The sequence below is a fragment of the Siniperca chuatsi genome, linkage group LG9 (genome assembly GCF_020085105.1).
Source record: "Siniperca chuatsi isolate FFG_IHB_CAS linkage group LG9, ASM2008510v1, whole genome shotgun sequence".
In the NCBI taxonomy this organism is placed as follows: domain Eukaryota; kingdom Metazoa; phylum Chordata; class Actinopteri; order Centrarchiformes; family Sinipercidae; genus Siniperca; species Siniperca chuatsi.
This window is the reverse complement of record NC_058050.1, coordinates 8,939,025-9,083,203: the sequence shown is the minus strand read 5'-3', so window position 1 is coordinate 9,083,203 and position 144,179 is coordinate 8,939,025. Positions and strand designations below refer to the sequence as shown.

Genomic DNA, 144,179 nt, shown 5'->3' with positions numbered 1-144,179 from the left:
CCTGGCAAATTAGTTATAGTTCCAAAATGTGTACAGTTGTTTGTGTTTTCCTGCGCCTTAAAGTCTCTGCATAAAGACACAGTCAGTGTTTATGTTGTTAATTATGAGTGGCATGTTGTATAACAAGAATACTTTCACTTAAGCTGTAGAAACACCAGTAAATTTCATTAATTGAGGAGTGTACGTTGCTTGCACACATTACGTTTCTTCTCTAAAGAAGTGGCACAAATGTGAGTACCACCTATGTCAATGATAGCAAAGGTTTCAGTTTGATTAAATGTATATCCTCCCAAAGAAAGGGGCAAGCGCGCACACAAGTGAAAACAAAACTAAATGTGTTGTAGTGCTACTTCAGTTTGTGCAAGCATACTTAGACGTGGGCACACCTTTTCATTGTGTGTTTACTTTTGTGCTGTTAGTATTTGTTAAAGAGGATCAACCAGGATCCTGCAGCTCAACAGGAAATTGCATGATAATGTTTTCAAACTTTTACGCATCAGTGTACCCTAGAAAGAGATTTACATTGCACCACAAACCCCATTTAGATAAGCATTTACAGGAAACTAGTGTCTATGAGACAATTCTTGTAGCCTATATATGACTTGTTAGGCTTGGTTCAAGATTGTAGCTGTTTACTGTAGGTGGAGGGACAACTTGGTGAAACCTGCAATCACAACAGTCATTCTGTCATTGGGCTAACCACTAAAAACATAATTATAATATATATGCATATAACTGTTGTATTGAAGTCCCCCCTGAACCCTCCGGTGGTCGGAGGAAACACTTTGGAAATCACTGAATCATTAAACAACGTTCAAAATATAAATGTTGCCTAACAGCATAATGATATTAAGGCTATGACTGCTGAGCTTCCAGCAAATGATTCAACCCTTACTTCGCAGATATTTTCACTACACTTCTTCAGATGACATAACCTTACTCCAAATGAAAGCATATCAAAGCCAATGGATCACGTTCTGGATGGGTTGGACAGTGCATCCTGGAGTTTCCTCATGTGTACCATTCAATAAAGAAAATAACAAATCTATCCGGAGGACACACTTAACATCACATCAGGAGATCATTTAGAGCAATGGCTCCCTCTGAAGATAAAACACTATATGGTCTAACAACCTACTGACCAAATGTTGATACTTTTCCAGTCGCTATTTGTGCCCAGAAGTGTAATTTCGAAGCTTGGCGGCAAATCATATTTCATATAGTGACTTTTTGGCATGGATGATCCCTGTGCCTCGTAAGACTCGTTTTCCATGTTGCTACCATTGAAAATACATAATTTTCTATACATTTATTTCATCTTTACACCAGATTATTCCCCGAAAATTAGAGAGAAAAATAAAAATAATAAACTCCTTACCGGTCGGCGTTGTCGTTCAATGTTGTCGCGTCACATTCAGGCAAAACGGTGTAATATTGCAGAAATTGGTTAAATGGCTATTTCTCCCTGGTCTTCTGTGTGTCAGCGCTGTTATGCCCACTTTATGTCAGTGTGTGCATGTGTGTGTGCGTGTGCGTGTGTGTGTGTGTGTGTGTGCTGGCTGAAGTCTGCGGTGTTAAGAGAAAGGGGGTGTGACCGGCTCAGAGGGTCATATTTCCTTCCGCCTTCACCGCCTCTGTCAAACCAAAACACCTTAGTAACATCGCAGTGAACGGGAGTGGAGTTCAGTCAGAAAACCGTGTATTAGAAGCACAATAGTCCGCCGCCTGTAATTACATCATGGAAGCCTAATAATCCCTGACGAAAACTCGTGGTCCTAAAGGGAGCAGCTACTTGGTATAGTTACTGTGTCTGTCGTACACAATGGTGTCAAATGACATTTATTATAGTCGTATTGTGAAATTATTGTATTTCCATTAGTTTATTTCTTAATAGGATGTAATTTCCTTATTCCTTTTGCCTCATTAGTGGACAGCACATTTACTGTACTAAAATCCAGTTTTTATTTGGGCTGTTTGCATTTTACACAGTTGCTATTTGCCACTTACAATCAGCAGCCACTTTATTAGGTACTCCTGTAGGTACAATTCAATGCAATCCAATACAACAACCCTGCCATGACATCAATCTTTACAAAGCTCATAATGTTCAGTTTTTGGTTACATTGTAGGAAATGTGTAAATTCATTGTTCTTAGTTAAATGTGTGTGTTGTACTGGACTACATTATATTGAGATGTGTTTCTCCTTCACATTTGCATACATGTGAAGGGCACAGTATTAAAAACACCTCTCTACGTGATGCAGTCCAGTACAACACCATCACTAATTATGGCCTTGATGCTAAAACATATAATTTAATTAATGCCTCTACAAGTGTCAACAAAAACTGGACAGATTTATTTGATTGAGTTCAGGAATCAAACAGTAGACTTTTTATGGCAGAACATTTGTTTCAGATTGCATTAGAGTGTACAGGTGTACCTAATCAAGTGGCCACTGAGTGCATATTTCAGCAGGAAATGTACTCTTCCCTCCACTACATGCATCTGATAGTCATAGTCGTCATTCCTGCAAATGTTACCCTAAAGGGGAACCACTGAGGCCAAAAAACTTTTAACTCTTAATCCATTCAACCAAGTGTCATGACACCTGTTTTAAGGGACGAGGTAGAATCAAAATATGAATGGGAAATATTGCTCGCATTGTGCTGAGCAAATATTGTTTATGAAATCAATTGAGCTGTGGGAAATCCTGTTTTGTGCCTACCACAGTTTCATCAAAACAGATGAAAGTGACTGGCAATGACAAACAAAACGTTTAATAGGTTGCAGTTGTACTTATGACTAAGCCAGCGGAAAGGCTAGATCCATTGAACTCTCTAAGTACTTATGAGTTACAGATCATCTGTGCCATATTTAAAAGGAGTGTTTATGATTCATTGTTTTTTTTTAAGTTTTTTTATTCCTCTACTTGGACATGAATACCATGAGTGGTTTAAATGTGAAATTGCAGTTTGCAGCTATATCTACATTTCTTTCTTAAATCTTGTGTTGTATCATTCTATAGGCTGTAGGGTTGGGCTGATGAACGATGCCATCGTCCATGAGCCCTCTACCATTGTAACATCATGATCTAACGGCCTGCTCTGATTGCAGTCACTGTCACTCTGTCTCTCGCTCACCCACACACTCATTAGGCACTGCCCTCTTCCTTAAAGGAGCCATGCTAATCTTATAACAAATAGGGAGGAAACGTAAAGAAAGACCAGACTGGGTGAGTATAGGCCTAGGTGAGGATGGGCTGTGAATGGGCCCTATCTGTTCGGGCCCTTTAACCCCAAGCATCTGAAAGCTGACTTTATCTTCCTAGACAGTCAGAACTTTCTTTCAGTTCTTAATTAATTCCTTATTATAGTTAATTATAGTTAGGGATAATACAGTTAAAATGACAAATTAATATTCCTCTCAAATTTGATATAAATACTCCATCATATTCAGGTAAAACGATGAACTTGGATAAACGATGAGTTATGGCTGAATTTGAGCTATGTCTGTCCGTAGTAACTCGAGCAAGATTTCTCAACAACCGCTGGCCAGATTTCCATTCATTTGCTGTGGATATTCATGATCCCCAGAAGATGATTCTTAAGTATTTTAATGAATCGTTGCTCATTCCTGTGGCGTGACCATGAAGTCAAAATTGCCACTTGTATACAAGAAATGCCAAAATATAATGGGCAGATTGCAACAAATCCTATGACGAGACCAAAACCAACAATGTTTTTGCTACTATGTCTATTCTGTGTTCATTATATTGTGTATCCTTCTCTTAGCAGCACATCTAACAAATTTGTGTAATTTCCCACTAGGTTTTTTTGTTGTTGTTGTTGTTGTTAATGTTATGTTCAGGATAAAATTTAATGTTTTCTTCAAAGTTACATGTTAGCCTACTACTGATATGTACCATGTTACATAAAATGTTATGTAGTATTTTAATGGTTCACAACTTTAAAGGGTCATTTTAAGTCTAATCCCTTTGAACAATATTTTATTGTCTTACAGTCTTAAGTTCATCACTAACATACTGCTTTTGGTATGATTTTTCGGTATGAATTCTCAAATCTTTATGATTTCAATCCCCCAAAAGCCTTGTAACATGTATGGGCAGTTTGTGAATATGTGGTGTTGATACAGTAAATATCAGATATAGCATCAACTGTCATCTACTGCTGATATGATGTTTGCGGTTTGACCTTATCTGTGTAAAGTAACATGCAATATACTGTAGTTTCATTACCTTTTGCGTGTATTAATTTAATTGTTCAACAATGTTGTGTGAGTTTATTGAACTATTTCATACTGGTGGCATCAGTTCTTAAAAAGCTGCTACCCCACTAACATAATTTTACTAGTATAAGTTTCAGTTGAGGGTTTTAGTTGCTCATGATCTGTATCAGAGGCTTTTCCATCCTGCCAAGAATAGATTTGTGGGAAAAATGCTAATCTTTGTAATAGTTTGGCATGAGTGTTTACAGATAATACTGTTATCATTACTCACTTTATAACTAATCATCTGTGGATTTCTATAATGTCTCTTTAATAATATTCCATGAATTGTACTTACATGTTACCAGTGTTTTGAGGAGAAGCTTAATGAGACTGTAAAAGTCAGGAAGGGTATGTGTCAGTTGGGATCTCTTATCATCTGGTTTTCTTGGGTTGTTTTCAATATCAATATGTTCTAAATTCGTGTGTTTATTTTCCTTCCCCTGGAATGTACCACATAAAAGAACTATTATGGTTATTATGTCTGCAATACACAATAGCCAACAAAAGTGTCTACTTCAGAGACACTTGTCTTTCACAGTCCTCCTGGGAACAAAATAGCTGCTAATCATCCTGATAACATAAATTAAATATGTGTTTATATGCATGTATCAAACCTAACATGGATAATATCATTTTAATAATATTGAAATATCAACGCGCGCATCAAACCTAACATAATATAATTTTTTTTAAATTGCTGCTATCATTTCTACCTAGACATTGCCTACTCACTGTCTACAAAAACAACATACTTTGGGATTTCTGGATTCAAGTGAAGACATCCTTTGGGATTTGGACCTTTTGATCTCCTAATAATCGCTATAAATCTTAATGTAGACCAGACAACATTTACAGGGTGATAATATTCTTAAAAGCTGCAATTAACTTCGACTTCTAACATAGATTTCCAGAAGCTTGATTTGAGACTTATGTGGCATTACAATTATCTGTACAACTGCTGGCCTGTTGGGGGTGGGTGCCCTTTTCAAATAAGAAATATAATCTTTTGTCGCAATGTCCACTGTGCTCCTTTTTTTTTGGTACTGTTTTTCTAGCATTTCTATCTTTTTTTATATGATTTTATATATTTATCAAATAGAATTTTTGTCAGTTACTATAAATTTGCCAACTGATCCAGTAGCACAAACTGTCTTTATGAATACTGCACTTTTACTGTCAAGCATATAGATTTAGAGGAAATATATCTCTTCATCATACATCTCCCGGTCTGTCCAGGCATAATGTGTCATAACAAACTACTGGAATGTATATTTGCATTGTAAATACATTCATTCAGTGTTCACATGACACTGATACATCCTGGAAGTGCCTCTGAATTTGATTAATTCATAATATGACTACCAGGAAATTGACACAGAAGAATACACGTCAGCTGATGTAGGTAAAGTGGAGATCAGAAGTGGTTGCGAGGCAGATCAGGCAGGAAGTGGTGTGTTTGTATTTTTTCACGAGTTCATAACGCCAGAGTTAAGAGTTTCTCACAGAACTCAATACTTTACTCTGCGGAAAACAAGTGCCAGCAAAAGACTAACTATGCTTAGTTTGAAAAGGCCATGAAGCTAAAACCCAATAACCAAACAATACACTACAGCAAAAGAGATTACATTTATCATCATATCAATAGAGAGAGACTGACATAAATTATGATGTCTCCTTAGTTAGTTCTAAACCTGAGAGTGTCAGCCTTTTTTCTTATTAGTCTCCAGGAAAAACTACACAATTTACTCATTATTATTACTACACAAAGATGAAAATGAATACATCCTTTCACATTTTCTTACAACCAATTAAAGCTTTTCTATAACTGGTTAGTTTTTGTTATTTGAAGTTTTTTATAATTCCATGCAGTGTGCAGTATGGAATGGTACTGTATATATTTCTCCAACAATGCACATGCATTTATGGTTAATTATCAAGCAATACTACCGGGAATCCAGTAGCTCAAGAAAAGATAGGATTTAGAGAATAGCAAAATTTTGTAACTTTTCAGCCAAGCTAGCGTCGTGGCTTTGGGGATGGCAATGCCCGGCAGTCAGTCTCTTGATCTGTCCACACTTACCTCAACAACTATTGGGTGGATTGCAATGAAATTTGGTGCAGATTTTCCCCAGAGAATGAATCCTAATGACTTCATTGACTCCCTGACTTTTTCTCTAGCACCATCATAAGGTTGACGTTAGTGATTTTGAGTCAAATGTCTCGACAACTTTTGGAAGGATTTCCATGATAATTGGCAAAGACAATCATGTACCCCTCAGGATGAAATGTAATATCTTTTGTGATCCCTTAATTTGAAATGGTCCAATATTTATTTACACACAAATACCTGCAAAATTAATTACATTCCCATCAGCCTCAGCTGTACTTGGTGTTAAATGCTAATTAGAAAATGTCAGCATGCTAACACGCTAAACTAAGATGGTGAACATGGTAAACATTATACCTGCTAAACATCGGTATCTTAGTGTCATCATTGTTAGTATGGTGACATTAGCATTTAACTCAAATCCCCTGTGTCTAAGTACAGCCTCTAGCAGAGCCGCTAGCATGGCTGTAGTTTGCTTTTATGTAAAACACTTAAAGATTCTTTTTTTTTCTATGGGGGAGGGGGCATTTCTTTGTGGGAGTAATAGGCCTAATTGTTTCTCTGTCATGATTTGGCATTTGCCTCCCAAAATTACTCCCTCGACATACTGTATTGTGTGCTACAATTGCCTAATTTTAGTGATTAGAATAATAATATCAACCATTTCCAAATTGGATTTAGGGTAATTCCACTAATGTTAAAAAGTCACAACCTTTTCCCAGTTCATTTATTCTTTCTAATTACATTACAATTACATTGCCTTAAGCAGAATATAAGATTTTGAAAAACTATTGCCTGCCAGTTTATAACCTTGACACCGTCTTTGCTAAAAGTCAGTCCTGGGATGGCCCTGCTTTTCCCTGTGGCCCCTTCCCATCCATCTCTCTTGCCTGTTAGCGCTGCATCATATCGCCACTGTCCAGACACCAGGCAGGTTATTTTGGGCAATCCCTCTGACACCACTTTCTCCCTCTGTGCCGGGATAAAAGAGTTCATACTCCCCCTACTTTATATCCTTCCCACCTGTTGGAGCTGTCCGTCTCCTTGCTGATATGCCTGAACACACAGCTTCAACATTACTTCTAATTACTGCACCTAAAAACCCCCCAGGGGTGATGGACTGTGGAAGATCATGAGCCACATGTTATTGCTGCCTGTATAGAGACTGCTGCACATAAGAAATGACTTGATTTCACTGAAATAACCCATCCGATATTCATATCCTATTGTATGATCATTGGATATAAATCACTTGACTTCACAGGATGTTTATTGAAGTTTTTTTTAAATATATTAACCAAAGTAACTCTTCAGATATTCATATTATATTGTATAGAGATGTATTTTTGTAAATCTTTTGAATCTCAAAAGTAGTTTTAGGTCAAAGACATATTGCCAGAAACAAACATCTGGTTGTTAAGCCATTCCTTGCCAGCCCTTTTGCATAACATTACTTTGATATAGTCCATCTGGTTGTGGTTACCTCTTGTTACGAGCCTAACTCTTCTTAATAATGCTGTTGCTGGCTGAATCATTGTGTAATTCATCTTTAGTGGCACTGTGGTAGCAATTTCAGGAATTAATTATTTCAAAATAAAGCTTTGCTTGTTCCAAAGACGAAAGCCCTTTTAGTCTTTCACAATAGCCATATTCAAGTAACCAAATCCTTTCCAGTCCACGTTGATAAAACATGACTGCTTGTTAAAGCACATGGCTGGATTAAGTATGACTCAACAGAATGAGACTGTGTCAGATCCCATATTGGTTCCAAGTTCAGTGTCAACTCACTTTGTACGATCTACAACCCTGGCACATCCTCCTTGTTCCGCCTACAAAGTACTGATATTTAATCTCTGGTCGTTTTTACAGCTTTTCCATGGGTCCACTGAGATCTAAACGTCAACTTTAAAAGAAAAAGAGAAATTCGTGCTTTGAAGAAAAAATACTTACCAGCGTTTCTGGCAATCAAAAGTCAATTACTTGTTGGATTTTTGTTCAGATTTTAGACAGTGACGGGAGAAGTATTCACAACAATGTAAAAATACTCTGTTACAAGTAAAAGTCCTGCATTCAAAATCCTACTTAAGTAAAAGTACAAAAGTTTTATCAACAAAAAGTACTCATTTTTCAGATGAACTGCCCCTGTGAGTGATATATTGTTATATATTACATCATTAGATTGTTACTACTGATGACTCATACACATATGCATACGTCCCATTTTAAGGTTGTAGCTGGTCGAGGTGGAACTAATGATAACTACGTTATATACTGTTACTGTTAGGTCAAAGGAGCATAAAATGGAAATACTTGAGTAAAGTACAAGTACCTCAAAATTGTACTTAAGCACAATACTTTATTTATTACTCATACATTGCACCACTGTTTTCCGATCAGATCTTCCATTGGCAACCTGTTGAATATAATAATGTGATACACATTCGTGGAATATAAGGTTGTAAATCCTTCAACACTTGTATCAACACTTGTATCGCTGTCAAATACAGCTAGTGTTTACGATCATTATATTTTGGGGTTTAATATCCAGTTCGTTTTGGTACATCCATTCAGAGCCAGCTTTCCCACCTTATAAATGATCATATTTGGCCAGAAAGTGAAAAGACACTCGCTATGCCACCACCGTGTGCACTGTCCTTTACCGTCACCACAAACGTCAGGTTATCTGACACCTGTCCAACAGAAGGTGGGATGTCTCTCTTGCCCTCTTTGTTGTCAACACAGCTGACCCAACCGAGTCTAAGAAGATCACGTAAGCAAGACAGCTGCCCGGGCCTCCAGAGGGTTCCTTGACCCCTTTCCAGAGCCTATTATCACTTTCTAGATGTTTCTGTGAGCCTTGAATCCCACCCTTACCCATCAGACCCTGTGTCAGCAATAGGAGAGAAAGGGGGGAACCCGAAATGGATCTGCTTGCTCAGGGGGTTTAATAGAAGCTCTGATTATACAACAGCCTGATGTGATTAATAGACAAGTAAAGGGTGTCATAAAAATGGTGCACAGCTTTACAAGTGTGCAGTTGTTTGAAACCAAATAGCAAGGACAGTTTGTTACGACACCCTGTGACCAACATATCTTTTTTAAAAAAATTCCAGATTGGCATTACATTTGCTGTGCTTATGGACTCATTCATGCTACTAAAAGGAAGACTGATCTGATGAACCTATTTGCTTCAATAAGTGTTTTGCAAAAGGGTGTGGACACAAAAAAGTAAATAAAAATAACATCTTTTAGTCTCCTGTTGTAGTTTAGGGGCAAAATATTAGGCACACCTTACAATAGAATCTAAAAATGACCATAGATATAAATCATCACCTTTCTTGCTCACAACAATCCAACATTATGACCATATGATCACAAGGTTCCGTTTATTTCAGGACTGTTGCATTGCACTGCATTGGATGGGTTACATTGTACACATGTTTTTATTGTATTTACCCCATTCAAATATTCTGTCATCTAGCTACAGAACAATGTTCAATGTAACATCCCTCCTGTTCTGATATACTATAGTTTAAACTTTAAAAGCTGCCACTGGGAGAGCAATGAGCCCAATTAAAACTTGTTTCTGTTTCTGCTTATATTGTTTACGTTATTACTGAACTTTTATTGGATGCTCTAAAGTGGAGAACCATAGAAAAAAATTTGGAGTGTGGCATGGCTCTGATACTGCAAGTCATTAGCCAAACATGCACAACAAGCTCAGCCATCTCATATATATTACCTTGTTTTTCCCCTCACAAAAGTCGTATCATTTGGATTCATGAGATATGTTCTCTGGGCAAGCCTCTAAATTCTTGTTTAACATTGTCAAATTAGAATGCAGATAAATGAAATAAAGTAAATTCTAAAATACAAAAGGTCTCCAATGTAGGTCTTACCCATGTCATCGCTCATTGACAGATTGATTCACCACAGTGTGAAATGATGTCACTAGATGGTACTTAAAAACTGGTATAAAAACTACACTTATTCTTATACAGTACAATTTAAGCTGTAGAAGGACAATAAAACATTCTGTGGGCATTCTGAGTCAAGTTAGCAATTAGGCTTCTGTTTTATATTATGAGATCAAAATCAAGCTACTAGATCTCAAATAAACACCAGAACATGAAAAAATAATTTTTGGAACAAAGAGGCCTGTGTGTTAGATGCAAGATACTGCCTGCATTGAAAGCACATGTCAGGTACAGAATCCAAAGGAAAAAAACTCCAGCTACTTTCACTGGGATTTATTTTGCACATTGTATTTTTTTTTCTCCAGACTAAAGTACATTCTGTATGTAACTTAAGCATCATGACTGGCATCATTGTGAATTATTAGACATATGCAATTACCATATCAACCAGAGATGAGGTGAAAATAGATGGGATTTGTTCAACTTTCCTATTGTGAGTCACTCATAGGTTTTTTCCCAGCAACCCATCACAGTATATTGAAAACCACATTGTAAGACAACTTCTGAACATGTTGTGCAAAATGTCAGTTCCATTTTATAGTTTTTCAAATACAGCATAGAGCTCAGTAACTTTTTTTTCTCTGGGTTTCAAGAGATAGTTGCCTTTTGCAGTTTCTGGAACCGAATCCCTTCTGGCCTTGGATCAGATCCTACCAGAACATTCTCTCCTGTGTCTTCACTGTCTCCTCCCTAGATTCCCACTCTCTCAACACAGAATAAAAAACACCAAAAGGCGAATGGACTCCCCACACTCCTTTCTCTAGTGATCAGTTTCCCCAGCAGGGCTTCTTCTTTTCAAGTTTGGTTCTTAAGCCCCTACTTAGAGTCAATGCCAGCAGGCTAGACCTAAATAGACTACCCATATGATGCACCACAGCAGTCTCATAAAAGAGGAACTTTCCCTGTGCATGTTGCTCACACGTAGCCCAGCAGCTGGGTCAGTTGGAGTTACAGCTAAGAGCAGTCTGCGTCAGGTGGGGGATTGTTGGTGGGGGGCTCAAGGTTTCCATGTATGAGGTTTTGATGAATCAGTACCTGGGGGACGTGGAAAATGTTGTACCTAAAGTGTAAGCCAAATACATGACCGGTATGAACTGCCAAGCAGTGTTAGAAACTCTGGTGGCGCAATTTTTTCTATCTAATGCAATTAGATTTGTGATTGCTTCACTTGTAACTCATCTCAGCAGGAGGGGACAGCAGGTGGTAAGGCCGTACAAACAGCCAATGATGACTACTAAATGACCAGAAAGTGAATTAAGTTGGTGTCTAAGGCCACACGACACCTCTTGTGACATCTCCCCAAATACTTCACAAACTAAGGAACTGGATCCTGTTTGTCGATTGCCCTCTTCTCAGGTTTGATATTCTATCAGCCTACTGAGGGATAGCACAGTGAGCATGGCTGTCTCGAATCGAGGTGCTTATTATGCTCTAGGTGTAGGTGACTATGGCAACACGTTGGCAAGTCTGAGAACATTTTGCCACAGAGATACTATAAAGCAGATGTTGTGGTGTGATTCAGCCCTTGTAGCAGCTGACACATAAAATTTCTATCCACGCTTTGCTGAGAAAAGACATTCAGCAGTGCATCACACTTTGACTGTTAGTTCCAGATGATCTTAATTGAGATTAAAAAAGTTAAGTGTCTCTATCAGTGGTAATCGGTTTCTGCATCGGCCTTATCATTCAGTTACTTCCTTTACCTCATGCAAGATACAAGGCAAATATCTGTGAAATAAAACAACTTGAACCGTAACTGCAGAGTTCTTCAGCAGGAAAGGTAACAGTTGGTTAAGTGTACAGTGTGCATGCAGCCCTCTCCACCACATGTATTTGTTTGTCTATATGAAATGCACATGGGAGTTCATGGTGCAAAAGAAAAAACACTTAAGCTTCCATCACAGCTGCACTTTCTTAAACCCAAAGGAAGCGTCCCCAAGGGCAGCTAGAGGCCCAGAGCATGGTCTTTATGATAGAGAGCAGCTGAGGCTGCCACTCTCGACTGAGCCATCAGGGGCTTGGCTCAGTCCCATGAGGCCAGTTTGTGATCTGCTACATCAATAAAAAACATTACAAGCTCACCTTTCCCCAGCTGCAGTCAACAGGGCTGTTTGTGCGTGAAGTGAGAGGACGAAGAGTTGGCCTGCCTTCACACTCATGCACACACATTTTTTTCCCACAAAGATGCTAACACAGGTGCACTCTTGTGCTGCGTACCTTCTGTCTCTTCCATGGATAAAATTAGTGCCTGTGAAAATCCACCCAACCTTTGGTGCCCCATCTTCCTGTGCTGTCACTCAGTATTACAGGCTGTCATCAGTTTCACTTACACTTAGCAGTCCAATGGATCACTGGTAACCTGAGAACATAATCAGGAGACAGCCAGCATAGAAAGAGGCTACAGATTCCATCATAAAACGTGCATATGGCATCCTGACACCTGAGAGGCTGCTCAGCTTTTTCCCTTTACCTTATTTTCCCCCTGTGGTGGCCCAAGAGATATATAGCATGTTTAATTTACTTAAAAACACATGCATATAATAAAACCATGGGTGGCAATGAAAGCTTAAGCAGGGGCTTATGCAACCATAGCATTCAGATAAGCATATCCTAAGCTTATTATATCAATTCAGCATAATAGTTAATTTTCCCCTAAGGGCATTTCTAGCACTAGGTATATTGTTTTTACAACCGGGAAATATATATGGGGTAGTTGACATATAAATTATATTTATTTGTTGATCTTTTCCTGCTGGCATTTATGGGGCTGCATTTTTTAAAGGTCATCTCCTTAGCTGTAACTTAATCATAGTAATGAATGGATGGCATATTTTATGTCTTAGAGGTAGAGGCTGCAGGGCATTTTGCCAGACCCTTGAGGTCATTTTTGCAACTGAGTAACATAGTGAGTTTGATACCACAGTTCAGATTCATAGAGCTGAATCACAGCGTACTTAGACTACTGCCCTCCATATGTCCAGAGATAAACATACCGAACAGCCCATGTGGACCTATTCTATGAAAAATACATTTTCACTTAAAGAGATGCAAATATAGTACACAATGTGAAAATTGTTATAATCACTGATATCAATTGGATTATCAAGGACTGTTTTCATTTGATCAGATCGTTAATGGCATTGAGTAAAAGCTTTAGGGAAGCACAAGTTATTACAGTCCCCAGTACCTTGAGTTTTTGCTAAATTTATGAAGTAATACATCTACTATGCTTGTTAGTTCATATAATTCAAAGCTGAAGTACCTTAGACGCTGCATTTTGAATATTACACAATACACTGTTTGAGAATAACAGCCCTCTTGGAGTGAATTAAATGTAATCTTTGGTTCATTAAGTGGAGGCAGATGCCTACTTCGGGGTTTCATATCAACTTACACTACAACCAGCAGAAGGAAAACAGAAACAAAAAACGCAATGAAAGTAAAAACTCTTACAAGCGAACAAAAATGGAAGGGCAACAGAGGAATGCTTTTGGAAGACCACGATGAGTCACTTTTGGTAAAAAGAAAAAAACCCCGCCAGTACCACTTGTGTAGAGACAGAAAATGTCAGTATGGCATACATCTCTTCTGCTGGCACATGCTAAAAAAGTTGAAACTTTTTAAAAACACTTTTACACGTGCACATAAATGCACTGGATATTTGGCATGTCAGCACCAGAGAGACTCTCACACACTGGCTGTTGTCCTGAGCTGCTATTGTTGAACCGTGTGGATCCATTTAGCTTGTGGCAGAAATGGTCATAATACTTGTGGCCAGAAAAGGATGACTTTTTGAAAGCCCTGCCTGACAAGGCAAGCTGTGTTTCTCCTCCACTGTCTGGACACAAGATGCCTCTCATTGGCCCCGCAGCTATGGGAGTGGTGAACTGTAGGCCTTTACAGCTTACAGTTGCTGACAGGGGCTACACTTTTCCCATCAACATGAAATGGATAGATGAAAGAGGGTCAGACTGAAAGGCTCAGCATTCACTCATTTATGACTGTGTCAGCTTCAGTTAAGTCAGGTCTCACTTCAAGAAGTCTTTAAATTACTCAGCTAGCAGGTACTTTGTTATAGACAAAATTGAACAGCTAATCCGTCAACAGCTACGTAGGAGAATGTGTGCTTAAAGGGAAGGTTCAACCAAATTATAACAAACATATTTTCTCACTTACCTCTAGCATCATTTTACGTGCTTAGGCTTGGAGGTATCTTTTCTGAGATTTCTGCTGCCACATCAATACCATGGAAGTGAATGGAATTTTGTTTGTGGTCCTCATAGCATTGAAATGTGGCATATAAAAATTCTAATCATTCAAATTTCAGTGCTTCTGTTAAGGCCCTTTTATACAGAGCGCAATTTTTAGGGCAATTAATTCACGTCATTTAAAAACACATCACTATGAAACAATACACACACACACACACACACACACACACACGGGGTGAAATTTAATAAGTGACGTCACATATGTCTAAATGGCAATGTACTGTAACAACAATGTGGGACTCACGTCAAGATGTACATATTCAAACTGTCTCGCTGTCATCTTGCCTTTTAATGGTGCAAAACCATTCCAGAGAAAACTGGTGACACTGTGTTCTTTGTCAGTGGTCCTGTGAGTGATCAGGAATTTGCGTTGCTATTGAATTTTGTATTTTGTTATTTTTTGATGCTGTAAGCACCACAAACAAAATTCCATTCACCTCCACTATTATTATTATTATTATAATAGTTACAGTATTGGCGTGGCAGCAGATATCTCTAAACTATCTGCATGGCTAAATACCACTAGTGGTAACTGAGAAAATATGTGTTTTGTTTTTTGTTTTTTTTGTGAACCAACCTTTTTAATCCTGTTTTTCTTCAGACATTCAACTTTAACATTACACTTTCAGCAAATTGCAAATCAGAGGCTCGCTAGAAAGTTGCTCTTTCTGCAGTGTGTTCATTAGAATGCATTTTAGCTCAAACCAATTTAGACATTTTCCACACTCATTAATAGTCTTTGGTGTTGCTGTTCCATTTACTTTGGCTATGTGATTGTTGCATATGGCCGCTCAGTAAGGACACTGTGTGACCTGAAGATATAACTGAGTTTTGTTTCAGCAGTGTAGACCTCAGCAGCTATTTCACAACCAAAATAAAGTGGAATGAATAAGACAGCATGTGCCAACTTAGCCTATAACTCTATTATATAACGTTATAACATATTGTAAATGATGTCTGTGCCACAAAGTCAACTTAGATTTGTCCCCTTCTACTCCTTTGAAGATAAGCTTCACATATTTTACATTAATCTGTTACATCTGTTCATGTGACATGTCCTCCCTTTAAATATATAGTAACATAGTCATATTCAACAACCACAGACTTTGACTGTTTCCTTCTGACCAGCTCTACCGGTGCAGTAAAGCTCCTTTCTTAAAGGCATGTCAACAGTAGCTGGTGAACAAGCGGAAAATTTTACTTATTCACATTTCTGCTTAGAGTTTTGCAGCCAGTTTAAAGATTAAAACCAGTGACCAGCTGGTCTTAAGCCCACTTCTCAAACTCTGAGGCCCTAATGAGATGCTGAGTGATTTGCAAGGATATGCCAGAGCACAACTTGCAACTGTAACCACAGAGACGTTAGTTTCAGCTGACTGAATTTGTTGACTGGGTTACCCTCAGGCTACATTTAAGCACCAGGTTAGAACTGACAGTCCCCTATCCCTATAAAGCTACAAAATGTTGTACAATTTGCCCTCAATGATTTGTTTGTGATTTTCTGGTGTCACTGGAAGAATTATGTGATTTTTAGTAAGTCATCTCAAATAATAACCACAGTTTGAGTGAATTGTAATACTGGGTATTGTAGTATAAAAATGCCTTTTATACAAGGCAAGTCTCTCCATGACTGACAGCATAGCAACTAACTGTAGATGGAGACTGACACAAGTAAACAAAAACCAATGATCTACGAAGAATCCATTTAGTCAGCAAGGAAAACAAAATCTGGTCTGAATAATCTTCTTGGAAGAAGTACTCCAGTAAAGCTCCTACTTTGTAAAGAATGTGTGTGTTGATTTGAAGTGAAAGCAAAATTCAGAGATGCAAAAAGAATTGTGGTAACAGTTACAAGAAGGAGATGAAACCATTTCCTTGTTTTAAAAATGCGATGTTAACATCGCTGTTCACAAACATCAGCTGAGGGGAGTTTCTAAGTATCAGACATGTTACCAAAATAAGATGACCAGACTACTTGTTTTTCAGTGTGTTTAACCCCAGAGGAGCTCAGGACAAACATTTAACTAGTAAAGTCTGTGGGGAAATCATCATCATATCTGCAAACATGTCATACACACACACACACGAAACACACCAACTACAGCCCAGCCAAATGCAGCAGGACTAAGATGTCCTTTAGGATGTTTTTGCATCATAGAGACGTAAATGTTTCAATGTGTTTATTGTTCCCCAAAATGTTTAAGAAATCTCTATTTGTTTGCTTGTTTTAAACCTCTTATGGCCACTTTAACCCTCACTACACTCACGGTGTAGTCCCTCATTCGTCCAGGAGTGTTCTAACGTAGAAAAGGTTTCAGTCGTAGTCATCTGGACACTGTTTTCAGAATCAAGACGTTTCGGCTCCCATCCGGAAGTCATTCTCAATTGAGAATGACTTCCGGATGGGAGCCGAAACGTCTGAAACCTTTTCTACACCTTTTCTACATTAAGTAATTTGAGTGTAAATTTATTTTGGATGGTGTCTTCTGGTCAGTCTTCTTGTCATTGTCATTAATAAGCTTTTGGTCCTTTTATATGACCTTCATCAAGAAACGCATCAAATCATATAGGTTGTATTGTTCACTGGACAAGCTCCTGAAATAATTTAATATCCAGACATATATCAGTATATTAATAGAGCCCAGTGGATCAATACTTTAAAGTTGTCTTTCTGGCCAAAATTCTTTTATATCATGAAATGGAAACATTATACAAAACGTCAACAACTGTTCTTCAAATATCTATGACTGGTTGAAATTTGTAAGAAAAAAAGCATTAAAAAGCAGAGTAGATGAACATATTAGTAGAGTAACAGGAGCTCTGTTTGTTTCCAGCCATTACTTGTTCACACCCAAAATGGTTATGACAAAGAAACAAGTCCTTTAACCTAGTAAACTGCATTGGTGGAAGCTCTTTTTTTTTATTGCGAGCAGGTAGGGCATCTTAAAGATGTACAGAAGAACCCAAGTATTCAGTTTGCTGATCAGTTCTTTTCCTGGATTTGCTCCCATCCACGGGGTTGTGCCAGAATCCCATGTGGGTTTGATTTCTTCTCACACTGTGTTACTTAACTGAAAATAATTGTTTCCCAGAGAGCTACAGCCTTCACTGAAAGTAAATATAAATGACAAAGAAAAGTATTAATTTGCAGATGATTATCAGATGTGGGTAATTACAAAACCTTTTTACATTTCTTATTCCTGGGCTGTAATAAATTGCTCTGAGACTAATTTACACCTAATTTGGCAGCTAATGGTGGAATACTAGATGATCAGCATGCAGTCAGGTTGTTTAGTATGTTTCCCTCTGAATCTCAGTCAAATTTTAGCCAAATTTGGATGATTAAATGTAATTTACATCATGGTTTGCCTGGTTTTTCCAGGACATGGAAAAGCTACCTTGGAAACAACATCTATCAGAAATTTTGATGTAGTTGTTGTTTGCTAACTGAAAGAGTAGGAAGAAGAGATTTAGCAGTTTTCTTATTGTTTTTATATTTCAGTTTGGACAGAGACCATGTGAGAAATTACCTCAAATTATTTGTGTGGATGCAAAAGGTTAAGTTTTGAAAAGTAGCTTTTGACCTTGTTGGAAAATGACTGAAGGAAAGATGCAAATGAGAAGTTAGGAAGAGAGGGACACGCTGCTAAAAGAATCTGATAAACTAGCCAACAAAATCATGCCTCTCTGGATGTAAACACTTTAAGAAATACAGTGGGTACGGAAAGTATCCAGACCTCTTTAAGATTTTCACTCTTTGTTTCATTGCAGCGATTTGCTAAAATCCAAAAAGTTCATTTTATTTCTCATTAATGTACACTCAGCAACCCATCTTGACAGAAAAAAAACAAATGTAGAAATTTATGCAAATGTATTTAAAAAAAAAAACTGAAATATCACATGGTCATAAGTATTCAGACCCTTTGCTCAGTATTGAGTAGAAGCATCCTTTTGAGCTAGTACAGCCCTGAGTCTTCTTGGGAATGATGCAACAAGTTTTTCACACCTGGATTTGGGGATCCTCTGCCATTCTTCCTTGCAGATCCTTTCCAGTTCCGTCAGGTTGGATGGTGAACATTGGTGGACAGCTATTTTCAGGTCTCTCCAGAGATGCTCAATTGGGTTTAGGTCAGGGCTCTGGCTGGGCCAGTCAAGAATGGTCACAGAGTTGTTCCGAAGCCACTCCTTTGTTATTTTAGCTGTGTGCTTAGGGTCATTGTCTTGTTGGAAGGTGAACTTTCGGCCCAATCTGAGGTCCTGAGCACTCTGGAAGAGGTTTTCTTCCAGGATATCTCTGTACTTGGCCGCATTCATCTTTCCTTCAATTGCAACCAGTCATCCTGTCCCTGTAGCTGAAAAACACCCCATAGCATGATGCTGCCACCACCATGTTTCACTGTTGGGATTGTATTGGGCAGGTGATGAGCAGTGCCTGGTTTTCTCCACACATACCACTTAGAATTAACGCCAAAAAGTTCAATCTTGGTCTCATTAGAGCTCCTTGGGCAGTTCCTTCGACCTCATGATTCTCATTTGCTCTGACATGCACTGTGAGCTGTAATGTCTTATATAGACAGGTGTGTGCCTTTCCTAATCAAGTCCAATCAGTTTAATTAAACACAACTGGACTCCAATAAAGGAGTAGAACCATCTCAAGGAGGATCAGAAGAAATGGACAGCATGTGAGTTAAATATGAGTGTCACAGCAAAGGGTCTGAATACTTATGACCATGTGATATTTCAGTTTTTCTTTTTTAATAAATTTGCAAAAATTTCTACATTTGTTTTTTTCTGTCAAAATGGGGTGCTGAGTGTATAAAATGAACTTTTTTGATTTTAGCAAATAGCTGCAATGAAACAAAGAGTGAAAAATTTAAAGGGGTCTGAATATTTTCTGTACCCACTGTATATACATTTTCATTAATCAAATTCAAGTAAATACTAAAAGCCTGTATCAGGGAATCGTAAAAGATCACACTATCAGATTATCTGTGTTAAACGAAACAGCAAAACATCTACAAATATTAAACTATAATTTAATAAAAGACATTTTAAAAATGTAAATATATAAGTTGTACTGCAATGACATAGAATAAAATCCCAGCAAACCATTTCTAACCTTATTCTGTACCTTTACCATCAGTCACATAATAGCTAACCATAAACTAACTAATTTTATTTATGGAGCTTGTTGTGAGCATTATCTGGCCTGGGAGTAAACATTACCTCATGGACTTACGTCAAGACAAAATGTCTTTTAAGAACAGACAGCTGTCTACCAACTTTTTTTCAATGCTCTTATAATGACATTATAGAATGAAAGCAAATTTTGGGCATCGCATGTTTACTGTGAATGTCTTAACTTTTCCCTTACTTGGAAGTAGACAAATAGAGATGTTTTTTAAACAAAAGAGGATATACAGATGTTCTTCCATGAGCATGGTTGAACTTCTGATTTAATAGTACTGAAAGCACTCTGAGTTTCAATATTACACCAGTATTGCCCCCCCCCCAACCGGTTGAGGTAGATGGCCGCCAACCCTGAGTCTGGTTCTGCTCGAGGTTTCTGCCTGTTAAAAGGGAGTTTTTCCTTGCCACTCTTGCCAAATGCTTGCTCATGGTAGAAATTTTTGGGTCTCTGTAAATAATATAAAGAGTACGGTCTAGACCTGCGCTATATGAAAAGCGCACTGAGATAACTTCTGTTATGAATTGGCGAATTAGCGCTATATAAATAAAATTGCATTTAATTATTGTTTGCATGTTTTTTTCTGAGCCTTTGCTGCACATTGTTGTGGTTATCTAAATATCAGGAGTTTCCCACAGTCTTGCAAGTCTCAAAAAATACTACAACTATTAAAATACTATTTTGCCAAGCCTGTGGCCTGTTCATGCTGTTTTCATTAAGTGCTGTTAGGCAATAATATCTGCAGATTATGTGCGACAGATTCTCTGTGTTGTCTCGCTGACTGTAGCAAACGCTATTGTCCTTGTGGATTGTGACTATTTGTGAACACTTCCTACAGAGGGAACTATACAGTACATCTCTCATCATGCTGATGACATTTTGTTGTACTTATTTAATTGCGGTAAGCCCATTCCTCATCACTGAAGCCAAAGAAGATCCCAAAAACTTTGAAAAGGTAACTATAATAACTATAATGTGAACAACACCAGCATTAAAAGTATAAGTTTGCTATTTATTGCGAGCATTTGTGGGCCATATTTGATTTCTGCATGAGGAAAATAAAATAATTTACATTTCATTCTGGCTTTTCAAACACATCGTAATTAGCTTGAACACCTGGAAGGCAATCCAGCTTGTGACTAAGATATCTGAGTATGTGAAGTTTGTAATGAGCCAGCCCACCTGTTTTCTCTCATGGGGTCAGTTTAATCAGGAAAATGTGCCTGTTAGGCTTCCTCGGTGGTTGGTTTTTTGTCTTTGAACTGTATGTATGAGTTCAAGCTAATTTTCTCAGAGAGTCATAATTTGAATTGACAGTCCTCTAGTGGGAAAGAAATAAAAAAAAAAACAGGAGTGACAGAAAAAAGGCAGAGTAAAGAGGGTCAAAGTGGAATCATACTGTGAATTTATTCTTCCGCTCATACTCTGTTGAGGGAAACATTTCCAGTCCCCTCCACTTCCGAAAAGAAACAACTCTACCAGGAAAAAATGAGGCCCCATCAGCTTTAACCCAAACATATTTTTTTTCTTTTCTTATACCTTCATAGCTATACGATGAAACTTTGTTAAATTCGACTACAAGATACACAAGGCTCAGCTGCTGTTTTGAAAGGTGGAAAAATGCTTTCTTTTCTGTTTTCATTTAATTTTTTCTGACATTTCTGTGATGGCAAAAAAAAAACGTGATCTCATTTTTTACCCATTCAAACTGGTGCCACGGAAAATGGTTTGAATAGAACCACTGTTCTGCTCTGTTCTGTCCTGCTAGACGTCTCTACAGGGCTCAGAGATGCTGGATCCAGAGCTACTTTTGTGGCTTTTGGTTCCGCTCCAAGGTTCAGTTAAGCGGTATTTCCCCCTTTTCCCCTTCTCTGTCTGATCTGTGCTGCAGACACATGCACAGTCTGTATGTACACTCGCTTTTACGCATAATACGAAAAGCAGCCACGTTGTCACACATGTTCCATCACTGTCTTACTCATGTTGACACATACATCTTCATGCTCACAAACAAATTTCTTTTACACAACGGGCATTCACAATTTCCTTGCTGCTTCAGCTGAGAGGAGTGACTGTTAAAGGGCAGAGGGAGAGAGAGCAAGCTGTCTGTCAGCATTACATCCAAGGCTGTAGGGCTTAGAAAGCTTTTGGCTTTCAGGATAGCAATGGCAACATACTGCACCTTTGAAACTCGCAAGGCACTCTGAAATTGTTCCTCTCATAAACAACTTCATGCTTTAAATGATGAAATCATATCAGGTTCATTGGAAGGGCACAAACTTTACCTCCTCTTAAATTGTCTCACCCCTGCACCTATTAAATTCTTGTTTTCTTGGACCTTAAAGCAACACATAAGTACGGTCAATTGTTGCTCAACTGTTCATATGCACCATAAGTAAGGCATTCGTGCAATAGTTCTATAGCAAAAGTCATGGTATCTTTGCTTTTTATGCCTGTGTTTGTCCCATTCTCGTGAACGCAATATCTCAGAAATACCTTCAGGGAATTTCTTTAAATTTGGCACAAACGTCCACTTGGACATAAGGATGAACTGATGGGATTCCAGATTTCACACACTTGATGACTGGGACAACACAATGAGCAAACAATAACTAGCACAATGCGGGCTTTCCTCCATCTCATCCAGTCTGCCTTTCACTTCCTCCCTCCATTCTGAATTTTGAGCGTTATTAAAATCACATGACTGCAAACAATGTATTGGACCGCGCCTAGCTAATCGTGATCCTGTGAGTGAGTGAGTGAGTGAGTGAGTGAGTGAGTGAGTTTCTCCTAAAGCTTATAGAGAGGCTTTGCATCTAAAAATGCCAGGAGAAAACAAAGGCACCACATTTTGTGTAGCTATACTTTATAACAATGATCAATATAGTGATAACTTCCATTTAACCAAAAAATACTTTATACCTTTTTTATTCAATTCCTTCCAAGTGTTCTCTACATATATTATGAGTCTGGGCAGACATTGGCAGAGGCATACAACCTCAGGGAGGTAATTCTAGTTATTATATTATGTAACAGTGTGTGGGAAATCACATTTGGCCAAGAGCAGCCGAAACATGCAATGGCCTTCTGCCCTATGCAACATGACCATACCTTTAATCTATCACTGTGAAAGTATCCTGAGAGATCTGGTTTTGTAAAAGTTGCAGATCAACATGATTCTGGTCTTCATCCAGTTCTGAAACTTGTACGCAGTTCCCTTGGTCCCAATGAAACCCAAGATGTTGCACAAGTTGAACATCTTCTCAGCATCCGTACAAGCATTATGCATGACCAGTTTTTGGGAAAAGGGCTTTTTATGATCATTGTGTGCAAAGATGCTTGACTTTGCAGGGGGATGCTCTAATAAGGAAGTACCCTGGCACTGGCCCTCCAGATCTCAATTCCCATATAACTGTTCCCATCGAGTTTTTTCATACTCCCACAGCCTACTGAGGTTGTCTTTTTACAGAACGTTGATTTAGTGCCTTTTCGCACCAGATGAAGAACACATGTAGAGGACTTTTGGTTCTGGTGTTCCTCTTTCCATAGCTTTTTTTAATGGAAAAGGAAGAACAGAGGACAATTCTCTTTTGTGCAAAATGGTGCAATAACTTCATCCATTTTGAAGGTGGAATAAATAAACACCAATGTTTTTTGAATTCCTTCCTAAGAAACGCAACAGGGTGCCAAATAAAATGCATGCGTCATGTACTTGACAAAGTCTTTCTGACTTTGATGTATGATGCCAAGTGAGTGTGTCAGTAATGGTAGACTTTTTTATCTCTTCTCTGAACCCAAACTCTGCTACAAGCTCGCATAACCTATAATCAGCTGCTTCTTGTACCGTTAGTCATTTGGTGCTGTTTTTTTTTTTAGGAGAATCAGATACACATGGGAACACGCTGTGCTCCTCCTCGTGCTCCACTGCAATGTGCATCATCAACACAAAAAATGTTGACAAACATTTTTCACACCCTTTAGTTCTTCTTAATAAAGCAAAAACCACATTCCTTAACACAAAGCCTGATATTCTGACAAGCTTCTCTTGCAGCATGCACCCCTGTCTTGAGTGATACCCAGTGTTATAAACTACATGAGAACATATATATGTATATGTAGTGCGTTATGCGTCTGTGACAACGTCTACAAGCACCAGTTCTTTGGCTCACTGCAGCCTATCTTGGCTGTACGGATTGTTTTTGGATCTGAGTTATGCAAGTTCATGAATTAAATCAAGTCCAAAGCAATTTTAAAGTAACCAGGACCAGCTTACTCTCCTCCATGCCAACCCCACGGCTTTATTGATGCCAACCATCGGCAGCTATTTCCTTGTTTGGCAATATCAGCAGGAGGACACAAAAATGTCTGCAGGACTCTGCAAACCCAAGCATTCTGGAGCCACTTGAAATGATTAGGTAATATGCAACCTGACACCACTTTACTACGCAAAATGGAGTGTAATGGCTTAAATGTGGAGGAGAGGTAGACTTCTGTAGACTTTGGGTCAGCTGTCATATTGCTGAACAAACGCGTCCAAAATGAGAACCTGAGAACACAGTACAGAGGGGCATGGTGCTGACAAGAGGCAGTGAGCAAATGAATGCCTCCAGGTCAGAACCCCGCTGTGGGGCTACCTTTGATGTTTCTATAAAAATAAAGGCCTCTACTAGCTTACTTTCAAATATAAAGTGAGTATGCAGGCATTTTGTTTCCTTCATGATGGCAGAAACTGATCTTGTGGCCCCAAGAACCATGAGCCTGGTGGGTGTCCAGCAGACAGCTGCTGTTTATTTTTAATTAGTGCTGGTCTGAGAGGATGGAGAAGAAAAAACACCTCAGGTTTAACTGAAGAGGAGCTTTGTCTGAACAGAAGAGCCCTAACTCATCTAACTGACTATCTGAGGCATTCTTTTTAGCCATGCTAACGGCATTGCTCTGGGGATGGCAGTGTTGGTCTGTCAATCGTTCTGTCTGTTGGTCCACCACTTTACTCCATACTGAAATATCTCAACAACTATCAGATCGATTGCCATGAAATTTTGTACATTCATGGTTCCCAGATGATGAATCCTACTGACTTGGGTGATATTGTGACTTTTTCTCTAGCGCCATCATGAGGTTCACATTTGTGGTTTTATAGTCAAGTCAATTTATTTTATATAGCCCAATATCACAAATCACAACTATTATAGTGAAATGAAACAGCAATTGGATTGAATGCCTTGAAATTTGTCACAAACAGTCATGTCCCCCTAAGGATAAATTGTTATAATATATACATATATGTAATTTGTCTAATACTTTGGTTTATGACCAAATACGTGCAAAACTAATGACATTCCCATCAGCCTCAGCTGTAATTTGTGTTTATTACTAATTAGTAAATGTTATCATGCTGACATGTTAATCAAACATGGTGAGCATGGTAAACATTATACCTGCTAAACATCAGCATATTAGCATTGTCACCATGAGCAGGTTGGCATGCTGATGTTAACATTTAGCTCAAAGCACATGTTGAGAGGGGACTTGCAGAGTGAGGGGGCACAGGGCATGGGGAATGCAGATTGCATCCGTTTTTAAATTTAATTTCAACTGCAGGGAAATTATTATAAGGGTTTACATCTGAGATACATAAACATGATGCTGTTTTAATAAACCGTCTTCCAATTTTCCGGCCTTCTGAGAGAAGCCCTTAACTTTTAAAAGTGGGTCAGTGGCTGACACCTCCAGAAACCATCAGTCATCTTCAGCTATGTGCACAGAGACAAATTTGCAGAAAAAGGCCCAGCCACATCACGCCCAGCAGCACCAAACCAAAGACCCAGACAGTTGACACTGCTGGCAAGCCTGCATCCTCTCACATGTGAGATGGAAAGAGCAAGAAACTGAAAAATGGGATGCGCACAATGATGCATAAAAGGGGACTTTCCACTATACAGAGTGAGAACCAGCTGTGCCTGATGTCCCCTCTGGGAAAATTGAGAATAATGTCCAGTAAATCAGGACTATGATTGGTTTCTTCACACACAGATCGGTAGAATAAAAAGACTCAAATATTTTTTTTAATTATTGACAACATTGATGCTAAGTTAGTCTCAGTATCTTGCTAGCACCATAAAACACATAATTAGAAGATAATTTAGTGTTTGTTAGAAATATGTGCATATTAACTGGATTAAACTTGTCATGTTGCCATTCAATGGCTGCAGTGGGATTATACATGCAGGTACACATTTTTTTTATTATTACTCTCACAGCAACACAGCTGGTAACTGTTTCCTGTGTTTTGCAGAGAGCTTAGTTTGAAAAATATAAATAACCTCCTTCGTACCTCTAAGGTCCTTAATCTTCTTGCACAGAGTTCATAAAGCAAATCTCAGAAGTGACACTTAACTTTTAGAGCAAAAGAACTATGAATATTACTTAAAATTGATCTTAGAACTCTTATGCTAATTTTAATCTTTTTAGGACTGGACTGAATGTACTTTGATTTGTGTTTGTTTTGATTGATTATTTCATGTACTTGTTTGCCTTCTATTACCTGTACTTGAGATTTGTGGTTATAAGTGAGATTACAACTATTTTTAAATAATAATAATTTTACGGAATATTTACCAAAAACATAACATCCCCAAACCCCCGAAAACACACAATTTGGGAATTTTGGATTGAAATGCTTGTAACCTGATAATGTTTTGATGAAAATAGCATGTGTGTATTTCTGGAAAGCTACCTTTTTCTTTCCAATTACAAGAATAATTTTTGATAAAGTAGTAGTACCCATACCCATGCATCCAGTATCCGAATTACACTATGGCTTTTGGGGGAGCCACATTTTTTGGGGGTGGGAGGATACTGTGCTCATACATGCGCATACATGAATGTGCCCGCCTACGTGCAAAAACATACTGTCAAAACATTTCAATTCATACAGAGAATATTTAGCCTGGGACAACAAAGAAATAGAAAAAAAAACAGACCTAGGTTGCATCCCATGACAATTATGAACATGCCCACATGCTCAAATGTTGGTCTTACAGAAAACATAGTAAGATAACTTTTCCAACAACTACTCTAAACACAAAACCCAATGCCTTATGTTTATTAGACACAAATTATTGAAAATTGTTATGCGTGAATAAACACGCACGTTGACAAGTGCTTTACTATTATCATTTATTTCAGAAACCTAAATATACAGGAAAATGTAAATTTATACAGAAAAAAACAATGGCACCAAAAATTTGGATATTTTAGAGCTCTCCCTAAATTTCACAAATGAGGCTTTCTGTGGAGCTCATGTCTCTTTCAGTAGAGCTGAGCTCCCTGTAGCTCCCCTGTATTTCAAACCCTGCATACATCACACTTTTAATCACATTCAATACTTCTATAGATGGCCATCACTATTTTTGTTAACAGAACTTCAGAGGAAGAAAAATGCGTGGAAAGAATTTGGTTATGTTGCTAATTAAACAGTGCTTTCTTTGTTCAAGAGCATTCAAAAGTCAAACGCACATTTTAGGTTTTCTTCCCCTCAACATCAGTGACTGCTCACCTGGTATTTTTTGGCAGTTAATGTAAATGTCTTTTACTTTTCAGTCTCTCTTTCACACTCCCATCACTTTGTTTAAGAGGGGTTGATCTTTGGCCCAGTGTGGTGTGAAACAGAAATGTGTCACTGTTTTTTTTTAAACGTTCCTTCCACTACCTGAATGCTTTCACTCTGACAGCACTGACAACTCAGGACCACTGTCGCTGGGCGGACCGTACTTTCAGCCCCCCTTTTCTCTACTCACTCTCAGCTCTCCAGGGTCCCAGACGACTGCTCTCATGCATCATGCAAACACACTCGCTACACACGCACACACTCCTACACATTCCCACACTTAAAAAAAACAAACAAAAAAACACATTCAGTATGTGCACAAACGCATACATCCACATACAAGCAGAATTGTGGGAATGCAAAAACAAATTGACACACATTCTCTATGTATGCTTTTTTTCTCTTTTTTCTCTCTCTCTCTCTCTCTCTCTCTCTCTCTCTCTCTCTCTCTCTCTCTCTCTCTCTCTCTCTCTCTCTCTCTCTCTCTCTCTCTCTCTCTCTCTCTCTCTCTCTCTCTCTCTCTCTCTCTCTCTCTCTCTCTCTCTCTCTCTCTCTCTCGCACGCACGCACACAAACAACCACACAGATTGACATCCATACACCCACCTACAACACCTTCTTAACCCCTTGATAATAAATGTATGCCATCTTAAAATGGCTAATCCCTCCATGTAGCTTTATCCTAGCAAGATAAATAAAAAACAACCAGATTTAGTGCCTTAGCAAGTTTCGGTCAATTTAGTTAATGTTGCTAAGGGTCGAGTCATTATTTTCAAACAATATTTTATGTTCTTGTTATTGGGGTCATAACTTTTGTAGAGCAGAAAATGTGAGAAAACACTGTCTAATTCCAAAGCTACTTTTGAATTTGAGAAAATCTCCCAACATTAAATCAGACAGACAGAAATTCCCAATGGAAAAAAAGGAGTCAGTACGGCTTCATCTGATTACTCCTGTGGTTGTGATGTTCCACAGTGTCACAGCAACCAAGACACAACATATTAGTGGAGTGAAGATATACTTCACAGAGACACTAGACACTACTGATGGTGCCAGTCCAACAGTGAGAGAAATCATCTATAGGGTTTCTACTTTGCTGATCCAATACTAACTGGCTGACACCAGGGAGGATCCCGTTCTGCTTTACACATATGTTGCTTCTGTTACTCCTCATGAGCCCCTGTTTTAGAGTTTTCCTTCCAAATGGAACAAAAGGAAAACTGAGTGATCCAAAGCCTTCCTGTAGCTGGCAGCGAGTGTGCAACGGGGATTAATTCTCAGTTATCCCATGAACTGAAAATAACCAAGCCTGCAAGCTGGCAAAATTGAAGCCGCTTGTCCTCTGTGTGCTGATTGGCGGTGATGCTGTAAAACTGTCAGCTCCAAGATGAAGAGACAACAGATCTTTGACATTAAAACTGTGTCGCTGTCTAAATGTGAAACCTCTGGGGTGTAGTTTGTTATTCCGCTTTTTAGCCACTAGCCACAGTAGCGGCCTGTCAACAATTCCTCTAGCACCATCCTCATGTCAAAATTTAAATTTGTCCAGTACTTTGGTTTACGAGTAAATACCTGCAAAACTAATGACATTCCCATCAGCCTCAGCTGAGGCAACGAGTACTAGCCAATCAGAGGCAGACTTGTCGAAAGGCTGGTGGGGGGGAAAAAATAACCCAGCATGGTAGCATTATCATTGTGAGCTTATTAGCATATTGACTTTAGCATTTTGCTCAAAGCGCCGCTGTGCTTAAGTACAGCCTCGTCAAGCCACTAGCATGACTGTAGACTCTTCTTTGTGTTTTTTTTTTAAAAGAGTTTGATGTAATATGCTCTGCTAATTGCCTACCTCCTGTTATCAATCTTTTTAGTTTATGTGATCGTAAAGTGTTTGTCCTGGTGCAGATCCAATGTTTGTTAGCAACCCAGTTATTCAGGTGTAAATGTTGCTGTTGCTGTTAACAAAGGAATCTTAATACCAATCAACTGCCAAGCAGATGCACCCATAAAAGTAAATGCCTACTTGTCAAATAAATCTGTTCCCACTTCCTCTGAGCATGCTTTTATTCACATGTACCCAAAAGAAACATTGCGTGCCCTCCACTCACAATAATGTGAATGCAGAGTGTGCCACTGAGGTCAGACTCCTTAAATACTTGAGGTTTGGTGGAACATCATACACAGAGGAGAGACCTCATCAAAGAGCGTCCACATCCGACAGGTTATGACAATGATCCAGCAGCTGCCTATTTAGACTCAGCTGCTCCCTGTCCCCAGCGAACACCCCTGACGGGATGTGAGGCCTTGGGTTCTCTGTGCAATCTCAGAGGGCAGCTCCGGGGTATCGAGGCCCTGTAGGGGTCTGATGGGGGTTGCTCTTAAATCTGGCTGTCTCCTGTCAGAATAGCTGAAAGGTTGCCCTGCTCTGACAGCTCCGACAGGGATCAAGAAACAGGCTTGCTGTGAGTGCTGGCCGTTCTGTGGCCTTTCATTAATGCACTGCCATCTGAGAGCAGCTGTGTGAAGAGAGCCTGTTGCTGAGCAGATAAAGACAGTTCAGTGTGAGGGGGGGAGGGGGCGTGAGCATAAACACTGAACAGAGGTTGAGCCATGGGCTTTGATGGTTGTGATGTACGCATAACTGTAACAGTGGTGGTCTTATCTGGAGTGGGACACTGTGGTGTGACCCAGTGCTGACCCCCCCAATCTTAAAATGGAGACTGGGCGGGTACACTTGCCATTCTGAAACATTTGCAAGATTCCTCACAGTCCTCAAGTGCAGAGATTTACGTCTGAGACAACAGTGAGCTTGTGTCCAAAAGTAGGCTGGCTGAATACTCTGCACACAGCAGCTTTAACACAAAGGTTTGACGGCATGCCCATACTCACACACGACAGGTTCTTTTTTTTTTTTATATGACCCTTAACAGTTTAAGTTATTCATCCTCACCCAGTGAGGAGGAGAATAAGAACAGTCATGAATAGTGGCACCTCCAATGCACCCATGCGCACACTTGCAGGCAGAGGTGCCACAATCAAAGTGACATGAACTGCTTTATTATTAATAATAATAAAGCAGCAAATTCTACTGCTTTATTATTTTTCAAGCCTCCATTCTGTGATTTTATTCAGAGACTTGGCACTACTCAGCCTGTAACTGTGCACTGCCTCGCTCACACCTCCCTAAAAATAGTGCCCACTAATCCTCAAGTCCCCTCTGAGAAGTACCACACATTACCAGGGATTGACTAGCAGATCGACTGCGCCCAAAAGTAGAGAGGTTATGAATTTTAAATAAATAAATCAGTTTTATTATTTAGACATTTAGACGTGTGAGCAATTTCCATGTTGACACACTGTTGTATCAAACTTAAAAGTAGGCATGAATCGCTATCGCCTCCACGCTGCAGTGCTGCACCCTCTGGTGGGGTTGATGAATACAGCTTTTATCAGCTCTCATGTGGACAACTGCAGTAGCAAGATGTTGAACCAGTGAGATCATGATGTCAAAACTTACATTTAGATATAAACTCCTGCTGACACATTTCTCAAGAAAGCCTGGGAAGCGAACTAGCTGTTGCAGATTGAAACTGAGAGTTGTGGGAGGTGATGTCTTTGTAAATCTTTTGGTCATAATGGTGCCCCATTATTTTGCATGTCAAAGAAAAAAATGCATTCAAAGCAGCAGTCGTAACTGGAAAATAAGCTTGGTGCTTCAGCAAATGCTTAAGGTTGCCAGCATTTGGCTGACTGGGCGATAATTTGTAAAGGAGTAATAGCATTGTAAGAATAACACTGTTTCATCATGTTAATGGCTTTAAAAATACAGTTTTCACTTACTTCAAATCTTGGTCTCATGCATGTTGGGTCTCCTTAATGATGAATCCTAGCCTTTTCCTTCTTTGGGTTTCTGTTTCATTTTGATGAAAACATTTCCCTAGATAGATAGTTAGGGGTTAGGATTAAAAAAAGAGTTTGCATGCATTGCTCATAGCTTTCCACTGCATGGTGATCAAATCTTATGTAGCCCGCTGGGAGGTAAGAAGGCCATTTATGCATCACACATTCAAGTTAACAAACTGTGCAAACTCTTTCTATTGGGCTCCACTACACAAGCGGCTATAAGTCATTTAAATCACATAAGTGCTATGTGATGATCAGTGTGACATATCTTAGTGTTTGACAGAAGGGGTCATAAATCCTGTTTGTAATGTATTTCAGCTGCCTAGAAGGCTGGAAACACAGTGTGCCAGGCCTCCCTCTGGCCACCAGAATATAGTGAAAGGGGAGGCAGCAGATAGAGTGGCATGTACCCCCTGTAGGGATTTTGTAAAAGGAGACCCAAACTGAAATGGACAGCTGAGCCAACTTGCATGCCTTGTACATCAACTGTAAGGTCCTCTGGTACCATCTCTAAATCTGTTTTCCTGTGGTTAGCGTGCAGTCTGTCTTGCGACTTTCAATGGAATGAGTATTTCCTCTCGGAAGTCAAAATACTATTGAGCCTCAGGAGTAAACAAGTCAAACCAAAGTACAAAACATTCCCAAACTGTCAAATTAATAACAAACGATGATCAATTCCTATGCCTGTTTTAGATGAATGAACCTGAGAATGTTTAAGGAAGCTTTCAACACTGAATTCTGAACATCTGCATCATTTTCTCTCTTCTCATAAATAATCCCTGAATTCATCAAATACACTGTTACTCAAGAATAACTAAAATAGATGAAGAGACCACAGACTGGACAGTTTGTCTTTAATAAGACTTAAGATACTCCCACTGACCTTGTAACACACATCAAAATAATTATAGCATATACACGCACCAGCATTTCAAATACATGAGTCCATGGAATCTCAATGCAAATGAGAGAAAAATTAGTCATGCTTACACATGTGGGGGGAAAAACAGCTTTAACTGTTAAATAGTGGAGTAAATCCCTGTTTATAGGGATTTGACCTTAGATGACCTCTGGTTTCTTAATTGTCAAGGTTGTAAACTCATTATTACATCCAGTTCTGCATACAATCAGTCATAGCTGAGACAGACAGTATGTTTGCACACAGTAAGAAGCTGTTACATGTGAACTTACATTTCAAATCTCTTTCCAGATTTCTCAGTTTAACTTTACAAAAACTGTTACGGGTAGCTTTATACAGACCGGGATGTTTAATACCTGGGTTTTACTTAGGTCTACTCAGAGCAGAGCAGTATAAAATAAAACTCCCTTTCATACAGCTTTAATCCATAGACGCATCCCTCCTTTGTCCATCACACAAAGTTAATTTACATTATTCACAAAAATGTACCCAGTCTTTTATATTTCTTTCAGTTAAATAACTAAAGAACAAAGAAAACAAACACTTCAGCATATTGTAGTAATTACTCGGCTGTAATGTACAAAGGATGATACTGTTGAGTATTAAGGTGCATTGAATCGGCGCCACAAAGATGTTTACAAATGTTAACACTGATGCACCTGTGTTGCATGCAGCAACACCTTTCATCCTGTTTTGTCTTTTGCCTGTGTTCTGATGCTTGGTTGTCATCTTCTGTGGCCCACGTCATCTTCAGAAAGAAGTATGTTTGCTTTCCGGGGCTTAGAAAAGGGATGTTGATTGGCACAGCTCACAGGGCTCCCCATGTGAGCGTTGGCAGGGTTGGGAAAGGGTCAGAGGCCTAAGGTGACGAGCATTTCACCAATGGAACGTATCACAGGACCTCTGTGAGGGAGTCAAAGAGCAAAGGGTTAAGTGTTAGCAGCCATTGAGGCGTAATTAACACATGCCAACAGACAAAACAGAGTCCAGTTTGGAGCCAAAACAGGATCACCCTCTTTGATCTGAGTTATGACCTGGTGATACTAAATGCAAATGATGTTAAATATGTTGCAAACCGCATGAACCCATAAACCTTTACTGTCTTGTAGACATAGGGGTAATGGAAAGGCCTCAACTCAAGTAAAAGGCATTTTATAGTCAAATGCAGCCGACATGTGAAATAAGTTCATAATTGATGCAGCACTAAATTATTTGACTGCCAACACCACATGTGAGACCAAGAAGGACCATACTCAACAACATTCAAATTAGGGATGGGTGATATGGCCCTAAAATAATATCACAGGGTATTTCTGCGATAATGATATTCTTGACGATATGACAAAATACAGAAAAATATTTTTGGTTTAGAACTTAATAGCTGTTGAGCTCTCCTCGTACGCAACCTGCTTTTGCTTGAGGTGGTGAAATAAGTGTGTTGTGTTGTCCCCTTTTGATGTATATCTGATCTTTTGTAACCAAACCACTACTAAAGTCACTCCCATTTTTGAAACTAACTCCACCGTGGAGCCGGTAGCAATGTTACTTTTGCTTTCAGCCATGCCTGTTATTGCTGTGCGTAACGGTATGACGTCATTACGTCAACAAGTCGGAATATTGCCATTATCACAATCATTTTTTTTCCATCATATTAAAAATGATACTGATATTAACGTTAACAATACGATATGGCACACCCGTAATTCAAATAAACCCTGCAAGTATGTCTCGAAATAAAATGACCTCCTATGGAATTACACTGTAACATTATATTATATAATATTGCCAATCGTAGCCCTCATCATAAATGTCCTGCCAGGCCAAAGGCATCTCAAGTAACCAGATTGACAAGAGTGAAAACGAGGACAGAATGTTCACTTTTTATATTACTGAGTTAAGGAAGTAAAGTATCCATTAAAAATGTGATTTCAGGAAAGACGTTAGGGCTAGCAAAGGTAGTCGTCCTCTGTTTGCTTTACATTGTATTTGACCGCTGGCTTCTCTTCAGTCTAACAGGTGATGTTTAGGATGTAGCAGGAAGGGTGAATAGGAATAGGCTGCTGCTGACGTTGGGGTGATGTGGTGCTTAATTACTTTGGAGTCCTGTTTCTGACCCCTGGCATCGCCTAATCGCCTTGGCCATTCTAGGAATTCCTCATTGGGTGCAGGCCCAAGTCAGTCGGGCTGCTGAGTAAAAGCTGTCATCGGTATAAAGATACCCTGCTTCTCTTCACCCTTCCCTACACTATTTCTTCCATATCCCATCTCCACCCCTTTGTGAGTGTAACTGGAGTCTCTATGCCACAACATCATCTCCTCGGGGGGTACTCACTCTCACCGGGGTGACAACCTGCACGTTAGATGAAGTACAAGTTCAGGTTTGTGGTCGCTTTGTGCCAAGGACAACAGCACTAACTATGGTACCATGTACTGCAGTCTTTATTAGGTAATGTGAACTTGGCTAAGTGTAAAACCAGCTCAGTGCAAATAAGCACACAAGCTTGCTGCAAATGAACCATGGCTCTGTCTGCTGCTACTTTTTATTAGAAACAGACGAGAAAACAAACCAATTCGGTAGTTCATTGGTGCTCTTGGCTGAACCAGATCTTTTAAATCAAAATGTGGCTGTTTGGCTACTAATATTTGGGATACTGTCTGTAATCGAGTCATCTCTGATTTTAATCTTTCTTTTGTAGGCAACTAAACATGTTTTTGTGAATTTCCCCCTCTGTGGATGAATAAAGCCTTATCTTGTCTTATCTTATTACCTTGGACTATAGCCAAAATTAGACTTAACTAATGACAAGAGATAAGTGCATATTACACCTATTCTTGCCTCTCTGCACCGGTTGGCTGTGAGTTTTAGAATCAATTTTGAGATTATATAGTTAATAGATAGGTAGACTTTTTTTTTTAAATACTTTGTTATTTTGGGAAATGAGCCTTTTTGCTGAAAGGTGAGAAGATCGATACCACTCTCAAATATAAAGCTACAGTCAGCAGCCACTTAACTTAGCATAAAGACTGTCAACGGGGAAACAGCTTGCCTGGCTCTACCCAGAGGTAAAAAATCCACCGACCAGCAACTCTAAAAGTTTACTAATTAACATGTTATATCTTATTTGTTTGAACCGTACAAACAAAAAAAAAACAAATGTGAAAACAGAGTTGTGGTTTTACAGGGAGTTACGATTACAGCAGTGACTTCTGCTCCCTTTATATTTTCATTGTTAATTTTAGCTTACTTTAGCTTCTAAAGTCTTTAACATCATGTTTGTTTTCTTTTCGAGGTTTGTATTGTGGCCTCTCTTGTGTGTTGTACCTGCAACATGCTGAGGCTTTATGGGGCCTGCCTTTTTCATAAATGACTCCTCACTTTCAAACGTGAGGATCGGCTCGGTGGTCATGCTGGTCTCAGAATTATCCCGTGCTCCGTTGGTGGTGTTGCCATGATTTGCGAGATGGATGATATCTCCAAAGTGGACAGTGTCTCCTTTAGAGGATAGACCGTTTTCATGTCTCATAGGCTGGACTCCATTGACCACTGAGGGGCTGCTGGAGAGGGGAGACACAAAGCAGAATATGGTTATAGTTATGATGGCTCAGAGTGAGTCATAGTGACTAAACAAATGACTCATTCCACCACTGTCCAATTACAGGTTTCTTTTTAAAATCTACCCCAAGAAGCGTGCTCAAATACAAAGAGTAAACATTTCAAGAAACCAAACCATTCTCCAATTGTTTACCGTGGGCCTGAATCATGTGGCTCCCTGTGTTTTCCGTTGAGGTTTACAATGCAAACATCCTGCAGACTTGATTGGTAGTCAACTCCCGGCTTACTTAGTCTGGCATACAAGTTTTATACTGTTCATGGTGGTCTTGCATCACCATGAGCACAAAGAAACTTTCAAATCGATAAAAACATGAGCAATGGTTTTACCTTTCTTTGACGTTGGTCTGTCCATTTTCTGTCTTGTTATTGGGCAGGTTGACCTCTGGCTTTGGCTGATATTCAGCAGATGCTAGAAGAAACAAAGTAAAACAGCCATTTATCCAGTGTAAACCATGCACACCAACATTCAACATCCAACTCCATTAATGATCATCCTTAAACTGTGTCAGGCTAACTCTATTAGGCAGGAAAGGGATGCCACATTTTCCTGGAGCATCCTTCCCATTGTATTCCAGATCTCCCCTAACTCAGCTCTGCTGAGGACATGGCTGTGGTTGAGACAGATCTCCACACCCCTAACTAGAATGGAGGAAATGCCTGCCAGGCCTCTGACCACATCAGTGGCTGGCTAATGTCTTCCTGCATTGGGGAACTTTGCCACAAACAGCATATCTCCCAGACCACATTGATCCCCTTAATCATCTACAGTACGTGACGTGGAAGCTTAGACAAAGAGGGTGTGCAAGTTATATGCTTCTTAATAACAGTTGCGTTAATAAGAAAATTTTTCCACAATTAGAAGTTGTAGGAACAGTGGATATGAGTCAGGCTTTTTGCAGCATCACATATATATTACTTGTGTCAAAAGTAAATTCTAACTGCTGCAGGCTGTTGCCATGAGCCCACTCTTCCTCTCTAACTCCCTCAGTCCCACGGCTTGGACAACAAGCAAGCACACATGGGCCCTATTGTACAGAGTACAGAGTACTCAAACTGCAGCTGTACTTGATATAATCTAATAACCCTTTTATAGAAAATGCTGCGATGTGAAGCTGACTCACATGGGAAATGAAAACAAAAGTAGAACAAATACCTGTGACTTTATTCTAACATATGGAAGAGGTAAAAGAAGAGGATGAGACATGGTACAGTTATGTTTCATCAAATATCAGCCTAAAGCTAGGATATCAATCCTAATTGCTCATCTACAATAACATGAGTCAGACACTGTCTAAAATGTACTATGTATGTGGATGGATTCATGTGGATTTGCTAATTGAAGCAGTAAGAGTTAGAAATCCACTTTTAGGTGGATTCTGGTCACAAGGCATGCACTTTGTTTTAAATCCCTTCAGAGATAACATGTTAATGGGAGATCAATTACAACAATTACCCTAAATGTTTCCTGCAGATTAAAGGCTTGTGGTGGGTAATGATTTTCCTCCATCACTTAAGGATGTTTTGTAAAAGGCAGACTGGTTCAGAACAATGTTCTGCTTACCTTTGCTGCTCTCTGCCTCTTTGTCATTGACGTGTGTGAGAGGGGAGGACTTTGTCTCTTTCTGTGAAGATAGGAGATAATTTCAGTAATATTTATTGGAAAGTTAAATGTTTGCTTGTTGTTTTGGTTAAAACTGATGTATGTGTACCTTGTCACCTCCATCTGTCTTGCGTGTCCTCTTCATGATCTCGTCCAGACGCTGAGAAAAGAAAGAAAGGAATAAGACCAACGAAAATACCACATAGAACAAAATGCCAATAACAGAACCTATTTAGTGTTTTGTTTGTAGATTTTCTATGCATTTTCTGCTATGATGGGACAACAACACAGTAAGGGATCAGGGCAGATGTGTTTTATAAAGTTAAGAAATAAAGGTTTCAGTTCTCATAACAAAGGTTTCAGTTCTTATAACATAATCAAATGTGGAAGTTATCAATATAGCATCCACAACAAAATAGCATTATTTAACTTTGTTAAAAATTGGGTTAGGTTTAGTGTGCTAGATGGAACCCACACACCTTGTCAGACTGTTTTGCTAGAAACTGAGGTTTTACATTTTGCTGTTCATTGCTTCTCTTCACTGGTGAGAACGGTTATCATGTCTCTTGTATCTAAGACCATTATGCTTGAAGTGAATGCAACTGAGGCTCTTATGTCTCCAGGTGGAGGGCTGTGTCAATAATGATGAAACAGCACTGTGTATTCGGCTGGAACACCCGCGTAGGATGGTCAAATTGTGAACAGTAGAATAGAGGAAATAGGATAAAGCTGTGCTGTATTGTACTAAAATACAAACTGTGTGGCTAATTTGTATGCACAGAAAGCAGATGTTTGATACAAGATGCGACCTTCATCTGAGGACACAGCTAGCCTGAGAGAGCAAGACCATAACTGCAGCTGCCACTCAGCATTTTTAAGATCCAAGATTATTCATGGACAGCTCACACACTCATGGCTTCGGCATTTAGTTTGGCTGCAAAACTTCTGCCTCAGGACTTTGCCCCTTAGGATACTTTTAGCCACCTGTGCTTGCTGACCACAAACTCCTCTTTGTTGAGGTGATAACAACAGTGGGCCAGTCAGTAACAGTGTATTGTACTGTGTGACTAAGCAGCGAGCCTTTGGGGCAGAGGACATGCTGTTCTTGCGGGCTAATTCCAGCAAGCAACCAGGCTTGGGCTGGCTGAGCCAGGCCTGACATGCCTAGATAAGAGTCTTTCTCAGATGGAGAGAAGATGAGGAGAGGGAAAGAAAGGCTTAGCTAGGATACTGAGGCGGAGCTTACGTAGATGTGGGTGGCATACTTGAGTAGATGGCCATGGTACAGAACACACACGTGCAAAGATCTGCACAAATCCACACACAGATGATTGACACAGGGAGGTCTCCATTATTAATGTTTATATATAGCTTCATGCTCACACACAGTTTTAAGCCCTATTAAATCACGGCATGCAGACAACCAATCCAGGATAAGCCAAAAACATCATTCATCTTGGTTTCAGGGAATCGACTTTCAAGCCTGCCTTTGTCATGTCAAAAGGCAGACCACAGAGTGAACATACCCCAGAATATAATACCTCCACTGAGGGAGTCAAGTCAAGTCAATTCTATTTATATAGCCCAATATCCCAAATCACAAAGCCTCAGGGCGCTTCACAGTCTATATAAAATACGACACCCTCTATCCTTAGACCCTTGATTCGGATAAGGAAAAACTCCCCAAAAAATCCTTTTTAACTGGGAAAAAAATGGAAGAAACTTCAGGAAGAGCAACAGAGGAAGGATCCCTCTCCCAGGACAGACAAACATGCAGTAGATGCCGTGTGTACAGAATAGAGCAACATAATGAAATTACAGTATGGGGAATCATGATGACAAAATTATAAATAGAATAACATTTATGAAGAATGGATCTTATTGTAAATTAATACACACAGAATACATTTTGTGTTAGTCTGAGATGTATGCAGTTGAGAGCAGAGCCAGGACTACTTTCAATCAATCAGTTTTCTTCCCAAAAAAATCTAGGTCAGGATTTTCAGAAAACCTTCTTTATAGTCTTTATAAGGAAGGAATGAGAATGAAACTTCTACTTTTATTATAAAAAAAAAAAAAATGCATTTCCGTTTTGAAATGGGTGACTTAAAAACCTGGCTGAAAGAACAATGATGGGAGGACAGATGTATTGCCCTACCCTTTTCCTCTCCAGCCTCTCCTGCTCCTCCTTCTGGAAGTGTTTCTCCCTCTCCAGACGCTGCTTCTCCGCCTCCTCCCGGGCTCTAGCCTCAGCCTCTTCTTTCTGAAACACACACAGGCGAGAATCCAACCACAATTTTAATGCCGGCAGAAGGGGGAAAAAAACACAGCCAAAATAACATGCCTTGTACATAACAAGGGTGTGGTTGCTCCCTGCAATTATTGTTTACAACCACAAAAGGGATATTTTCCTGTACCTTTGAGCCAAAAAGATCTATTTTCAACATTTACAGCCTCGTGAGGACCATTCAAAGCGAAATACAATACTTAAGCCTTTGCATAATTATATTGGATCATGTTTAACCACAAATGCCACTTCTGTGAAAGACCACAAGGGGGTAGCAAAGCATAAGAACTGGATAACAGAGATAAGACAGTGCCAGAGCTAATCATGTTACTGGTCTACAGGATAAACAAATACAGTAATGAATAGCCACATTTCCTGTTTCAATCTGTTTCTGCTAATCATGCATCATTCTCTTCTACTTCTCCCCAGCAACATCCACAAACACAGGAAGAGTCAATATTACTCGTAATGGTTATTTGACAAACTGAAAAGTAAAAAGGGCCCATTCATTGTAGCTACCAGCTCACCACTTTGGATTAATATTTGCCTTTTAAGGACAACATCCTACTGACGTATGAAATACTGGACTGTGCTTTTGAACGAGCCTGTTATCGAAAAAGGTCAGTGTGAGGTGAGCAGCTGAGCTGAGACAGTAAACAAGTGACACTGAAAAACACCACAAACCGATTGTTTGCCAAAGATAGGAGAGCGTATAAGTTTGTGGTGTGATGGGCAAAGTGCCTGGGAATTATGTCAGGATGCAGTTAGTGCATGCATGTGTGTCTTGACCTTTACTCAAAAGGCAGTAATAACTGTCACAGTGGTGCTTGATGGTCCTTGTCATTACCATGGGCTTTAAGTACTTGCAAGCTCCTTTCACCCTTATCTGACTAACTAGACCAGTCCATTGCATTAACACCCAACCGCGTTAACAACTTCCATTTTAGGTGCTTTCTCTGCATGCTGGCCGTTGACAGTCAGCATACCTGTTTTTGCAGGCGTAGGTTCTCCTCCTGCTCGGCTTTGGCTCTCTCCTGAGCCTCCTTCTCCTCCTGCAGGCGCTGGGCTTCGTCCCTCCTCCTCTGCTCCTCGGCCATGGTATGGGCCTCCTCCTCCCTGCGTTGCCTTTCCTCTGTCTCCCTCGCTATTCGCTCCTCTCTCAAGATCCTAAAGAGTTTGAGCATAAGGCTGATGATTAGTATTTTAGACAAAATTATGTACACATGCAGTGTTTGGCACATGCAGTAAACAATTAAATGTAAATGATTCTATTAACAGGGCATTTCCTCTTTAGTTTACACTATCTCTGCTGAATTGACATTGAGGCACAAGCAACAGGGAACCAAACTATTTAAATATAAGGGCTAACTAGAGATCACATCAATTCCTGTAAAAGCCGTAAATAGTAACTTGCTGTGGTTAGAATCAGCCAACAGGCTATCAAATTCTTGATGCTTACATACATCACGGCCAGTGTTGAGTGAGGTCTCATTCAGATATGCATGTGCTGTGATAATGCATGGAGCCTTCCTGTTTAGTTTTACTGATTACTGTTTTACTTCTTTTTCATTTATTACATGGGAAATAGCTAAATGTCCTCAGTGAGGTTTGTTTTGCAGCATAAAAACAGCTACAGCAGTGTATTCTACACCAACCATTTCACAATATCATTACATAAATAATAATATACTGTATTTAACTTCAACAATAGTTCAAATGTCATATATACTGTATGACTGACGTTTACATTGCAAATGTGCATTTTAATAATGGTTTCTCTAGTCCCCTATATGACCTTCTGTACAATTCTTGAGATGGCTGACAGGGAAAAAGAAAGTAATGAGTAGTTAAAAGACCAAAGTGGGAAAACAACTTGGGGATTACTTACATTCGGCATGGACACAGACATGTTTAAAATTCCTTTTTTCTCTTGCACAGTGAAAGAACTTGACAGATCTTTGACTATGCAAGGGCAACACTGTGCTGACACTAGGTGTGTTTTGAGTCATATTAAAACCCTCTGACCTCTCCTTCTCCTCCTGTTCGCGGCGTTCCCGCTCATCCCTCTCCCTCTGCTCTCGTGCCTGTCTGCGTTTCTCTGCCAGGATGCGAGCTGCCTCCTCTGGGTCGTTGGTGCCTGCCATGGGCTTGGCTGATGGAGAGGGTGCAGGTGATGCTGCAGGGACAGAAGGAGCTGAATGGGCCGGCTCAGGTGAGGGGGGGGCTGCAGTGGTCGTAATTGGTATGCTCGACGCATGGGGTGAGGCGGCGGCTGAAGCTAATACAATGGCAGGAACCACAGGGGAACCTAAAACAGGGAAAACAAGTGTTACAGAAGAGCCAATAACACACAAATCTTGTGCTGTGTAACTTAACTTTTAATGTGATTATTTATGCTTCCCTACAAGTAATCTATTGCATGTCTGTCCATCCTGGGAGAGGGATCCCCTCCTCTGTTGCTCTTCCTGAGGTTTCTTCCATTTTTTGGGGGGGGGGGTGTTCCTTATCCGAATTTAGGGTCGAAGGATAGAGGGTGTCGTATGCTGTACAGATTGTAAAGCCCCTTCAGGCAAATTGTGATTTGTGATATTTTGTGCTATATGAATACAATTGACTTGACTTAATGACTTTTAAAGTGGTGCCCATTGATTAATCAATAATGATTGATTAATAATACATTAACTGCAGCTTTTTCTCTTCACATTCCTGTGAAACATTCTGTCCCCAGCAACTGGAAATGGTAAACAGCCGTAGCTTCAGCCCAAGAACTTGGTAATTACATAATTAAGGCTGATTAGTGCAGCCTCTTAGTGCTGTGTGTGGCTCACTAAATACACTCCTTTTGTTTTCATGGCTAATTAAGCCTGATGGTAATCTTTGCCTATTGCGTCTTGAAAGAAATACAGATTTTCCAGAGGCTTGTTCACTTTTTCCATTAGATCCATTCTTCTGGCCAGTCACAGGAAGACTAAGCCAGACAGTGAAGAACTCTTTGGGTATATAAAAAACTGATAAAAATTACAGAATGACTCAGCTATGGAGGGAAGCTACCCATAATCCACATGTACTGTATCATAAGACTGTGCAAATAGGACAGTTAATCACTGTGGAGATGAAAAAAATGCAACAAAATGTAGGTTACTGTGCAGTATACTGTTCTACAAAAGAAACAATCTTTACTCAAGGTCCACTTACTAGCTTGTTCCATAGCTTTCAATCGCTTTTTATGGTCTTCATCAGCAGATGGAGCTTGCTCAGTGGTCATCACATGACCTAATCATGGAACTTCGATCACTTGATAACAGGTGGTCAACCAAAGCTTCATACTTAGTCCACGTGATGTCAACTGAGCAAACTTCATTTACTGATGAAGCTTGTGAGATGCAGTTGAAAGCTCTGGAAAAAGTAAGTGGCTCTTGAATCACAATTTTTTTCTGCTGTGTCTAATATGCAACACATGTAGTTCTGTACCGAATGAAGTTTTTTTACATTTGAGCTTCTTGAGATTTTCAAATGAAGTTTTGGATGTCTGTCATCATATTTTATGAAAAAAAAAAATCCTCAAAACAAAATCCTCAATTTGTCTTCTTTCTTTAATGAATATAACTCGTCAGTTATGGTATCGCTAGACCGCACTTTAATACTGGTGTGTGGCAAATGGGAGAGCAAACAGTTTTTTAACCGCATACACACCTGCATGAATATATATGTTTAGTTTTTGAATTCCTCAGTGTAGGCCGTATTCTGCGATGGAAACGCGCTACAAAACTATGAACAGCAAGTCTTGACTGATGCTCATTGAGCTTTCCAATCCAGTCCAGTCAGAAATAATCACCATCAAAACTGTTTTTTTGTACTCACTCTTTCTCTCCTCGGGGGTGGCGGGCCTGCAAGGCTCCTTCACTCTTTCGAGGGGGACGGGGGAGGAGGTGCGGTGGTCTATCCTGGCAGGGGTCCTGGCTCTTTTGGGTCGACCTTTAGGAGTCGAGGGGCTTCCACGTGCTGATAGAGGCTTGGGGGAGGCAGCAGGGCTGGGAGAGGCAGTTCTGCCCTTGGGCATGGCTGGGGATGACGGCCGTTGTCTTGATAAAGGACTGGGACTGGAAGAAAGGAAAATACAGGGGTAAAATATGAGGCTGATAGAAAATGAATGCATTTACACCAAGTTGGGCACATTATTCTTTTAGACCTGAGCTACAATGTTTGTTTAAAATAACATGTCCTGAAGAAACCTGACTTCAGCGAACAGGTTCACAGCAGACAGGGCACTCAAACATTGCATCACCCTTAAAATGCATTATCGGTCAGCATCCCAGCTATGCACAGGCAATGCTACACTTGGAGGGGAAACATCCATTATGCTGAAGAAGATTATTTTTTCCTTTTAAGCCTCTGGCACTGATGGCACTGACAGCTCTGGAAAGCTGTGTTGCCTTTTTGTTGAGTCAAAAGATCTTTTTTCTACTATTTCATCCCTTCTGTCATAGATGCCATTTCTTTCAGTGGCCTGGGGATAAGAGAGGAAATGACCACTCATCCTGGCATCTTTCACTCAATGCCTCAGCTTAAACAGTGAGTGAAATATGCAGTCATTATAATGCAGACGTAAACATGGTCGTTCTGGCTAACCCAGCCGTTGACCAGAAACAAGGGGGGTCAAGAGGATGTAACGTTAACCTTGTTTACAATACGGATTTAGTGACCATGTCTGTATAAATATCGAAATAGCAGATTATCATATGTCAGATGGTTCTAATGGTATGTAGAGTAATGTACATTTTTTGGTAGCTTTAAATTATATACCTTATATGGTGTGCTTTTCAGTTGGAGCTTTCACAAGGTTTCACACTTGCCTCACATATATTCACTGTGTTCAGTTTGTTCACCCTAAGCCTCCATGATTTAAGGCTGCAACAAATGATTCTCTTCTCTGTTTATTATTATAAAATGAATAGCCTTTGGTGTTGGACTCTGGCCCATTATTTTTTACACTTTGTACACTAAATTATTAGTATTCTAAAGTATTAGTATTCTTAGTATTTGAATAGGGTGGGAAATTGAGAGCAAGACTGCAGTTCATGTCAGGAGGAAAATTAGTAACTTGTTGACATACAAAGGGGAAAAAGGTGATTGCCTAACATCAGCAGTGGTAATGGATCATAGGCTTTGTTAAATGTGTAAATAGACAATTTATTATCATAATTAGAGGTCTGGTAGATGAAATCAGTAACCAGGATGGTGATAATTATGACACATGTAAGGAAAAGGGTAATAGCCAAGTTTTTCCCACTTTTTAAATTATGAACAAAATCAAAATTAACTGATAGATTTTAAACTGAACTGAAGTGGAAGTGAAAATGAAAATGAAGAAAAAGTAGAAATAAGATGTATGTTCTACCTCGGATCAGGTCTGTGTCTCATGCTGGGTAGAGACTGTCTCTTCTTAAGCACCTTCTCTTTAGTGAGGGCACTTTTTTCCTTCTCATTCTCCCGTTCCTTGTCTTTCTTTTCTTTCTTGTTTTTATCCATCTGTATGACAAAAGGGTAAACAAATTTCAAAAATAACATTCAATTATGATAAAAACAGACAAGGTACGCCATAGGTTTCTATACATAAAGTACAGGAAAAGAGGAAGTCTGGTCATGGACTATGTTTTGCTCTCTTGGCAATAGTTTCCCAACAAAAATCCAATAATCTCACCTTAAATTTTCCATCAGGTTCTGGTAGAAACAGAATCAGCTGTTATAAATTTCATAGCTGTTAAGCTACACTCTTATTCTGGAAAACAGCTTACTTATTATAAGTCTCTTGATAGAGTCTAGCACTGCTGTAACTTTCTGGAGACTGTGACTACACTTGACTGTCAGAGAAGACAACCACAGAGCAAAAGCTAATTAGGTAGACTTACGGGTGTGGAGCTCCGTCTGTGCTGGCGCTGGGTGATGTCTGGTGTGCTGGACGTTACTCTCCAGCGTTCGGAGCAGCGGTGGTGGGGCTGGTGGGCACAGGTGAGAGGACTGGCTGAGGCCGAACGGGGACAGAGAGGAGAGTCTGAGGAGAAAATTTAATGTATTTACTGTGAGACAGATATTAAACTAATGTTAATCTTTTTTCTTTTTTTAAAAACTTACGACCATCTTTGCCATTGTTGAGGACACTGGCAGCACTGCGGCTCCTAGCAAGGAAAGACAGCGTTGGCGTCATCAGCCGGTCGACTATACTGCTCTCCCATGGACTCAGTGCGAGGCTACGGTCTGCAGGTAGGAGAAACAGACTGATAAATGTATGTTTTTCTATTAACTTCAAAGATATGTCTTCAGTTGAACCAGAACTTTGCTGTAATTATACCCACCCCCCCAAACCGTGATCAAACCTGAAGTATTAGAGGAACTTAGGCCCATTTAAAAATCAATCTTTCAGAGTTCTCTCTTTCATTACCTAGACACAATACTAAAATAAAGTCTAAAATGTGTCACCAAAGGGAAATGAAAAGAAATGGTTATTCAGGCTCACATGTAGCAATAGGTCTACAAGCCATAAAGACCTGATGAAATACACAAAACCCCAACAATTTGGGTGCCACCCAAAGAAATTAAAAGAAAAAGGAAATGAGCTCAGTAAATGTTTCTACTATAACCTTGGGCTGTAGTGGTACCACCCAAGAGAGCGAGAGAGAAAGAGAGTTATTTAAAATGCTTGTCTAGACAGTGAGTCAGTTATTTATAACCACAGTCTTGAGCTTACAAGCAGAGAAGAAGAAGAGTGGGCACTCATCAGTATTTATTTGGGGGAGGCACCTTCTTTGGCTTTAAGGTGTAGGACGAGTCAGATATTACAGTGAATGTTCGCAGACAGGGTGTGTAATTGTGTTGGGGAAGAGAGGCGAGCGAGAAGAGGGATAGAGTAGTTACCCATCTATTTTTTTCCAGCAGCACAGAGGAACAGTACCTGCTCCGGGGAGTTTTCAGAATACATTATCTCCTGAAAAATGCTGACTCACTCACTAACTTTACTTTTTTCAAACTCGAAGTTTCTCCTTCTTTGCAGAAGTACACCGTGACCTGGTTAACTTTAGATCTATAAAAAAAAAAGGAGCTGTACTCATCCGAAGCATCAAGAAAGGTAGATTCAAAGAAATATGTCACACCCACCTCCATATCATCAATAAAGCATTCAAGACAATAGAATAGACATCCCTTATCCAGTATGTTGTGATGAAAATGAGCAGAAAATATCCATTTGACTGTGCAAACACATGAAATGGCCTTTACCACACAATGAACCAACCAAATGATAGTAAAAAAGACACCAGAACAAAATATGAACACTATACATAATCCATAAAATATAAGCATGCAGACCATGTCAAACAAAACCAAGACCCAAATTCTGGAGAGAGAGAGAAGGGAAAAAAAGAACTCAGTGGTTTTGGAAGATGGAAATGGGTCAGCTGTCAACCATCAAGCACAAGAGAGGGACTAAAATCAGAAAGGGGAAGAACTGAAAAAAAATAGAGGACAATGATGGACGGGTTTGGAGGTGTTGGCGGTGGCAGAGTGATGGACACAGTTAAACGGGGGCATTCCAGATGTTGCCTTACTTCTGCTGGGGGAGTTCCAGAGTGTGGCGGAAGACTTGGACAGTCGCTTGTTTATAACAGAGTCCACGTGTTTGGGCAGGTTGACCGTTGACACAGAGCATCTGCCTAAGAAGCCAAGAGAGCGCCACACAGATGTTCACGCAGGTCACATGGTTGAGAGGAAGAGGAGGAACTTCTGTGGCGTCATGTGTTACGCTCGAATGATGCTTCTACAAACGTACACCCACACACTGTAAAGGCCACTACAGTAATGTATTTGTAACGTGAGCAACCCCCATTAAAGCAAATTCCTGTGTGCTGACTGTGTATATAATAACATTCACTGCTTTACAATACATACACACAGTACACCATATGTTCCCTTCAGCTAGCCTTTAGGTGGGTAGGCAGGCATTTATGGCACAAAACATGTCAGAAATGGTATTTAATGTTTCTGTATGCCTAGTTTTTAAAGGGTCAGTTCACCCAAATACACCTTATTTTCTCACTTACCTCTTGTGGTATTTAGCATTGCAGATAGTTTTGGTTTTATTTGCCCAGGTTTTGAAATATGCTATAATAAAGTATAGACTTTATTTATATAGCACTTTTAACAAAAACAATAAAAACAAGATATCTGTCTCTGACATTTTTGATACAAGCTCAAATACAATTGAGGTGAATGGATTTTAGGTTTTGGTGCTTACAACATTGAAAAATGACCTTTAAAGTGTTCATCAGTAACATCTCTTTACCAAATCAGTGTCCCTATTACTCTGGATAATCCACACAATGCATTGTAAACAGTTTCCATTGGCACTGTTTCTTTGCTAGAGAAATAGGTCCTGTGAAAACTGCTTGGCAGTGAGGTTTGTGGATTAACCAGAGTAACTGGGATGAGTTTTGTTGCTAATGAATATTTCAAATGTCATGTTTAATGCTGTGAGCACACCAAACTAAATTCCATTCAACTCCACTGAGGTAAGTGAGAAAATAAGTTTGCTTTTTGGGGGATTTGGGTGAAATTGCCCTTTTTAAAAAGGTTTTTCTCAAAATTCCACGAAATATAACTTTATGCCTACAACAATACCAATTCCAATGTCAACCACACTAAGGAAGAACCTTTAATGACCAGCATTTAAAGCTACCAACACAAGCGATGAACAAGGAAAGACACCTCAAAATAACCCTAATAACCAAACAAGTGATGGAAAGAAGCTGCTGGGAAACATGTACTCATTTCAGGGTTGATGACGTGAACTGGCACTTCAGAAAAGGGCAAAAACTTGAATCCTTGAAATCATCCATGTGCAATACTTGTATCTATCCCAATTCTATATCCCTTTAATAAACTGCAATCAAATGAACACTCTGCTCTTTTCCCAAATGTCGTCAGACATGATTCAGAGAATATTACTGTAATGAAGGTACAGTATTAAAGCAGGCCTTGTCTATTTTAATGTCTCCATTATATAGATTAGGCTAGTTGAAGAGTCAAGATGCTCTTTTGACAGAAGCCAAGACGGGTACTTTGGAGCATTTCCTAAATAACATCCCGAACTCTCAGCCATTCCACTGCAGCCTGTTTCCACTTGTTTATTTTCATCATCTGACAGACTAGTGAGAAAGGAAGGAAGGGAGAGATTACAGTGTCAATAATTCCCCTGGCATATGGCAGAGGCGATTACATGACATAAGATAGAACTCGGGACACTTTAGATTTAGAGCTTCAAGTCATGAGGATGGCACAGAGAGATATAAGCATCCATCAAGCTGCACTGTTAAAACATAATTTCTACAGTATTACCTAGCCTCTGCAGACTCTGATCTCATCAGACTGTCAGGACATTTATCACTCAAATTAAGCATCATTATACAACATATTCAATTTGCTGCTAGTCGATAAAACCCTGCTTACTGCAACTGTTGCAATAAAGCACCTGAATACATTTTCACTTTGTGCGATCAATACAGTCTGGTCATGATCAGGGGCTAATGACCCTGAAGTAATGTTTAAGAGGCAAACAGCCTGCAAGGACAGAACTGTAGTAGCTAACACATCAGAGGAAATGGTGTGTTAAGGTGGAGTGTGGCTGATGCAGCAAAGGCGCATCAGATTAAAATATAACAAAACAAAACCTCCGGTGCTGTCAAAATCTGTTTGGGCAGCATTCCTGACTGTGCACCTGCCAACATCATATGCCAACCCCAGCAGTGAGCATAAAACACTGTACACCCAAGTAAGCCATCTATTTTGCTGTTGGGATTAAGAAGCAGACAACAAAATTCATTTTGGTATAATTCAACTGAACGAGGTGACGATGAACTAATTTCAGACTACCTAAATGGTTCACTTGTAAAAAAGATAGAATAGGTAGATAGAGAAACAACAATTTTGATAAATGCCTTTAAACAATGTTATCAAGCAAAAAGGCCAAACATTTGCTGGTGTCAGCATTTCAAATGTGAGGATTTTCTTATTCATACTCACTTTTATATGATTGTAAATTAAAGATTTTTGGGTTTTGGTCTGTTGGTTGGACAAAACAAGCAATTTGAAGACATTGCCTTGGGCTTTGGGAAATTGAGATGGACATTTTTTACTAGTTTCTGACATTTTACAAACTTATTGAAAAACAAGAGATTAATCAATAATGTAAATAATTAGAAATCCTTACTTTACAAATCTGACAGCACAGCTGAAGAACAAACCTAATCTCCCTTTTAAGAAAAAAGAAACCTCTGCAAGGAAATTAGAAGGCTGTAATAATGATCTTCAGTGAAAACAGTGAGCTGCATGATAGCAGACTGATGCTAAAATAATTTTCCTCTAATGGATTTAGAGGTTAGTGGCATTGAAACTCAAGAGCCACTAATAACGAATAAAAACCTCAACAGAAAGAATCTATAGCCAATAAAAGTGGCCGTATATTGCACCGAAGCTACATTCCTGTAGCATCTGTGTTTGTAACTTGCAAAATGCCTCATATTAGCTATTTGATTCTTTAGTGATTACAAGTGATTATTTCATGATGATGTGTATTCAGGTTGGATCAGTGTACTCACTTTCTTTCTGGCTGGAGTTCTGGCTTAGCGCGCCGGCCCAGGACCATCTTTGCTGGCGGATTTCTGCCCATGTCTTCTTGGTTGACCTGTGGATGGCTGCCTCATAGCGTTCCTGAAAGGATACAGGAACAGATATCAGTTGTTTAAATGTCTAACACATCAAAGGCAATATGCAGAACTGGGTGGCATAGTGTGTCCTTCGCCTGGTTTCAAGCACCCAGCCTGGCTTAGGTGTCCTTGAGGAAAATCCTAAATCCCCTCATCTGCAGGTGGCCTTGTTCAGCTGCCATTCCAGTGAGGGTGGGCATTGACATTTCACCTCTGGGTATCAATGCAAAAGCACAACACCTTCACATACTGAATGGATTATTTTTAACCTAGACACTGTTCTTGTCCAAACGTACTTTATTCTTCTCCAGCTTCTGTTTCTGCCTCTCCTCCAGGGCGGCTCGCCGCTTTTCCGCCTTGATCCGCTGTTCCTCGAGCTTCCTGCGGCGCTCCTCCAGCTGCTGCTCCCTCAGCTGTCGTGCCTTTTCCTCCTTCTCCAGCCACTGGTTCTTTTTAGCAGCTAAGATGGGACAGAAAACACGGTCAAGAGAGTATCAAGCCTCTCTAATGTTCACATCTAAAGCAGTCTTTGAAAAAAATGTGTTACCCTTCACCTCAGTCGTGCTTTGTGTTTGGAAAAATAAATTTAATTACTTGACTTTTCCACAGAATACTGCACAATGCTGAGTTAGACAGATACAGTACCTCTGAAGTGACAATTTTATACCGCACTAATCCCATCAAGCCTCCACGTCAGCTTCAATAAACCACACACTTTGATATGGAAAGCATTTCCTTGTCCCTCAGCTGTTCAAAGAGGGCATAAAGAAGACTTTTGCAGCTGCCTCTCTGTGTACACAACTCACCATATTTCTTTAAACTACAAAGTAAAACCTCCATGAAGAATCAGCCTCTGCAGGGAAGCAAGGCTTAGTTCTCTAAAGCACTTGATGCAACAAAAGCAACTGGTTGTGGATTTCAGATTATGTAAACGGGTCATTGCAGAGATGCTGGAGGCTAGAGGGGTTAAAATTTATTGGGAGGCACACAGTTTGGCTTTTATCTGAGAAGGGAACAAAAAGCTGAGTTACAGAGGCAGTGCTTACCAGCACCTTGCAGCAAAGAAAATATCTGCTGCAGTGCGTATCTCAGCTCATCGCTGCTCGATGGCCTCGATGTGAGAGAAGCCACATCTTTTACCTTGCACTGATACAAATCTGTAGAGATGGTACTGTAAGTAAAGTGCAGTGGAAACTGCTTCATAATTCACTCGTTGTGCTGTGATGAGAACAGAGGGAGGAGGAAACTGCTTCATCTGCCCACAAATACAATGTTTAAGGCTTGCTGAGATAGATTAGTTTCCCATATGCATAACATTTCCTCTCTCCTCACAAGCAAAACCTTTTCGTCACATACTTAATGTAAAACGACTACACCCACTCTTTCCAAGCAAATCCAGTCGGTGACAGTGTGTGACAATTGCTGATTAAATATTAGAATTTTATTCATTCAACAGAAGTGTTTGGTAATGGTTTTCCAGACTATAGGCGCAGGTTGTAGGAAGAAAAATGAGCTGGAAACTGTCTGGGGGCACTACAGAGTGCCATTCATCATCGGTCATTTATGCATTTATACCAGAGTTGAAGTTATAAACAGATGTCCAATTCTGAATATCTTAAAGCTGACATTGTTTTAAAATGCATTCCCCAACTCTCTCCTGACAGTGATCCGCGCTGACAAGTAGCATCGGGACCTACTATAGTAAGATCATTAAGATCATTAAATAATCATAAACAGAGCACTGCTCTAACCCTGGCACATAAAGTATTTATACCATCCCACCAAAGACAGACAAGGCGAGAGTAGCTTCTGTGCCGTCGCAGCCAATTCCCTGACGCAAGTCTTTCAAAGCTTCACTTAAATGTCAACAAGGAACCAATAAGATACAAGCTAGGATGTGTAGGGATTTTCTAATTGTGCCCCTTTTACTACTAAACTAGTAATACTACTGGTGATGGTTGATAGGCCAAGTCTTCCTGGCCAAGATCTCTTTTAAGCTGATATTGTAAACACAAGCTTTAACAGGATCTTATCTTTTATCCAGGTTTGACTGAGAGTATTAGATCATACCCGTACCATCTGGCATGCCCCGGTGATCGCCCAATTAGACTGATCCACGCTCTGCAGTGTGTCAAACACACAGTTGGATTTGACAACATGGCATTACTGAAAGTACGAGTTTGATAGTTTAAAGAAATCAGTGTCGTGATGATATGCATCATGCTTGAAATGTCCAAATGTGATAGATATAATGTAGCCTTAAGTGTTTACTAAAATGTGAATATATTTCTCTCTGTGAGACTCTAAGTTTTGAATGACTATTTCTGTCCAGCACAAAATACCACGCTGACAATACCCTCTGAGACTACCATAGCTAAAAAGAAAAAAAGATTAAAATTTAAATACACTACCATTCAGCATAATTTACATACTTTGCTATTTCAGAAAATTTTGAACTGTGTGATTTTGTGTTTAGCAATATAAAGTTGTTTAGATGTAAATTTGCAGCCAAGATCAATCTGGCTGCAGGCATCTCTAAAACCTCCAATTTCTCCAGTAAGATGGTAATCATAGTAGTTTTGCAGCATGTGGTTCAAACATGTTATCTTTAAATACAAAATCCAAGGAGCTCTGTGGTGTCTGCAGTTGGAACATGTGGATCAACAAAGTTCAAACTCAGGGCATGCTACATCTTATTATATGTGAACTGAGAAACACTTATTTACAGATAAATGATTGGTTAAGTGATCAGTCTATGCCTACATGATTTTTGCAGAAGACACATTGATGATGTTCAGAGAGAGAAAAGGTTAAATTCTATGATAAAGAAAAAATAAAATAACCATGATTTTAAAATAAGGAACACCATGGGGATTAAATAAATGAAACAGCTCTAAGGCTGGGCAATATGACCAAAACTCAATATTGTATTCTTGACCTTGGTAATGACAAATCTGACAAAGTGTTGATGTTATTTTACCTTCCATCAGGGCTCCCTGATGGCGAGAAGTCTGCAGTATATTTTTTAAAAGCTCAGATTTTAAATAGGCTCAACTACTGACGCATGAGCATTGGTGCTTATTACTTTACATGCTGCTTTGTTATAAAGTAAGAGATGGAATGAAGGAGAGATGGGGCTGAAGCATGTGACTTTGTTTTTTAGGCAATGGTTCTTGAAGCCATATGGGAAGAGCTTTGAACAAACATACCACATGAACAATGACTCCTAATGTTTGTAATGTATATTGGTAAGTTTTCGGTTTATTGCTCAACTCTAGTTAAAACTACTTAATGTGATTACACTGAGACATCCAAATATAACAGAATGATTAAAAAGGGTCACCACCACCACCACCACATACACATAGGTGAGTGGCTTACCTTGTAACACGCTGAGCTCTTCTGCAGGGGGAAGGAGTGAGAGAGAAGACAGAGGCAACTGTCAGTCATGCAAAGCAGTGCACGACCAGCGTGTAGCCAGGTCACAACGTGACAGCCAAACAAAAAATAAGGACTTGGGCAAAGAGAAGTGAAAGGCACTGAGGACATTTTGCGCTAATTGATCAAACTACATCAATTCAAGTTAGGATCAAATGTAGAAGAAGGTTTTCATGCTTTGTTGACTCTTTGTTGCATGGAACAAATTTCAAATAACGTTAAGTCATAAGAGATATTCATCACACTGCAAAAAGCTGCAAACTTGCCAAACTTTATTAACACATATAGATAAGTATATAATACATTTTTTGTCACTTGTCCAACATGTTGTGTCAATGTGAGGAATATCTCTATTTAATTCAAATTGTATTAACATACAATTTAGTGCAGAGGTGAGCTAAAGCGCTAAAGAGTCAAACAAACATACAATAAGCAAACATTTTGACACTGCTCATTTCAGCATGCACTCAGAAAATGAATGGTCGCCCGTCTTTGATAAAATGGTGGCTTGGCTTTTGCTGATTTCAGACACTTTTGTGCAGAAGCCCAAACTACCCTTTTATCCTCCCTGTGCTACATGTGCATGCCATCTGCAGCCTAGAGCCAACCCAGTAGCCACACAACTGACACAACGTAAAACACCAACCTCTTTCACCCCAACACTAGGGGGAGCTCTCTTCCTATGTATTGGGCTTGTCCTCCCACCCCTTGTTTCTACTTACCAAGATATTTGGCCTTTTCCTCTCTCCGCTCCTTGGCAAGCTTCTGCCTCTCCTCTGACTTTATGATATCTGGGATGAGAAATGGGGGGGAAATAGGATGTGTAAGCAAGGTGTCATATTGTAAACTTATATCAAGTCCAATCTGTTCAGCCCACCAGACCTCGGTCACACTGCACTGATTTTAAAAAGTTCATAAATCTTGACATTTCCTTATGTTTGGTTGCAGGTCAAAACAAACACACACACACATGCATCCATATAAATGAACAATTAAGGTTGAAGAGCTCTTACTAAGAACTCAATTATAGCTGGTTAATCAAGCTCACCTTAACTGGAATCATTCCTTGAGTGTGACTTGTGTTATGCAGAGAATATACTGTATAATTTAGTCAATTTCCACAACATGGGGTGGGCTATTTAAGATATACTGAATAATAATATTTTGTTAACAAAGCACTAAAGTTACCAGAAGTTCAAAATCCTGTAAATGTACTATTATTTTTACAATAATGTGTTTATGCCATCTATCCTAACAGTTGCCTTTCCAACCTCCCTCAACCCAAAATGACCTTAGGCAACAATTTTGCACCTGTCCTCTGATAAACATAATAAATATGTGTTCTTCACTGCTGCAAAGTCAGTGCAGCAGAGGCTTTTAACTTTAATGTCAGCACAAGGAAATACATGCCACAAGACAATGACAGGAAACTGGCAACGTCAACATTTCAACACTGATGCTCAACAAATGGCTGAAGCCGATGTGTGCTATATTTTCTGGATTAAGAAAAAACACAAAGAACAAATGTTTGAAGAAAAATCATCATGGAAGCCAATCTTCTCCAAATAAAAGCTGCAGCTCACAGGCAGTGGCAGTCTCACTAAATCTCCTATACTATCTGGATGTGGATGTATGTTTGACTGTGATATGTTATGACTACAGGGGAGCACTTGCATATACAGTATCTCTTCTCTCTGTGACATCTCTGATGTCTGCTCACACATAGCATTCCTTCCAAATACCTCAGTAGAACCACTCAGTGAAAAAAAGCTAAGGAGAACAGCAATGCAAGCAAACACTGAACTGAACCATTTCAAGAATCCACACTGCATCCTTTCATGATGGCTGGTTCCTCTTCCTGGAAAAACATATTGTCATTCTGACTTGCCAAAGGTGCCCTTTGCCTTGTGCAGTATGTCCTCCAAAGAATATCCCACTGAAAATATTTTACAAATAGAGCTGAAATGATTATTTGATTTCAATTAGGCTATGGGTAGAAAATGTATCGGTAACTACTTTGATCATCGATTAATCGTTAAAGTATTTTTTTAAGTAGAAATCAAAACAGCTAGCATGTGAAATCATATATGTACATTTGAAGTGTGCACTACTACAAAAAACTTGTCCTTGAGTCTTCATGCCACATGATCCCCCTCAATCTTCACAGAATAGATGTTCAACATCAAACACAAAGGAGCTCATCCTTCAGCAAAATCTAATAGGGGAAGGCATGAATCATAAACACAAAAACAATCTGCCATGCAGCCTCCCCTAAGAACAACCTCTGACCCACTTAGATATTTATAGGACTATGGTCCATGTGCATGGTCTTGGTCTGTGTGATGAGCTGCTGTTTGCAGCTCACCACCATGTTAATCATAACGTCACATGAACAAAGCTTCCGAGACAAAAACAGACTGGCCTAGAAAAAACTGCTAGGTGCAGTGTTTGGGCTCCAGACGCACACACACACACGAGCAGTGCAGGGTATACTGTATAGTGTGATGTGCAACCCTCATAGTGCAATATACACAAATAAGAAAGATGTATACAGGTATATAGGTTTCTTTCACTATTCTCTCAGACAGAGGCAGATCACTGCGATGTGACAAAATACAACTGAGCAGACCATTACCAGAAGCGGCAGCTCCAAACTGAACTACGAGCCTCAACATTTAATTTGACTAACTAAGGAGCCACAGAGTGCATTTCATCTTCATCGTCCCCCTCTGGGTGGTGCAAAACCTCACAAGTAATGAGCTTAACAAAACCAGAGGAAAAGGAACTTGAAGGACAAAAGGGAAGTGTGGGTCATTTTTGGAATCAAGAGACTCAACTACATATTTCTCTAAACTAGACCAGACTTTGGCAAATAAACAAGGAATACCATAAAAGTCTTGATATAAGTGATGTGGCTAAGGTCATAAGGTATCGAAACTGGAAGTATTGGAAGCAGTTTGGGACTTTGGGGGGTTTATCCCCGTCACCTCACGCTAAGGGAATAAAGACCATGACCACAGTGAATGGATTAATGGATAAAGAATAAAGGGGAGAGAGAAAAGAGGCTTACACTCCAAAACCCTCAAACATGTTCCTTAGAGTTTGCATGTGCCAGTGGCTGCAAGGAGTTAAAAATGGTGGCATTGTGGAAATAGCTATGGTGCCAGGAGGTCAAACTAAATGCCTTTTTGGCATCGCTCAAAATCTTTGAGCCCAAAGCTGAGATGTTTTCACATAGCAGCTTCTGTTCCATGCTTGTTCCAACACTTACAGATAAACTGCAGCAGCTCTATTGGATTTAGATTCACGTCTGAAAGCATGTGGTCACTATTACTCAGATACTGAAGCATTACCCTTGCCTCAAGAGAGCTGATCTAACTCCAGCAGATTGTAGATGTAATTGAACCTTTATAAGAGCTGCGTCATGTCAGGCCAAATTTACAGGTCTACTTTGCCAGTGAAATTTCTATTTTCCTTTACCTTCCTTCCTTTTCAACCTGGGGACGGGTGATGCAGGTGACCCAGGTGATCGAGGGATGAGGTCAGATTTTGTGGGGGTATTCAATCGCCGGTCTGTATCTTTCTTAGCTGGAGACTCCATTCTCTGGATGTTGTCTTTCTTCAGGGGGCTGCTCTCCCCCTCCGGGTCAGGCCTTGTGGGGTTTATGTTCAAATTGGAGTGGGGAGCTGGTCGAAGAGAAAGACACAGAATAAAAACAAGTAAGTAAATGACATGGTAAAAGGTAAGACAAGCACAGAGATGGAACTCAACCAGTTGGTCTTCATTCCTTTCACTGCTGGGCCTATGAAGTAGTTTAGTGTGGATGACGTAAACTTTCTCAGGGGCTGAATGTATCAAGTGTAAGGGGTGGAGTCCCTGGCTAAAAGGAGAAGACTGTTTTCTTTATGAAATTGTTCAATTTGATAACTCAAATATTACAGCACTGCAAAACATAATGAAACAGAACACCTCCAAAGAAACACCCTAAGCGCCTCTGTTTCTGTACAATGTTTCTTTAAGTTATTGAGCAACATCATCTGCTGCAGAGATTACACCATTTGCTCAGAAGCAAAAGATAATAGGTCTTAAGCTTGTTCCTCTACGTCTACGCCTAATGCCATTTCTACTCTGCGCGACTGATTTATCGACAGTCCAGCCTGAGCAAATGGCCTGACTCCCTGGCAGAACAAAAACACAGTAATTGCTTTTTGGCATCCTGATTATTCGATTGAGGTGAAATGAATTGCTTGAAAAAATAGAATCAGAGTGATCAGCTTCCCAGAAGTAGTCAAACTTCTTTTTGATGAAACCTACTCAATAGGTTAGGCTCATGAGTCATCTGCACTTTCTGAGATTTTAAACGTTTTTTGATAAAAGAATAGCTGGGCCGGTTTGTTGGGACAGCAGCTTCACTCACAACACCATGACTCACATTTGGCAAGCTGCTGAACTTGAATCTCCTACTCAAACATTAGTTTGCCCAGGCTTTGACGGCCAAACAAAGACCCTCATGGGAGGGACACTTGGCTTTGTCCACTCAGCACTGTACCCCTGCGCTCCCTGTTGGAGCACAGTTTCTTCTGCATAGTCTCTGAAGGTAAACACTGGGGCAACATCCTGTAAATTATTCAGACTTTGGCTAAAAACAACCCAGACAGTAGGGAGCTGTCACACTGAGACAGTGAATGCACTGAAGATTTACTCTACAAATGCTGTGCTATTCAACAGTTTGCATACAAGAGCACCAATGAGCAGCAAGCCCAATGCTGTGCAACCTCCAAAGTGAAGTGAGTTTTCTATATGTATGCAACTGTACATTGTGCTTCTTAAGCTACGAACATCTCCTCAAAAACAAACACACTGCTCCCTTCTGAGTAAAACTCTGATTAGTATTAAACCTAAGAGACACAAAGCTGGACAACGGTCTGCATGGTCAACTTCTCAATATTGCAACTACAGATGCTTAGCAGTATCCAGTGAGATATCAGGCCTAATGGCAAAGATTGTCTGATTTCAGCTAGGCAAATGGAAAGGCTAGGTCATCAGTCTGGTAAATGGAGACAGTTACTGATGACCCTGAGTTGGACGAAGCCTGATGGCCAGAAAAAACAGCAGAATGAGTCTATGAAAGAGTTCAGCTGGGAGACAAGACATTGTGTTTCCCCTGTTGAAGCATGCCACTATTAAATAAGCAATCCTCAGGCAGCGATGTGCTCTGACAGAGAGGGGCCATTGTTGTGGTCTGTGCATGGCAACGGGACAGCAGCCAAAACACTGCAATGACAGTGAGAGGAGGAAGAAAGGAGGGGGAGTGTAGTGAGATAAACTGAAAGTAGAAGATGATTGGGGGGGCAGAAGCCAGTAATGTATTCTCAAATTAAAATAAACAGTTTACAGAAAAAAATGCAATGCCATATAACACAGAAATGTCATTTAAACCTGACTAAATCCAGTAAACCTTGGCTTTTTTCTCATCCACTGGAAAAACCCTACACAGAAGACTTTATATGATTTAATATCTGCAGTCAACCAAATCCCTACATTTTTGCAAACAAATGATGCTACACACAACCCCAGGTGTTCCATTGTGACTGCTCAGGTGATGAATCATACAACCCTCGTCTCTGAATTTATCATCTTACACCATTTTCTCACAAATCCCTTAGGGCAGATGTGACAACTGGGCTACCCAAGGTGATAGGAGCAAGTGCAGCTTTGACAGACGGGTTTGTGTTGCCTCATATCCCGTGAAAGTTCCCCATACACCTGAGAACTGGAGCCACAAAGAATTGGCTGGCTGTGGGTAACTGGTCAGACCATCTGTGATCTATACTGTCAATGATGAAGAGAATGAGAAAGTAATGTACTGTGGTATGTTGGTGGCACTGACAATGAATACCAATGAAACCTGAAGCTCTCTGGAGGAAAATGGGATGGGAGCTGAGGGAGAGGATTGCTGCTGCGTAGCAAGGGACTGAAACAAGGGCTGATTGATGCAGCACTTTGACTGTCTGGGCTACCAGACAACTGAGAGAACAGAGTGTACGATAGATGATGGAAAGTTAATGGGAAAAAATCGTAGAATGCAAGAAAAAGTTTGAACTATGGCTGCTTTTATTTTCATTATTGATGCTCAAGATTTTTTGATTAGTTGATTAATTGTTTAGTCTAAAATAATCTTCAAAAATAATTCTTGATAAATGCCTTAAACTTTAACTGATTATCAAAATAGTTGGTGCTTAATTTTCTTTCGGTCAAATAATCAATCATTGAATCATTTCAGTTCAGTTTTATTTATATATATATTTTTTATATTTATTATATATTTTATAATGCCAAGTTATCTCATTGCACTTTTCCTATTGAGCAGGTCTAGACCGTACTCTTTATAATATTATTTACAGAAGTAGTTACAACAGCAATTCATTTTAAATTCATACTTAATTCATCCTGTGAAATTTTTTACCACTACTAGCGCAATGGAGGAGTGTTTTTATGAGCGGGTCCCCGTCCACTGATCAACAGTTGGCAACAGTAACGCGCAAAGAAGCGTTACAATGTCCCAACAAAGGCACTGAAGAAGAAGACTGCAAGCTAGCAAACATGGACATAAACAATGCACAATTTAAAATATTTAAAAGCAACTTTGAAAAGGTTTTCTGGGGAAGGAAATGCATTCAACACATTTGTCAGGCCTCGAAGATACACACGATGCATTTAGGTGAGGAATACTGAATGTAAACGAATGAAGTCTGCTAAGTTAAATGACTGATTCAGGGACTTTTGCCTGTCCTGGGCTGACATGGGTCATGATGGGTACAAGTGTATTTGGAAAACTGTTTACACAGTGACCCCTTAGCAAACAGAATTGAGACACACTCATGCGGGGCTTTGAGGAGAATGCTTAAGTAATATTTGCACAGATGTAGTGAATGCAATGACAACATCTGTTCAGCAATCCATGAACTCTGTGTTCTGGTTGTTGTCTGACCAAAAAAAACATGACTTCAGCCAAGTAAATCACATTATCCAGTTTTTGTAACAGAGTGTTCTCATGAGGTGCATTAATGTATATAATCATTGCAGAAACAGGAATATCAGGCTAATCAAATTACTATATTTATACAACCCATACAACAGAGGGGGTCTAGCAATGGAACACTTGTATCACCTGAGTAACTGCCCCCTTATCATATTTACACTCCAGCTTTCCAGAGGCACTGCACCCAGGGGATGACTCCAGCCAAAAGCCATTAGACCGCCCTCTTGTGACAACACTTACATTATTCATATTCATAAATCAATGCACACCAACTTCCTCTGAGATGCACGAGTCTCCATCAAGCCTGAACACGGAAAAACACTTTGGTGGAGCGTATTAATGGATGGCAAGAAGAAAAATACACAGGACAAACATTTGGTCAGCATTTCACAAGCTTGATAACATCTCAGACATGTTGAAGGTTTTGGTGTGCACCACCAGTCCTTTAGAGGTCCTGAAAAGCTAAGTTTTAAACAGCAACATGTTTCTTTCACATGCAAGATTTGTGTTTTGTTTGTGCTCTTCACACTCGGTTTGTTGTTGGTAGGGATCTACGTTCTAATCATAACTTTACAAAATAATAATCAGAATCTGATAGTAGTTGTTGGGTTATATGCTTATGATGCCAGTGATATGCCACTGTCAAATCAAACTATACCTATATAGCCCTGATGAAACAAATTGAGTAATAAACGGTTTTATTCTAACTAACTTTAACTAACTAATTCTAACTTAAATTGTTGCTCATTTAGTCACAAATATAAGATGTGAAACACTTAAGATTCAAAACCAGGTTTTTAGGTGCTTGAAATTTTTGAGAAGACATGATAACCCAAAAGCCTCTTAGAGAACACTTTTTAAGTATTACTGCCACTACAATTAGCATTCTATTTGCATTATTAGCATAATCTCTTACTAATCTGGTGGTAGTAAGTAAATAAATCTTTAGAGCATCTAAAAGCAGTGATTTCATGGCATGGTGTCTTAGTTTTATCCTCCTATTGAGTATCAAATGGGTATTTGACAGCTACGAGACCCTACAAAGTGGGTCAGAGGAGGTTCAGGAATCTGTAGCATGCTGTGCATGATTATTGGTTGAACACCACACCGTCTCCTTGCCACGGCTCAGTTGGCCCCATCATGTCTCCCTATGGGGCCTCTCTAGCTGCAGGTGTCAAACAAAGCCTGAGGCACTCAGCTGAACCCATTTACATGCAAAAGGTGATGCAATGGAATAAGATATCTGTAAAAGTCAGCGGAAATAGTAAAGGAACCCCTGCAGAAGTGGGTGTATGCATGCATGCAAGAGCACAGTGTGGGAGCAAAACGGCAGGTTGAGAATCAGCAGGTAATTAGCACAGAATCAGTGCCATTTCCCAGTTAGAGGCATGTTAGGTTGGACAAAATATATGTGCAACTTCAAATGTTGGTTTGGAAAAATGTAGCACAGGCTCTGCAAAGCTCATTGTACATTCACTCCCAATCACAAAGGAATTTAGTACTTTACAGTTTGGCTGATGACATTGTGAGAAAAGAGCCAAGTTTAAAACTGGGACAACTGGTAATACTGCCACACAAAATGTGATTTAGCAGAAATCCAATTTCACAGCATATTATTTTGTTAGAGCAGGTTATAAATACCCACACTGCGGAGCCTGCTTCTTCATGTAATGCTGCCCCAGTGCCACTTAAATAGACAGATAGTCACCTCCAACTGCAGGGCACAAGAGCCCTTCCAGTTTAATCATTTTAATAACAAAAGAGTATGAATATTTATGTCCAAGCAATAAGAATTCCATTAAAAAAAATAATAAAAAAACACACACAAAGAAGCAAGGATAGGTTCATGGAACAGCATGTGCCCACATTATAATGGAAGCTCCTTTATCTCCACACAGCTATACAGGCTATAGGATCTGACAGGCAACTGTACTAAGCATAGGGTTGGGACAATATTCTGTTTCTACTTGTCCATCATACTTACAAGGGACCTGTGAATCAAGGTAAGAAAAGCTTGTGTCCTCCACAGCACAACAAAACACATGACTCACTGTATGACAGAATCAGCAAACTATGACAACACATTATGACAGTGGTTGCTCATTAACAGCTTAGAGAGGGATACTCTCGGTTGAGAAGAGCTATAAAAAAGCAATGTCAATGTAAAACTGCCGGATACAAAAACAAGCAGACATTCCCAGTGTGTGAAGAAGTAATGGCAAGCTTTAAAATGATCTTGGTTACACGATAGTGATAGTGAATCATAATTAATACAACTTACAACTGCTGCTCATTCCCAATGCAACATCCAGAGCAGCGCCTATGTCTTGCCAAGATATTGTGCAGAGTAAAAATATAGGGCAAGACATGGAATATTTATGAAGCCAAGAGCCTCACTCTTAAAACACAATCTTCTGTGTCTCCTGCTAAAGAGATAAGAAGAGGAGTGACCTCACTGTTAGTCCACCAACAGGATTAGCTAAAGGTTTATAATACAACGATACAGAACTGCTGCAAAATCTAAACATGCCTAATCTTAGAAAAAGTACTTGCTAAACAGGGTGGAAATGCAGCACCTTCTCTTGAAAAATGGAAATGAGGCAAACAAGAGGCGAGGAAACAGTATTGAAACCCAGAGTGTGAAATCAAAAGACTGGAAAGGGAAAAGGGCGACGCAACCCCCCCCCCCAAAAAAGAAGAACACGGGAAACACACAGAGAATGGATCTGCATCTCATTTGGGATGGGCCAGGGGACTAATGAACTACCTCATCGCTTACCCCCCTAACCTGTCACCCCTTCACCCTGTTGTGTCCCTCCTGCACCGAATAGGGTGATGTAAGAGGGCAAGGGGGCCCAGACACACAGGAAGCGCAATGTACACAACAAGCACTGACTCCATGCCAAACCAGGCCCTGCATGTGTGTGTTTAGAGACCAAAGTTTTCATTAGATGTGCTTACAACTGAGGACTACAATTTTAAATGGGAACTGAGATAAACATCATTCAATTCTGCACACAACCAGGATACTTGGTTACTTTAACTAGGGCTGCAATTAATGGTAATTTTAATTATCAATTATTCTATTGATTATGTTTAAAATTAATATTTTAGTGTACAAATTGAAAAAAAAAAGTTCATCAAAGGGAGATTGCTTGTTTGGCTGATCAACAGTGCAAAACTCAAAGATATTAAATTAACAATGATATGAAAGAGGCTAGAACCAAATACTTTTTTGGCACTTTTGCCTGATAAACAACTTAAATGTTTAATTGTTAATCTAAATTCTTGTCGATTGATTTTATCATGATTGTGATCATGAACCAAGTAAGAAAACAAGGCCCGAGTTAGACCTGCAACTAACAACCATTTTCATTATCGATCCATCTGCAGACTTATTTACTTGATTGATCAATAATCATTTAGCCTATAAAATGCCAGAAAATATTGAAAATGCTAATCACAAATGTCCCAGAGCTTAAGATGGCATCATCAAACGTCTTGTTTTATTTGAGCCATCCAAAGTCTAAGGATTTTCAATTTACTATCTCATGAGTGAAAGAAAAGCAGCAAATTATCACAATTGAGAGGCTGGAACTAGATTTTTTTTTTTTTGGAATTTTTGCTTGGTAAATGACATAAACAATGAATCTGTTTATTCAGTTCTAGACTGACACAATAAAAGGGCAGGTTAAATATTTCTGATGCAGACTGATGAACCCACTCATCAGGATACAGCTGATGACTGCCTATGTCTCTCAGTGACTGCAACAGCTTTCATCCCATCACCTGGCCCAGGCTGAGGACAATGCCTGGCATTTAGCTGCTGCTACTCTCTTTTGCATCGGCATATGCGCCAAAGCCACCACACTGATGAAAGGCTCTCCTTATCTGAACTAGCAGCAGCTCCCTGGGCACCCTGCATCTGCTGCCGCCACCAACATGCTCCAACATAAACGGATAAGTAACCTAGACAGTCTGACCAGAGGTGGGGGAAGAGTGTCAAGAACTGCCAAACTCAAGCCTCTCTCAATGACATCAGAGGACGAGAGAGTTCATTCATAACTGCAAGCGGTATTATCTGCATGCCAGCCTGTCACTCCTTGCAACCTGCTCCACGTCCCTTATGGGGGTTGGGAAGTGACAGCGTGATCTAATTCTCACTGGTCTCAATGGCAGGGTTTTCTGGTCCCCCGTCACAGTCGAGAACCAATTTTAGTCAGAATAGGATGTGAACTATTTGCACTAGTTTCGGAAGAGTGTAATCTTTTGCAATTTAGTTTGCAATGCCCCCAAAATATGCCAAAATCTTCTTCAAAACCAGAGGAACAATGCTTCACAGCCTTCAAGAGCAACATGGTCAAGATTTAGAACTAATGCTATGGTTCAGTGAGAAGGAAATGTAGCCATGACTAATAGAAAGCTTAGAGTGAAATATTCATATTAGGTTAGAAATACATACAATGGTCTTTAAATGGGCTTTAAAAGCTTTGTCTGAATGGTCATTAATGCCGCTGCAAAGATCTCAGGAATCTGTAATACCCTCTATGGATTTTTCAGCTGTGTTGCACTCTAAATTCCCAAGTACAGAACTACAGAATTTTACACTGTTGGAAATATCATGAACAGTGACCCGGTGCAAATGAAGTGGAGAGTTTGGAGTGATCTTTCTTTGCTCGTGAAGCATCACTGGCTTCAATCAGTAGATACAGGTAATATAACAGGTGAAATTCTACATCAGAACCGCATTGTTTGGCATTTTGAAAGAGCTGTGACTGTGTGTGTGTGTGTCCTTGTTTGGGGTAGCGCACAAAGCCACTCTTTGTCATTTGTTTCCAATATGGTTATTTTCGTAAACATTACCTAAAGCAAAAATCAGGCCCAGGCAGTAATCTTGTGCCTGTTCAACATACAATTACACCCAAAAGTTATCATTAAGTGGATTTTTGTCTCCCCACACAAAACCCAGAACCTTTCTGCTGGCAACAGGATCCAATCATGGGTTTCATAATCACAGGTAACAATGACAAGGCCAAATGTTCACTCCCATTCCCTCAGTTATGAGGTTCAAATCCATCAACAAAAACTTGAAACGGCAATGATCTTATAAATTTCCTAGAAAGCAGGCACAAGAACTAAAATAACTGTGAAAATGGGCCAAACAATGGCTCCAGATGATATATAGTACACCTGCCAAGGAATGTGTAGGGAGACCAAAATGTGTTTACAGTATAAGAAGCATGCCCTTTAGCTGAACAGGGACTGGTCTAATATTACCAGATAGGTCTGGTGACTGGAACTTTCAGATGACCAGAGAGCACAGTGTAGCCGGTCTGGGATATTTTCAGACTTGGTGGAGGTGGTAGGAATAAGCGACACAGTCCAAATCAAGACTTCCCTACCCTTGTCCTTCATCTAGTGTCCCAGTGAGAAGGGCAGTACAGCTGACGGATAATAAATTTAGGCCACAACACTGCAGCATCGGCCTTCTTGCTGTTTGTCACAGTCGAGACTAAAAGACAGAAAGGGGTTAGGAGAAGAAGATGCCTTCCAAATAACACGTGTACATTTTAATGGGCTTCTCATGCTTTTAAAGCAAAGGGGTTAGTAGTAAGAACAGCATGTTTCTTTGGCATTCAGTCACTTTCTTACTACCCAACTGCTGCAGCTGTGCAGTATCCAAGACCAAACTCAGGCCTATATTCTATCCTTTTAACTTTTGTTTTAAACTGTATTTTTTATTTGATGGTTTAAATACATTATGTAAAGCACTTTCAACTGCCTTTGTGCATTGAGTGTGCTAAATAAACTTGCTTTGCCTTTCCTTGGTCCAATAATTTGAACAACCTCTGCACCGTAGTCTTTCTGAATTCATTATGCTCTGGTGGAGTCATAAGCTTGGTTTTAAATGCTAGCTGTGCTCATTTTTATTATTACAATGCATAAAGACTGGAAACAGGAGGTAACAGCTAGCCTCTCTCTGTCTAATAGTAACAAAATCCTCCAATCAGCACTTCTAAAGCTCACTAACACATCTCATATCCGCACAAAAACTGAAGCCAAAATATCACACTATTCCTTTAATCACCCTCATGCAGTTTGACTTGGAGTTACTATGTTGTTCAGCACCAAATAATTCTCCTGTATACCATAACGCACACTTCTTAACACACTAATCACCAAATAACTCTAAGCTCTGCTAGGTAGTCCTTTACAAGTCATAGCGCTCTGAATGATCAACTGTATTCTATATCAAAGGGTCTTGTTATAAGGAAAAGACGAAAGGAGCTAAAGAAGTGAAGACAGGTTACACATTCTTCAAATGCATTCTCTAAAAGCCAGACTTGTTCTTGGGGCACAATGTGAAGTATCTTTGGCACATTTTAGAGGCTAATCTAGCGAAACTGAAGCCTCCAGTCATGTTAAGTGTGACTAATAACACACGTAATGGGGCTTTGGAAAGTGAGTGAATTACTCAAGTCATCGTCACAAAGCATAATGCACATAGACATAGAAAACATGAGTTTGTATCAATTAATTGTCATATATCAGCATTTGAGTGACACTAGCTAGAACATATGGCAGTTGGACTAATTATTTACAGGGTGAGACCACACACGCACATGCTTTGTTATATTGGAGCTACCTTGTGGTTTTAGTTGGTTAGAGGTAGTTCAAGGGCAGGCAAGTTCAACTCTAATCCTATCGGCTTAATCCATGTTTTCAGAGTAAAGACTGTATTTGACAATTTTTTTCCTAATAATCTAAAATGGGAGATCCAAAATTAAAAGGACCTCACATACATCATTTCAGAAGCTGAATTAGGTTGTGACTGTCATTCACATTCACAAAAACAAACATGAACTGTGCCTGCAAGCACGTATTGACCGCTTTCAGTATCCATTTCCAGGTAGAATACTGCAGAGGCTGAGACTTTTTGTACACTTTGAGTGTTGGTTAATGGGAAGGCTTTCTACATTATTTGTCTTTCCAGAGTGCTGGGCTAGAGATCTACCTCTATTCCCTTATGAGAGGTCAGTGTGAGTTACACCATCTGGGTGCAACAGAGTGAACCGGCACTGACGTGATGCCTCCTCCATGTAGTCTCTGGTCTCTGTCGGTTTTTACTTTATAGCTTGAGTCCCCTCTCTCGTTTGGATTTCTTATTTCTTGACTAACAGGAAGGAATGATCCTACCTTAAGGAACATCCTGATTCTTGTACATAGAGAAAAACATATACATACGAAAGCTTGCAAATATATGGATCCATTAGGAGCTCCTATATACTAGGGAATCAGCTCCCTCTCATTGTTAGCACAGGGGTAATATAAGCATACTTAGGTGCACTCTTTCAGTAATTGGACAGTGACAGTTTTTGGCTCTGTACTCCAAAATATAAATCCGATGTGCAGGAGTACAGAGGAGTGAAAACAACTGAAAATGTGTCACTGCCTTAAACTGCACTGTAGTTTCAAAAGCAGACCTCAACACCACAGTGCTGGCATGACTTCAGTAGGTTCTTTGTGACTGAGATGTTTCTGTTCTTTTCACTTCTCTCTCTGAACTTCATAGGGACAGGGCTGAGTCCTTTCTATAAAATGAGCTGAATGTGAGCTTTGAACATATCTGAACATGTGGAAACTGGGAAGCCCCCACTCTCGTACGCCAACAACATGGCTTGAAGCAGCTGTAGAGGAATAATAAATTAATCTATACACCAAAAGAAAGATTATATCTTGTGAAAGAGTGTGGTAAACTAATTTTCAGTTTGCTTTTTAATCCTTTTAGTCCATGCCTGGAAAAGGCCATTTGATTGACTAAGTAATCTGTGATTGCAGCCACATACACTGAATTAAATGGATTATGCAGGATGGAGCCCACACATAGGTCGGTCCCCTTTGTGTACACCACCCAGTACTATAAATGAGATTTAAAAAACAGCAGGAACAGTGGGATAAATGTAATGTGCCATTATTTTCTCTTTTTCTGATAAAGAAGGTTTCGGATTTTTAATTTTACTGCATAAATGACTTGAACCTTCCCCAAATGTTCCTGCCCACAGCACACCGCATTTCAAGAGAATACTGGCATAACCAAGTCTGTTGCTTGACCTATACAGTAAGATTCAATCATAACTTCATATATTTCTATATGACGGAGGATGTGGATGATACATTTCAAACATGAGTGGTTTCACATGTGGCTAACCTGTCAGAGTCAAACATATCTCCTACAAAACATCTCATCATGACACAAACTTCACCACTGCATTGCTCACAATTAATCCTGCACAAAAACAATGTTGGTTCCCGCTGTTATCAGGCTCCATTATTTGGCAGTGAATGTAGGAGGACCCATGGGATTCTGCCCACTGCTAATTTACAAAGACACTAAAGCATCTCTCTCTTCACAAATGGGATGCGGTCGCGGTATACCCCTGATTACATAACTCCTGCAGCTGAAGATGTGACAGCCAAAACTGGTGGATTCTCCTATATTACACAATAGTTGAGGCCTACATTATGATCTGTCTCCCTGTCAGTCTGCTGAGGCTCTTTATCCTCAATATGGCTGTGGTGAAGCAGCTCATCTTTTTTGCTTAAAACAAAGTTTGCATAAAGCACTCCTCTCTCATATGTTGTGTACCTCCAGTAAGAATTTTAGAGATATGAGCAGTCACATTCATCTGAAATACCTGTGAATATGCTATAAAAGGAAAATCTTCAAAGGGAAAACAAAGGTTTCTATTAAGACGGTGTAGTCCCTCATTCGTCCACCAACCTCTATGATAAAGGTTTCTATTCATATCCGCTGGTCACAGCTTAGCTGTTCAGGTACGGAAATTAAAGAGGACAACCAAACAGAGCCGACAGTCAAAGAGTGGCAGAATGGAGAGCACAGAGAGAAGAAAGTCTGCATAAAGAAAAGAGGGATTAGAAGATCTTCTCCATAAATCCTGACAGCAGATTTTCACAATGCTGGGCAGACTAAGCAGCTCCAGTCCAAGGGCTAGTTTTCAAGCGGGACAGATCAAGTGAGCTTTCTTTAGTGCCTGTATTTCATCAAAAGGAGACTTTTCCAATTGTCCTACTGCTTCCAGGTGTTGTTTAAATATCTTGCTCAAGGATGTTTTACATGGACAACACACATTCTTGGGAGCCCATATGGCAAGAACATGTTGTTTCTCAAGGTAAAATCTCCCTCAAGAGCAACATTATGAGATTAAGTGATATTCAGATGATCCTCATTTGATACAGCTGTGCAGATGTGAAAAACACGTGATCACAGAGTAACATCAAGCTGGGGACAAATGTTCACTTATGCACGAGCAGTGTTGGAGTTCTGATGACCATTTGACCACAGATGACTTATTAGAGATAGCTGGAAAAATAACTTTCCATGAAACAAGAGGCCTGATGTCAGTGCTTCTGCCAAGAGTCACAACACATATGATGACAGCCCCTCCTAGCTTTATGGTTATATATTATACATTATGTTATTCAGGACACGGCAGTTTAAAGACACTCCAGTCTCCTGGTCAAGAGTCCCACGATCAGGGTGGAGCACATCTCTTGATGCAGAGCCAAAACAAACTGACCTCCCTCCATGAAGCCCCCTGTCAGCAGGAAGGAAGTTTTCTGTTGTCAGAAGGAGGTATTCACATTGTGTGTCCCCTTCTATTTCCAGAAACAGGCAACATGTCAATGCACAATGCTTTGGCATGGAGATGCAAACATTAGACCAATGCTGGGTGTCTTGCAAGAACAACTTCACACTGGCAGGTTTCCAACATGGATCTCAAACTGAGACATTTGTTATAACTGAGTGAGCAGACATGACATTGGCCTTGAACTGCATGATCACAGGATCACTTAGATTGTAATTGCACATATAAAGCAGTAAGTAAGCCAGATCTGGCCAGAGTTTGAGGTGGACTCTTTATCCTGCACTTCGGCCCTGAGCTCAGCCACAATTTAACAATTTCTTGATTTCAGGAGTTTGTTGATGCATCTCTGCACCAGCAGAAAATGAGCGTGACTGCACCTGTGCATACAACTATTCACCTTAGAAAGAGGAGATAGGAAGGGATGCCAGACCGCCTGTGACTGCATCATGTTAGTAGTGAGCTACACATAACACACAGAGGGGGGGGGGGATGGGATGGTACTAGTCAGATTACCTCATCTAACGCAAATTGTGTTATTATAACCCTGATGGCTGAGCTCTGTGCGAAAGAAATAGCAACATGTTTTTAAGACACAGCCATCAGCAGTCAGCTGATGATCATACCGGTGTTTTGTTCTTGTCATGAAAAGGTCTGCAAATATTTTATTGTCTCTCTGATTAAAATCTGGTTTGGGGTTTATGTGTTAAGCTTGTGGAAACAACGAGGTTGCTTTAGCTTTATGATTTGTTGACGGTCTGTATCCGCAACTCCTAATGGATTATTCATAATTCATCAGACAAATTAATTTCCGACCACGCTCTCTATTGCTTTACCCTAATTGCAAGACTGTTTCTCAACCCCTAAATGAGCCAGGCAACTATAAAGTTCACACTAGCGAGACAACGTTTTAAGTCATTAACGTGACAGAGGACATGAATGACAAAGCACTTGTGCAATTTTTTAAAAACAAGACAGATTCAGCTCTAAGGTAGACTGAACTAACCGTCAATAAAGACTTACATGTTGCTCCTGGCAGAGTATTTTCCTCCATTTCGGCGGCAATGCCCTCGCTTTCTGTTCTTTTGTTCATTCAAACATGCGCGTTTCGGCTCTTCCTTTCCGGCAGTCCTCTCATTCCTCAGGCAGAATGGGGGAGAAAACTTGTCCGATGTCCTGAACGAACCGGGCAGGAAACCCTCCTGAGAGCGTCCAGATAGACGAACGATGCGACACAAAAATAAAACACAACCCAGGCAGTACCAGCCTGTTGACAGAGGCACCGGTGCTGGCGGCAGCTCCTGGGAGAAGTTAAATAACAAGGTGTCTGAGGGAATTTGTGAGAGAGAAAGCAGGGGAGGAGGAGTGAGGGAAGTTTCTCACTCTCCGACCCACCACAGCTGATGCTCTGCTCGTGCATATGGTCCCTCACTGGCCTCCGAATGGGCTATACCATTACCGAGAGAGGGGTGCGGTTGATACCTATAGTATCGTTAAATACTAGCTAGATTTAACGTTATAGAAGACAGATACGGTAACTGCTAGATTTCAATGCACCTAAATTTTAATCTTAAGGCAGACTTTACCAATAAATACAAATTCCTTTATTTGAAGAAAATAGTTGTCCCCCTCTGTTGTTATTGGTTCCTCCACCCACAAAATTACAACGCTCACACCGCCAGCCAGGTCACAGTTCATATTCAATATCAGCCTTTTCCTTGGAAAACCTTTGTCCGGCATGCCTGCTATATTTTCTGCAATGTTTTCATTGCCTAGTGGTTAAAATACTAAACGGAAATATTGGTAGGTCTGTCAATTTGACAAACTATTGTATTCAAGTAGCGTGAGATTGCTGTAACCTTTCACTGCAGTCAACAAAATACACCAGCATACCAGGATTTCACATCTTTTTGTTGGGGAAATAATATAATAAAACATTTCACTTACTCTGCTTTATTCCTATGCATTGTGTAATATTTCAAATCAGTATACATTTATGTTTGTCCAACTGTACATCCAACTCCAAGTGGGTACATGTGCAGGACAAAAGCAGCATAAAAAGGGAAAGGAGAGGTAGTCCAAACACTGAATATTGCAACCTCCCAAAAGCATTATGAAGCAATATTTCGACCTTTAAGGTCTTCTAAAACCAGCTTCAGGTTTTGCTTGGGAGCTTGTTATATTCAGTATGCAGACTACCTCTCGTTTTCTGTCACACAAATATAGAAACTAGAAAACACCACCCTAAAATCTTTTGAGACACTTTAATGAGGATCCTTCTGATTTATTTTAAAAGACACCCAGTGTTTTCCTGCTTCTACAAAAGTGATCTGGAAATTGAAAAGACGATGCAGTGTGTCAAGAGAAGAAGATAGCCTTTACTACATGCATGCTTGCATTTTAACTGTGTATGTCAACATGCTTTCAGATTAAGTTTGGGCAGCCTTCTCACTGTCTACAACTGAGACTCAGGAATGAATAGGTTGTACAGTAAGTACATCCATGTAATTTCAGTGTAAAGAGAACTCTAGATCTTCCTGTCAGCCTGGTTTTTGTCTGGATGATGGATGTTTGATGTGTTAAACAAGTTACTCCACCCAAGATAGAGCTACTGTAGAGTCAAAAATGTGATTTTTTTCAAGTCAGAGACAATACAACCCAGTTCAAAACATAAAACTTCTGATCTTTGTTACATAACAGTTTTAAGTACTGCAGAGTATCTTCTCGTCCACCACCTGTGGATCTCTCAGAGCATCTGCCAAGGTGGGGGCTGGGCCAGGGGCTGATCGGCACGCTTGAGAGGGGACACCCCATCAAAAGGATCCCAGTGGGGCTCTTTTGTGCAGCTGTTCAGTCGTTTTCACCCAAACCCCCAAGAGCCACCTGTCACTGCAACTGGAAAGTGGGGGGATGTTGAAGGAGGTGGGGGTTGGGTGTGCTGTAGAGTGTGTGGTTGATAGGTTTTTGCGTTTGGTTGTTTTCTACTTGTACTTGTTATCACATGCTTCTTAGGTGTCCTTGATGAATTCACACCATGACTCAAATAAATGGTTTTGTCAAAGATCCCAGTCACCCTAAAGTCATTCCAGTCTGATGATTCAAGAACTGTCTGTAATTAAATCACAGATAAGTATGGTATTTCATTTAATGAAAAAAAGGAGCAATTAAGAGTTAAGTTTCCACTCCTTTCAAGTCAAGGAAAGATTGAAAAAGAGAAGGAAACGTCTGAGTGTGAATGAAAGATCAGTGGCTTCATACCTCAGCCAAAACTCAAGATTTACAGAAAATAGAAGCCATATTTCTTTCTTACACCGCCTTTGCTTTTAGTTACCAAGATTCTTATGACCTAAACAGACTATTGAGTCTGCATCGTAAAAGGCAAATAACAGAAGAAATTGAAATATTTTATACTGGTATTGTACTTAGTATATACTCTCTAACATCTTTGATTTATTCTATTATATTTTTAAAAGACAAGACCCAAGACAATACAGCTGAAGATAAGAGGATTAAAATGTGGAGAGCTGAGATGTATTTCTCTTTTGAATACATTCTGAGTATTTAGTACAGTACACTGAAACCATAGGAAAGGAAACTGTAATTAAGCTCAATTGAACCTCATCATCTCCTTTTTATATTGTGCTCTGTTATATTGTGCAAATATGAAACAAATGCTGAAATAATTCATTTTTGGGGATTTTAAATGTTTGTTTTACTTTCTGTTATGAATTTTGCACTTTAAACACAATGGGAAAGTAGACAAAATGCTTCAGATGTCGTAACCATTAACTCTGCTTGTCAAACACCTGTGCACACAAAAAATATTTTCTGAAAAAAAACCAACAACAATCTGTTTGAATTAACAGCATATGTTGTACTGATATTAATGAGCTTGCTATCTGTTTTTTTCAGGGACAAGACATACTAAGTGTTATGCTAAGTGTTAAGTTTTGTTAAGGAATATGAGTATGACTAGCCCTTACACTGACCTCCAAAATTGGATGAGGCACAAAAGAATACATTTACTTTCTGCAAGATTAAGAAAATGTCAACATGGTTTATTTATTTTATTTCTGAGCAGTCATACTGATCTAACACAGGATAGCCTACTTGTCACAATTTCATTTATAAACTGTATTTAACATTATTGAGGGTGGATATGATACATACCAAACATGGCACATTTTTTTATTTAACATCTAAAAAACTACAACATCTATAATTTAAATGGGTTTCTGAGTTTCCTAATACTTTATATCTTATCAAAAACAAGGTAACTTTGCCTTTTTTAAGAACATGTGACAGTGTTACAAATAAACCATTACTATTCAACCCTACACACTAGACAGTTAGTCCAGGTACTTGAGCCAGCAGCTTGATAGGGAAATGAAAGGACTCAGGATAAAAGCATAACTCAAACTCAGGAGGCGTGTGTCCATTTTATCACACATCACTGTACCACATTGTGCTAATGAGCCATTCAAAGTAAGGTGGAAGCAGATAGGAGAAAATAACACAGTTGGTCTCTATTAGCTGCATTTTAGATGTGGTTTTTTGTGCTGAAATGTTGCATGACTTTTGAAAGTTCTGCAGACTTAAACAGTGACTGATGAAGACACACATACATGCATTCTAGTGCCTTTATCTGTCTTTTTACTCTCACACCCCTCCATCCATGTATTGTTTTGAATTCATGCCAAGCTATGTAAGCAACCTGGGAACCTAGGTCATCTCCATTTGTGAATCACTTGTGTGACCTCACTGCACACAGGAAGTGGACCCCCTCCTCCTCTATCCATCCCTCAGTGCTCAAGAAAGGACTTGATTTTGGAGCTGCAGCTGCACTCCTCACTTAACACAGAGACCCCCACACACACACATACACACACACACATCTCATTAAACTGCCACTGATCGCTGTAAGCACTTCATGCCTTGAAAAAAGCCAGTTAACAGAGAACACTTGGAATAAGAGAGTAAACAAAAATCATTACTACTGAGAGGATGTGATTGCATCAGTAAATACACATCCTGAAAACAAGGGGAACCAATTGGAGAGATGAAAAAAAGCTCAAAAACAAATGAAGAGGGAGTTGGGATCCAGTAACTGACTCTATGGGACAACTGATACTGCAGAAGAAAAGAGAGCTGCTGATGAGGGTTTATCAGTGTAAAGATAGCATTCTGAAGCCTGATGTCTCCCTTTCTATGCACCTCTTTGAGTACTGTGCTATTTGTGCAGGAACCAACTATAGGTACGTTCCAACACTATGCGCTAAACAAAACCCTGTGTGTTCAGGAGTGGAAATAGCACTACAAAATCCTGCTCAAGTGGAAGTAATGTTACTTGATTTAAATATCATGGAAGTAAGCTTACTTCTTTTGTACAAAGGTACAAAAAGTACAAAGGTAGCTCTTTTGGAGACTACTCCAAGACACAATTACTTTGTTACAAATGATCACTTTGTCACTGTGTCCAGACAGCAGCCATTTCACTATGAATATGCCTAGTTAGCCAATGTCCATCATCTCAGAGATGCTGTTGAAAGTAATGACCATCTTTTCCATTTTTCAATTTTACCTTTTGGGGGGGAAAGATGCTCAAAGCAAACTTATATATGATATCTCATTGAGTCATAACATCATAACTCTCATACACTGTGCATTCATCAACAAGAATCTACAGCCATGCTAGCGGCTACGTGAGACTGTGCCTAGGCACAGCAGTGCTTTGAGCATGCTAACATGCTGATGTTTAACATGTTTAGCATGCTATAATTTGCTAATAGCACTAAGCACAAAGTACAGCTGTAGCTGATGGGAATTTCATTAGTTTAGCAGGAATTTGGTCATAAACCAAAGTATTGGACCAATTAAAATTTTGACCTGAAGAAATGTTAAGGGGTCAACAAAGGTATTACAATTCATTCTGAAGGGCATGAATGGCTGTGCCAAATGTTGGCAATGGCAATCCATCCAATAGTTGTATTATGTATTATGGAGTAGACCGCTGCTACTTGTGACCACAGCCAGAGTGGGCACTCCCTCAGCTGTGGCTGACTCAGGGGCAAGTATGTACTAGCTACAAAGAACTAGCTCCGCTAGTTAACATAGATCTCTCACCGACAGCGACCAAGGCTGTTGCTGTGATTGTGGCTGTGCTTTGGTTGTTATGATTCTGGCTATGACACATTTGTTTATAATGGGTGTAACACTATCTAAGTGCAGGGGTTGTATGTGTGCAGTGAACTGACATGTTTTGCTGTCTGATCGTTGTATTAAAGCATCTGAAGTATCAAAAAACAAAAATCAAATCCTGTTTAGCTTAATGATGCTTTCTCGGCTAATGTTAATAGGAACAGTGAAGAGTAGTCACAGGACAGCTACTGTAGCCATATCCATAGCATCATAGATTCACCCACAAATGCAGCTGTAGTCTGAGCATTAACCATGTCCACAGCCACAGCTTCAACCAGCACTGTCAGTGGCTGCATACTGTTGGAGCTCGGCCTTTCAAAAGGAGTAATGAGTAAGTGAAACATCATCTCTCCTTTCTGTAGTATCTGCAAAGTGTTTCCCTAAACTGGCAGTGTATTATAACTGAACTGGACCAACACACTAACTGTTCCTATGGATCAGGGGAATGCAAAAAGTATTGCAAGATCACGCAAAAGTAGTCCAGAAAACAATTCCCACCGTGACCCTTCGGTGGGCTGCTTACAGTATTTTTCATTTTAGAATCTACTCAAAAAAGGACATTATAAAAGCAACTAAATTGCAAGAGTTCTAGCACCTACCAAAACATTGCACCATCACTTTTGCAAAAGAAAGAGCTTCTTTCATTCTATTACAAGGAACATGGTCACCACCAGCACCCCCAGTGAGTCTAGAGGTCAGACACTGTGAATGGCAAGGGTAACCCTCAGCCTGGTAATGTAACAACAATAGCAGGAATGTTCAGAATGTCCCCAGAGAACATAGACCCAGCATATGTTATAGACTGCGGAATACACTATCTCTGCCTTTAGCAAATGGTAAGCAAATGGGGTGGGGTAGCATCAGGGAAGGGTGGATATGAGGCTAATTAAATATGATGGATTTACTGCTGAAACATGTTTGTTTGCAATTTCTTAATCTATTCTAGCTAAGACATGTCGCAAAGATAGTTTTGCACATAACATTTCAATGATACCGTAGAGTTTGGGTTACTTGTACAGTTGCTGGTTCAGTTTGCTGTCAGGTTTCAGAAAGCAACATTATTATAGTTACCACATCACTGTCTCGACTCAGCAGGGTCAAAGGTCACCTGCACCTGTAGGGGGCCTGTAGATTTAAATAATTTACGACCATGTTATCTTTTGTTTCCTGTTGTGTGATTCAATCAGGCACTACATCAAATGTCACACTAGAAAAATGTGTGTGTGTGTGTTAGCACAGACAGAGAGGTAGGGAGAGATAAAGTGTGGGAGAGTTCCGTGTTTCTTTGTATTTCTCTCTAGGGAGCTGGGGAAAAGAGCAATGTTTGGTCTAAATCATCTGAATTTAATCTGCCTCTCATTATGGGCTGGGATTTTGTCTTGAGTTGGGAGGTCTTGATGTATTATAAGTTGTAACATCCAAGAGTCTTGTAATTTGCATGTTTTACTTAGATTCAGTACTTAGACAAAGTACTGAATGTTGAGGCTTGCAGCTACATTGTATTGAGGCTGAGGCTAGGCTAAATTTCAACATGTAAAAGCACCTGATGGCTCAGCTGGCTTTGAACCTGACTTTGGATCTCTCATCCCACTACTGTACTGTACTCCCAAAAAGCTGGGGGACTCAGAGACAGATTTTAAAAAGTATCTGATAATACAACTGAAGCTGCAAAGGTTAAGATATCCTGCCTTTTAATCCCTAGTATGGAGCTCCAAAAACACTGGATCCTACATTTTTTATAATGCAACCATGATGACCGTGGTGACATCATCAGGGTTACTTTTCAAACTTTGAAGAACTCCCACCAGAGCCAAAGGAGACATTATACAACTGTTTTCATATGCTTAATAGTGCTCTTAGTGACACATAAACAGAACTTTGTAAAAACGGTGGAGTTCCCCTTTGAAAAAACACCAGTCTTATCAGCATTTGATCAGATTGCCAAAAAGTCAAGTGTTCTAAATCACCTAATTAAGATCCTGTGGATTCCTGTTAACCAAACTTAAATTCTGGCATCAGGCACAGTGTGTACACTTCTGACAAATCCAAAACTGCCAACTAAATAGCAGCAAGCATTTGTCGTGTCCAAGGTCAACCAATAAATAACATAACCAGTCTTGATTTGTCAAGTATATTTTCAAATTAAAGTACTTTAAACTGTTCCCCAAATGACATTATGACAAACGGTAGTTAATACAGCCCACCACTGCTCAAAAACACCTTTTGCATTGATCTTCCTTGAACAGTTTTCCTGGCTTGTCCAACAACAGGTGGCATTACCAGGGGCTCATTTCGCTGTCTTCCATAAGGAATGTGATTCCACAGCAGTATGTCTCAAACTGCAGAGAGCCTGGCAGACCATGACGTAATGGCCTGAAACATGCTATCAGTTAGATGCAGGGCCAAAACACGTGGCGTTGGCTCCTCTCTCCGCTCGCCCCCGGGGCCCCTCTCTATTCTCCTTTTCCTCATCTCTCTCCCCCTCACCCCCAGCCCCTCCACCTCTCTTCTGCTCCACCGCACTCTCTGTTTATGAGTGCATGAATCGCTCCATTTCACTATACCCAACTCCCAGCCCACTACCAATCCCACAACTGCTTCAATAATAGAAGTCCCCCCTCCCTGTGCTTTCATTTCCATGACAACCCACAATGAGGAGAGAGAGAGAGAGAGAGAGAGATGGAGGAAAATAGCAGAGGCAGGGGAAAACGTGAATGAGAGGGTGGGAGTGCCTTCCCTTGACCTCTGGCTCCATTTATAAGGAGGGAAACCTTCACTACAACAGCCTGAGTTTCAGTGAGGTTAAACTGGTCAACCCAGAGAGCACCACCAGCAGCACTGCTCTGTCATCATGCAAGGTGCCTCTTGAGCAAGCAAGTTAACTTAATTTTGTATAGTACTTTTCAAAAAAGAAGTTACAAAGTGCTTTACATGAGGAATCAAGGAAAAAGAGAAAATAAAAGGGGCAGAAAAGAAAACAGCAAGTCTACAGCCACACAAGCAGCTGAGTGAGGCTGTACTAAGGCAGCTAAATGCTAACGTCAGCATGCTAACATGCTCACAGTGACAATGCTAACATGCTGATGTTTAGTAGGTACAATGTTTAAAATGTTCACCATCTCAGTTTAGCATGTTAGCATGCTAACATTTGATAACTAGCACCAAACACAAAGTATAGATGAGGCTGATGCAAATGCCATTCGTTTTGCAGGTATTTTCTCACAAACCAAAACATTGAACAAATTAAAATTTTTACCTGATAATGGTTCTAGATGAAAAATAAAGTCATTACAATTCACCCTCAGGGGGGACATGAATGTATGTACCAAATGGAAATCAGTCATGAAAATGCACCCACAAATGTCATCCTGATGACGGCACTAGAGTCAGGAATCACCAAAGTAATTACAGTATATCGTCTGAGAACCATGAATGTCTGTATCAAATTTTGTGCCAATCCCTTAAGTAGATTTTCTGATATTTCACTGGATAAGTGAACATTTTGACCTACTGACGGTGCTAGACGAAAAGTCAGGGGATCACCAAAGTCAGAAGGATTCATCCTCTGGGCACCATAGATATGTGTACCAAATTTCATGGCAATCCAAGCAATAGTTGTTGAGTTATTTCTGTCTGGACCAAATGGCCGTCCGACCAACTGACCAACATTGCATTTTTAGTCAGTAGTGTGGCTACAAACAAGGAGAAAAGAAGATGTACATTGATTTGGTTTATAACATTAAAACAGAGAAAGTTTAATTTTCCAAAAGGTTACAAATTGCATATTTTATTTCATATGCATGCAGGAATATACAGCACTTACTACTTTCAAAACATGGGTGCAAATTCATTAATTTCCTTTGTCACCTTTGGAATGGCCTCATTAATACTAAAAGGTCACCGGTTCACTCCTCTGTGATGGAAATCATTGATTCAGTGTCATATGGATGGGTGGCCTTCAGAGTGACACAAACACAACAGAGATAGACAAAGGGTGAAAGGTCTTGAGGTCAAGCCCCAGTGAAGCTTTGTCACACACACGTATGTGTGCACACAAGCACACACATAGGTTTAGTTGTTTTAATTCAACTCCCTGGATTACAGCCAGGATTAATTCTATGTGCCTCAGAACTAGTTAGGGAATATTTCTGTCTAGCTGTAACCATCATAGCTGTCGGTGTAGTCCCTCATTCGTCCAGGAGTGTTCTATCGTAGAAAAGGTTTCAGTCGTAGTCATCTGGACACTGTTTTCAGAATCAAGACGTTTCGGCTCCCATCCGGAAGTCATTCTCAATTGTGAAAAAAATTGGACGGGAACTGGAAATTTAAGCTACTCTGAGTTACATAAGCCCTGCCCTCAGGAAGGAATCTGCCTAAGTATCTGTAAATAGCTAGTTTCACCTGAAACTGACCTAATAGTTTCCAAGATGGCCCAGTAATCAGTAATCAGGCCTATTGTTTTCTGGCTGCATCTACTTCATCACTGTTAAGTGCCTAGCTAAACTAGCTATTGAGAATGACTTCCGGATGGGAGCCGAAACGTGTTGATTCTGAAAACAGTGTCCAGATGACTACGACTGAAACCTTTTCTACGATACATCATAGCTGTCCATCAACTGTGTCAGTGTTGTGTCTGGCCTGCTCTAATACTAGCCGCTACTTATAGGCTATTATTTTCCAAAAGGAGCCAAGAGTGGAACAGAAGAGATAACATGACATGATTGACTTTCATTGAATTGCTTGTAAGATTATTACTTCCTCTCCCTTGGGGTCATGAAGATAACAAAATTCCTATGAAATGCTCCTGAGGAAGACAAATACTGCAGTAGCAATTGCATGCAGTGTATGTGGTAAAAATATTTTCTAAATCAAATCTGTGAATGACAATTCCCGTATGTAAACAAATACTGACACGTCTCAAGCTTCTGAGGTAATCCAAAGACTAAATCATACTATTTATATAGTCAACATTCCAAGTTAAGTCCAGTTAAGTGTCATCAACACTCAGGGGAGTGACAGCAATGCAAAGAATGTGCTCATAACCTGCTATGCTATTGCATACTTCTACTGCACTGTAAAAAAAAACAACAAAACTATATGGTGAGGAGAGACGTGTGGCAATTTAGCAAGGAAATAATGAGGAGTATGGCCCTGACCTGATCTGTGTGCATGAAGTAAACATATGTGAGCACCTGCAGGCATGTAAGCATGTGAGTGCACACTTTATACAGACCTCAGTAATAGAAGCACAGCTTGTTAGTGAGCTCTGTTGTTAATGATATGTTAGAAAACAAATGATGAATTGGTAATTAACAAACTCTTGAAGTGGTGGTGTACTCAAGACAAGAGACACAATTTACTTATCAGAGCAGAAGTAAAACTCTGATTCATGCTGCAACTCCACTGCTGCATTTTTAATCAAATCCTGCAAGAAATGGTCAAATTTAGCTTTACCCGTGCAGGCTGGCACAAGTTGAGTCCAGGACAGTGGGGAGACCGGTCCTATGGGAGCTGGCAAGGAAAAGGGTGAGCTCAGTAATCCCTGAGGTTCTGGGCCTCCCAGTGTGGTGTCCTCAATCCCCCCAAGACCCTGACAAAATCCCCCTGACAGCAGTCCTCATTATTTGCCTATCAGTGTTTTAACTCCACCCCCAGACAGAACAAAGATAGAGGGATTTACTGTAGACTTAAGAAGGAAGAACAGAGAAACACTAAAAACAATACAAACATGATTTCCTTATATCCCCTGGTTCCTCTGACATATGCAGAAAGCCACAGAATATGATTAGAAATGAAAACACTATCATGATGATGACAAGAGAATAAATGTGAGCTTTAGGATAAAAGTTACATTGTCATTGTGAACAATGAGAAAACACTAACCTTGACTGTGTACTCTTTCCATTGTAAATAGATACATTTTCCTACATGAGCCACTTTACACCAACTTGTTGCACCATTATGTCTGATCAAAGCTAACAGTTTGTATCCTATTAGCTGGACAACCCTAATGCTATTGTTTTATAAAGCTTATTAGAATAAGGGAGACTCAGGGGGTTGCACTCACATTACATTCAATTATCTTTAATAGGAAATGAGTTTGAGGTGACAGCTGCTGCCCGTATTCTTGCTTTAAGGCACTGACTCACAGTTAACTTAGCACATTAGCATTAGTATGTCAAACATGACAACAGCCACTTTATGCCAATCAGTGAAGATAGAATTTTTTAAGATTATGTCCAAAAAGCACATTAGTGAGATCCAACCATGTGCAATACAGAGCCATGTGGATGCAGGTTCTTATTCCAGCCAAAGAGTATTAAAGTTGAACTCATATTTAGTTTTAATCAGAGAGGAGGAAGTAATCAGTAACATTATCTGCTGTAGGTTTGACAGAACACACGAGAAGACAGCACAGCTTTATGTATATTTTAGAGGAACAAAATAGTCTAGTTCACCAAAGGCTTTAAAATTCAGGATGAATATTAGTATGTCATAATGTCATATACCAAGAGAATATTTCTTCGTGTATTTATCAAAATATTCATTTATTACACACACACACACAGATCACAAGATCAGAACATTGCTGCTTCCCTGTTTATATATATGTATATATATGTTCTGATCTTGACCTTTCCCTCCCCCCTTTTATTTCCATTCCTAATATTACTCAAGCCCAACTTCTAAAGTCTAAACCCAAGTTTTGACACTTTGTACCTTGAAGAAATGAGGACTAGACAAAATGATTTAACAGATAAAAGTCCTCACCTAAAAAAGTCTAAAACTCAAAAAACAGTAGACCTGCACAGAAGCATGGCTACACAATAACACACACACATACATACATACATACATACATACATACTATGGACAGACACACACACAAAGCTCATGTTGCTGTTTCTAAGGAGATGTCAACATTGTGAAAACAGATGAGGGAACACGTGGAATTTTAAGACTGTTCACCACTTCATCACTTCTTCCAGCCTTCGTCACCCCCTCAAAAAAACGTTCTTCCCTGTTACAAACAAATGGCTACATGGAGATAACAAGCCAGTCTGAGAAGATTTAAGGTTCCTGCTTATTATTGGAATAAGTTTTAACAGGATATACAGTACAAATAATTTGTATTATTCCCCAGAATGCAGAGACATTCATCTTAAAAATACAGTATGTCCTTAATAACTTTCTGTAAAACACAGTAAAACAGCATCATCAGAAGGTACCATTAAAATAGCATTAAATGTGTTTGCTGACAGACAAATCAATACTCTACTAGGCGTAATTAGTCCCACTTGCCATAGCCCTGAGAAAATGTAAAAAAAAAAAAATAATGCTGGCAAGATCTAACTTTAAAGTGAAGATTTTTGGATTCTACTTTACATGCACAAAAACGGTCAGAAAAGAAGAAATGGTCAGTATTTTGAAAAGAAAATACATTCATAATTAACAAGGTAACCAAAATCTATCCTGCATTAAATCAGTTTCTTGCAAAGTCAGTTATGTTCACCACTGCCTCACTTCCTCCAGATGACACAGGACCAGCCTGTCAATAAATCTGTCCTTTGATGTACATCAGCAGCCATTAAAGAATAGTGTCTTCGCTGTCCTCATTGTGTGTACGGAGCTGGGTCCTCCTGCGAGCTGTGAGGGCTGCCCAGATTCGACACAGCATGCCCCCTCTGAAACAGCAGTTTTGGACAGATTTAAATAGTGTTACAAATGAGCTATCTCAAACACCACCAGGGCTTTCTGATTAAACTCTAACGAGGTAGACTGCATCTTTTCTACACCACCATCTATAAGTGCGCCAACTGCCTGTTGCCGTTTCCCCTTGGGGATCAATAAAGTATTTCTGATTCTGATCTGTGAGGGCAATCCCTTCCTACATTTCTGCATAGACAGATGGTGTGAGGGTGATGTGTGGAGGCAGCTCACCTTATTCCACAGTACATCAAATCATCCCTGGAGGCCATGTAGAGGAGACAGTCCAAGGTGAACTCATGAGAGAGCAACTAGAAAACAGGATCACACAGGTGTGGATTAACAGTGGGTAGATGAGTAATACCAACCAGCCTCAGGAGTAAAAATAACAAGGTTGAGCTTGAGTTGAGTTTACCTTATCGATAGTGTCTTGATCTACAGGGATAGACTTGAGCCAGTGCACCAAAGCCTTCACTTCTGGGTTAGAGCTTTTCTGTGAAGCCAATTCACCATCTATAATATACAGAGATTACAATAATTCAGACGGCCTGGTGCAAATTACAGACATACTGCATCTCTTATCGTGTTTCTGCAGGCATACTGTATCATTATCCAAACAGACGAGTCAAGTTTGAGCACATTAGCTGATGGTCCGATGGTCTACGCCTCTGACACAAACCAGTCAGGCAGAAATCTGGAGCCTGAAGCTGAGGCATGATAGGGATTGACTGATAAAAGTGTTAAAAAACAGTAATGAGAATAACTGAGTGTATTGATAATCCACACAGGGCTTAGTCCCTTGATGCAATACCGGTCATGCTGCAGCTTGTCCGGTTAATCATCAGGCTGAGCTCTTACCAACTGTTAGATGATGGCTCACTCCTCATGTGATTGGCAAACAACTTTAGATACATGAAATAGCAATATTATTTACCAACTTGTACATATTCTCCATTTTAATTTGGTATATTTTCTTTACCAAATATTACAAGCAGGGGGAATCGTAACAAACAGACTTACTTTACCTAGATTCAGAGATTTGATGATGACACCTGACCCAGATCAAATAGAATGCGCAAATATTCCTGAATGTTTGTTTTAACCTGCTTGGAGTGCTGGATGGGTAGGTTTCGACAGACCAAAGTCAAAGCCACTGAAAGAGAGACTATTTGAGAGACTATGTCTCTTCAAGCCTATTTTAATACAAGATATGAGATATTGAGTGAGTATATTCCACTCAGTCTTTTTAGTACAAAATTCCCTATTTGAGTTTCCCTGGAGAGCACTTCCTTGCTGAACCACAGTGGAGGGATACGTCTTGTTACGTTTCATTGCAGAGAGAAAACACAGTCAGTGAACCTACACATGACTATCAAAACGAAGATGCCGACTTGACGGCTAATTCAGACTGCTCAAGCCTCATATTAGCTTTGGCTAACTTAAGAATGCCTTTTTGCACAGAACGAGGACTGTGGATGTTTCCTACAGTGTAGTTTGCGCTACCTCCTCTGCTTGACCCATGACTCTCAACATAAGTATGAAATGTGAGTATTGTTTTAAGATAGACTTGCAACATTTTCTTTAACAATTTATCTAAAACTACAGTATCTGAACTGTCTTGATTCGGCATAAATAGTGCTCCAAAAAAACCTAAAAAGACATTCTTACACACACTGTCAAACTCACCTGGCACTAATAATAATAATAATAATAATAATAATAATAATATAATAGTTCTTGTGCTATCTACATGGATGTAACAAACTGTGTGGTTAAAAAAACATTACCTTGAGTGACTGCTGCTTTCCTCAGTGCATCTATCTGTTCCTGTTTCCTCTGGAGAGAGTTCCTCAGTAGCTCCTGGTACTCTCTCTCCTTCACACTCAGCTGATTCAGCAGTCTGAAACACAAACAGCCATCATCACTCAGCAGAAAGCAGTGCAACTCAAAATTCTTATTAATCATTGTGTAATATTGCTTAATAGAGATGCCACTGTTAGGTCTTTTTCACAGCACAAACATTAAATTTAAATTCCAAATGTCTGTAATGCTGCTGTTCATCACAAAATATGTCAATGTACTGTATTTTAAAACCATTAAAAATAAATGTAGCACAACATGAACATGAAAACAACTAAATGCTACCCTCTGGTCTCTAGTCGTAGGTCTCTCAGTTTCTCACTGAGGGGACAGTTGGTGTTGAGGACGCGGTCTGTAGGGCAGTTGGGGCTGGCTGTAGGCAGGATCTCATTTGTGGGTGTTGTCTGTGTATCTGCTGGCGCCTCCAGCTGGTCAGGGCCAAGACCTACAGGAGTGTCTGGGTCAGCACACAGCTCCTCAGGAGTGCTGTCCTCAATCTCAAATGAGGACTGCAGCTGGAGTTTCAGTTCTGAGAGGCAGAGAGGGGAGTGGTGGGGAAGAATGGAGGAAGCATAGACAACAAATAAACAACACGAATCCCCCAAAAAGTAAACAAACAAGTAAATAAATAAATAAATGAAACTCTGGATACACAAGGAGAGAAAAATATAAACTGAGAGCTGGTTGACAATGTTAGTCCCACAACCACACTTGCACTCAAATATCTGCTTGTCTCTCCAAGGATTTAACCCAAACTACTGAAGTTATACAGTATGAGATGAAGCTCTACCTGGTAGGAGCACAGTGATGGCGTCCTGTACTGCCTGTCTCAGCAGATTGTCCAGAGCAAACATCCAGTGAGGTTTCACTTGCTGTTGCCTCAACACCTTCTTCACCTATATACAGAGCAGATAGTTTAACACGATTGTGAGAAGAGTGATGTTCCATGCCAAAATCTCAATAAGCCCATAGCTGACCACAGTGTAATCACCAGGAAAGTCTGTATGTTGACTGTGACGTAACTTACTGCGTCTTGGAAGCTGAACAGCACCACCTGCAGGCTGTTTGTTGATACTCGGGCAGTGAGTATCACAGCTCGAAGCTCCATCAGGCTACTGGTCAGCTTCTTCCTGTCCGGGGAGCGGATGTTGTCTCGCAAGCAGATAATAAGCTTGGTGATGTGGTCTGCAGTTAGTGATGATCCCTCGCCATGCTTTTAAGAGAGAAAAAAGATTGGAAAAATGAGGATACATCTATTGTTCTCATTCTGGAAGTACTTCCAGAAGACTTCTTTATCTCACAATTAACTTGGATAGTAGCAGTCTTTTTTTCCAGTGAATTGGGGATAGACCAATTAAAATTTTTTGGGGTGATATTAATAACAATATTACCAGTATTATTAATTTTCCAATCACCTTTGTTCCTCTATATTAAAGCTCTGAAGTCACAGGTGTGGTACTGTACAGCTTACAAACAGCAGCTTACATTTTTTGCAGATTCTAATCTTTAATCAGTATATTTAAATTTGACAACAAAAGGGAGCATTCTACAGTTTTGTGAGTCCTTGTGAAACAGATAGTACCTATTTTTTGGACTCAGCACATGGACTAAAAAGATGTGTGTGTGTTTTACACACTGAAAAATGTCATTAGGCTCAAGATTATTAACTTGCAAGCCAACTTTAATATTAACTTTGCATTCACTGCAGACAGTCATGCCATGTGGCTGTTGGATCACTTGGAGGTTCATATTTTTGGGTTTTGGCAATGCCAAAAGTGCAACAACACTTCTGGGCAATTCATGTAATAACAAACTAAGAAGAGATCCAAACATTCAGGGTTTATTATGTGTTACATATAATGTCTTGCCTATTAGCTAAGACTTTGCAGATACTGATAAACAGCATGTCTGAAATATAATAACTGGCCAATAATGATTGGTGAACCAATAATCTGTCAGTTACCCTATGTAGATTACATCTCCTGCATTTCTTCTTTCTATGCAACAAGGTTTATCTGTATTGTCCATTTTGTAAATATACAAACAAATCTTAGAGAAAATTCTATGTAGTGTATATGTTATGTAGGAAGCCATGCAGTTAATGGATTTCACAATGTTTTTTGACAATGACTTTTCTTCACCCACCTGAGGCACAGATTCCTGTATATTAAAGACGACAAGACTGATGTAGTCAGTGAGGACTCGGTGCAGTGTGGCTCTCCTTTCACTGTCCTTTCTCAGCATAAAAAGACCAATATTCTCCTCTGTTGAGGCTGGACTGCTCATGTCTGATGAAGAGTCCTCTGGTATTCTGGACAGTACGGGACAATACAGAGATAAATCACACCAGATCAACAGATAAAGATAAAGATAAAACAAAAGTGATGTATCTACTGAAATGAAAATCCCACGAAACAGAAATGAGGATATTGATATCAACAATTCATGAGTGATTTACAGGTTATTTAATAAGTAATATGTGGTAACTGTAGACTGTAGTATGGGATACAGTGGCATTTTACCCTTTTTATACCTACACAGGATGTAGCCTCAATCTGACTGAAACCTCAGTGTGGTTTGCACACTGACGTAAGATCCTGTACAACCATGGCTGAGATTATAAGGCTTTCTGTTGAGTAATAATTTAACTTACGGCAGGAAGCTGCTGGTGCTGGGTGGGCTCTCCGAGATTTTATCTGCTCTGAGGGTGGACTGGGGCCTTCTGAGGTCCAGGGAGCAGGACAGGTCGATTAAACCCGAGTATGAATCAGTGTCCTCCACGAGGATGGAGATAGGTACAGACAGGCTGCGTTGATAGTCAGCTGCAAAACCCAGCGAGATTGTTGTGACATATGTAAGTGTTAAAAATCTGACATTTTTGTGACAATGACATTTACCAGGTTTCGTAACACTTAAAAATACAGGTGTCAAAATGGGCAATAACAACAGAGGGAATAGGAAGCAATTCAGATAAACTGGTTGATGAAAACCGACAACATATATGAGAAAGAAGAGCAGTATATGAATTTGAAATGTACTGAAGCTTCACCAGAAGAAAGGAAGTCTTTAGGTTCTGATTCCTGCAGAGCCTTGGTCTTCTTCCTGGGGCATGACCTGAGGAAGGTGTCCTTCAGCAGCTCTGCGGCTGTGGCTCTGTCGTCTGGGTTCGGCACAAAACAGTTCATCATGAAGCTCTTTGCCTCGTCTGACATGCACTCTGGAACCTTGGGGTGGATCTTAAACATGCCCACCTTGATGGGATTGTTTAAAGGTTACTAACAGAGTATGAAGATTATATCATTGACAATTGTTCATTTAAACAACTTTACTTTGAGATTGTGTGTTTTAAAAGAGAAAAGACGGAAGTTGCTAATATTTGTTCAACAAGAGTTTACAGCCATGCAAGTGGCTCTGTGAGGCTTTACTGATGCAGTGTTCATGTTATGGTAACTATGAGTATTATTATGACTGGGAAGCTCCGATATATCCAACTTGGCACTTAATAACATGGAAGTGCCTAAAAACCAACAGATATGTATCAAATATCATATCAGCCAAAGACCGTCATTCAATGTAAATTAATTTATCATATCTACCAGCCATCCCATATGATGTGAACGTAGCTTTAGGCACAGAAGTGCCTATGATGGCACTAGATCACCAGTGTCATTCATGTCTCCCTCAGGATAAAATGTAAAGTGTGCGCTAAATTTCATGGCAATCCATTCAATAGTTGTTGAGACATTTCACTCAAAACCACAAATGTCAACCTCAAAGCCATATTAAATATTCCCCAAATTCAGAACAATTCTTTTTCGTGAAAACACCACTATCTGCATGTATTAACATACATAAAATACAAATTTCCTTATTTACCTTGAACATGGCTGCCTGAGGACTTCCCAGCTCATGGAAAGGTGGTTTGCCTGTTGCCATTTCTATAATAGTGCACCCTAGGGACCAGATATCAGCTGGCTTCCCGTAACCCCGAGGCCCTTGGTCTATAATCTCTGGGGCCATGTACTGGAGAGTTCCTATTGTAAAATCATCATAAAAGTGATTAAAATGCAACTACTATTATAAGTTGTAAGTGTGATACAAGACAGAGTCATAAATGTTTTAAAATACACAGCATCTCACCAGCAAACGTCTCAGTACAGGGGTTGATCCCTGCTAATCGTTTGGAGGTTCCAAAGTCAGAGATCTTCAACACTCCACTATAGGTGTTGATCAATACATTGTCACCCTACAGCAAAGACAAATTACCCACATTGAGATGTTTCACAAACACTACTGTCTTTTACCATAAAGCTAAGGTGAAATTATTCTAGAAAGTGAAATAATTATTTGCCATTTGTCCCACAGAGTTGTAGGGTGCTCTGCTCACCTTAATGTCTCTGTGGACGATCTGATTGTCATGAAGGTATCTGAGCCCCTCGAGGATCTGTTTGGTGTAGAAGATGATGGTGGCTTCATTGTCTTTCAAAGGACCCCATTTGGAACGCAGGAGAGACGACAAACTTCCTACAAGCAGGAAAGGAAAATTATATGAGCTGATTAATTTTTAAGAACAGAATCTGGCAGTGAAAATTATTTCTCACATGTCTATGAAAGCAGAGATGTGAACAAAATATAATGTCTACTGTAAGTGTCACACTGGAAAACACAATTTTCTATTTTTGTTGAAAAAGAAGTTATTTCTCAACTGTTTCTCAGCTACATCTGGCAATATCAAACCAAGCTATGGATTGGAATTGTTCACATATCTTCAGATGTTTTTCTGACATTCACGTCATTGTCTGAAGAGATTTCTCTCCAATGCAGGATATCTTTGGAACCACCCACTTTCTTAAAACTGGATGCCAGTTGATGTTACACAATCACACTTACAAATCTGCAGAAATGCAGACTTGAAAGCAGAGGCAGAGCACACTTCCAATGAACCAAGGCATGACTTCTGTTTTTATTCCAGTCAAAGTTTCAAAAGAACATTACTTCATCTGGAAACCTAATATTAATATGCCAATGTCTAATTATTAGTTTGTAGATTGCATGAAAGAGTGCAACACTGATGTATTAGTCTGGGTCTCTGTGTAAAATAAAAGTGAAGAGGCATCAGTAATTGTATCAGCATATGTGAATGCATAAAAATAAAACAGTATTGAATGAAATTATTGCACTGTGTATAGTTGGTCTATAGGTTTTTTGATTTAATCTAGCCAACAATGGATTTTAGCCACCCTCCAGCAATTCTAGAAAGACAGTTTCCTGTTTTTGAATACAGTGTTTTTAAGTTTCATACTGCAAGAGTGTGTGACTTTCAATTGACAATTTTTTTTAGACATTGTATCAGACAGTGTATGTGTGTGTAGATTTAGCCAAGGATGTCATCTAATGGACAGTTACCCTCCACTGCTCTTTGAAACTAAAAGTATTAGAAGTTTACATTTTAGGATTCATACCTCCAGGTACTTCCTCCATGAAGATCTTGATGAAACCTTCCTGACTGACAGAGCCCAGGTATTGAACAATATTTCTGTGTTTGAGCCTCTTGTGCAGAGCTATTTCCTCATGGAGGGGCTGGGAGTACCTGGGAGAGACAGAGGAATACATGTGTGACTGTGAGGTTTTGGTCAACAATACAACATTCCATATGATACTTTATTATTTAAAAACATGCAGAAATCATATTGGATGGACAGACACACACCGCAATTGCAGGATATAACACTGTGTAAGTCAAACCTGGTGTCTGCAAACCTCAGAATTCCGAATAAACTAGTTTATTATTGGTCAGAAAGAACATGAAAAAGTATGGGAGATGCGTAACTAAATTCTTCTGACTGTGCATGATAAACAACATTTCCTCTCTGATACATGCAGTTTATATTGTGTTAGTTAAATAATGTTTTTCTCAAAAACTCAATTAGTATATAGTAGTTGGTAGAAAGAATGTAGTAGGGTCGAACAAAGATCAGGTTTGCATTTTAAGTGAATAAATGAAATAGTTAACTTTAAAAGCTTGAAAAAGCTTTATACATTATGTCACATGACAGCTGCTATTGCACTACACTAAAAGTGTTTTCCCCTCTCTCTCTCTCTCTCCAGTTAAGAGGATCTTCCCTACTTTGTTGTTTTACATCTGGAACATCACTACACACAGACTAATTTGACACATTATTTCTCAGTTTCAGTAATTTTTTGTTGCTAATAAGAGAACAGCTTGATAATTACAACATCACAAGAGTGACATAAGAAAGACTGTGCTGTGTCTCGAACACAGAGAGGTCTGGCAAATGCTACAAAAGTGATTTAAATATCACATTTCCTTCGATGGAATCCTTTATTTTCACATAACACTGCAGTAGGAGCCTAAGCTCTTTGTGCAGATCATGGAGAAACAAACAAAGTCTAAATATTCATCCATCTCCCCCAAGAATCCCAATGAGCAAGAGCATGCCAGTCAGTTTTTTCTCTGCCAAATCCTTTCCAGTAAAGGGTATTATGGAAAAAAAACATTCTTGTGAGAAACAGTGCAGCTTAGTGTCTGCTAGTAGGGACGACTCTCAATGAAAAACAGTGTGTTGGTTTCTCATACGTGCGGTCCTTCTCAGGGATTTCCTTGATGGCGATGCGTACTTGATTGCTCAGGTCCCTCCCAGCGTACACCACACCGTATGTCCCTTTACCCAGAAGCACCTTGTCGCCATTCTCATTGGTCTCATAGATGTACTATAGAAAGAAATGAAGACAGCATGAATGAGAATGCAATGACTGAAAGTAGGAGCATCAGAGGAGTTGTGAGGAATTTCACAAGCAATGACAAGTAGCAGAAGAGAGAAATGTTTGTTAAGTGATAGAACAGATGTTTCATTCAGGGACTTCTGAAAACACAAGTCCAGAATTCTGAGAATAAATATAATATTAAATCTAAATTTATTTATTTATTTATTTACACAAATAGATATTGTACACAATGCCAAATTACGTGGAAAATATGACACTATGTTACTGGAGTATTTCTGTTCTTGAGTTTGATTTTCTCCCAGCGATTGCAGTTGTTTTCTACTTGTTGAGCCAAGTGAGACCTAAAATAGAGCACACTCTGTGTCAGAGGAATGGAGGGCTGCGACTAACCTCTAGTATTCCCTCAGTTAGACGGTTCAGGTCCTCAGCAGGGTCTTCAGCCTGCTGTAGCAGAGAGTTTACCAGCTCGCAGAAACTAGTGAGAGAACAGTGCGAGAAGACACTAATGTAGATTAGAGAATATGCTGTTAATGGAGCATGTGGTTAAATAAAGTTTCAGTGAATATCAGTTAAAGTAAAGATAATACCAACAACGCACCTGTAGACTTTTGCCTTTAGAATTTACCCATAAAAGGCAAACACCCAGTATGTGGAAGGAAAATTCACCTTTGTGAATAGAATCAACCGACTTCACTGTGGAGTTTTTGACCACTAGCAGTGCTACGGAACAATTTTTTTACAAGTGGGTCCCTCTTTTGTTTATATAGTGCACACGAAGACACACATGCACGAGTGTGAGCATGTGGTCGGAAAGATACAGTCCTGTCGTGGTAATGCACAAAGAAACGTAGCATTGCGACAACAATGGAGTGTAACCATAACTTTTGTTTGTTTGTTTGAGAACTCCATAGGGAACCTTTAAGGGATCAGTTGACCCAAGTAACAAAAAAAAAACATTTCCAACAACATTTCCCTACTTTCTCCAAGTAGTATGTAGCCATGCATATAGTTTCAATTTTATGTACATTTTTTTGGCAGGTAGTTCCAAGGAAATTTTGTACAGTGCACCAGGAAACCGGGATACTGTATCAGGAAAAAGGGAGTAATTTAGGAGTGCTTTGAGCACCATAAACAAAAGTTCACTTCCATTATATTAAGGTGGCAGCAGAGGTTTAAGCAGTGCATCTCTCAAAACAGAATGTATGTGGAATGGTAGATACCATTTGAGGTTAGAAGGAAATATAATTCTTTTGTGATTTGGGTCAACTTTAAGTCAGAGTGAAAAACGCTTTCCTAGGGGGATTTCCTACAAGGCATATGACTCATACAGTGTTATTGCATCACACTGATTTCTCTAGGCCACTGACTAGACTCCGCAAAGCTATTTGTTTACTTATTTGCACCCTGTAATGATGGTCTGTTCATCTTTATCTAGTCAGTTAGTCAGTGAAGTCAGTTAGTCAGTGAGCAAATCATTTGCTCTGCCTTACACATGCCTCACACACAGAAATACACACACTCTGCCCCACTATATCTTTGCCAATTTATTAGTCACTCACCCTTTACAGTGAAGCTCAGAGGGGAAGCAGAGCTGGAAGTCATCTGAGTTGTAGTGGACATACAGGAAGCAGCTCCGCTCATCAATCTTTGAAGCACTTTAGAGGGAAAAAAGCAAATAAAGATTTTAACTCTTGAAAAAGTCATAATCCCTAATTTATTTGTTTAGAAAATTCATGTCAGTGTCAAAAACTGTATGCAAATGTATTTCTGCTGAACGTAAAGGATGTCCTGAGAAACAAGGTGTTTCTCATCTTTCCCCAAACATAGTACAATCTGATAAAGTTGTTTGCCGTTTTTTAGTGACCCAGCAGCTGACTGTTTTGTATAGACTGTGACCAAGTGGCGAATCAGCAGACAAGGCTGAAATACACTGCAACACTGATCAGTAGCCAGAGAGGAATCAACAAATATCTGACAAACAACAAAGAAGCTAAGCCTGAAACCATAATGACAGAAGAAAAATCTGACTGACAGCCAAAGTTTCCCAGGCAACCTGTATGTTTTGGGAGCAGATATTTGAGAGATGTTAACACACGCTGTACTCCACTTTACCTCACTCCCCGAATTGCAGAGGCTGGGAAAGTCCACTCGTGTAAGCCTTTCTGTAAAATCAAGGATGGTTAAAACATAGGATGAGGTTTTACTGCTAATACACATGTACGAACACATTCAAGAGAGAGAAAGTAAACAGCCCTGAGGTATGACGGAAGTCATTTTTTCCACACACAGTGACGCTCAAAGAACACACCCACACACTCACCTGATTAAACATTCAATGAACCATAAATCAGCATGAGAAAAGTTGGTTCTTGCTCAAATTATTATATTCTGTTTGTATGGCAGGTACTCGTAAACACGTATTCAGATAAGAAGGTGGCTCTGACGGGGGGTGGGGTGGCAGAGGGTCTACATACCTTTAAGGGTGTGACGTGTTTCAACTGGACAGTGCGACTCTCGTCCTCCTCACTCACACACACTATGGCTGGTTGGAGGACTTTACTGGGCTCCAGAATGAGCACCTTAAAAGCAGCAATTCAAAATTCAATTACCAATATTTTATAATAGCCACATGGCCTTCATTTATTTCTTGCTTTCTCCATTATTTCCTGACCATATCCCTCCATTTATTTTAACAGTATTACTATAGTGCATGTTAACCTTAAGATCAAAATGGACAGAGCTGGGTCCCAGTTAACAGATAATAACATCTGAGAAAATTAATGCTTTCTGTTTATTGTTACAGTTACTGATGAGGTTATCAGTGTCGTCTTACTGGGCAGCGGTCTGTAGATTCAGATGGTTTACAGGTCTGCAAAAGTAGCTCCATCCAGAATTCCACCGTTTCCTGCTTAGGAGATTTCACCTCAGGTGGCTTGTCAAATTGACGGTACAGGATGTAGGTCTCCATAATGGATGCCACATACCTGAAAGAAACACACTAAACTCATTAATCCACATTAAATGAATATAGAAATAAGCCCGGAATCTCTTTAAATGCTTTCTAATCCACAGGGGTTTGGGATTTTTTAATCAAACCAATCAAATTAAACTAATATGCCCTACAAACTGAATCCTGATGATTAAACACCCTGATTTGAATGATTACTACTAATCAAGAACTGGTGCTTAAGCCTCACCAGACAGGGGCCTTGAGCCTGTAGAGTTTGTCAGAGGCCTCGATGACTTTCCTGTGTTCGTTAGCAAGGATGTTTGCACCAAGGTAGAACCCGACATCCCAGTAGTCCTTCATCTTCTCCAAACTGCCTTTTCTACCGAGCAGGGTGCTTAGAGTCACACCTAAACACCAAAATAATAACACAGAGCAAAACAATTCGTTAACAAATTCATATAAAATCACTGATATATTTCCAAGCTATTAGGCTAATATGTGCATCAACATATGATGGCCCTGTGCACTGGTTTTCTGGATATTGCATTTTGTCTTAAAAACCTTTAAAATATAACCAGAATTGTGGTGTTACAAATTTAAATAGTGGGTTGAATCATGGCAAAGCCTAAGGTTTACACCCCTACAACATAAAGTGTAATGCATAAATAGTATAAACTTTATGACACACATTGACATTGGTAGATCATTAACTTGTATTCTCTTCCAAATGATCAAAGCAGGTATCTGTCATTGATTTTCTCTGATAAAGAAAGCAGAAAGCATTAAGCACCAATTTTGCGCAGCTCAATAGAAGTTTCAAATTCATGGCCAGCTGCCATCAGAAGGACCACGTTGTTGATGCCCGAGTGAAGGGTTGGCTCTGTCTCAAAAGCTTTTCCATACCTGTCAAATAATATAAAAACAGCAATGGTGGGTTATACTAGAACACTGAAAGATAGGGGACATAAGTAACATCAGAATAATAATGCAACATAAACTGCAAACATGTACGAGCAGCAACAATCAAAAAAGAAGGTAACTATTAAGTAGGGTCTGTAGTGACAAACTGTAGTCTAGTACAAAAGACCAGAGCCACAAACACAAAGTGGTTGTACCAATAGCAGGCCTGGTCTCTGCTGCGCTCATCAGTGAACCCAGAGCTCATGAACATGTCTTTGTAGATCCGTCCACACAGGCAGTAGACGTCTGACGCCACCTTGCTCCCCGACTCCACAATAGGCAGAATTGCCTCCAAAGCCTTAGCGCGATCTCCAGGGTGATTCCTCCTGATGTGGGAAGATTGATGAGCTTTAACAAAGCCCTTTATATTTTCTATGCATACAAGGCAAATAAAGGCTACAGGCTGAGAATGGCAAAAAAACACTAAACTGAAACCAGAGAAAAGATTACAATAGTTTAGTAGTTACGTTTACTTGTAAAACTAAATGTGAATGCAGTGGGAACCATCTGGGTACCTGTTTAGCGCAAATATATAATGAAACTTGATATTCTGATGTCCTGCTACCAGACACATAGGCAAGTTGTTCAGAGTCTCCACCAGTTTGATCATGGCATCATAGTCCTGAGAAAAGAGGGTGCAGAATTCCAATGTATTATTTACCATGCTCTCATCTGATGACATTTAATACTTCATATTATTACAACATTTATTAAAAATAATAATTTAAACCGTAATGGTCGTTTTTGTTACTATCAACACGCACATGGAACACTTGACATACAATGTGATCCTGGGTTTTGGTCTTGGTCTGCTTAATATCGTCAACAGTAACGCTTTCATAATGAAACTTGTTCATGTTTCAAGCTAAATATGCACATATTTAGTCCTGCAAAGTTTAATCGATTAATAAATTAGTTGATCCATAATCTAACAAAAAAGCTAAATTTTTAGGTTCTGCCAAAGTGAAGATTTGCATGTTTATTTCTATAAAACTGAATCCCTATTTTTATTTTTATTCTTTTTGCTCACTCAATCTAAGCAATGATAAAATGACATGTTGGGCTCTGCAACCAATTTCATAATCAGAATAATAATTGAAAGATTAATAAATAAAGACAATAATCATTGGTTATGGCCCATGACCTTTTACACACTCCTTGTCAAGGCATTTACTCACATGCACACAGTTGTTCGCACACATCAACACACACCTGAATGTCCCTGTAGGACAACAGCAGGTTCATGACTATATCAGGGGTGAGCAGCTCTACACTGTCCAGGCGTTTCTGGATGCGGCTCAACTCCTCGCTCAGGGCTTGGCCGCTGAACCGCTCCCGTGCCATACGAATCTCATGCCTGATTGACTCCCGGAAGTACTCACTGTCAGCATAAAGAGCAGACGGTGGATAATATTTACACACTTTCACAATCTTCAATAAATCAGCCAAGTGAAGTTGAACATAGGGGAGAAGCTGTGAGTTACAGCATTAGCAAATGCATGTGTAATCTGAGATGATAATGTTTTTGGCAAAGTATATGATGATGAACACGGCCCTGCAGTGTATGCCCGACCTGGACTGAATGTGTATATTGTTCAGCAGATGCACCAGTCTGTCCACCAGCAGGGTCAGCAGGGGCTCCAGCTGGAAACTAGGCTGCATCAACTCCTTGATACCAGTCATCACTGTAGCATCACAGGCAAACACTTTGCCCTGAGGTGACACTACGTAAGGGATGAACGTGTAACTTCCACACTGCTCCTGATGGAAGACAATGCACGCATCATACAGTGCATCATACTTGCATGGGCTTAATGCACCTGAGGCATCACTTGCCAGTTGTCAGTGTTTTTGATTTTAATACTTAATGTTTAATTTCAGTTAAACTCTTTGATAAATACAATTGATTTGCTCCAGATTTAAAATGATCTTTGGTCTTTAGCATAGACATAATACCTTCTTTATCAAATCTAATTTCATGAATTTGAATGAAACAATTCCCAATTGTGAAGATTTGCAGCTTTTCTGTTTTACATAATTGAAAATTGACTTTCTTTAGATTTTGTACCATTGGTCAGACAAAACAAGACCTGTGAAGATGTTACCTTTGGGTCTGGGAAATATTGTTGGGCATTTTTCAATATTTTCTGACATTTTGTAGACCAAACAATTAATCGATTAGTCAAGAAAATAATCAGTAGATTAATCAATAATGAAAATATTCATTAGTTGCAGCCATGGCTGGATTAACATGCTAGGGGGCCCTACTGGCTCCATTTCATCTCACTACTATTAAGCACACAGTGCAACATGTCTTAATGTTATTTTGCATAGAGCCCCAGAGAACAAGCGAGGTCCGAGGTTTGCTGTGAAATAATAAATGTCTCAAACCAAGTTAGTGCAGGACTCGCCTCAAGGTCCTCTTTATATCAGTTCACATTGTATGGTGCATATTTTCAGTGGCGGCCTGCCCTATAAGTTGAATAAGCAATTGTGCAGGGCCCTGCATATCCTTTCCTTTTTATTATTATTTTTTTAAATAAAGAAAGTTGCCAATCAATGGCTCTGACGCAGAACAGGGGGTCCTGTCCTCAATGGATAGATCATGTCAAGCCAATCAACATGTCTGTTGGTGACAGCACCAGTGCTGGAATCTGTGAGACAGAGAGAGGAGTGTGCACGGTTCTGCATAGAGTGCCAGTGTAACTGTCACGGATGGCAGAGAGAGAGAGAGAGGGCTTGACCGTCTCCACTGCCATCAACAAACAGCAGGCGTCATGCATGTGTGCTAAATAAATATCTCACAAGCCGCCCTGCATCAACCTATCAAAATGTACTGAACTGAAAAATATATTTTAAAATTCTTACATTGATCTAATATATTGCATTGTAGATGCTGCAAATACAACTAAATATATAAATTCAGATTATTAGTGCAAGAATGCACTGTTTTTGAGATTATTTTTTTAATTGTATGACTACTGTTGAGTGTTGGCTGGCTTGTACTGTTTTTCTGCCAACAGGCCTGTCGTCAAGAGTTGCATCACCCTCATTTTTCGTTGACGGTTTAGAAAGACTTTGTGCATTGAGGATGTTGCTGAGACCACTGATTTAAGGTCTGAGGGCAAAATTCTTAATGAAGGCATGTTTACTACAAGTTTGTGTTTTGTGTATTAATGTCATGCAAGGATTATGCCCACTTTATAGATTGCAGGGATGTTCTTGCCCCATTGTGGTAGTACAATATCAACAATATCAAAGGGTTGTCATGTCAAATAATAGTATATATATATATATATGCCACGTAAACTATATACTACATACACATTAGTTTATAGTTTTATTTTATAGTTCTCAGCTCCAGGCAAAGTAAGGAGGGCTCCCAAACAACAAAATATTGCAAAGGGCCCCTTGTTGTCTAGAGTGGCCCTGCATATTGTCACACAAAAGTTCGATTATTCCAATTATCACAAACTATTTTACAGTGTACTTGACTTTTGGGGCCCCTGGGCAGTTTGTAGTCCATGGTTGCAGCCCTAGTTTAACTATCACATTAATTTATAATAGTAAACAGAGATGTGTGTTACCTTGACAGCCTGTAGATCACTATCTTGTTTGTAACAGTATAGGATTATGTTATTGGTCATGCTGAAACTTTCTCTCACTCCAAGGTGATAGAACAGTGAAGGCTGGCAAAAAGAGTCACTCATCTCCACCACTGCTACATCTGTAAGGTAAATTTAAAAGGTCGGGTCAGTTTGAATAATTGGCGTAATACTGTGTCTATGTGTCATCCAAATTACCCTTCATTCAGCATGTCTGCACTTGCCTGCATTGTAGAAACTATCTAGGATGTCTGTGGTGCCCAAGGATATTCTCTCAAATGAAATGGTTTGGAAAACGGCGTGTGCGTCCGCGCAGGCTTCGTTCAGACATTTCAGTGTTAAGTTCTCCTCAGTCTGCGGCACTGATGCGTCCTCGTTGATTATGTATACCACGGATACTGCTCTGGTCCGACTCCGTGGAGAAACTATCTGTTTACCCGAACCACTGGCGCTCAGCTCCATTGCCAAAGACTCCTGCCACAAACTTTCAGTCGACACCCAAATTGGATCTTTCCTCTTCAGCCCGTGCAGGCTCATTCGTCTGCGCTCTGTCGTGTACATTTTCTGCCTTATTCCGCAGCTGAAACTCAATGCATGTACTTTATCGGGACAACCTCTATTAAAAACGCAACAGCATAGTTGCTTGATCTTGTAATTCCCCAGGTGCGTCGCCGCCTCCGCTCATACCACACTTCTACTAGAATTCCCAGTGCTCCTCTCGACCCGCCCTCGTCTCCTCCCCCGCCAGCTGACATTTTGAGACTGAAACTGTACGGCACACAGCCTCGACTCTCGCGTGACCTCTGCTGCGGAAAACTATTATTTAGATAGATTACATTTTCCGAAGAAAACTGACGTGGTGGTTGCTGAAAAACAAACGGTTGCTGTTTGTGTCCCACCCTCAAGGCCACCATGTAAGGACACTTTATGTATTCTTTGTAATTCTGTCTTCTTCCATAAAGAGCACAAAGAAACAAAAAGTAAATATGAAGAAACTAAGGTTTATAAACGCATGAGTCCAATAAATAAATAAATGTCTGATCATTTGTAGTAGAAAAATTGAAAAGAATCACACAAGTCTACACAGCTCTGATGAAGTGCATTAAAACTCGTTAGACAATCGACATTTTCTGTCTTTATTTACAGTACATACATGGAAATTTACCATGAAGATAATGAAAAATAGCGCACAGCTCCAAATCTTACACTGGATCGGGTGCACGGTCGTAGCAAAGATCAAAACAAACAGATCACCCGCACTCAGTATTTTTGTTTTTATTGTGGGCAAAAAAACAAAACAGAACGCGTTTCAGATATGGCTTATAGCTGAAACGCGTTCGTTTTTTTGCCCACAATAAACAAGAAGAGTACTTATCTGTGAGTGCAAGTGATCTGTTTGTTTTGAAATTTACTATGAATGCTGTGGGCTTCAGAACAGACAAAAATAAAAGTCTAAATACACACAGCATTGGTGCAAGGAAACACAACAGCATCAACTATTTTCCCTGCACTACAAAGCAAAAAAGGCAATATCATTACAAGTTGTATGTCTGTAATGTTTGACTCTGACAATAAGCAATGCTTATTAAACATGAATCTAGAGTTCACATTCCACATATCATGTACATTGACATATATAGCCTGGACACAGTGCTGTGATCCAAAAATATCTAACTATTGTATTTATTAGCAAGATATCTTTATCTGGCACCAAGCACGTTTTATTGTGAACACTGTCAGATGTGAGATCAGTCATGCATCACAGACATTACACAAACAACCTGAGAATAGAAAGTCTTCTTTGAGACAGTTGTGGCAGGTTTAAGCAATAGTTCGGTAATTACAGAATATACAAACCAGCCTTCTTCCATTATTTTAATAAAGTCCCACATTCACCTGTTCAACTAATTGCTCCATCCCCTGCAGAAACAACTATTTGATAAACATTGATGACGATGTTATCTAACCTGAATGAACTTGGGCAATATAGTTTATGGGAACGATTTACTCATCAAGGCCCTCGTCTTCCTCTTCCTCCTTGGCGTCCACCTCGCTTGTGTCTGAGAACTCATGCAGGAGGACGTACTCGCGGCTGCTGAAGCCAAATTTGATAACATCTTTTTCTTTGAGCTCATAATAGCGCTGGGGTTCGATGCGCTGGTTGTTCAAGTAGGTGCCGTTGCCGGAGCCCAGGTCAATGATGTAAGGCCTTACCCTGCGGCCAGCAGTGCCGTCTGCACGTGTAAACTCCACCAGTCTACAGAAATACAGTCAGAAAGGTAGACATGTATTAATCATACAGCAACAAAATCATACAAGTGTAATGCAACATGGAGTGGAGTTTGTCTTAACAGATTGAAGTTGAAGATTTCTAAAACATAGCAAAGTAAAACATCTTAACTGATGACTGTTATTCTTACCTATACTGGAATACTGCATGTTGCTTGGAGCACGATGGGTGGTCAATGGGGATATCAGCTATTTTTCTCTGCCGCCCCAACAAATAGGCACTCTGTCTGTGAATGTACATGACTGGAAGGGGTTCATCATTCTTAAAAGGGTACAGTCGCCATCTGCGCTTGGGAATGCGAGCCTCAGGTGGCTCGTTGTACTTGATCACCACCCCCCGGAATGTGTTTGTATCTTCTGTTAGTGCCCCTGACAGTTCAAAGTTGGGCTTCTCTTTCTCAACAGGAGGGGCATTTGTGTCGTCACTCCCTCCTTCAGATGTTTCAAAATCATGTTCTTGGTTTTCTTCACGCCGCTGACGGTTTTCCCTGCGCCGCTCATTGTGCTGCTGTCTCTCCGCTTGTTGGGAGGCAAGTGCGTCTCGTTCTCTGTGTCTGTTTCCGCCACGGTCTCTCTCCCGCGGTCTGTCTGATTCCCACCTGCTCCGCCTCTCCTCTGGCTGGTCATTTCTTCTCCTCCGCTCATCACCACTAGCCCGATGCTCTTCACGCTCCTGTGAGATATTTAGTAAGAAGGCAGTTAAAGAAAGAAGATTATTAGTCCAGGATAAACTTGCACAATTACAGTTTTGTATAGGCATTACCATTATAGAGGTTATATTGTATTACATTCAGTTGAACTGACAGGATTGAAAAGTTGCTATTGTTATTCCACTGTTGTATCTGGCATATGCCACTCGGTAAATTACTGTAATTAAGACAGCTACAACATCCAATGAAAATACACCATTTAAAACAGGTGATTATGAAACTATTATACTTATATATAATTAATTATTATTATTATTATTATTATTATTATTATAATTATAGATAATTACCTCTTGTAGGCAGCTGTCACGTGCTAATACCTTTGTGGTAGCTATGCTATTTGGGCCAAATGTAGCCAAAAAATGGCTCTGTACAAATCAAGCACAGAGTAATAATTTAGAACCTAATCACCCGCTTTATTTTGACATCAGGACCACGAGTGGGACTGCGACTTCTCCTGTTTCTGGGTGATCTGCTGCCTCGTCTGGCGGGAGATGTCTCTCTTCTACCTGGTGAACGGTCCCTCGTCCGGGCGGGTGACCTACACGAAGAACACAAAAACAGGCTTTAAAATGACTTTCAAAAGACATTTACAAAACTACCAAATCATTGCCGTTTAGATGCAACTAATGTGGACTGTAGCTGCGTTTGGTAAAGGCTAGCAGACAAAATGTGTTTTGTTTGCTAGCCTTCAACAAACGCAGCTACTTCTCGCTAAGGACTCACTAGCCAACGCTTATGTTGCGTCTGTCAAGGTAAAAAAAAACTTAAAAAAACGTGGCAAAAGCGAAGTAATACGATGACTATATAACGATAATACCTGCTCGTTCTTCTCCTCTGTGGACTTGAGCTGCCGCTGGATCTCGACCTCGAGCGGCGTGATGTCTGTGGCCTAACAGGGCTCAGTTTCTCTTGCTTTATCTTAACTTTCGACTCCCTCTCGGGAGATTCCCTTCTCTTGTGTCGCCTTTCTTTGGTCATTCTAAAATATATAAACTAATTATACCGTTATGTGACTAAACATACATCGTCGTCCACACAAAACCATATAAATAAACAAAGACAAACTCAAAAATGTAGCGATCACAAACTTCAACTGTTATGCTCAAAACACGCATTTCCGTTTCCGGTGGTACGCCGAGAATTTATGTCGGCATGGTCGCTGCCCACTTACTTTGGTTCCGCCATGACTGCGTTTATCATTTTCGGTATCTTGGATAAAGATGGAAAGTGTAATTTGTTTTTTTAAGAATAAATATATCCCATAAAACACCCGATGCACATTGAAATGCGTAAAAAAGTACGTAAAAAATATATACACACACACAGACATAGACAAGTGTCACAGCACAACAATAATCTACATTTGTGAACCGAACCGCTTATTCCACTCGGGCAAACTAATATGGAACGCTGGGACGTTGTTGCCATGACAACGCAAACAGTGAGCACGAACTTTTTGTCAACACCACCGATATTTTTGTAGCCTAACTGTCTGAAGCCCAAACTCAAGAAGCTTCTGCTTTTAGTGTAACGTTATATCTTCATTATTTTCATAGTAAAACACAATGATTCCACCAGCAGAGTCTCTCCTGAAATACGACAATCCAGTTTTGGTCAGCAAAAGTACAGACAGAAAATCACCAAAGGTGAGTTTGCCAAGTAACGCCACCCGAGTTTAATTAAAGTTACCTGGATAAAGTAACGTTGGATGGAGGACTGAAGTGGTGCCTGGCAGGGAGGAGAAATACAGGACATGAATACATACAAGAATATAATTTTTATAAACGTAAACCTAGACCGTAACGATGCTGATGTGTGCCAATACGCGACAGCTTGGCATTTGTGTCAAAAAGAATGTTACAACTGTAACTGTGACTGTAGTTTCCCCCCTTGTTTAGCTGCCGTTTGTGTGTTTTGTTTAAATATATATACATTTAAATTCTAAGCTAAGAGTTTTCTGGACCATATTTTCTGTAGTAGAGTAACATTAGTATTCAGTGTCATGACATGTCCTCCTAAACTTGTTTGTTATTGAAACTCTTGACACATTGACTAAAGTATGCTCGTTTGGTATAATTGTTAGCTTTGGTGACTGTCTCCCTAGGCAAGTAACACTTGGGCTCACTTGTCTGAATAACAAGTGCCCTAAAAAGCTTAATATCAAATCTGAGTCATTCATGTTTATTTAATGAAATATTAATTTACAAAACCTTAAAAAGCTAATATGTAGTGTTTTACAGCAGCAAGCTCAATCGTATTTATAGTTGATTATTTTATCTAACAGGTGATTCAAGTGTTAAATGTAAACTGAAAAAAATGCAAGATCCAGTATTGCAGATGTTGCTTAGGTGTGGCACAGGTCTGCAAATGTATAAGTGAGTTACAAGGCAGTTCCATAAGATGAAGAATACACTATATATGTTAAAAGGTATCAGCTATTTTAAATATATAATTTAATTATGATAGGTAACATTAAGTACATGCACTATACAATGTGTAACAAAATACATTTAACTATAGGGACGCCCTTTGAGAGTGAGCCCTCAGCAGCCTGCTAACTCTACCCCTGTTCCACCACCTCCTAAACCAAAATCCACCCCTACTGAGGCCACCAAGCAGGAAAATGAGGAGATCCTGAATGCCATCCTTCCACCCAGGTATAGCTCTTCACATCTACAATATATTGTTCAAACCACACTGTTATTTATCTCAACTTCTGCCATTGCAGGGAATGGATGGAAGGAAACCAACTGTGGGTGCAGCAAGTGTCCAGTGCACCTTGTACAAGAACAGATGTTATTCACCTAGAGGAATTGCTGGACACAAAGCTGCAGCAAAGGCAGGCCAGAGAAACAGGAATCTGCCCTGTCCGCAGGGAGCTCTATTCCCAGTGCTTTGGTAAGGAGGAGGCTGAGATGTTGGTGGTCACTGGGGCTACTGTGGTTACAATGATGGATGAACACACTGCTTTATCAAAGGAAGGCTAAAGGACATGCATTACAGCTAGTTTTGTGATCGATATGGCTGGATTTTTAGATCATCTTTCTTCTGATGGAACCACATCAACATAAACTCTGCTGTCTGATCCTCCTGATTTTCTATTTCTTTAAGATGAGCTGATCAGACAGGTGACCATCAACTGTGCGGAGAGGGGTCTGTTGCTGTTGCGGGTTAGAGACGAGATTCAAATGACCATTGCTGCCTACCAGACGCTGTACGAAAGCAGTGTGGCTTTCGGTATGAGGAAAGCACTGCAGGCTGAGCAGGGCAAAGCTGACATGGAGAAAGGGGTAAGGGCATTTAGTTATTTGTTATGACTTACAACAACCATTGGCATACAGGAGCACAATTTTTGCAACAATTCGCAATTCAAAGATAATAGAGATTTTTAATTTGCCACTCATCTAAAGCTATAGGGATACAGTTACAGACTGTTTTTCAGTTAGTTATCCAGCAGAGAGCACCATTTCTCTTTAAGAGTCACTGTAAAATAAGGATGGTGGCAGTGCTCTTTACATAATTGATCCTGCATCTGGAACAAACTTACAAGTGTGTCTTATTACATACCTAGATTTCTGATCTGGAGAATGAGAAACAAGACCTGAAGAAGCAACTGAACGAACAGAAAGCTAAATGTGATGCAATTGAAAAGAGAGAAAATGAAAAGCGACAGGTGGAGGAAAAGAAGCACACTGAAGAGATTCAGTTCCTGAAGAGAACCAACCAGCAGCTCAAGGTGAGATTTCTTAATTATATAACTTAAAAAATAACTTTATGTTTAGCACCAATAATAGCTGTGTTGCTGGTCTTAAGATTTTAATATTTGTATTCCTATTCAGGCCCAGCTGGAAGGAATCATTGCACCAAAGAAGTAACTTCGACAAACAAGAAGTGAGTTTCCATTTCCCAGCAAAGAATGCTACTAAATTTGTCTTGTTTCTAAATTATATCATTTAATGTAAACTTAACTGAGTGTAATTAGTAAATATTTTATTTTTTTCTAAACAGCATGACATGACAAGTACAGTTCAAACAACTACTGTACATTTCTCTTGAACATCAAGAGAGCATTACACCTGTAAATGATGAATGAAATGTCATTCAAAAACAGTTCTGGGTTGAAGGGAAAAGAAAGTTGAAAAGGCAAGCTACAAACAGTCATTTCCCTGAGGGAAAGTCAAGATCAAGATAAGGCCACTTGATAAAGACCATTTAGTTAGCATTCCACCTTCTATCAACTCTACATTTTCAATAGAAACATGGCCTTTTTGGCTCATTTAAATAAAGACTTATTACTTAGTTGTGTTCTACGACTCTAGTCTAGTGCTTTGATCTTTTGGCCTTTTGACCTTCTGTGGCTGATGCTGGGGCCTTTCTGTTCTTGTTCTTGTTTTTCACGTTGTGTGTTTCGTAATAGCGTACACCCACTTTCTTCGCCTTCTTAACACGGTCCATCGCTCTTCTCTGTAGAGATGGATAAAGAGGAACAGAGAAAAAAAACCTGATGAAATCTTCTGCTAAAAAAGACCAGAGCTTTTCATCAGTAAGAGGAATAGAGATTAATCTAACATATCTACCCAGAGAGATCTGTTTGACGTCAGAGAGAATAAACACTGCATACCTGTTTGGACGTCAGTCTCTGCGGCTGGGTGGACTCCTCGGCGTCCTCAGCTTTCCTCTTCTTGCTCCTCTGGTTTTCAGCTGAATTCAAACGAAGATTAACAAATATGATGTCAGTGCCTGGCTAAATCTCTGGGAAAACACATCATTATACCAGTAAGATAGCATGCTTGTGTGTTTTTTTGTTTGTTCTGAGCAATCATGTAAGATTTTCTTCCATAATAATTTCTACGTTCAGCACCATACAAAGTCATGGCAAACATGTTGATAGACTACCTTTCTCCTGCGCTTGCTTAGCTGCTGCCACTTGTTTAGTCTTCATGTCTGTGAACGCTTTGTCAGAAAGTGCCTTAGGTATCCTGTCCAAAGAAGGAAAAAAGGAAATCACTACCTAACAAAGCAAACAGTTTACTCCTGTTGGGATCTGCTAAAATGAACAGTAAATAAGTTAGGCTCAGAGTAACTATACAACTGTTATTTGACTTTGGTCTTCAGTGGATGGGCTAAAATTCAACAAGGAGGTGATACAGATTAAAAAACACAATGACAAGTTACGGAAATAGGTCATTGATCAGACTCAAACTGATGACTGCTAGTCCTCAGGGGCTTAAAGGCTGGTTAGCACGGACCACCTAACATGCATTGCATCTTTGCCTGACAACTTCATGTTACTTTACTGGATAAAAGAAATTAGGGCAATACACAAAACAAAGAAAATATGTAAGTGAGGTTTGGGTGAGAGCAGACGGACCGGATTGCAGAGAAGTGTTTGGATTTGGCCCGGTCCAGGAACTGCTTGTACTTAGAGATCTTCTCATCCAGCTCACGAATCACCTCACGTGAACTCTTGTTGGCATTTGCCTTGCCAGTCTGAGCGGTTGTGGGCTTGGAGTCCTCAGTCTCTCCATTGGCTGCATTAACATTGGTGCCGTCTTCCTCGCCACCTTCCTCTTCCATACTGCCTTCCTCGCCATCAGAGCCAGAGAACTCAGACATATCCAGGTCAGGCATCTCCACAGCAACCAAGTCTTCCTCGCTGAACTCAGGTGCCACATTGATCTTGCCAAAGTTCTGTCGTACATTGGCCAGAATCTTCTGGACCCGCTCCTTCTGTCTCTGCTGACGCTGCTGCTGTTCCTCATGTTCCTCTGAGATGCCGTCCGGCTTGTCTGACCGTTCTTCCTGCACGTTCTCAACCTCCTCTGAGGGTCCGTCAACTGCCAGTCGCTCCTTGTCCTAGAAAAATTACAATGAAAAAAACACAGGTTGACACATAGGGCACAGGCCGGTGTAGAAAAAAAGTTACTTACTGGAAAAAAACACAGGTGGAAAATTCAGTAAACTCTTACCTCTTGATCACCCTCAGGTCCAGGGGGTTTCACAAAGAAGGGAATACGTCCTCTCTGCCAGTCATTCAGCACCATTTTGGAGACCGTGGAGAGATCTGGCTCACCGCCCTGTACAACACCAAGAATGCATTGCTCAAGCTTAAGATTTAAAAAATTCACATATACTTAACTGACAGCCATCAAGAGTACAGCACATAATGTATGTCAGCAGGAAATAGACCAGATTTATTACTTAAGGATTTGCTCTTGCACTATATAAAATGGACAATTAAAATACTCTGGTCTGTGTATGAAGCATTTGTAGAACACCCAACGCATGCTTTAACTGAAATTACTACTCATACTGATAATTAAGTTTTGTTTGGTAACCATATTCTCTGCTTGTTAGAACCTTTATGGCAGATAATGTATAATAAATAAATAGAATAGAATACAAACTTGTAGCTTGTAAAGGTCCTGCAAGCAAGAAAATGAAAGCGCATTCAGACCTTTAGAAGTTTCCCAGTGCGAAATGCCAGCTTCTCAAGAAAGTCTTCAGCAGAGTTCCAAGTGGGGATGCGGTAGGTCTTTTGAATGTATTCTGGCTTGGCCCGCTCCAGTACTGCCCCAATGTGCTCCTCTGGGTTCCTGATCTTCTCCACTTGAACCTTTGTGAAAAAGGGGAGGAAAAGACATGCAATTTAAGATATGAACCTGCAACCTTTCAGTTACGGGGACTGCGTGGCCTACATGTTAAATCTAGGATCTGGAAAATGGATCCAGAGGATCAGAGTCTGAGCTGATCAAAGCATTTTTGAAACAATCCGGTATTAGCAGTAGGAATACACTTCCAATTCTTTGTTCATCACACTCCAGGTACTCGAGCTGTCAAAAATGCCACATTAACAGTTGGTGGATTATCCTGAGTAACTGGAACATTGTTTCTGGGAAGACATATTGCTGTTACGTTTTTCAGATGCTACTGTTTTTCAGTGCTTTGAGGACCCCATATGAAATTTCATTCACCTCCATTGTATTGGGGTGGTAGCAGAGGTATGCAAGGCAGATATCACAAAACCTTGGTGCACAAAAAAAAAAAAAAAATTAAAGGAGACTTACCACTCCTTTCAAGACAATATCAGATTCACTGTCTTCTGAAGGGTAGACAACACCTGGACAGTCAATGAGGAAGATGCGCCTCATCAAAGTGATGTACTGCCACACCTAAAAAGTAAGGAGATTAATGCTGTCTGTATGGTCAAGTCATTTCAGTTTCACATTATGTTAAATGTCGTGTGATATTTTACCTTATCGATACTTAATGATATAAAAAGATGTGTGAACTATGATGATTGGGGCAGCAAAATATATATATAAAAAAAAAATCTTTTGACAGAAGAAAGACTGTTTTGAATCTGGCCGAAAACTGTGATAACAACATCCTGTCTTTTCTCCTCATGCTAAAAACAACTTCTCCCTTCCATGATTGGTTCATGAGACAGAGGGACTGCAATGTAACTTTTCACATAAACATAAGCACACATCCATTCTATCAAAAGGAGGAATGAGGGTCACAGCAGTGCTGCGGATCATGAGCTTGTCTGGCTGTCAAACAGTGTTGAATATGTGGTTAGAATCAAAAGACAAGGTGAGAAATAAAGGAGCGCTGGCCACAGGCCCATCAGATTCATTGGATAGGTGTGCAAAAAAAATCTCCCCTCTGTTGTGGTCCAAGTTCACAGCTTTGGCAAGCATGGAAAAGAAATTTTTCCCTTTCTTTCCCCTTGACCCTGCTTTGGACATTGGGGTTTTCAGACCGTTGTTCATTTCCAAACAGGATAAACAGCCCCAGAGAGAGGAAATTAAGGATAAAAATGGTTGTTCTTTCTCTTGGCCCAGTCTCCTTAGATTTTCAGTTAAAGTTAAGAACATGGAGCCAACTACTTCTGTTGCAGCTATCAACAATTACCAAGTTAAGAAGAGAACATGCATATTTTCACCTCACATCACCTCCCCATTGAATCAAAGCTCCTCTTTCCTTTTCAATCTATATACTTTTCAAAAATACCATTTCCTTCTTTGCTCCTATTTTACTTATTTTCTTAGTAGCATTTATGTACTACCAGTTGGATCTTTTCTTTTCATATTCTAGGCCTTTACAGTCTTCTGTGTAAATGTAAAAACACAATGTATGTAATCATTCAGAGTTCAGATTCATAATTTTCTTAAAAAAAAAAGAAAAAAAGAAATCAAACAGTTTCCTGAAGTCCAGGACTTTCCCCTGCATTGCTCTCGTCGCTCTGTTGTATATCACAGGTTTAAATTTAGTTTGCATGCTTGAGATGACACCTGAACCTTACCTTTGTTTCTCCGGCAAGGGGTGCCACATTGCAGACCTTCTTAGACCGCAGTGTGTTGATCACTGAGCTCTTTCCCACATTAGGGTAGCCAATGAAACCCACACTTATCTGTTTCTTGTCTGTGTGGAGCTGTGGGAGGCAAAAAATAAAGTCAGTGTTGTGTTTCCTAAACAACAGCCTCAGTCTGTCCTCGGTTCATGGAGGTAATTTTAGATGGGGCTCTGTTGCCATTAGCAATAAAGCAAGTGAATTTGTCATCACTCCAGAACTACAATGTAGTTTATTCAAACCACATACCAAAGGATATCTTAAAAAGGATTTTTTATGTAAACAAGGCACTCAGGAAGATCTAAAATCTTTTAAAATAAGAGATATAAATATATTTTCTTTTTTATCCCAGGAGGTAAACTCTGAAGGCTGTTTTGGAACAGGTTTTTCACCTTGTTATCTCCTGACTCTGGTGAATGTGGTCCAACTGAGAAAAACTTTTACAAGGAAAAAAACATGGAGGTCTTTCTGTGTCTCTCATAAAAGCCTCTTTAAATCAAAATATTAAATCTAACAAGAACATTCCATTTGAATATCAAACCCTTTTGATTTCTTGACCTTTCAGATCTTTTAATTAAGTCCCACGCTTTCACAAACATGCTCCATTCCATCACCTCACATATTGACATAATGCTCAACCATATCCTTGTTTATGTTTATACATAAAGGGAAAAAAGCACAACAGTTATGATATAAACATGTACTTTACTGAGGAGCTGCAATTGCTCTTATCTTGCTAATTTTACACAGTATATAAGAACAAATAAATTGTGATTACAGTAAATTCAAAATAATGAATAATACTGTATAAATGAATATAATGTATAAACCATTTCCATCCATATACTTTATGGCTTACTTTTGGAATGGGCTAAATAATGAGGACTAAATAGAACCGAACCCTAAGTACTAAAATCCTAAATTATAGCTAGTTCTTTTGGTTTTCATAAGTAAATCTATAAATATTTTATATGAGTAAATTGTACACTCCTAAATCAATGGCGGTGCAATTTGAATATCCAATATCCTTAAATTAAAAGGCAAAGAAATAGTTCTGTTGCAGATAAAATTATTCCACAGACTGGACAATAACATACAAGACAAAGAAAAAGCTGTGTGGTATCTGTGATTGTTATTGGTTCAGTAAATGGTTTAGGCTCATGACAAATCAAAGATATTTTGAATTTGAGGCATGTGCTTACCTTGCCAAACTGCCTGAGCAGCTGGATGAGGGATCCCTTACCAAACGAGTTGGTGAGGCTGGCATGGAAAGCCAGAGTGGGGTACTCTTGGGACAAAACAGCTACCCACCGTTTCTGGTTCAAAATTGAGTGGAGACAAAGAGACAGTCACACAATTTAATACTATGAAAAGACAGACACAATCACTCCCAGTCAAATCGGGATCCAAAGATGAATATGTTGTAAATTTCTTACCGTGACCCAGGTGGGGATGAGGTCACACTTGTTCAGAACAAAGATCAGATGTTTCCAGGGTTTCTCTTTCTTCATATAAGTCTCTATGCTCTTGGAGCGTGTTCCCATGGGATCACGGGCATCCAGCACTTGGATGATGACATCAGATGAGTCAATCACCTATTACAATGAAACAGTCAGGAATGTAGAATGACCCTGTAATGCTTGAGTGTACCAACTCTATATTATCATAATGTACAGTACTGAGAGAAGGATGAAACTGATACCTTGTAAAGTTCTCCCCAGATCCTCTTGGACTGACCCTTTTTGAAGATTTCCTCACGTGCTTCCTCCCTGTTGCAAAGTGAGAATTAAAAAAAGAGGAATTTGCTACCTTTAAATATGAAAATCCAGCAACCGCGCTTCTGCCCAGTTAGAGTAGCCAGTAGAGTGGATTGATTATAGTATCTTCTGAAGGTCTTACCGGACCCCTGTGTCCTCGGTCATCAGGTCTTTGTCCTTGTCTGCATTGTAGCTCAGGGCTGACGCCTCAGCCTGTTCTACGAGGTCCTTCACATCCTCCACCATGAGACTGGGTTTCTTCCTCTGAGCCTTGGGCCCAAACGTGATCTCAAAACCCTCCGTGTCTAAAATGTGCACCTTGGAGTTCTGCAGGTGTAGAAACAGAAAGATTAGAATTACAGCTCTTACTGTCACAAAGTACAGTAATGAACTGAAACAAATGGGCAACAGGAGGGAAGGTTTTTGTCAGTGTTACAACCAATTTTTGATACTGTCAAGAGTGATACAGTCCTTCAAGAGGTTTCAGACAGAATCACAGAATAAATGCAGAATACCCAAATATATAAGAACTAAGCCAATGAAACAGCCAAGCCTGTGCAAGGACTGATTAAGTGTTCCAATGATCTTAAATCACAAGCCATACCTCTATTGCAACATTGCCATGAGGGTAGGCAAACGCATGGTTTGTCAGAAACAATGCTGTTTAAGGCTTCAGGTTGCTTTGATTATCTGCCAAGATCTTCGACAGGGCTCCCCAGTTCTTTGAAAAAGCATTTCCCCTAACAAACCAGAAACTCTGGTTTAATTCATCTGCCTTGTCAATCAACGGTCAGACATGCAGATGAGCATTGTTTTTCAAGTATTTTATCAAAATCATCAGAGTCATGAATTGGCTATAAGCTCATTAGTAAATGAGGATGTCTTTACTAAGAGGGGAAAAAAATAATGCTTTGCATAGGCATGAATGCTACACTGACCTGACATGCTGCTGGTCACATATACTCATAATGTTAATGGAAAGAACACAGCTGAGTGAAATAAATGATAAGATGTTGATTGCATTATAACAGGTGCTTTTCTGGCAACTTGTCAATCAATAATTAGACAAATGTAATGGGGGGAAAAAATCTGTATCTTTAGCTGCTTCAAACTCAGAGAAACGTCTCAATTCCATGAGGGACTACAAAATATAGAAACAAAAATAAAAAAGCCTGAAACTGACACAGTGATTTGTTGGAAGAGAACAAGAAGATCTGGATGTTTTTCAGAATCACGTTGGTTATGGGGTTGAAAAGTTAAAGCCTGGCAGAGCGCAACTCTCCCATGCCAAGAACAGTGCCAGTACACTCAGGGTCACAATGGGGCAGAGTGAGAATTGAATGAGGATTAAGGCCTCATGTTCATCTCACCTCATAAAATCCCAAGAAACAAGCTACTGAGGAAAACTGCTTTATATATATATAATAGCTTTATATGTATACGCATAATAAAATTTCTAAAAGCTGTAAAATCACACAAACAATGCATGTCCCTTCTGGAGAGCCTTCCTAGGATACAAGGACCATCATACAGACAGCACACAGGATAGTAAAAAGAGATTTATACCCTTTATACTCACATGGGCTTTGACTCTATCATGCAAGAGGGACATGGGTAGTTTGCTTTGTCTCATCACCACACGATATGGATCCTTCTGTACTGCTCCCATCTCTTCTTGGAACTTCTGGAGGGACGACTGCTTGATCACACGGGTATTTGCTAAAATACAGAATGTGTAGATGAAAAGTGGGACCTGTTTTGTTTAGATTTACCATTTTGTTCACATTTACAACCCCTTCTCTTATTTGTTCTGCATTCTGCTATCAAACCTGATAATTCTACAGAATTATTGTTAGTGATGTAGTAATGTTTGTATTGTTTTAAGCTTTCATGGCCAGTGCCAATTATCTATTGTATCATCTTGCAACCAGTCACCTGATAGTAATAGTTGGTAGTGATGAATTTAACACTCTTGAAATAGGTTTTAATATTGCCAACATGGTCAGGTTTTAATAAAAGGTGGCACAGAATGCTAAAAACCCAGACCCCTTTAAGTTCTTTATGCTGGAAAAATCCACATGTTCAATGTGGTCTTCCTAATCACCAAACATGACATGAACACATTCATCTAAAATCCACGAAGAAGCAAGTAGTCACAAATGATCTGCACTGTCCCCAACATGGTGGTACACCCTCTCAAGATTGTTGTTCCTGTTCTTGCAAATATGCAATAGCACCCCTTAAGTGCCACATTTAGTAATGTAGTTTCCACAAAGACAGACAGAGCAAATACAATATACTGACAGCTATCACAGCAGACACTGCTATAGCATAGAAAACAAAGTGTTGTGAACTGCGCATGCGCCAACGTGCATGCTGCCTGTTGCCGTTGCTCCGTCTCGTCATCTTACTTTTTCCAACTTTTAGCTTTCCCTTTTCTTTAAAACTTGAGTAACTTTTGTGTAAGTGTTAAAAAGAGTTTCCCCTCGAGGATCAATAAAGTATTTCTGATTCTGATATACAAAAAGGTAAGGAAGTGCACTTACCAAACCATTTGATGTTGGGTTCAACTCTGGCTACAGTCCCTGGAGCCACTGTGGACTGGTACTGTAAAGGTTTGATGACTTTTCCACGGTTATTACTGGGAACAGAAGATCAGTGTCAGCTGAGCATAGCACTTATTGTTATATTTCACTGCCACTTAAGAAAATCTGACAATCAGCGGCTTACAAGAATAATAGAAATCTGCATCATCAATTACCATCTCTGCTTTTGTCTGTACATATTCAGACGCTTGATAGTGGTTCGGTCCCTCATGTTGCTCCCACCAGCACCATTGGCTCGATCTGTGAAATACATATATTAAAGAATCATCTGTGCAACAACACACACCTGTTATCAGAATATATTTGTTTTTCAAGGAACACCACAGCTGCTTCAGTAGATATGACCAATTAACAATAGCAGCTGTTTCCATACTTTAAGAACAAAAAGTCTAAACACTTCCACTAAACACAGGCTCTTCCCTCAAAGATGAATAATTCAATGTCAAAATTAAAAGGCCTGACGCTTGCCGTTACTGCGTGTTTTATAGCCGTTTCTAAAGTTTTAGTTGAGTCATCCTGAGTTTTGCGTTTCATTTTGACACACTGCTCACACTGTTAGTCTCTACTTTAACAAAGGAAAATATGGGATTTTTTTTTCCAGATCATACTACCACCCGGCTAGCAACAATTAGCATTAGCTATAAACAAACGGCGAGGCTAATAGGGGTTTAGCTCACCAGGGTTGCTGCTGGACGACGAGGGGTTTATCGAGCTTTTCCCCTTGAACCGAGGCTTCACCATTTTGACCGCTTAGCTGGCAAAGCCTTCCCCGTACAAAACAAATAGTGACCACACGAAGGTGTCTGAAAGCTGAAGTTTAGTTGCTGTTTTTCCCTTCAGCTCGAAACTGTACACCGTACACGTGTTGTTACGGTGAAGCAGGAAGAACATCATCAAAGGAGCGACAGCAACAAGAACCAATCAGAGAGCTCCTGTCTGGTCTGGTGTGACGGTTGACGGCATGTTGTAATAATTGTAGCTCTTGTGTAAAAATCATAACAGTAAAACACATTTCAGATTTAGAGAGGTAATCTTTGGGTTCATTCTGAAATTAACTGTATCTACAGCGATATACATTTATATATTACAAAAAGTTGTGTAAAAGTAGTTTCCTACAAAAATATATCAAGTCAAGCAACTATCGTTGAAAAGCAAACAAGCTTAAAGGATGTTAAATAATTCAGCAGAATTTTGAACTCAATTGCCCTCTATGAAAACTTGATGTTGCTATACTCTTTTTATCCCAGAAGAGGGTGCAACACAGTTTCTATTAGGGTATTGCCATATGCCAACATACCCTGCTGAATATCCATGGTCTGCGATGCTGACTTTAGCCCTTCATTACCTGAATGGCTGTTGTATGTAATTTGAAGTGAATAATAAGGGTCAGAGGCTGTATAAGACTTGAGAGAAAAATGTGTTTTGCATGCTAAAAGAGGCCTAGTGGTTGAATAAATGTGTTTAAGATAAAGTAAGAAAAAAAATTCATGATCAGGGATGTGCCAGGGATTTTTAGAAATATTGAGGTCATGAGTCCAAGTTTCCCCAGTTCACCAAACAATTCTATAAAATGTTTTTATTTATGACTTTTCATATTTTATTTGTTCAGTTAGCTGTTCATGTATATGTTTTCTGTATTTTTTTCCAAACATGAAGGTCTAAATGCTGATTCAAAGCCCTCTCCTCACTTCAAGGAATACAATTCTAGTGGGGAAATACTGAATCTTTAATTTTTTTTGTTGGATGTGACTTCAGTGTCCTAAATAGTGGCTACGGTCCTGCTTATGAAATGCAAAAATAGTCAAATCAAAAATACAAATACACACTGCCAATATTAAACAGGTACATGCAGTTTAATGTTGTTGCTCTATATTAATTTTAAAGGAAAGATTCACCCTTGCTGGGAGGCGAGTTGCAAAAGAAAAAAAAAACACTTCCAGGAAAATATGATTGCCATTAATGCAGAACTGATGCAGGCCTTCAGTAGGCCTATTTGACACCAGAATGTACGAAAGGCCAAGTTTGTCTGGATATGATGATGCTGCCCTCACAGTGTATATGGTATGTTACACAAGTGTAGCTCAGTGCCAAGGTAGGCAAGTTTGTAGAGACTCCGGTCTGGAGAGGCGCCATCCAGTATTCAGTTTATACAGCAGGGAGACCAAGGAATGTTCTCTGTTCATTTTCATACAGATGAAATTGGAACTGACTGCATCAGCAATCCACTGCAATAAATGATTTTTTAAATCAGAAAGTAGAATTTCTTTCCTCTTTAAGCTGAAATCCAAGCAGAATAAACAAAAAGAAGCTGTTTAGGTTCAATCTAAACATTTCCCCTGTTTTAAAATTTACATTTACAATATAAACGTCCATCTTACAAAGCATATTTTATGCAGACAGGAGAGAAACAAACACTGTAAAGTCCCTTTTATTTCAAGCCAACTTAATTTAAACCCAAACTGTGGTTGTAGTTATGGACAGAGATTGTAATCCCTTCCAAATTCTTACAATCTTTACCTTTAAATGCAACCATTTTCAATCTTTCAATCTCTAAACACAACCTTCTGGTTTGGCAAGCTAATCACAACACGTAAGTGGTAGGATCCCATGCTGTGCCTTAAAGAGAGTTGTATTAAAATGTACTGCCTTTCCATATCTTTTTGCACCTGATGTATCCTGTTGAATGCCTTTAACACTCAAAAAATGATCATCCTTGCATATAGTGCCTTCAACTCCAACACATCATTATGAGAGCCTGTTTGAAACCCTGATTCTCAGCACTTGAATCACTTTGTAGCAAAAGACTGAAATGAATATGATTTTATGTTGCTCTGAGGTAATTTAGTTTCCCCTCATAAAAAGCCACCACCAGTTAACCTCTTCAATTAGAAAAAACACTAAAAACTGTTTACAGTATGTAGTCGCAGTCATTCTGTCATCAGAATGAATGTAGGGTATATTTTGTCTGTCCTTGTGTCTGTATTCAGCAGTTGTGCATTTTACTGCTGCTAAACCAACAGGCTGGCTGAACTTCATATGACCTTGATTTGCATGAAAGCGTGTAGCTAGGCAAGGTGATGCCACCACAAAGAAAGACAATTGATTGGACAAGCATTAATGAGCATTTGCATGCAGGAATGCAACAGGACAAGGATGGACCATCCATCCACCATCTATGACAGAGTGACCACAATTTATGATTGATGCCCTCTGCAGTAGGAAAAACACCATACTTAAGCAAGGCTTAGAAGCTATTTGAAACCAATAAAACTCATGAAGGTACATGTGCTGCTAAAACAAAACAAAAAATTTACAAATTTGCTTGCCAGTAAGTAGAAAATCCATCAATTATAGCAATATTATATCGCCTGCTTGAACAATATTACTTCTGTAGCACTCAAGCAGGTTTTTTCATAGGGCATCAGCAGTCGGATGCTCTGTTCTTTTCTCATACAGACATAAAAATACATAAAAAGCAGCTTTAAATTAAACTACAAGAATAAATAGCAGATTTAGGGAGCAGTTTTATATTACAGCACACAGTTCTGATACACACTAGATTTTATAGGCCCATATAACAGGAAAAAGGTTGAAAACAGAAGAGCTCCATGTGCTTTGGCCTCCCATCAGGGTTCTGGGGTGAGAAGACTTGGCATGTGATGTGAAAATTTCCCCCATTGCCTCTTTGGTCGTCTGGGAGTGGAGCAAAGCAGGTAGAACTTGTTTTTTTCGGTCTAACTATATGGAGTGCCAACCACTGAAGTCACAGCATCCATCTTTCAGGCAGATATTCATTCAGCTAATGAGTGTCTAGTCTTCACTGTTTGTGACTGACAGCTCTGGAGTTGTAGGGAGTGGGGCGTCAGCAGTTAGCACTAGAACACCTGTGATTAATAAGGTTATGACAGAACCTCGCACAGATTGATACTTCAGTCCCAGCATGTGTCTTACAGATCGTATGTATTCAGCTCAAGAGGTTCATTCCAAAATGAAATAACTGATGAGATGTCTGCTGTTTGAAAAACTGACACATGCTTTCAAAGTGATTAATGGTATAAAAAGCATCAAAAGGAGAGATGTTTTACCTTTAAAACAGGGAATAGACCTACAATATTAAAAAAGCATTTTAGGTTTATTGAATGATTTTCATCCATGGCACACCAATCAAACATTCTCCAACAAACACAGACAGACACAGATGCACACATTCCAATAATAACACACATGTTTTCCTAGGAATATCTGTTGCTTTAATCCTGTTCAGTTGAAATAAAACAATTCTTGCAAAAAAATCCATAAGAATTAGGAGAAGAGAATAAAATGCAAAAAAACAAATCAATAAACTGTGTTTAAAAAGGGATTTCTTTAATGGAAAACAGTGAAAATCTAACAAGCTTACAACAGTAACAAATTTACAGCGTGTTGTAAAACCACAGCATCAGAAAAGTACACAGTTTGATCATAAACAATACAATTAAGCTATTACTTCCTCACTGTTGCTCGGAAAGGCTATAATACGCTGTGGCAGGAATGATAAACATTTGCTTTAAAAAAGTTTGCACCCCCACATCTCCCGTTCACTTGGTGAGAAATACCAGATGCGGAGGATTTCAGTGGGTAAAGGCACTCAAGTTTTTTTAAAAATCTAAAATACATGGTGAGATGGGAATGAGTAAAATGGGGTTAGAGTGACGGATGCTGCTTCACAAGTCAGTGGCAGTGCATTGAAGCTCCCCATAACTGATCATGTGAATGTGTGCATTTGTGGATAATATTTCAGCCTGGCTCACTTGCTGAGTCTCTGCTTTGAGTCAAAATTGGAACATCAGCTAGATGATGGAGCACAACCTCCAGCCGGCCTGGCTAAACAAAAAGATAAAAATGACGAAGGCCTGAAGGACCCTCCTCCTTATAGCCCCACTGTTGAGAGTGTTTGCAACAGAAAGCCAACATTTCTGCTGAGAGTACTTCATGGCTTAATTGGAGGGCTACTGAAATGCTGAAGGCTGATGGTTACTGCTGTGTAATTAGCCAAGTTTTTCTGTATTTAAAGGGGAATCACTGCTGCAAGAAGGGTGTGATAATGCAGAAACACATTAGATCCTGATTTCCATTTTAGGTGGAAACAAGAACAGCTATGCTAGTAGCTTTGTGAGGCTATACTTAAGCACAACAGTGCTTTGAGCTAAATGCTAATGTCAGCATGTTAACATGCTCAATATGACAGTGCCAATATGCAGCTGTTAAGCAAGTATAAGGTTTACCATGTTCACCATCTTAGTTTTGCATGTTAGCATGCTAACATTTGCCAATTACCACTAAACACAAGTACAGCTGAAGCTGATTGAAATGTCATAAGTTCTGCAAGTATTTAGTTATAAACCGAAGTATTGGACAAGCTGACATTTTGACCTGATGATGGCACTAGAGTTAAGGTATTATGACGCATCCTGAGGGGGACATGAATGTCTGTACCAAATTTCATGGCAAACAATTTAATAGTTGAGATATTTCAGTCTGGACCAAAGTGGTCCAAAGTCTCCATTTGGGAATATTAAGGTAGACTCTTGTGTCCATGACGCCACTTTCTCCCATCTCAAAGCACTGAAGAGCGCAAAGCACTGCAGCCAGGAGCTCCTGTCTTAAGATTGCACCCGCACCTCATTTATATATGGAGATACTATTGCCAGTTTCAAGAGGGGATTAGACAGATTTGAAATGGCATAAAGGCAAAAGAGGGAATAACGAGAAGTGAGAACCATGAATCATGAACCAAATGAAGAAACCCAGCTGGATATGAAGTGATGAAATATGTTGTTTTTCAACAGAATATGTTTCACTAATGCGTAATAGCCTTTGTGTTTATTTTCGCCAAACCTAAATCTTCCACTTATTTAGTTCACGGCTTGTCGTGGCCACAAGTTTCACACCACATAAATCATAGCATAATCTGTTGGCAAGGACCTTTGGGAGACGTTCTCTGAGCCCTCTAATGAATGATGTTTATGAGTGCTAATCTGTGGCATGTAAACCACCATTTTTGGTTGAGATAAGCCATAATAAGGTGGAAATTTATTTCTAAGTGTGTTCAATGCAGGCTGTACACTCAGTGAACTTCGCTCACAGGTCAGTTTCCACTTGTATAATCAGTGACCTTCAATTTGAGTTGTAATATTAATATGAAGCTAAAATATTTACTATTATTAATATAGAACCTCAACATAAAAATAATTTGGAATACATTTACAATTTTTTACTTGGACATTTCTTACTTGTGGAAATTCATGCATTATCACTTCAATATTCATTATTGACACGCAACTCTGAACCACCTCTGATATCAGTAAAAAGCAAAAAATTTGGCTTGGCAATCCCTCTGCCAGGGCTCCAGGTGAAGGTAATAACTGAATGCTGTTTATGGAAATATGGGGTTTTACAAGAACTCATTTGGTTACCTGAAAGAATTTTTTTCACTTTAGGTTAGTATTTTGCCTGATAAGATTGATATCTCTTGAGAAACATGTGGGAACTATTACAGTGAAACAGGCCTAAAAGGTCTTAATAACCATGATTTGAAGGGATTTTAATGGAACAATGTTAAGGGCTTCTATAACGGTAAACCACAGCACATGACTGACCTAAAAGAGACAGGCTTGTGTCTTACAGTTTCCATGGCAACAGAGCATCAAAGAAGTGAGTTCTCTCACACTCTTAAAAACAGAGACAAAAAAAGTTGAAACCTGTGTTTCTTCCTGGTGCCTAAAACAATCTTGTTTTTTTCTTGTGGCCTGAAATGTAAAATAAAATTCACCAAGAAAAGTAGGACCACAAGTTATCCCATGGTGTTTAACGGAACAATAAAATAATTACCTTCTGATAAGAAAAATATGTGTGTCAAGATTTTCTCAGGAACTTAATGTTAATCTTAAGTGAAATGCAAGAATGCTCCTCCACCCGCAATCTTGATGTACCAAACCCATTTGGTTGCTGCTCGAGCACTTGCTCAAAGAAGCTGGCAGCAGGTCTGTCTCTAGTTCATCCAAGACAAACACACTCCACTCACTCCAAAGTCCAAAGATGAGCTGCCATGGAGTTCAGGCCCCTCTTTACACCATGTCTGTGCATCTTGTCTGCAGCACCAGCTTCACCAATCACGGTGTTTGTGCAAACATTATATTACTGACACTCAAAGTGTAGAGGTCCAAACACCTCTACTATACTCTGAGTGCCAGTAACTGGACTGTGGTTCAGCCATGATGTAAACTTGAAGGATCAGCTAAAAATAAGTGTTGCATGGTGGGCAGTGTGCCATAATGCTTCTTTCCAACAATTTTCTCCACTTGAATCAAAATAGTGTTCACCGGAGGTGGGCACCAACACCCCTCTCTCCTCTCCCTGCTTGTTTTTATGTGCCTCACCAAGGCAGCTTGTCTCTAACATTTATCTGCTGCCCTTTCAATTAGATATGGACAACAAAGAAGCATAGTTGGACAGAGGTCTGTGTCACCTCAAGGCTATGGTTGCCACTGCTGAGGTCATGCCATGAAAGGGAAATGGAGCACTACTGTTTCCCCTGAGCACTCTGAAACACAAGTGATTACACTGACTGATATGTCCAAGGGACCCTGGTTGGTGAAGATCAAAGGCAGCCTGCAGACCACCTGGAACTTCTCTTGGCAGTAGACTTGGCCTGTAGAGGGATGAGAGGCTCTGGGAAAAGGCACAGAAGCTCTGTGCCTCTTGTTCCCATCCTGATCTTCGTGAGAACACAGGCTCTTTGAGTGAGGAACCTCCTTTGCTTCCAATGGGATTTTTTTCTAAGCATTCAGTGTCACATTCAAATATAATATAGCCTTGGCTTTACTCTGGTACAATCTAAGTAGACCAGGGCTGAGTGGGGTGGGTCGCCATAGTTAAACAATTGGTCTCTTTGGTCTTAGCATCCTGGTAGGTCTTCCTGGACCCCCATGAAAGCTGGATAAATTACTTAGAACCTGGCTCAGAAAGGGCACACGAAAGTCAGAGAAATTGCACCCACATATCAAACCAAAGTCCCAAAACTCACAATGTCTCATGTAATAATTATAATGATACTCGACTACTTTTTGTATTTTCCACATGTTAGGCAATGATCATTTTAGTACATAGTCATTACACAGATAACAATATTACACATTTACATATGATTAAATTGCATTTCAGAAAGAAGAACTGCATTTTCAATATCTGCACTCATCAGTAAAATTTCACCTAAGTACATTAAATGCTGTGAAAGTGAAGAAATATGGAAAAATACTGCAAATCACAGAGGGACGTAACAAGAGTAAGTGAAATGTTGGACCATTTAGCTCCTAAATTCCTATCTATGGGCCAGTAGTGTGGTTTGGCGGACACATTACCCCTCTTTCTACCCTATGACAAACACACCCAAATGTGTACTTAGTGCAAGAGAAAAGACAGGAAACATTGGGTGCTGAATCGCAGGGTGGGACTGTGTAAATGGCTGAGTACAACTGTTCACAAAGAAGTTGCACATTGGAAAAAAGAGAGAGAAAGGAATGGGATACAAAAAGTGTCCCTATTGGTCTGAAAATATGTCTATGCATAAATTGATATTGCATGCATACAGGCAATATTTTGTATATATAGCACATAGTCTTTACATGACCATGAAAAATCCATTTTGTATGCTTTATTAAGGCCATACCAAACTGTTGAACAACATACTGATTGCATCTTATTGCGGTTTGATGCTTTCTTGGTCTGTTGCTATGCATGCAGGACAATTGTGCTCAGTATTTTCTGAGCAAAGACAATAAAAGTAGTTGCAAGTTAATTAATCTATAAATGTCACACGCTTATATCTAGCAAAAGTCAGTTTACACAAACTCTCTATAAATGTGAGCTTGCTCAGAGCTAATGGTTCTGTTTGTTTCTGTTTCCATTGCGTTCATCCATGACACTGTGGTAGATAGCGAACTAGGTTTGACTTACTGAACACCAGCAGAAGTAAATGCTTAATATCATCACGAGTTACCAAAAGGAAACAGACATGGGATGTTTGTTTCCATCAGCTAAGGTTTTTAATGATCTGTGTCCCACATAATTCCTAGAAGTGATTGTTTCTCAACCATGTGTCCTTGGCAAACAATGCAGTGTCACTATGGTTCAAATGTTACCTTTAAAGGAGAGAACAGTTTAGTATGAACATCAGGGTAAGTTTCCACCCTACCTCTACAGTATCTAACCTGCAGCAACCAGACAAGACAAGAAAAAGCAGCAAGGCTTTATTGGCACCCTTTTACATAGCGCTAAGGCATGTTTACCAAATTGCCTGGACTTTCAGGACTCATACATGTCAGGAGTCAGGAAACGGGCAGGAAACATCACTGCAGATCCATCACACCCTGGTCACAACCCTGTTCTAACCTCTGGTAGGCGTTACAGAGCACTGTACGCCAAAACAACCAGACACAAGAACAGTTTCTACCCACAGGCCATCACTCTGATGAACAGCTAACAACAGTCACACAGTGTCAGCAACAATCCCTGTGCAATAACCCCAAAACATCCACTGTACCTGTAAATTTATCTCATTGTTTTATGTAAATATTATCACTTTTAAAAACTACACACACTGTAAATACTGTTATATCCACCACCTCATGTATGTTACATTAATAATATTTATTTCAGCACCATTTGCACGCTGCACCATTGCACTAATTGTCTTACTGTTTGCAAATGTTACTGTTGTTGTTTTTTGTACTTTGTACTTTGTAGTAGGTTACTGTCCACATAGTAGCTTAATGTTTGTCTACCTTGTTGACTTTGTTGTCCTTGTTTTTAACCATATTTATATATATTTCTGTGTATGTACATAGAAAGCAACGAAAAACCAGAAAACCGTCAAATTCCTTGTGTGTGTACACATACCTGGCCAATAAAGCTGATTCTAATTCTGATTCTGTTTGCTGTCATGGTCCTTACTACCATGATGCTGTTGTTCTGGCTTTAAAGGTGATCATAAAAAACAAGATCATCTACTCAACCTACAACATGTTTTTGAAAAAGTGCTTCCTTTTTTCTGTGATTCCACTGAAGTGACCCTTTTTCTTGTGGCTCTTCTTCCAGCTGATCAAATAACAAGATTCATTGGAGAGGGATTTATTTCCCCTCCAGCAACCCCAAAAGTACTCGGTACTCTTTGTCCTCCTCCTGGTCTGCTTGGCCACATGTCTGCTTAGCACATACCACTTTATGGGAGGCTGGATTACAAATAGAAGAACAAATTTGGACTGAATATAAAGTCTAAAAGATTCAAAGACACAGAGGCCTGTCAATAAACAGTGTCTCCAGTGCATACAGTGAAGTTGGTCCAAAGAAAAAGACAAACGAGTTTGCCTTTCGGTACCATCAACAATTCATGGCGTTGTATGTTGGGTAAGGAAATGCTGACAAGGCTTTCCAAGTTGAGAGATAAGTGAGTGTGCTGCTTTCTGAATCCACCAGGAATGAATGCTGTCCAAAGAATCATTGGAGTAAATAAAATTTACACTTTGCCACAGTGGAATTTGTATGTACAAATGCTAAGTGGCACTATAGCTGCAGGACTTTCTTGAGTTTATTTTTTAGTCCAGTCTTCAGAGGCCACAACTCCTCTGTTCTTCACAGAAGGAATTACATGCAATCTGAAACACCATAAACAATTTCTTGGCATGCTTGGCTGGAGTATTGTCCACAAATATGCAAAAACAATGATTTATTCAGCCAAGGCTTCTGTACCTGAGGCCAGAAAGAACGTTTTGGCACCTAGACAGATTAGCAAGACAGTCTTTCAAGAGAAGGTCCTCAGGGGAAGATTAATGCTTGCCTCACATATGGCGAGAAAACTTTGCTTGAATTTTAATGGACTGCTTTGGTCACCATGTTGAACTCCTTATAATAGTGGCATAAAATTGTTCTAAAAATGATAAGCAGTTAGACTACCGGCCTCCTGCCATGAGCTATATGAGATCTAAAATATTGGCTTTGACAGGGGAGTTAGGATAAAGAGCCAACCTGTGTCTGTCTCCAGGAGGAACTAAACCTGAGTCTGAAGGAATGTTCCAGACCATAGAGAGTTTCTGTGGTGCAGATCAGAACCCAGACGCGCAGACTATTGTGAAGGGATTATTAGTTCCCATGTAGTCCTTATGCTCTCTAACCCCCCTTTTCCTTCTCCACACTCGTCTTTGTGCCTGACTCTACTCCCTGGGTCCACTGAGCTGAGAAAATTAGGTTCTGTTCTTTAAAGATTCTTTAAAGATTCATGTCCATTAACTACATGACTCAGCATTTGTAGCGTTGGTAAGATGTAAAAAAAAAACACGTTTCCATGATGTTGGCCTGCAGGTGTTTGTTAGTGCCCTATTTCTCAAGAACACCTTCCACCTTAGTTCTTTTATTGCCTTGCCCTTCCTCTCTAATGGTTTCAGTTTGACCTGACCTGGAAAAAAAAGGAACAATTTGCCATTGGCTGCAGTTTTGGCGCTGAGGCATCCCCAGCCAACCACAACACTCTCTCCGTGGTGGGCCTGAGGACCTGTAAATTAGACAAGCTCCCCCAAATCCCCTGTTTTTTGATGAATTGACTGAAGCAATCTAATGGTGTTTTCTAACTGGGCAGGCAAAAACGGCAGATTTGGCATCACCCTGACTGTCTCGCTGTGCAGGGTCCCATAAATTTTGCACTGAGTTTTGGTGTTACTGAGGTCGATCTGCCTTTCCCCTCAGTCTGTCTGGAGGATGAGGAGAGATGAAGACACTGAGCTTGCTCCTGTGTTGTTTTGGACTGGGGTAATGTTGCATTGAACCTCTCCCAAATCCTGGGCCTGGTAGCCTATTTATGGGCTCTTTCATGCCTCACCTACTTTAAAAAACATTCCATCATTTGTGCACCATTAAGTTTGGTGTAGATGGATGTGAGATTCCTTAGATCACTCTTTCCAGTCTCCCAATCTTGGATGCAGTTTCAACTCGTTTGTGACTGCATTTCTTCTTTGTGGTCATACTGTATGCTAGCAGGCAAACATAAGATCAACAAAAACTTTGGTGAAGACGTTTATAGACAGTATCTGGTCAATATAGCTGTCCATCTACTGCATTTACAGTACCTGTTGGGGGAATATCGGGCCAAAGATGATGGCATTTTCAGGAGGGAGGGAGGATATAGTTGAAAGGCCTGTCAGTCACATACATACCCATTATAGCACCATATCATCCTTGCCAAGTATCTGTCTGTCCTCTTGAAGCTTTACAAAGAGGCATGTATGGGTGAAAATACAATTAAATTCTTCATGCATTTGCTTAAATCTGTCTTGTTTTGCGAAAGGCTTATCCTTACTGTATGTTGTTTGGCCTAGAATTTTTTAAAACAATATGTTTTAAATACGCTAAACATAAAAAAGACGTTAAAACTAATTTGTACCAACTAATTCCTGATGTGCCGGGACAAACACTGAAGCCCCAGAATTAGCCAGTACATACATCAGTCCTTTTTGTGCAATTTATGAAATAGATTACTCTGCCCAAAATTTTGCCATCTTTTAACACAAGGAAATACTAATACTTGAAAACAAACATTATGATGTCACCATTACGCAGGCTCTGATTTTAGGTCAGTGCAATGTGAAAATCAGCTTATAGAGACTTAATATTGGTAATAAATCACATCACATAAGTCACTGCTTTTTGTTAAATCTTATGGTTGCATGGTGATGCATTTGCAAGAAGACTGACTCTGTTTTGAAACTCCTCCTCGCTTGTGTTCCCTTACAGCTGAGGCTGCAAGGTGGCTGCTGAAAAATACAGCAAACAAAAAACAAGAAAACACAAAAAGCAGAAGAAAAGTTGAGAAAAGGATAACGTGAAGTTGCATCTAAAATCTGGCATTATGAATATTTAGCAGCTGACTCTACATACATTGTGTGACACAAGAATAAATGAAATTTGACAAAAACTGAAGCTGTCTAAATGTTCACTGAATGAATTACCTATATTGGTTGATTTGCATACTGCACTGAAATAAACTGAAATAAGAAAATGAAAAAGGTCCACATATATAGTAAATATAAATGGTAGTTAATGGAATAAAAGAAAACAAAGAACAGTATGGTCCTTTAAAGATATGTATTTCAAGGTGACTCTTTGCATTATGGTCAACAGCACATTCATGTAGATTGATAATGTAAACACTCCTCTACACTTAACTCCATATTGTGCTATTCATTTTGAATTGTGGTATCTTGTATAAGTATTTATTATTAGACAGTTAATCATATTTTTCTCTTGTAGCAGAACTCATAAAAATATGATATTAGGCACAATTAATATTAGAAGAAATGGGTTATGATTGTCAATCCAAACCAAAATGGCAGCAAAAACAATTTTCTTGTGAGCAAGGATATTTCCCTGTGTTTGTGACTATGTGGCTGCGAGCTCCTCTACAACATTTTGGAGTTGATCATCCCACCATTCATTTGTTCCAGGACCTTTTGAGACAAAAATGTTTTTGAACCCTACAGCGAAAAAGCTTGGAGGTTTTCTGTGATTGACCAAAATATGGCATGTCTGCATTCATCATGACTGTGACTGGCCCAGCGGCAGAGTTTGTGGTCAGTCGATTGCTGCAGGGATCATTTTTCCTCTTCCATTTTGGTGATTTTTTAAAAGAAGTTTATCTGTGATTCCCACAGAATTTGAGGAAAACATTGGACATGACTCCCATACCCTTGACATTGTGTGTGTGTGTCCTGTGTGTTTAATGTATCTTTCTGACCTGAAACGGAGAGAGAAGGAAAGGGGTGAAGCTGTTTTATATGAGCATAGAAAAGGATGCGTTTTAGAGTGTGTGTATGTGCATATATGTGTGTATAGGGCGGAGTGTCTTTGCACTTCCTCACTCACCTCCCACTTGAACCACATCTGGAAGGGATCAGCTGGAAAGGCTAGAGACCATGAAAAATTAAGAAGCACTTAAACACAGCAAAATATTTAAATTGAGCGAGCAGATAGGATGTGTGAACTACACCTCCTTGCACTGCAGGAATGTGGAACTGGAGAATCTGTGGAACATGCATCCCTCGTTTCCTCTCTCTCCGCTCCTTGTACTCCGATTTTGTGTTTTATTACGCAGTCACAATATTACATCTTCAATAAAACTGCCATTAAATAAAAAATGCCTTTTACATGTGCTTAACTTGTTTCCCTGGGTGTAGTCTTCTGCTTTAATTATTATGTACCAAATATTGTCAGAGATGATTTTTTTTGCACTTATTTGTATCAAAACCTTCTTTTCCTGTAAAGTGTCAAATTTATGTCTATCCTATCCAATAAAATATGAACACAGATTTTGGGATGGACAAGCTAATGCCTCCCATAATATAAAATCTTTAGGTTTATCTGTGTCTGAAGCTATTTAGCTTATGGAGTCATAATGTGCAAAAAAATAAATATGGCAATAGCAAAATCACACACCTACTGTATTTTAGAGTTTCTATTTGGACGTCAACAGGCAGAAAAAGAGTGTACATTCTCATTCCTTAATTCCCCAACCAAGCACAGCCATTTTAAATGTTTTTTTTCCCACATTGGAAATGTTACAATCACAAGGTGTCCATACCCAACTATTCAATAAGGAAACTCAAACTTAACAGCTGTCCAAAATTGTTTTTTTTTTTCAAAGAGGAGACCAGAGTAAAAAGTGAAATCTGACTGACCACCCAACAGATAACATCAGTCCACATGTATGCTAAAGGAAACAAACGGTCAAAGGTCTGCATATGTGACATGTAAGAATGCTTTTGCAGTCTATAAAACCCACGTTACAGGATATCAAATGTTATCTTAGCAACAAAATAGTGGTTCCATTTGAGACAGCTGGGATGAATTTAGGAGAAACCGAGATCAGTGTCCTATTTGTTGTTCTTCTTTTGTGTGCAAGTCTGGGATTTCATTGATGTCTCTTTGTGTGCCTACATTGATTGCATCTGTCCAGTTACCTCACCAAAATAACTCTGTGCTTGTCGTTTTTTCAGAAATACTTTTAGTCCTTATTTGATAAAAACGTTCCATTCTGTAACCACCACATATTATTCTATACAGCATGTTGCACAGTTCAATCTGTGAACAGTATTCAGATGTTTACACCACTTACTGAGATTGTCGTGCAGGGTTGCATGTACAGTAGTCATGACCATCTCGTTGAGGGTCTGCAATGGCTTAAATTCCCATCAAATAACTAATGAAGAAGTTTCACATTATTTCTGTAGAAAAAGACTGAAAATAAGAGCTGACAATAAGGTATTTGTCTAAAGAAGCAAGAATCGTTTTGTACTGTAAAGCATTCTACAGAAGTTGTGCAACTGAATTTGCAACCACAGCGATGGCATCCTTTTTTGCTTACTTCTCCCAAACTTTCATCTCATATACACAAGATTTGATTTAGAGGAATTTCCAGTCTGTGCCATATCTTTTGTTACACAAACTGATCTTTCGGGTCCTTAACAAATCTTCACTGGCACCCTCACTTTCTTTTCCTAAAGTAATCAGTTATTTGATCCTCCATAGGGTCTGTCTCCTACTGCAGCACTTGAGCTCAATTATTGGGCTGTGAGCAATTTGTAGACAGTTTAACTGACTCTCAAGCCCTTTGGGGGAAACCGAATCTTGTCAGAGATTTTCTTCTTTTCTTTTCCTTCCTCATACTTACAAACTCAGATGTAAATCAAATCAAAGTCATTCTTTGAGGGTCAATTAGGAGTTGTTAGGACAAATGTGGTATGTTTATTAAAGGGCCATTGGGGGTGCATATGTCTGCAGTAGATGTGTGATCAGTTCAGATTTCTGAGCAGCAGAGGGTCATATGGGGTTTTGAATCATGGTGTTTACTGCACAGTGACATACTAAATCACTAGCACATTCAGATTTCGTACACAGCTCTTATGTTTTACTTGTACAGATGAGAAGCAAGTCCCATTAATGACTTCTGCTACCAAAGATCTTTTGAGTAGGAGACACGTGTATGTTCAAAGAGTGAGTCTGCTACATATGGATGATTTATTTTTTCTCAAAACACACACACATGTACATATTAACAATTCCAAATGTACAGCTGGTAATAGTTGCTTTTTAGATAAAATTAGTCATGCTGCCCCTGTGTGACACACTTGTAGCACTTGACCCATCTGCTTTATTAAGACTGTCTTCTTATATACTGGTAATAACAAAAGAAATGACTTTGCTCAGTCATCAGTCAAGCTCAACATGTAACTCTTCTTTAAATGCACAGAGAAGCTGTACATGTCAAGTGTCTGGTCTGATGGCTAGCGCTAGCTCTCAAAACATTGTCTTTACACCACAGACTCAGAATATACATTGTGAACAAAAATGTTTGTCTGACATGTCTGTAACCTGTTCAGCAGAGAGAAGACACAAGTCAACAGCTCTGAAGAGGGAGAACCATGTCAAATAAAAGACAGAAAAGAACTCTCTTTTCCTACCACTGCCTGTTCTTGTTTAACAGTGGGAAAGAAAATCCTGTAAGCGAGCTATTACAAGCATGTTTTCTGTAATGGTGTCATTGGTGATCTTCAGAAATGTCTTTCACCATTATGAACACATAATACAAACTGTTTCTATAGAGCTAGGTAAAAGTTTAAAAAAGATTATATACACAATTGTTACTATTTGAAATATTTTGAACAGGTAAGCTATCTACTCCATAATAACTCTGTAGGTTATTGGTACAGGCTACCACAAAAGCAAAGCCTGTGTTGTGACTCCACATGTTTTTCCTGTAAATGTGTTGAAAGGTATATTTATTGAACTAAGGCTAAAAGGGTTGTTTCAGATGGTTCCGATTCGTCAGCCAGATTGGACATCTGTTCCTGGCTCAACCAAGAAAAAGGACTTAACTTACAAAAATGTGTTTATTTTGGAGTGTGTTTTCAATAACCTTTCTAATCCTAACAAGTTGTCAAGTATATGCAACACGCAGGTAAATTGCATAGTGTTGCCTTCAGACCTGTTCAAAGATGCTATTTCAAGCATAGACTAAGAAACAAGTTTTCACTTGGGTTACAAACTGAGACAAAAAGTACTTTAAAAGATATGTTATTGCAAATTAGAGGTCCTAAAATGCATAGCCTCACCACAGAAAGAAAACATGGGATTGGAAACTGTTTCCCATTCTGAGACTGAGTGACAGTGAATTTACTGCATAATGTTAATACAAAAAAGAACAACTTAGGGTGGTAAAGTATAATTTCATGGTGTATTAGGAGTTCTGGTTTAACAGGCATTTGTACTATTTCGGAGAAATAAATGTAACTGTGATTGCGAAAAAACCTTTTTTTTAAAGTTTGGCTCAACAAAGCAGATCTACTGCTGAACTACTGAAATAACATCATGTCTTAAACCCACTCAAAAAATGTGAAACTGAAAAATGCTGGAATGCCACATGCTATTCAGCTTGCATGTTTGAACACAGAACTCAGCATGTTATCAGTGACGATCAGTGGGCACAGAAAACAAAGGAATAGACAGGAAGGGTAAAATTACCCCACAATACAGGAGCGATTTAACCCAAATTTAGGTTTACATCCTGTATCTGAGAAAAGAATTAGTGTGAGTCAAAGCTCCCCTCAACAAAGTGCATAGCACTTTGCTTCATGAGCAGGGCTGTTTCCACATCACTATTATTCATTCCTCATCACTACATTATCAACAAAGTGTGAATATGGGAAGTGTTTCCTATGATTAACAGCTGAGTTAGAAATTAAGAAATATTATACTGTTTCCTTCTGCCCAAAGCCTTTTTTGAGGATCAAGAGGCTTGACATACAGTACAAAGAAATGATAAAAGTTGCATTTTTTCATGTAAATGCTTCCTTAGAGATTTCTGTGTAAAAATACAAATGGCAAAACAGTGACGTGAAAGATTATTAAATTGTTAGCTTTTATGTGAATTAGTGTGTAATTGGTGACTATGTCTGTAAGTCATTTTGAAACGAGACTAAAGCTTTGACCATACTTTGACACACACACACACAGACAGCTACAGACTTGCATGTGAACAGCTGATGTGCACATGCTACATATTACAGTTGGGGGTCTGCGTACGCAGATGCACTCCACACAAGCACCTTCCAAACGTGCGCACTAGAGAACAAGATGGCAACCTCATGGCAGCAAGAAGAAGAGCTCCTTTTTTTTGTATTTGGCTGAATAACAACAAAAAGTCGTAAAAAGAAAATGGTATGTGCGACCACTTAACAAGAATAGGACCAAGGATGGAGGATAAAGTATAGCACACAAAACAAGCGTCCAGTTTGCCTTTCTAGTGCGTGCGGAGTTGGTGCACTTAACAAGAACAGGACCAGACTAACTGCGCTAACCTTCGCAGACATGGGTAGATGAGGAAATTTATGTTACACTGACCTTCGCAGACACATGGATGCAGCAACAGAATTGGCCTTTGAGTCTACTTTCTCGCTAACAGCTCTGAGGCTCTATTTAGACACAAGGGTGCTATAAGTTAAATGCTAACATCACATGCTGAAAGTACAGCTGAAGCTGATGGGAATGTCATTAGTTTTGTAGGTATTTGGTCATAAAGCAGGGTATTGGACAAATACATTTTTTGACCAGATGATGGTGCTAGATGAAAAGTCAGAGAATCACCAAAGTTATCACAATTCATCCAGAGGAGGACATGACTGTTTGTACCAATAACATGGCAATCCATCCAATAGTTGTTGAGATATTTCACTTAAAATCAGAAATGTCAACATGGTGGCACTAGAGGAAACATCGGGGTCAAGGATTACATCATCTGGGAAACATGAATGTCTGTAGAAAATTTGTTGCCAATCCATCTTGTAGATTTTGAGATATTTCACTGGAAGTGAAAACTTTCCCCTGCTGGTGGTGCTAGATGAAAAGTCAGGGGATCACCAAAGTCATTAGGATTTATCTTCTGGGGATCATGAATAGCTCTTCAAAATTTCATGGCAATCCATCCAATATTTGTGGCGATATTTAGCCTGGACTAATGTGGTTGCTAGACCGACCCACAGACTGACAGACTGTCATTGCCTTCCCTGGAGCCATGCCCCTAACATGGCTAAAAATTATATATTTTCAACAGTACATTATTCTGTCTACTTTAGGAATAAAGATAACTGTTCATGTACTAAACCAAAATGTTTTTCCTGTAAGTTGTTTAATACCAGATGACAATGGAACACATTTGGCTCTGGCAAAAACTACCCACTCACTAATCATCTCATGTCAGCTTCAATAAACAACTTAAAAGTTGACATTACCCATTTTTTAATGTTATGGTTATCTCTGTGAGTCATATTGTGCTGTTTGTAATGTGTGGCCTTTGAGATTGCATTAGGCAGACTTTGTTACAGTTTCTCAACTCCAAAGAAACATCTGAAAATCAAAAAATACAATTATCTTACAATTAGCTATTAATATCTAGACACTGTTGTACATTGTGGAAATCAAATCATCTGAATAACTTGTACTGGAGAGAGAACTCAAGACGTGCTTCAGGATGAAATATTTCCCGTTCAAAGATAACTATAAGCTTCCACTCCAGTGGGGAACACCAACAGTGTCTCCTGCCAAAAAGTAAATGAGCTCAAGGCTGCTGACACAAGTGATTTTCTATTATGATGTTGTTCCCTCTCCTGTTCCTTGTTTTGTGTGGGATTAAAACAAAATGTGGGAGGATTCCCAGTATGTCTACAAACAGGGTCATTCTTGAAATGGAGGGCATATGAGGATACAGCTGAGTGAACGGTAGCTACACAATTCCATTGAGTAAGTCAGTAGTAGCTGTCCCAGTTCCTGTATTCTTACACAAACTATTGAATAAGTGCATTTAAGGGCACCCTGCATGTTCTCTCAGCAGGCGCTGTTGGATGTATTTGATCACAACAAAAATACTGACAACGTGTGAGAAGTTGAAGCTTTTGAATTGCTGCAGACACATTTGTTCCATCTACATGCTCTCCTATAAAAGAGTTATTGAGTTTCAATGTTTTTTTTACAATTTGATGATGGGTGGAAATGTGCAAGACATGCACCACAGTTGGCTTTAAACAGATGCATGCTGCTATGATTTATCTTGTGGGCAATAAACTCCAGTAATAGTTGTGAAATAGCACAACAAATTTTCACTTGCAACTAAAGTATCGTATAAAGCCTGAGCATGTCCAGACTGTGAATAGTTAACACCTAGCAAATGCATTAAAAAGGTAAACACGTCTCTGTGCTCTTCGCAGCAGCTGGTACATCAAATGTTTTTGGTATCATCTGAAGATCAGTGTCCACATATGGTTAAATGCTTGATTTTGTCTTGTCTTGAATCAGGTATAATCACTGCTGTAATGTACCCTGATTCCTTCAAAATGGTGTCCCTTTTCTGATTCAAATACATTTATGAGGGAAATACCGCTAAATCTGGAACTATCTATTGAGCTAACTGTTGGAAAGTACTCCTTACAAAAAAAATCATTGATTTTACAGGAGTTTTTTTCAAACTGCATGTCTCTGCAGATCCATTTAGCCTTCCGTTGCCCGCACAGTGCGTGGGGTTCTTACCACATTTCCAACAGCCATGACGTCTGTCCTTAATGTTCCCTAAATCACAGTTCAACCCTAATGAGAACAGCTTTCCAGGCATGGAAAGGCATTTCTCACAGAACCATGGTGAGCATCAGACCTGTGGCTTCTGGTTGTCGTTCAAGCTAACGGAGGGGTGGAAGTTACATAACTGACAGCAATTTTGTAAAGTCACGCAAGGCAATCCAATGTCTTTGTGCTGACATCATCTGGCCATGCCATTGGGGATTTTAAATAAAACCTTTTTACTCCTGCCTTTGGTTGTTAGCTTCTCTGCTGCTAGTCAAGCAGTATTATAAAGCTGCAGTACAACTTGACCAAGACTTAATGAGCTTACAACATTGTTCATCTTTTTTATAGACTTTGTGTTCATGGGAACGTAGTCAGGACTGGCGCTTATGCTTATGTGCTCCAGAAAATCTGAAAATAAATAAATATGAAAAATCTTTCCTCTTCAGCCATGAAAAAAAACCCAAAATTTTTTCTCATTGTACGTTTTGTTTAGCTTGTTCCAACACTTAATTAAAATGTGTTGCTTATTCTGATTGAAATATTCAAACCCAAGATGTCATGTTTCTTACATCAAAGGGAAATGTTCTAGTTGTTCATTTCATGCACATTGTCCCATAATTAAGGAGCGCACAGTTGGTATTTTTAAAAACACGGGGTTCTTGACTAGAATTTTAGAATGCATTTCATTTGGTTTAACCAGAGCTTGTCTGCATAACATGTGTCTGAAATTATGGAGCCATCAGTTGGTCCACTAGCATTGAAGAGGTTAACATACCCTGAAATATTATTTGCCGATTTATTTACATTTTTAAGAGGAGATAAGTGGAGAAAGTGCTACATCAAAGTTTCTATATCTCATGCACTGTTTTTACTATAATGTATTGTTTACTTGCAGTGTGTCAAAGAGACTGGAGAGGAAGCGGACAACTCATGTTAAATGAGACATGAGACAATACTTCACAATTAAGTACAACTCTGGTCGTGGGTACTGCATGTATACTCCTTGCCTTCCAATTTTCAGTTTAATTGCTCTTGTATAGTTAGTTTTTTAAATTTCTATTCTTATTTTTATTTTATATACATGTACTCATTATTTAGTTGCACCTGAATTTCCCCTCTGGAGATCAATAAATAATTATTTTATTTTAGAAATGTTTTATTTAAAGTGGTCATGTTATGCTTTTTGGCTTTTTCCCTTTCCTTTATTGTGTTATATATCTTTTTTGTGCATGTAGGCCTAATAGGTTTGCAAAGTGAAAAAGCCCAAAGTCCACCCAGGGAGTTACCCTCTCCCACAGAAAACACTGCTCCTGCACTGCCTGAAAACAGATCAGTTGTAGTCCAGCCTTTACTTCCGTAACGTATCTAATTCACTATGTAACATGCGTCGTAATGCACAAATTTAGCAGTACCACAAGTACACCTAATTATGAAATTAAAATAACATTCGATACCCTACAGGCAGTCCATAAAGTTGTTACTGTGATGTAGAGACAGTGCTCACTTAAAATGTTACGTATGAAAGATAAATTAGTTACAAATTTATAACTTACAACTCTGAAATGTCTTGCTCCAGTCTCGGTTGCGAAGCTGGTTCAGGGTGTTGGAACCACAGTCTATGGGTGGAAAATATACAGCTGAACCTTAACGGCTGAACCGAAGCCATAGTTACCTCTAAAGCGACTATGTTTTGGATCACACTACCTTGCTCATCAGGATCCGCCCTACTCTGCTTCTGATTGGCTAGTAGTCATTACCTAGGTACTGCACATGTGCAACTCCCAACAGAGATTGCATAGAAGTGAGTTGCCTCACTCCTTAGCTAAAGCAGAGCGCTCAAGACACAGGGTGAAGAGGTGCTGCAGCAATGTGCAGTATGAGCAAAAATATGATGTTTTTTAAAATTAAACCATGTAAACCTATTCTGGTACATCCCCAAAATAAAATTATGAACCTGAAAATGAGCATAATATGACCACTTTAAATAATCCAGGTTTACTGGAAATCAGAAATTCAGAAATCATATGATATATATTTAGGTAAAAGAATTTTGACAAAAAATAGCAAACAAAAGCAAAAAAAAAAAAATCACCCAATTTCCGCTATGGCAATGAGAGACAAAACACACCAACTATTTGAATTTGAAAGGAAAGTGTAAATAGACATCCCAGACATGCATACTGGCAAGTCTTACTTTTTTACACCTAACATATTGCAGAAAAATACTGTATATCACACAGTAGTGAGTGATGCCAGTACTTACATATATTGCTTAAAGTATTTTGTCTAGCTTTTAGTTTAGTTTTAATTTTGAAATGTAGAAATGAAAACCCAGTGGGCTTATTTGAAGCCTCCACCCAAATAGTGTTAGAATTTCACAAAGTTATTGAGAACACAAAATTTACATACAAAAAATAATATGACTACATAAAAGTGAGTGCAAACTAATAAGTTTAGACACTTTAAGGGACCCCTTTCAGTTTCAAGTGTTAATGAACTCATTAGCCTCTGGATGAGAAAAACACACCAGCCTTATAGAGACGTTTGGGGAAGGCTGAATTAACGCCAGGCTCCTTTACACCGTGGAGGACGTTACTTGTGATTAACACCCTGGACAGTTCCAGAACATCTGTGGGAGGCGAATCACGGTCGAGTGAAACATAAACAATATCGGTCAGAGAGAAGAAGCATGACTGGAGCTGTGTAATCCATGCACCATGCAGGGAAAGGGGCTGAGAGAGAACAGCAGAGAGAATGAAGGAGAAAAAGTGGAGAAAGAATTCAATAGAAGTCGGCCTAGAAGTCTTGCAAAAACTGAGATACCTTATTATCGCCTAATGTGCCACTCAGTGGCTCTTAAATTGTTTCAGTTTTTAGCACACCACTTAACAAAATTCAGGTTGTATTAGACACAATGATTATTGTTATTAAATGAAACACTTATGTTGATGTCATCTTGCATAGCATAGCATCATTTTTATTTGACAGAAAGTAAACGAACATATTCTGTCATTACAAATCCTTCTCAGCTGCAGGGCTCATATTCACTGGAGCCATCACTCAGACTAGACTTTATCCAAGTGTGTGTGCAATCAGCCAATTAATTTATTTTGTCTGGGGAAAATATTAAGGAATATCTAACAGAGGAAAAATTTTGTCATGACACACCATTTGTGGTACATCAAGAAACAACAGTGTTTGGCATGACCCGTATCCAACAATTCTCATTGGATACGCCAATAATCAGAGGAGTCTGGGGATAATGTCTGGGGAGACATTATTTCTATGAAAAACAGTTCTTGTTCAGTGAGTTATGAAACTGGTTATTGATACAAATTATATTGTTTTTCTGATTATCATGATTTGAGGTAAAATGAAAATGCCTTGAAATTGCAATTTTGTTTTTTTACCTAATATATAATTTTTTTGGAATTGTTTTATATGTTCATGTAATTACTTAAATATCCCTGTTTATAGTCTATCTAATGAAATTTTTTGTTGCTGCGTCTTATTGCTGTTTTTAGTGAAACAACTCAATTTCCCAATGGGTATCATTAGACATTAATCATAATCTTAATTCAGAATTATATTACACAAGTACTTGTATTATTGTTTTTGGATCCATTCTGGAAAATGTATTTAATATTACCTCGAGATTCCTTGGGGAGTTTCCAATAGTTAGAACTTATATACAGTAATTTCATAAGCATTTGTTAAGGTTTTTAATTGAATCAATGGGTGGAAAATGAACATTAGGTGATATCACACTTTTCTTCAAGCTTTTATCAGAATTTACATAGAATAGAAAGAATAGAGAACAAACTTGCAAGCTTGTCTGATCATTTACAGCATTAACTGCTTCAAATCCAAAAATATCAAAACGTATGATCCAATACAGACAATTACCATTTCCACATTTTAATCTCTTATTTATTTTTATATTGAGCTGTAGCATATTTTTTTTAACAGCATAAATAAGGGAAAACCAATTTCTGTTTCTGTCTGCAACCAAACTGAAACAATCTAAAGATTACTGGATCAAATCAATCTTTCTTCCTAACAGATGTTAGCATTTCCAGTTTGATCCTCTGTAAAATCCATCACAATTAAACAGATATTAAAACCCCATCCAATATGGCTATTACAGGCTTATGTTTCATCCTACATATTTCTTATATAGCTCAGTAAGATTGCAATGATAAAATTTGGCCATGTTGTCATCTGATTTCATTTGAAGCAGTCTCTCTGTCACTTAAAGGCCACATATCAAATGTATTTTGACTATATCAAATTTACCGTCAGCCTGAACTAATGCCACCGTTTTAAGAACCTAGCATTGATACGTGTAATTTATTTCAGATGAGCAGTCTCGGATTGAGTCTTTTACTCATACCACAGTGAAGCTGACCATAAAGCAAAGAATCTCCCAACTCCTGAGATCATTTTCGATAAATGCAAACTTGATATCATACATTTACTTTTCAGCAGAGTGGGAGAATTAATGGGAAAGTATAAAATAAAATAAACATATTTTTAAAGAGTACCTCAGAGGACTGTCTCGAGCTGGTTTCTGGAGGGTATGAAAATGAAAACAAGATTTAGTGATATGAGACTGTCTGGAATCTTGGCAACAGCCAGCAGCCAACTTGTCCGTTCACATGTTTCTTTTTATGATCAATGGAGTAAATGTTAACTGGTGATTAGCTGTGCCTTCATCAATTTTGCATAAAATCTCTGAAAACTATTGTTTTATGTTTCACTCGCTAATATAGATCATCTTCTTGTGCACCTGCCAGAGCACAACTGCAGGTTTATGGCATTGACCTCCATGACCATGCTCACCTTAAAATACCTTTGCCTTTGCTTTGGACATGTCAGTCAAATAAAGGTGCACCCAGCAGTGCTAGCTTATACTACTTCACCCTGTACTTCTCTGTTATAAATGCAAGTAGATGACTGGTTAATTGTTTTAAGCAAAGGTTTTTGTTGAGGCAGATATGACATTCCTTTGGGCCAATTATGCAACAACAACAAATTAGACAAGAGGCAAGAAAGCCAAAACCTCTATGTAGGCTGTTGCTATTTCAGAAGAAAGCATCCCTACTTATTTATTTATTTATTTTTGGCCACTTGGGGGCAACAGAACAAGCTGTAAACAGATCACTGACATATTATCACTTTAAAAAGATTATGGATTATGATGAAAGTGTTAGCAAACAGTTACCAATTTATGTATGCAGCAGACATAGAGCAACATTAATATTAATTTTGAGTCGTGTTTCTGTTCATCTAACAAATTTTCACTTTCCTCTTAGCTCTATTTTGGTCTTCAGAACAGTTTAGTAGTCAAATGCTCTTGCTATGTTCACCACTTAATCGCTAACTTTTGTCTGTCTACCATTTGGTGCCGGGCATCTGATCTGAAAGATGCTATAAAGCTCCTTAGAGCTGAGGGAAACTGCAGAGTTGGGTGATAATTCTCTGTGGGTTTACGAGCAGCCCCTTAACACATTTTCATTACTCCTTTGATTGATTGTTAATACAAATTACTGATTAGTGCAGCTTTAAAGTTACCATCCTTAATAGTTCTGTTCTGATTGATTTGGCTACACCTGTTGTTACTGGTGGTAATGCCAGGTTTGTTTTAATCATACAGGTCCCAGAGTTCCATATGTAGGGACACTTGTATTGGCCACTAGGGGCAGCAAACACACATTAAAGAGTAACTTACCACACCCTGAAAATCTTTTTTGCTGACCTCCAATGGTTATACTTCTTACCCTGCTGCAGTGAGAATTGTCTCCAGGGTGTGATCAGTACATCGTGACATCACTGTTGGATATGTTATGGGTGCAAAAGAGCACACTTCTGACCACACCAAATCACATCTGTCAGTGATGCTGTCCCGTCAGACGTGAAACAGACTTGACATTTTCAGAAAGGGCAGTGAAAAACTGCTTTTCAGCCTGGTGTTAAGTTACTCTATTACTCTGTCAGAAATGTCACATAAAAAGTGGATTTAATGTATCTGTTTACAGTGCACCCACACAAACTGTGGGCTGAGAGGATTCATCACATCGCATTGTTTTAAAAAGGAAGACTGAAGATGACAGCCAACACAGTAATATTGTAAAATATGGCTGGATATCATGAAACTCTTTTATAACTTAAAGCCTGTGAGTTTCCAACTACAGTATATGAAAAAGGACACTCCAGTTTTATGAAGTTTAAGCAAAGTACCTACAATGTCTAAGCTTCACATCTGGATCCTCCAAACATTTGTTGCAGTCAAGCTATTTGCCTCATACATTTGCAGGCCTCTTTCACTCTGGCTCAATGATGTTATGTCTCAGTTCTTCATGACATGAGACATGTCACGTCTTTCACCTGTTCTGAGCTAACATTGGCTAATAACCTGAATATAAAACTTATCTGTACCATAATTCAAATCATACGGACCAAGATCAAATTGCAGATGAGTATTTAGAATCCTTTGTAGTAAGTAAATTAAATTTGTTTACTTTGGGGCTTTTCTCTCAGTTGAAATCTTAGAGCAGGCAGCTCACCTGGTTCAAATTGTCAGAGAATAACACAAAATGTTTATGTGTCATCCAAGAAAACGTTCCAAAGGGGAATTTAAAATAAATGAATAAGATTTCTCTTTAAAAAAAAGAGTTTTTTTTCCTAAATAAAAAGGATCTATTGCATTTTGCATGCTAACAATGAGTCTGATACTTTGTGTTTAAAAAGTGACAAACATGTCAGAGCTGCTATAGTCACTGCACTCTTCTTATTCAAAATTACACCCAATGAATTTGACATTTCTTCACTGAGGTAATGGTAAAAAGGGAATTTGCTGTATTTGCTGATTTAATCAATTCAAGATTGATTTAGGTGTGTAGAGTGTGTAGTCTACCTTGTAAAGAGCAAGGAGTGATTGGTATTGCCCATCCTTTCAACGTAACCACATGCCTTGCACATATAAAAATATGGTGATATTCTGGTTGTTCATTTGAGGACCAATATGGCAAACACATGTTGGCAGCAGCTAACTTTCTGGGCACGCTGTTTTAAATGTGAT

At 39.4% G+C, this 144,179-nt stretch overlaps 6 protein-coding genes across 18 annotated transcripts in view; 1 reads left to right on the top strand and 5 right to left on the bottom strand.

Annotated features, from left to right (window-relative positions):
* Positions 1-1,700, bottom strand: part of thrap3a (thyroid hormone receptor associated protein 3a) — a 16,427-nt gene extending 14,727 nt beyond the window's left edge. For both annotated transcript variants that reach the window (XM_044208453.1, XM_044208455.1), the window contains exon 1: positions 1,379-1,700. The gene's annotated coding sequence lies outside the window, so the exon portion shown is untranslated. The remainder of the gene's footprint in view (positions 1-1,378) is intronic.
* Positions 1,701-32,177: 30,477 nt separating this feature from the next.
* map7d1a (MAP7 domain containing 1a) lies at positions 32,178-82,450 on the bottom strand. 10 transcript variants are annotated; one of them, XM_044208449.1, is made up of 19 exons: positions 82,312-82,450; positions 57,432-57,638; positions 54,674-54,742; positions 53,895-53,915; positions 50,810-50,973; positions 50,406-50,517; positions 47,361-47,465; positions 45,892-46,014; positions 45,669-45,811; positions 45,158-45,288; positions 43,621-43,859; positions 41,785-42,067; positions 40,746-40,926; positions 39,631-39,735; positions 37,582-37,632; positions 37,434-37,494; positions 36,200-36,281; positions 35,582-35,814; positions 32,178-33,162 (listed from the first exon to the last, which is right to left on the bottom strand). In XM_044208449.1, the coding sequence occupies exons 2-19, from the start codon at positions 57,550-57,552 to the stop codon at positions 33,152-33,154; spliced, it is 2,235 nt and encodes a 744-aa protein (XP_044064384.1). In that variant the 5' UTR covers positions 57,553-57,638; positions 82,312-82,450; the 3' UTR covers positions 32,178-33,151. The 10 variants fall into 10 exon arrangements, with proteins under 10 accessions (XP_044064384.1, XP_044064374.1, XP_044064378.1 ...); XM_044208439.1 differs by lacking the exon at positions 82,312-82,450 and adding an exon at positions 71,683-72,084; XM_044208443.1 differs by lacking the exon at positions 82,312-82,450 and adding an exon at positions 71,683-72,084 and having other exon boundaries at positions 35,636-35,814.
* Positions 82,451-83,386: 936 nt separating this feature from the next.
* si:ch211-1i11.3 (mitogen-activated protein kinase kinase kinase 5) lies at positions 83,387-101,414 on the bottom strand. 3 transcript variants are annotated; one of them, XM_044208435.1, is made up of 28 exons: positions 100,911-101,414; positions 100,669-100,808; positions 98,655-98,842; positions 98,294-98,462; positions 97,597-97,703; positions 97,237-97,407; positions 96,912-97,024; positions 96,369-96,528; positions 96,005-96,155; positions 95,646-95,750; positions 95,284-95,333; positions 94,731-94,826; positions 93,562-93,646; positions 93,023-93,156; positions 91,887-92,014; positions 90,812-90,948; positions 90,565-90,670; positions 90,301-90,458; positions 89,474-89,675; positions 89,078-89,246; positions 88,570-88,735; positions 87,452-87,637; positions 87,215-87,320; positions 86,710-86,953; positions 86,352-86,464; positions 84,980-85,077; positions 84,799-84,875; positions 83,387-84,542 (listed from the first exon to the last, which is right to left on the bottom strand). In XM_044208435.1, the coding sequence occupies exons 1-28, from the start codon at positions 101,245-101,247 to the stop codon at positions 84,446-84,448; spliced, it is 3,993 nt and encodes a 1,330-aa protein (XP_044064370.1). In that variant the 5' UTR covers positions 101,248-101,414; the 3' UTR covers positions 83,387-84,445. The 3 variants fall into 3 exon arrangements, with proteins under 3 accessions (XP_044064370.1, XP_044064371.1, XP_044064373.1); XM_044208436.1 differs by lacking the exons at positions 98,294-98,462; positions 98,655-98,842; XM_044208438.1 differs by lacking the exons at positions 98,655-98,842; positions 100,911-101,414 and having other exon boundaries at positions 100,669-100,798.
* Positions 101,415-101,808: 394 nt separating this feature from the next.
* snip1 (Smad nuclear interacting protein) lies at positions 101,809-104,829 on the bottom strand. The gene is made up of 4 exons (XM_044208451.1): positions 104,506-104,829; positions 104,097-104,226; positions 103,107-103,648; positions 101,809-102,943 (listed from the first exon to the last, which is right to left on the bottom strand). Exons 1-4 carry the CDS (start codon positions 104,664-104,666, stop codon positions 102,691-102,693), a joined length of 1,086 nt encoding a protein of 361 aa, XP_044064386.1. The 5' UTR covers positions 104,667-104,829; the 3' UTR covers positions 101,809-102,690.
* Positions 104,830-105,065: 236 nt separating this feature from the next.
* On the top strand, positions 105,066-109,934 carry dnali1 (dynein, axonemal, light intermediate chain 1). Its single transcript, XM_044208452.1, has 7 exons — positions 105,066-105,334; positions 106,209-106,345; positions 106,417-106,586; positions 106,800-106,978; positions 107,260-107,424; positions 107,528-107,579; positions 109,675-109,934. Exons 1-6 carry the CDS (start codon positions 105,254-105,256, stop codon positions 107,561-107,563), a joined length of 768 nt encoding a protein of 255 aa, XP_044064387.1. The 5' UTR covers positions 105,066-105,253; the 3' UTR covers positions 107,564-107,579; positions 109,675-109,934.
* gnl2 (guanine nucleotide binding protein-like 2 (nucleolar)) lies at positions 107,658-117,331 on the bottom strand. The gene is made up of 16 exons (XM_044208450.1): positions 117,085-117,331; positions 116,563-116,647; positions 116,348-116,442; positions 115,381-115,520; positions 113,944-114,128; positions 113,747-113,813; positions 113,481-113,639; positions 113,247-113,360; positions 111,997-112,125; positions 110,756-110,860; positions 110,146-110,304; positions 109,658-109,765; positions 109,060-109,544; positions 108,585-108,667; positions 108,310-108,389; positions 107,658-108,152 (listed from the first exon to the last, which is right to left on the bottom strand). The coding sequence occupies exons 1-16, from the start codon at positions 117,146-117,148 to the stop codon at positions 108,009-108,011; spliced, it is 2,202 nt and encodes a 733-aa protein (XP_044064385.1). The 5' UTR covers positions 117,149-117,331; the 3' UTR covers positions 107,658-108,008.
* Positions 117,332-144,179: the final 26,848 nt, after the last annotated feature.

Coding starts and splice junctions, on each gene's coding strand:
- map7d1a (XM_044208439.1), bottom strand. CDS start 71,752: ATGAACAAAAGAACAGAAAGCGAGGGCATTGCCGCCGAAATGGAGGAA. Junction 50,974..53,894: donor AGAGCTCAGCGTGTTACAAG/GTAAGCCACTCA, acceptor GTCCCATCTTAG/CTGCTAAAAAGAACCAGTGG. Junction 35,815..36,199: donor CAGACCAACGTCAAAGAAAG/GTAAAACCATTG, acceptor TCCCCTCTCCAG/CAGCCCCTCAGTGGTCAATG.
- snip1 (XM_044208451.1), bottom strand. CDS start 104,666: ATGACCAAAGAAAGGCGACACAAGAGAAGGGAATCTCCCGAGAGGGAG. Junction 104,227..104,505: donor CAGAGGAGAAGAACGAGCAG/GTATTATCGTTA, acceptor TTCTTCGTGTAG/GTCACCCGCCCGGACGAGGG. Junction 103,649..104,096: donor CTGATGTCAAAATAAAGCGG/GTGATTAGGTTC, acceptor AATATCTCACAG/GAGCGTGAAGAGCATCGGGC.
- si:ch211-1i11.3 (XM_044208435.1), bottom strand. CDS start 101,247: ATGTACACGACAGAGCGCAGACGAATGAGCCTGCACGGGCTGAAGAGG. Junction 87,638..88,569: donor TACAGGAATCTGTGCCTCAG/GTGGGTGAAGAA, acceptor CTCTCTTAAAAG/CATGGCGAGGGATCATCACT. Junction 86,465..86,709: donor CTACGACTAGAGACCAGAGG/GTAGCATTTAGT, acceptor TTTGTGTTTCAG/ACTGCTGAATCAGCTGAGTG.
- gnl2 (XM_044208450.1), bottom strand. CDS start 117,148: ATGGTGAAGCCTCGGTTCAAGGGGAAAAGCTCGATAAACCCCTCGTCG. Junction 112,126..113,246: donor TGCTCAGGCAGTTTGGCAAG/GTAAGCACATGC, acceptor TGCCTCCCACAG/CTCCACACAGACAAGAAACA. Junction 110,861..111,996: donor CCCTTGCCGGAGAAACAAAG/GTAAGGTTCAGG, acceptor CTTACTTTTTAG/GTGTGGCAGTACATCACTTT.
- dnali1 (XM_044208452.1), top strand. CDS start 105,254: ATGATTCCACCAGCAGAGTCTCTCCTGAAATACGACAATCCAGTTTTG. Junction 106,346..106,416: donor AATGCCATCCTTCCACCCAG/GTATAGCTCTTC, acceptor CTGCCATTGCAG/GGAATGGATGGAAGGAAACC. Junction 107,425..107,527: donor GAACCAACCAGCAGCTCAAG/GTGAGATTTCTT, acceptor ATTCCTATTCAG/GCCCAGCTGGAAGGAATCAT.